We start from the raw sequence: 144,179 nt of genomic DNA on the forward strand, positions 1-144,179 counted from the left end.
TATAATAATTAAGTCCTATATGATTCCTTTTCAAGGAGTCCCCTCTTCTGCATGTGTGCTAAGAAAACCAGTCAGCTCATTATCAAGCTTAGGAAAGAGAAAAGTCTTCAACAAACAAATCAGGTGCATGTTTAAATATCTTAACTCATACTATTATGCAATTTATTTAGCACTTCGTTAGCCTCAAAACAAGTCACATAATTACAAACTATATTCATACCACAGTCTACCAGTCATGTTCACTTAACTAACATGACTGGTAGTGGCATACAGAAGCCCTTCTAAATGACTTTTTCCCCTTGTATAATAGAAAGTGAATGTGTAAATTATCCAGCTAAATAAAAGAAAGTTTAGGTAAGCAGACTGTAATTTAGAATTTGCCCAGGAGAAGGTGAGATAGCCCTTGTCTTTTGAAAATAATTATAGGATCTTTAATACCCAAAAGTGGTCAAGAACTGTTTTAAATCTCATTCAGAAAACTACAGTCTTAAGAGAACTCTTATCAGGCTGCAGCATTTAAATATGACTCTGGGAATTGTGCCAATATTGGTATTGAGTCAATACCACTACCTGCAACAGCTGGAAGATAAGATCCTCACCAACTACTGACTCAGTCTGGCCTTGCTTAGCTTACAAAATTGTGGTCTGATTTAATACATTAAAGGGAACATCTGGTCATTTTTACACATTTAGTTAATTACACGTTAAGTTATAGTTGTAATGAAAATAGTATCAGAATGTTTAAAAAGCTGCCTAATTAACAAAAAAAAAGTAATATACATAAATAAATGAATAATGCATGAGTGAAACAAAATCAAATGGTTCATGTCTTTAATATAAAATACATTATGCTTTTCTTCAAAAGCAGTAAAACTATAATGACCCAAATCAGAGTGCATTATATAATAATTTAGGAATTGTTACTAGATACAGGAAGATTTCATGTGCGAATTATGAAATCTTGCAGTCAGTGAGGTCAGAGCAGAGTCCATCTTCTGTGCATTTCAGGCACTTTTTATTTATCAAAATACATAGATTAGTTGTTCTCAGTTTTTATTTTCTGCTATGAAGCTCTTGCTACCACCATTTTTCAAAGTAAATGCAGTCTATAGGAACACCAAAGTTTTCTAGTAGTTTGGATATAGATTCTATCATTGGAGGTGGACCACAGATGTACCATAAAGTATCCTTAGACACATGTTTTTCTAGATCCTTTTCAGATATTCTTCCCTCTACCAAAGAGAACACATATAGTTAAGAACAGATATTCATATGAAGATAGATATTTATTCAGTCAAGAAGCAGTGGCCTAAAGTTTCAAACAAGGACTAGTAATTCTGGTGCTTTGACATTTACCCTCTGAAAAATCAGGCCCATTTAAGGTTGCTCAAATTAGGTAAACACACGCATGGAGGCATCCAAAATCACTCTGTCACTTGAAAACTTAGACCAGTGTTTAAGAAAACACTGTCAATTTACAGGACATTAGTTGTTCAACTGCCATTAACAGTAACACACTTAATACTGTACAACTAAAATAGCTCATGTTAGTTGAGAATGGATCACTCTCTCTCTCTATGCCAAGGACAGTGGAAATAATGATCCAGCATAAACATGGCAATACTGGATCAGACCAATGTTCCATCTAGCCCAGTATCCTGTCTTCCAACAGTGGCCAATAACAGGTGTTTCAGAGAGAATGAGTAGAACAGGTAATAAATCATCAAGTGATCCATCCTGTTGGCCATTCCCAGCCACTGGCAAACAGCAATCCCTACGTATCCTGACTAATAGCCATTGATGGATCTATCCTCCATGAACTTACCTAGATCTTTTTTGAACCCCGTTATCATCTTGGCCTTCACAACATCCTCGGGCAAGGAGTTCCACAGGTTGACTGTGCATTGTGTGAAGATATACTCATTTTTGTTCGTTTTAAACCTGCTGCCTATTCATTTCATTTGGTGACCCCTAGTTCTTATGTTATGAGAAGGAGTAAATAACACTTCCTTATTTACTTTTTCCACACCAGTCATGATTTTATAGACCTCTATCATATCCCCGCTTAGTCATCTCTTTTCCAAGTTGAAAATTCCCCAGTCTTATACTCATCTCTCCTCATATGGAAGCTTTTCCATACTCCTAATCATTTTAGTTGTCCTTTTCTGTACCTTTTCCAATTCCAATTTTTTTTTTTTTTTTTGAGATTGGGGAATCAGATCTGCATGCAGTATTCAAGATGTGGACATACCATCGATTTATAAAAAGGCAATATGATATTTTCTGTCTTATTATCTATCCCTTGCCTAACGATTCCCAACATTCTGTGAGCTTTTTTGACTGCTGCTACACACTGAGTGGATGTTTTCAGAGAACTGTCCACAATGGCTCCAAGATCTTTCTGGAGTGGTAACAGTTAATGTAGATCCCATCATTTTATATGTATAGTTTGGACTATGTTTTCCAATGTGCATTACTTTGCATTTATCAGCACTGAATTTCATCTGTCATTTTGTTGCCCAGTCACCCGGTTTTGTGAGATCCCTTTGTATCTCTTCACAGTTTGCTTTGAACTTAACTATCTTGAGTAGTTTTGTATCATCTGCAAATTTTGACTATGTTGTACAGTACTGCTCCCAGTATAGACCCCTGAAGGTCTCCATTCACTCTCCATTCTGAAAACTGACCCTTTATTCCTATCTTTTGTTTCCTATCCTTTAACCAGTTACTGATCCAGAAGAGGACCTTCTCTCTTATCCCATGACTGCTTACTTTGCTTAAGAGACTTTGGTGAGGGACCTTTTCAAAGGCTTTCTGAAAATCTAAGTCCACTATATCCACTGGATCACCTTTGTTCACATACATGTTGACACACTCAAAGAATTCTAGTAAATTGGTGCAGCTGATTTCCCTTTACAAAAACCATGTCGACTCTTCCCCAACAAATTGTGTTCATCTATGTGTCTGATAATTCTGTTCTTTACTATAGTTTAAATCAATTTGCCTGGTAGTGAAATTAGGCTTACCAGCCTGTAATTGCCAGGATCGCCTTTGAAGCCTTTTTAAAAAACTGGCATCACATTAGCTATCCTCTAGTCATCTGGTACAGAAGCTAATTTAAATAAGTTACAGAACTACTAACTGGTATGTAACTTCACATTTGAATTCCTTCAGAACTCTTAGGTGGATACCATCTGGTTCTAGTAACTTATTAGTGTTTAATTTTATCAATTTGTCCCAAAACCTAATGACACCTCAATCTGGACAATTCCTCAGATTTGTCACCTAAAAAGAATGGCTCAGGTTTGGGAATCTCCCTCACATCCTCAGCCGTGAATACTGATGCAAAGAATTCATTTAGTTTCTCCACAATAGTACTTGAGTGCTCCTTTAGCATCTTGATCATCCAGTGGCCCCACTAGTTGTTTAGTGGCTTCCAGCTTCTGATGTACTTAAACATTTTTTGCTGTTACTTTTTGAGTCTTGGCTAGCTGTTCCTCAAATTCTTTTTTGGTCTTCCTAATTATATTTTTACACTTCACTTGCCAGAGTTTATGCTCCTTTCTATTTTCCTCAATAGGATTTAACTTCCACTTTTTAAAGGATGCCTTTTTGCCTCTAACTGCTTCTTTTACTTTGTTGTTTAGCCACGGTGGCACTTTTTTGGTCCTCTTACTATGTTTTTAAATTTAGGGTATACACTTAAATTCAGTTTCTATTATGGTGTCTTTAAAAAGTTTCCATGCAGCTTGCAGGGATTTAGCACTGTACCTTTTTATTTCTGTTTAACTAGCTTCCTCATTTTTGTGTAGCTCTCCTTTCTGAAATTAAATGCTACGTGGTGGGCTGCTTTGGTGTTTCCCCCACCACAGGGATATTAAATTTTATTATGTTATGGTCACTGTTACCAAGCAGTTCAGCTATATTCACCTCTTGGACCAGATCCTGTGCTCCACTTAGGACTAAATCAAGAATTGTCTCTCCTCTTGTGGGTTCCAGGACTAGCTGCTCCAAGAAGTAGTCATTTAAGTGTCAAGAAATTTTATCTCTGCATTCCATCCTGAGCTGACATGTACCCAGTCCATATAGGGATAGTTGAAATCCCCCATTATTATTGAGTTTTTTATTTTAATAGCCTCTCTAATCTCCCTGAGCATTTCACAGTAACTGTCACCATCTTCATCAGGTGGTCAGTAGTATATCCCTACTGCTATTTTCTTCTTCTTCAAGCATGGAATTACCATCCATAGAGTTTCTATGGCACAGTTTGGTTCATTTAAGATCTTTATTTCATTTGACTCTGCTTTCTTTCAGACATAGTGCCACTCCCCCACCAGTATGACCTATTCTGTCCTTGCAATATATTTTGTACCTTAGTATTACTGTGTTCTACTGATTATCCTCATTCCATCAAGTTTCTGTGATGCCTATTATATAAATATCCTCATTTAATCCAAGGCATTCAAGTTCACCCAACTTAGTATTTAGTATCTAGCATTTGTATATAAACTGTTAAAAAATGATCACTTTTTAGCTGTCTGCCATTATGTGATGTAATTGAATGGGACTCTTTTTCATTTGACTGTTTCTCATCAGATCCTACCCATATTTTATCCTCTTTCATTCTCTCCTCCTTACTAGGATATAGAGAATCTCAATTAATAGCTCCTCCCCTAAGGGATGTCTCTGTCTGAAAGACATGCTCCTCCGCACTTGATCAGCTTTCCCCCAGCCCTCAGTTTAAAAACTGCTCTATGACCTTTTTAATTTTACATGCCAGCAATCCGGTTCCATTTTGGTTTAGGTGGAGCCCATCCTTCTTGTATAGGCTCCCCCTTTCCTAAAAAGTTTTCAAGTTCCTAATAACTCTAAACCTAAATAAATCTAAATAAAGCTGCCCGTTTGCTAGCATACCTTAAAGGCTGTGGGTTTATCCTGCTGTTATTACAGCTTTAAGCAAAGTAAATACAAGTGTTGAAAAGAAAATGCAGAGAAGAGGCCTGGGTATGAAGTTTAAATAAGAATTAACAGCAAGTAAAAGCAATTCAGCCGTAAGTGTAACACAGTAGATTGTGCAAGCATACTCAAGATATTTCAGAGGAGCAAAAAGGACATAAAATTAAACCATTCATGTTTTTCATAGACAAGTTTTCCCACTTATCCACTGGGCTCCTACCCCATTTTGTATGGTAAAAATTCTTTAGATATCATAAAACATTAAACTGTGCACATGAAATCTCTCTAAAAGTAATCAAATTCACTTCAGTTCTATAGGTTGAACAATCACTATAATCATAATTCCCACTGAACCAACTATTTTAACATCTCTACGCATCACTACAGTACATACCAGTGATATATGGTTGAAGGTCTTCACAGATTTGCGAACTCTGTTGGGTAACATGGAAACTGCATGTGATCTTTCCAGGAAATTCATTCATTAAACCAAAGATATTATTCTGGAATGTTAAACATACTTGGTCATACCACAGAGTCCATTAAATCAAAGCAGATGTGTGCACAGAATCCCAGAACACTGTTGATTACACTATATACTAAGATTCTACACGTCAAATTCTCTCTATTTAAGAGCTTGATGGTTTGAGCTTAACAGGCCTGAACTTTGGACCAGACTTTAGACTTTTTTATCTGGAACCTGAATATGCTACAATTATATTGCTGATGTTTTTCTCTGTTTCTGCAACTGTTTGTAATTAAACCACACTTGCATCTTATAACCATTTCCGCTCTTTTGTGGCTTCTTCTCTTGCAGCTGTGAAGCTGTCAAAAAAGGCAAACTGGTCTCCATTTCCTCCCTCCACCTTCCACATACCTGAGGTGTTTACATTAAAATGAACAAGTTGTGCATTTCAGTTGCCAAGACCTTCTGGTCGAAGTCTGGAACCACAAGCCCTTGGTAAGGTTACTGGCCTATTTTTTAAAAAAATTAAAACTACCCACAGGGTCAATTTTTAATCCTATTAATACTCTGAGTAGAAACTCATTCCCAGTTCTGTAATCCACAAGTGTAATCATTCTCACCAAAACCCCAGTGGCCTCATGCCAATTCTCAGTGAAAATTTACTAGACAAGTGCTGTAATGAAGTCTCACAACTATGACTTCATTAGTTACTCACTAGCTAGATTATAAACAACCTGGGGCTTTCATAATTGTAAAGGACATTGGTAGTATTCTGCAAATTCATTTTAAAGAAAGCATATTACAGGATATTTGATAGATTATTATGAAGTAAAACCAAAATATAGTCTGTGAGGTAGTATCCTGGATTATTTTATCATTTGTTTACCCACTAGTATGCAAAATTGAGTAATCTGTCATGGGTCTCCAAATCAATGAGAACAAGCCTTGCACCAGTGTTTATACAGAGAAGTTCTTGAACTCACTTTGAAGACTTGATTTTAGTTTTGAGTTGTACTTCAGTGCTCATGAAAGTAAAAGGACTTCAAATAGGACAAGGCACCATACAGACAAACAATTCTGCAAACGGCTCTGCCAATATCGCTTATACTGACCCATTTTTACTTCCCTGAGTATCTTCTGAACAGAAGTTGGCAATCAGATGGAATTGTGCAGAGTTCTGGTGTACTTTCGAGTCAAATCTTCTCCTAAGCAGGTTCCTAAGCAGATTCACAAGCTGCCCCCTTCCTTGTACATGAATAGCCTATATATTCACCACCCTCTCAAGGCGTGCAGTTTATGACTCTGCACACTTCTCAGTATGAAAATCAGATGCTGAAAAAGGCAGTGCTTCTCCAGCATCTGTGGGCCAGAGGTGGTATCTTTTCTGTTTGACTGAATTTGCCAGCTGACAACTAATGTACAAAATGGATATGGCTCCTGGACAATGAGACCCCGCCACGAGGGAAAAGATCTCTCTTCTCATAGTGACTGAGAGATGAGGAAAGAAGAACAGTCATGTTCACATTTAACGAAACATGAGACAGCTATTTAAGCAGCAACTGACAGTAACTACATTAATATGGTATAATGTATATACTGGCTAACATACCATAGAATTACATTTTCAAAGAGGGTTGGGAAACACTAACTGCCTCTGAAGTTGCTGAAGTGCATGCAAAAGAATAAGTATCAGAATAATGAGTTACTGTAGCTCAGAGGTCCCCAAACTGTGGGGTATGCCCCCAGGGGGGCATAGTAGAACGTTTAGGGGGGTGCAGCAGGGCCCCCGCCAGCACCCATGGAGAGGAGGGAGCACCATTCAACAGCCCCACTCTGCCCCAAGATCTGTTTCAGATGGTCCTGCCCTCCAGCACCCAGACGCGGCCCCTGACCTGGCCTCAGCCGCACTCTCTCCCCCCGCCCAGTTGTGGCCCCTGGCCTGACCACGATCTTGGCTCTTGCCGCTGCAGCCACTGGCCTGGCTGCGGTCTCCAGCCGTGACCTCTGCCCCCTGGCACCTTGTTGCAGCTCCTGCTCCCAGCCCCAGCTGGAAGGGACGTAGACAGGGGTAAGGGGAGGACACGATGTAAAAAGTTTGGGGACCACTGCTGCAGCTTGCCAAGGTGATAGATAGGAAGGTCTACTTTGCAATTTTTTTTTCTTAGGGATAAAGGATCCTCCGTATCCTTGCTGAAGCCCTAAAGGTTTCCTGGGGAGTTTAATACGGAGTTGTCTCATGCTAACAAGGAACACCATGTGATGATCATGCTTGCCCCTTTCCAGTGTACAAATTTATCAAAGAATTTTCACACACATTCTGAATGCTAAATTTCAAGAGAGCATGAAGAACATGCATAATAAATCATTCAAATCAGGCAGTGCAATCTATAGTCACATCTCATTATCAAACACTGTTCTCTTGCAAAATGTTCATATATAAAGGCTAGGCTCTCACAAAACTGCAGAAGTAGATTTTCTAGAAAATTCTGACACCCCCAGCCCTATTAAGAATTGTATATATTTATGTATAACACACAGGAACTTTAGGAATTGCTCTACTGGATGAAGCTATTGGTGCAAGTGTGTTATTCTGCCCCCAGCAGCAAAGAACATGAAATGCTTTAGAGGAAGCAAACACCTTCTCTACCACACAGGATGCATCTGGCTTAATTATGCGATACTGCATGTAGAAGTAAAATTCTTTACTGAGTTCTGCAGACAATCCACCTTTCAACCGGATGCATGAGGTTTGATTAATTTTGTCTTGTCTAGCACAACTGAGAATGGTAACTAGGGTCATATAATTACCCATTTCCCCCCCTAATTTATTGCTTATTGTTTGTATTACAATGAAGTTTATAGGCCCCAACGAGGGACCCCATCGTGTTAGACACTGTACAGACCCATTGTGAGAGATGGTCTGCATCCCAAAGAACTTGTAATCTAAATAGACATGACAATCAGAGGGTTGGCTGGCAAGCATCATGCCGTTTCCAGGTTTTTTCCTTACAGATACTATAGGAAACATTACCTTTTATATACAAATATCTTACCTTTTAATTTCGTTGTCTGTCATCTCATACTATGTAACAGGGTTTGTTTTACAACAGGCTACATAAAAAGCACTAGCAAAGTCAGAACAAACTAAAATTTCATACAGACAATGACTTGTTTATACTGCTCTATATACTATATACTGAAATGTAAGTACAATATTTATACTTCAGTTGATTTATTTTATAATTATATGGTAAAAATGAGTCAGCAATTTTTCAGTAATAATGTGCTGTGACACTTTTGTATTTCTATGTCTGACTGTGTAAGCAAGTAGTTTAAGTGAGGTGAAACTTGTGGCTACACAAGACAAATCAGACTCCTGAAAGGGGTACAACAACCCCACTATGCAATTGTTTGATGAATGTAGCCCCTGACGTTCCTATAGCCATCTTCCTTGCAATTATAACTATATCATTAAAGTGCTGTGACAAAACATGTGGACATTCCATTAGATGAGGGCAAATCATTACCAAATGTCACAACAGCTTCTGCATTATTTTATTAATTTCATATGCAAGAAATATTTTGTTTTTCTTTGGCTGTGCAATGGGTAGATACCTTCAGTGAACTACACAGATTGACTCTTTTTCTCACTCAGGAGAATAATAGAAGTCAGAGCCTTTTGGCAGATATGAAAATTTTAGACAATATTATACCAACAGGCTTTACCTTACATTTTATCTTGTATATCCTTGTATATAACCTGTATATCAGCCATCTTGCTGCTCAATCCTTAATGTGTTTAAACACACTTCAATCTTTGCTAACCAAAAACATTGTTTTACCTGAAGTTTTCATCCACTCTCTGTCTACTTCCTCCAAGTCATTAATATATTAAACCAATCCCAGTAGTGACCTCAGGTCTTCAACCCATTTATCTATCTACTTTCAGAGGAGCAGATCATACTGATCAGCCATTTTTTATATCCACACAGATCTTTGCCCTTTACCTAGTATTTCCTTCAATCCTTTATGATCAAAAGCTGTTGATTTCTTCAAAGAAACCTAACTCATTAGAGAGACACAATTTTCCCTTATAGTAGCTGTGCTGATTTGACACTAACAGTGTTATCAGTGATCCTATATCCAAGTACTGTTCTACTCAGTCCTTAAACTGTCACATAAATGTTGAGATGATGTCAAAATACCATTATAAGGACTATATTATACTAAACAAACAACATAGTATTATGAGATGATTTAGCAGCAACAGGATGGTTGATCAAAACTAGGCTTGGGCAAAAACACAGTACTAATAGTTTTTCCCCCCTTTAATTTGTATTTTCACATTTTTGAGTTAGGACAACAGAAGCAAGTTAAAAAAAATGTTTTAATAAAAGAAAATATATATAGGTACTTACACACCTAGCATTAGCAAATCATGAGCATTTCATAACTGCACATATTTTTATCCCCTCTGCGATGTAAGGAAGCATTATTCCCAGCCCTGTGCTGCCATCTCTACTTCTGGAAATATTTGTGCTTTAGTTGCAATTTTGGTTAATATCACAAGAAAATATTCTAGAAGTTCCCCCCATGATACTGATGTTTCTTCCTGACTATTTCTTGACTATACGATCTTTGCAAATGTGGGCACCTTGAAGATACATGAATGTAATATGGGCCTGTGTATAATTTTAGCAAGAATTTTTCAGAAGACATTAGAACTGGTTTTATAGATGGACTTCACAACCTGTGACTAACCTTCAACTGTCTCTTTGGCAACCAGTACACTGGATCATAAGGTCAGATGTTCCCAAACAGAAAGCTAATCAAAGGTATTTATGTTCAATAAAACAGCAATGAGGGGGGAAAGGCAGAAAATTACAGTATAATGTACACATACAGGCCTGCTTCTGCACCACAGAACTCAATGGAAGCAGGAAAAAGGGTATGTAAGCTCCTTGAGGCAGGGACTGTGTTTGTAGAGCGCATAGAAGGTCCTGGTCTATGAGTAGGACCTCCTACTCACTACATTAATACAAACAATGAACTGAACAAAAGAGAAAACTCTAGTTCCCTTTTACCTACCTTAAATAAGAGTTCATTTGTATTTTTTGCACTATAGTACAGCTTCACTGTTCCCATTTTATACCCGTTTCCTTCATTCTCTTGATTTCTATGAAAATCTGATACATGCAGCAGGATGGAAAACAAAGGGTTGATTCCTACTCCCCCTGCTATCAGCACAAGGTTTACAGGGGAGTCAGTAGGTTGAGGATCAAAGAAGAAATTGCCTCCCACTCGCAGAGCCACTTCTGAGTCAAGAGTACACTAGGGACAAAAAAAAATATTTTAACTTTACACTAAAGCAAAGGGCAAAATACAGTTTTCTTACATCACTAAGTCATAAGACAAGCTGGACTTCAGAATAAGATAATCATTGTTAGTTTTTACATATTTTACCAGTGAGGGAAAGCTAAATATTTTAAAACAAACACTCAACGTTAACCCAGTTATCTGAAGTCAGTTGGTTGAGTGCCCTGAAGGGGTCTGTTTTTTGCCCTGAGGCCAAAGCACAGCCCTGATAAAGGAGCACTGATGACATTCTCGCATGAGGGCTGATGCAGGATATTTCACACTAAGGAGTAATTCATGCTAGGATTTTTACACAATGAAAATTTGTGGTGTTGTGAAGACCCAAGATTAAAGTCTGAGATTCCCACTAAGTTCAGGGCCCTTATTCTCAGAAAGGATCTACTAAGAGGAAAGAAGTCAGGCGACAGGAGGAAGTTGTGCTGCAGTTGTATGGATCTAAAAGGGCTGTTTTCCCCACTGCCACTCTAAAAAAGGAGAGAACCCCCTAAAAGAAGCTTCTCTTAACAGTGATATTTTTATTTGCTTTATTAAACCACTATAAAAAACACTGGGTAAAAATGTTACCCATTCCCTCTCAAAATAAAAATTCCAATTGTATATGAATACAGGTAGTTTCTGAGAACAACTCTGCAAAGAAAGTTTAATACACAGAAGAGTGAAACTGCCCTGAATATATCACACTGGGAGAATGTCATCTTGAAATAGGAAAAATCTTTTTCAGTTCTAGACTGATACTCTTGCATGAAGGGAGGAAACTGAAGTAGAGAAATTAAGCAAGTTCTCAGAGGTCACTAGTGGCAAAACCAGAAACAGAAGTCGGAACTCCCTGTCAGAATGTTATGTTCCCACTCTAGACCACACAGAGGGGGGAAGAATGAACAGGAAAGAGAGACAAACAAAAAAAAGGAGGAGAGGTAAAAATACAAGAAAAAAAAATCCATTCAATTCATCAGTCACAGATAAAAAGCGCTGCCTCCACAAAGTCTCTTCTATTATCAGAAAATAGCAATTGAAACAGAAGAGGCCACGTTAAAGAAAGAAACAAAACAGAAAATGTTAAGGCTAAAAGACAGACCCTTATTTGTCATTTTGGTGGAATGCTTCTACTACAAAACCATTTGTGAAGTGAACCTGAAGACTAAGCTAGTCACTTATCAGGCTCCTGCAGACTGAGAAATTACTGTCGTGAGTATTTTACAAAACAGTAAGTAAAGCAAAATCAAAAAGAAGAATCTTGGGCTTCTAATTAAGTGACATGGTCTCAGCCAGATCTACCCTGAAGAGTAGATTTCAATCAGCGACAGGCACATATTAAGTAAAGATGCAAGCCTCAAAAGACTACTTGTACCAAGCTGAGGAAAGGAGACCCTTTGAAACAGAGTGTTACACATCACTGGGATTGTAAGGAACCAGCAAGGCCCTAAAGTGATTAGCATCATCATCCTAAAACCCAAAATGTTTCTTTCCCTGTTAATTACTTTGTATAATGTGGACAAATGGACAAGTCCCTTTCATCAAGTCAAGTGGGGTTAGGCAACCTGTATGCAAGATTTTTGAGCCCAGTTCCTCCTCCTCTTCCCAGCATGGAGGCAGGCTCTTTCAGTTTTTCCGTGCCTCACACAGGCACTCTCTTTCTTCCAGGCCTCAGAAGAGCTCAAAAATTACCTGGAACAGGGGAAGACAGACTTTCTCCCAGAAAAAAAAAATATGGGAAGAGACAAAAATGCCCTCCCCTGTCCACTTTGCACTCCTCACCATGTTGGCCTCTTGCAAAATGAGCGCAGGCAAGTCTCAGGAAGGTGGAGTCTGAGCTAGGAAACAGTGTTTTGCAGCAGTTCAAGGACTAATTAAATAACCTGACTGACACATGAGGAAGACATACCTATGCATCTATACTGATGGAAACCACATTAGAGAAGAAGCTCATTATTTTAAGAGTCACCCTCATAGTGAAGACTTAATTCTGAAGTGATTTGGTGGGGAAGCATCACCCTGTAGTATAGAACTAGCATACTCTACTAAAATTGCAAGCACTGTATTGAAATGGTTTTGGCAGAGAGAAGATGATGATAGATTCAACAGAAAAAAAAATACACTACAAATTTATCCACAGAAGCAGGTCTTCTTGCTGGGAACACTCAGGATGAAACATGCTAATATAAACATGCTATTATAGGAGCGGCGAACAGAGGGGTGGCTAACAGAAGGAGGGAGTTTGCCTGGGATCTGTCCGAGAGGAGCCCAGGTGAGTGCTAAGTGAGGGGAGCTGTGTTGTGTGTGCTGTGCTAGAGGGGGGAGTATCTGAAAGACCAGTGGTATGACTGGTGCAAGTTACAGCTGACTGTGTGTGTGTGCTTGTGACTGGTGCAGTTACAGGGACCGTTTGGCAGTTGAGGGTGTGTCTGATTGATTGATTGATTGGGAGTGCTTTGATCCAGGTGGGCTTTGAGGGGTTAATTGCAGGGGCGGGGCAACTGCCCCAGCCTTATAAAAAGCAGCCAGCTGCGAACCAGCTGAGCAGCGAACAGAAGGAGGGAGTTTGCCTGGGATCTGTCCCGAGAGGAGCCCAGGTGAGTGCTAAGTGAGGGGAGCTGTGTTGTGTGTGCGCTGTGCTAGAGGGGGAAGTATCTGAGAGCCAGTTGTGTGACTGGTGCAAGTTACAGCTGACTGAGCGGCGAACAGACGAGCGGCTAACAGAAGGAGGGAGTTTGCCTGGGAGTTCACCTGAGGAGAGAGCCCACAGCGGGTTTTTGCCTTTCAGACGTTGCTGAGCAGGAAATACAATATCTGAAGAGGTTCTCAGAGGAAAGATATGGAGAGGAAGCGATCGGTTGTTGTCACCTGCACTGGATGTGCTATGTTTTCCTCCCACAAGATAAAGATGACTTCATCTGTACCAAGTGCAGGCTGGTTTCGTTATTGGAAGAGAAGGTTAAAGGACTAGAGACCCAAATATCAACCCTGCGTTGCACTAAAGAAAACAATGTCTTTCTCCATCGGGCACAGGCAGAGTGTAAGGAAGATTCAGAGAAGGCCGGGCAGGCGAAAATGAAGAACAGGGAAGAAAATTGGCAGCATGTGACCTCCCGAAGAAAGAGAACCTATGTGCCCACTATGCAGATAGAAGTAAGGAATCGTTTTCATCCTCTCTGTACAAGTACTACGGCAGAGAATGATTTGGAGGACCCTTCGGAGGGAATGGATCAGAAGGAGACCCGTTTGATCAGAAGGCAAGGGATGCATTATCCTAGGGACGGGGGTTCCACAACCACCATTCCCAAGAGGAAGAGAAGGGTGATGGTGGTCGGGGACTCCCTCCCAAGGGGGACGGAGTCATCCATCTGCCGTACGGACCGGGAAACTAGAGAAGTGTGCTGCTTGCCTGGAGCTAGGATTCAGGATGTGACGGAGAGACTGCCAAGACTCATCAAGTCCTCAAACCGCTACCCCTTCCTACTTCTCCACATGGGCAGCAATGACACTGCCAAGAATGATCTTGAGCGGATCACTGCGGACTATGTGGCTCTGGGAAAAGAGATAAAGGAGTTTGAAGTGCAAATGGTGTTCTCATCCATCCTCCCTGTTCAGGGAAAAGGCCCAGGTAGGGACTGTCGCATTGCGGAAGTAAATGTGTGGTTACACAGGTGGTGTCGAAGAGAGGGCTTTGGATTCTTCGATCATGGAATGTTGTTCCAGGAAGGAGGATTACTAGGAAGAGACGGGATTCATCTAACGAAGACAGGGAAGAGTATCTTCGCGGACAGGCTGGCTAACCTAGTGAAGAGGGCTTTAAACTAGGTTTGACAGGGGACGGAGACCTAAGCCCAAAGGTAAGTGGGGAAGAGGGACACCACAAGGAAGCAGAAGTAGGAGGGTGCAGCAGGGGAGGCCTCCAATTCATACTGTGAAAGTAGGCCAATCAGCTACTTATCTCAAGTGCCTGTACACAAATGTAAGAAGCCTGGGAAACAAGCAGGAGGAACTGGAAGTCCTGGCACAGTCAAGAAACTACGACATGATTGGAATAACTGAGACTTGGTGGAATAACTCACACGATTGGAGCACTGTCATGGATAGGTATAAACTGTTCAGGAAGGACAGGCAGGGGCGAAGGGGTGGAGGAGTTGCACTGTATGTAAGAGAGCACTATGATTGCTCTGAGCTCCAGTATGAAACTGGAGATAAGTCAGTTGAGTGTCTCTGGGTTAAGCTTAGAAGCAAGAACAATAAGGGTGATGTCGTGGTGGGTGTCTGTTATAGACCACCAGACCAGGAGGATGAGGTAGATGAGGCTTTCTTTACTCAACTAGGGAAAGTTTCCAGTTCACAGGACCTGATTCTCATGGGGGACTTCAATCACCCTGACATTTGCTGGAAGAGCAATACAGCAGAGCACAAACAATCCAGGAAGTTTTTGGAGAGTGTTGCAGACAATTTCCTGGTGCAAGTGCTGGAGCAACCAACTAGGGGCCGTGCTTCTCTTGACCTGCTGCTCACAAACAGGGAAGATTTGGTAGGGGAAGTAGAAGTGGGTGGCAACCTAGGCAGCAGTGACCATGAGATGGTCGAGTTCAGGATCCTGACAAAAGGAAGAAAGGAGAACAGCAGGATACGGACCATGGACTTCAGAAAAGCGGACTTTGACTCCCTCAGGGAACTGATGGGCAGGATTCCCTGGGAAGCTAATATGAGGGGGAAAGGAATCCAAGAGAGCTGGCTGTATTTTAAAGAGCCCTTATTGAGGGCACAGGAGCAAACCATCCCGATGTGCAGAAAGAATAGCAAATATGGTAGGCATCCAGCTGGGCTTAACAAAGAAGTCTTTGGTGAACTTAAACACAAAAAAGAAGCTTACAAGAAGTGGAAGCTTGGTCAGATGACTAGGGAGGATTATAAAAACACTGCTCGAACGTGCAGGAATGAAATCAGGAAGGCCAAAGCACAATTGCAAGGGACGTGAAGGGGAACAAGAAGGGTTTCTACAGGTATGTTGCCAACAAGAGGAAGATTAGGGAAAGTGTGGGCCCCTTAGAGAATGAGGGAGGCAACCTAATGACAGAGGATGTGGAGAAAGCTGAGGTACTCAATGCCTTTTTTGCCTCTGTCTTCACAGACAAGATCAGCTCCCAGACTACTGTACTGGGTTGCACAGAATGGGAAGGAGGCAAACATCCCACAGTGCTGAAGGAACAGGTCCAAGACTATTTAGAAGGATTGGACATTCACAAGTCCATGGGGCCTGATGCAATGCACCCGAGGGTGCTGAGGGAGTTGGCTGAGGTGATTTCAGAGCCATTGGCTATTATCTTTGAAAGCTTGTGGCAACAAGGGAAGGTCCCTGAGGACTGGAAAAAAGTAAATATAGTGCCCACCTTCAAAAAAGGGAGGAAAGAGGATCCAGGGAACTACAGACCGGTCAGCCTCACTTCAGTCCCTGGAAAAATCATGGAGCAGATCCTTAAGAAATCCATTTTAAGGCACTTGGAAGAGAGGAAGGTGATCAGGAACAGTCAACACGGATTCACCAAGGGAAAGTCATGCCTGACCAACCTGATTGCTTTCTATGATGAGGTGACTGGCTCTGTGGATGTAGGGAAGGCGGTGGATGTGATATACCTTGACTTTAGCAAAGCTTTTGATACTGTCTCTCACAGTATTCTTATCAGCAAGTTAAAGAAGTATGGGTTGGATGAATGGACTATAAAATGGATAGAGAACTGGCTAGAGCATAGGGCTCAATGAGTAGTGATCAGTGGCTCCATGTCTAGCTGGCAACTGGTCACAAGCGGAGTGCCCCAGGGGTCGGTCCTGGGGCCGGTTTTGTTCAACATCTTCATTAATGATCTGGAGGATGGGGTAGATTGCACCCTCAGCAAGTCTGCGGATGACACTAAGCTGGGGGGAGTGGTAGATACCCTGGAAGGTAGGGATAGGATACAGATAGGATACAGATAGGATACCTAAACAAACTGGAGGATTGGGCCAAAAGAAATCTCATGAGGTTCAACGAAGAAAAGTGCAGAGTGCTCCACTTAGGAAGGAAGAATCCCATGCACTGCTATAGACTGGGGACCGACGAGCTAGGCAGCAGCTCTGCAGAAAAGGACCTGGGGGTAACAATGGATAAAAAGCTGGATATGAGTAAGCAGTGTGCCCTGGTTGTCAAGAAGGCTAAAAGCATACTGGGCTGCATTAGAAGGGGCATTGCCAGCAGGTCACGGGAAGTGATTATTCCTCTCTATTCGGCATTGGTGAGGCCGCATTTAGAATATTGTGTCCAGTTTTGGGCCCCCCACTACAAAAAGGATGTGGACAAGTTGGAGAGAGTACAGCAGAGGGCAACAAAAATAATTAGGGGGCTGGAGCACAGGACTTACAAGGAGAGGCTAAGGGAACTGGGCTTGTTTAGTCTGCAAAAGAGAAGAATGAGGGGGGATTTGATAGCGGCCTTTAACTACCTGAAAGGGAGTTCCAGGGAGGATGGGGCTAGGCTGTTCTCGGTGGTGGCAGATGACAGAACAAGGAGCAACGGTCTCAAGTTACAGGGGGGGAGGTCTAGGTTGGACATTAGGAAAACGTTTTTCACTAGGAGGGTGGTGAAGCACTGGAATGGGTTACCTAGGGAGGTGGTGGAATCTCCATCCTTAGAGGTTTTTAAGCTGAGGCTTAACAAAGCCCTGGCTGGGATGATTTAGCTGAGGTTAGTCCTGCTTTGAGCAGGGGGTTGGACTAGATGACCTCCTGAGATCCCTTCCAACTCTAATATTCTATGATTCTATGAAATAAGATACTAAAGGTTAAACATGAAAAATGTGAAAATTCAATTTAAAAGATAAATCAGGTGCAATAAGTAAATAAGATAAGTGATATTTAGCATTTCTAAAGCATCTTTTATCCTGGAATCACAAAATGAATTACAAATTAATTTTAACCAATTAAGTCTTACAGCTTCCCTACCAAATAAGTGACATCTTTGAATCTTGTGATACTACAGTTTTGCTTCCCCTTTTCTTATTACAGAAATAAACAAACACTTACTTAATAAACACTTACTTAATAGAAAATTCAGCTCCTAACCTGAGGACTGTTCTGCAGCATCAGCTTTTGAACTAATTTACATTGAACTCAATATTTTCATGTGAATTCAACTAGAAAATTCAACAGCAATGTTAAAGAGGGAAGGACAGCTACCAAAAATCTTGAGATGCCTCAGAGACAGAAGATAGTTAGGCTTTCAGCAGTATGTAATGAGCAACACCAAAGAAATAGGAAACCTCCTATGTACTCATTAAGTGCGTAGCCCAGTGATATTGGTCGTACATTTTCCATACAGCCTTTCAAAACAAGTAATTTCATTTAAAGTCCAGTGATGCATGAAACTAACCTGATTTAACAGCAGCAGAAGTGCAGTGTAAGGTCACATGGCAACTGCTGGGTTAGGATCAACCTGGGGATTCTCACTGCTTGAGTGGTAAGGCTACATTGATTTTTACCGTGACTCTGCTGGTCAATAAACAGAGTAGCAATGGTTGTAACCTTGGAAGAATTTATTAGACTAGACCTTGCAGCCACACTTAGAGAACTGTGGAGATAGGCATACGATAGTAAGTAGGAGGGGATGATATCTGAACGAAAGAGCAACAGGGTGGAAGGAAATCTCATGACCTCAATTAAACTGGAGGTAAATAGTCAGGAGAATGTATGATAAAAATGCTCCACAGCTTCAAGAAGTACCCATCATTAAAAAGCAGGGGAGAAAAAAGAGTCAGACTACTCTTAGCATGACAAAAAAGACCTTAAATTGTCTCAAAGTGTAATCCAAATTATTAGGATTTTGTCATTTAAAAGAATCCTGTGTCATCTTTGAAGTATTTTGTTGCTTTACCAATTATGTATTACTGACAAAGGGTCCCTTTTGTAATTTATAATTTTTGTCTGACAACCATTCATAACTGTATAAGCTTTTAAACTTAGTAACTGTGACCCTTCAGTTAGTCATAATTGCTGGAAAGTTCCAAAAATACAGGACGTTAGATATAGCTATGAAAGATGACAGCAATCTGAGAGCAAGATTCAGAAGATAGGCACCAATAAGTTAAAAGACCACAACTCTAGGTTGAGGTTACCACATGCAAATTATTTTATTTCAAGGCCTCTTACAAAGCAGATTATTTTATCCAAGACAAATTTTAAGGCCAATGATGTTTAGAGATTGTGTATAATAAGGGCCCATATCCTACTCACTGAAGTCAATGGGAGTTTTGCTACAGACTTAAATGGGATAGAATCAAGTTCTCAGTGCATGTTCAGTGTGTAATCGTCTGCAAATATCATTTACCTCAGTGTGAATCCAGTGAGCAGGAGGATGTACAGTATGTTTTACTGCCAGTTCCAATACTCCTTCTTGTTCCAATAGACCAGGGCTGGAACATATTGAGAATCCACCAACTACGGCAACTTCCGGAATAAAGAAATCTACCCTAAGAAATAATTAAATAAAATAAACTTTAAAAACAAAGCAAGGGAACGTTCACCGCGTTTCCTCCAACAGGAAGCAACTGGCTTGAACTCAGCTACTTGGCATTTACCAAAACGTGTGTGTTTGATTTCTATAAGGTTCAGAACTCAACAGAGATAGTGCACTAGCGGTTTTTGGTTTGAATATTTTATTAACAAAACTACTGAATAACAAAACTATTTTACAAAGTTGAGTAACCATTGTTTATTACTATGGTAACAATAAGAAGCATCTGAACACACAGCTTGAGTAACACCATAAAATCAGAATTCTTTTCACCTACGACTGTAAAGGGACAGGATTATTTCTTTTTATTCCCAGATTGCCAGGAAGTAAAATACCTCTGTAGTATACAGGCACATTTCTAGGTTTTTCTGCCTTGAGGCTTAAGTGCAACATATAAAAAGAGGGTACTAGAATTTTATGTTATTAGTCATTTACTTAAGTATAGCTACGTATTTAAAAAGTCAACATGGTCCAGCCAGAAGACTCAGTTCCCACCATTTTCAGCACCACAATAATACTCCCTTTGATTTTCAAACTAGTGTACCTTACTGGGAAAGAGAGTGGAAAGCTAATTTAGGAAAACAGATTTTAATTACACACACATGCACTCTTCTGGGAGTAAGGAATATCACTGTTAAAATAAAATTCTTTACACACCTATTTTTATATGTTAAAAATCAAAGCCACTAAAATAAGTGATACTGCTTTACATGTTAAACTGCAGCACCCTCTGGTGATGTACAACATTTTGATAAAGTACAAGCAGCATTTTTACAGTGAATGTTGGTCTAAACTAAATTTAGAACACACACTTTAGAACTTAAAGGTCAGAAATTAATATGTTGTAAAAAACTAGGTATATCAGTGGCAAGTTACAAGATAAGCTTTTGCCAACTGGGGCTGTCTCTGTGCATGGCGATCATTCCCAAATGATGCTAGTAAAGTCACGCTAGCTACAGAACAATAATATATCATAAAATAGAAGATGGCTACTAAAAAAATTCAGTCTTAGTAAACATGTTTCACATCATATTGCACAATACTGTCATGTTATTTTCAGAGCAGCTAAAAGTCAAATTCAGTAAGCAACAACATTAAAATTCTTTGTCTCCCATTTTCATCCAGCTGTACTCACAAATGAAAGAGCCAGATACCTCATAGTTCAGACAGTTCAAATAACTGTAGAAAGTAAGGGCTAATTTTCAGAACTGTTGAGCACCAACGGTGGTCAATGGGAGTTCAGATGTCATCTCTGAAAATCAGGTCTTAAGTCAGTATCTTCTATGGGTGCTTTTCAAACTCCTGAAAAGAGCTGCCTTAATATTTAAGCAGTCAAGAATATTCCCACTTCTCTGCAGCAAACGCAAACATTCTGATTTTTATTTTAAATCTTTTATGTTAAAGTCAGTTGAGCTGCTCCATTTTGTGAACTTAGCACAGCGGTAAAGACTGCTAAGTATGGGAGAATGACTGATTATTCAATTAAGGCCTGAGATGACATCCTTTAGAACATGCTGTAAAGCAAATATTCAGTTCTGATCAAAATTATGTCTGCCATGAGCTTCTTTAATAACCCCAGATAACCCACAGTGAGTCATTAAGTTGGCTAGTTAAATGAGGATGGTAGGAGGAGTGTGGTTTAGTTTCTATTGCATAGATGTTTTAGAGCACTGTTTTCAATTGGTAGGTTGTGATCCCCAGAGATACCATGAAAGGCAGCTGGGGATGGAGACTGGGGGGCAAGGCACTGGCACAGAAAATCTCACTTCTCCATTCCCAGCACACCTTTACCCTTCACAGAGAAGTAATCTCCATCAACCTCCTAAAAACACACACACGTTAAATAGGTTCATCATTAATACATTTTTTACTCGTATAGTAAGTGTAAGGAGGTTATGAGATTTTTTAAACTTTCAGTAAGGAGTTGCCAACTTGAAAAGGCTGAGAAATATTGTTTTACTGGATAGGAGGACTAAGGAGACTGCCTAATCTGGAGAAATTAAGGGCCTGACTTCTAGATGTCCTCAGCGCCTGCAGCTCCCATTGCTTTCAAACAGAGTTGTGGGTATTCAGTACCTCTGGTAAACAGGATTTATGTAATCAGATTAGGAAGTTGAGTACAGGTGATCCAATTCTGTGCTGCAGTACTTATGGTACCAAAGAACATCTCAAGTGAGGCTACTAAAGCTCTCTACCACCCTCTACTGGAAAAGAAACTGGAATGCTCAGACTAGGATGGAGGGCACCTAAACCACAAATTGTGGTCCACAATTACGCCAAAATGTGTATTCTGATTATGGAAAGGGGAAATTATTAGTTTCATAAAACCCTATAAGAGATCACACCAAATTCAAACAAAATTATTAAAAAGCATGAAATTGAGAAGATTTTACTTTCTAAAGTACTATTTATGCAGGTGTGTACATTTTTGTTAAATACATCATTTTAAAAATACTTAGATCACTACAGACAGCAGAAGTTGTAATGGACTACATACTACGTTGTAGTATAATATCTTGAACTGACTGCTGCTTCTGAAGGCTTGCCTTACTTTAACAGGGTGTGGGAAGACATGGGAGGACTTCCAAAGTAATATCACTGGTGACAGTTTAAGTGGAGTAATTCTAGGAAAAAAAATATATCTAACAAGGGGAAGAATCCAAGATAAGGGAAGATGCTGTATTTAAAAAGAGGAAAGAGAATTTGTAAACTTACAGCTATGTCTCAATTACATATCCTCTTTGGCTATTAAGGTTTTTAAAGCCAAAGATTAAGGAAAGGGATAAATATCCAACAATTACTGAAATACGAGGTTAGAAGTATTAATGAGCTTAAAGCTACTGACCCTTTGTCCTTCAGCCCTTCATGATACTTAGAAACTAAAGTATGTATGCACAAACTGTCACATTTCAAATGCCTTATTACGGCAACAAATCTCTTCTTGATCATTTTAATTATTACTTGTAACTTGATACAGAACAGAAATCTATTAGATCCTGGGACAACACAACAACTTTTTTTTTTTGCTTATGTAAATCAAGATTATGAAAACTGCATTTTCTGTGTTTATACTGTGAAAACAAACTTTAGTCTGGAATCTCACTATAGCAACTCACTGAGACGTTACCAGTTTTCTGAATAGAAAAGGCTGATTCTTGGCACCATTCCTCAGAAAACATGACCACAGTTTATAACTTCGAGTACAGAGAAGTTACCATGCCAAACAACAGCCTTCAAATACTTTCAAGGAAAAAGAAAAGAATAATTATAATTAAAGCTTTCAATTTTCAGAGTGATAATTGCTAAAACATTTTTGAAGGGTAAATGTGTTTCAAAGAACTGGCAAACAAGAATTGAATATGCGTCACTCCACACGTGCAAAAACTGCAAGAAATTGCTCCACAAACAAAAATTATTGCAATCAGCGTCTTGTTTTCTGGTTCTAAATTTAAGAGACTGGATATTAAGACTACATTGGTAACACATGCTGTTAACACCCTAGCAGTTAAACTGTGATTCCAGCAAAAGCAGTTTCCAGCTGGACTAGGTCAACAAAGTTTTTAAAAAAGTTAAAGGACCCTGTGAAGAGTTGTTTGCAGTGTTGTTGTAGCCGTGTTGTTCCCAGGATATTAGAGAAACAAAGTGGGTGGGTAATATCTTTTATTTGACCAACTTTTCTTGGTTAGAGACATAAGCTTTCGAGCTTACACAGAGAGCTCTTTTTCTTCATTTCTCAGACCTGAAGAAGAGCTCCGTGTAAGCTCAAAAGCTTGTCTCTCTCATCAACAGAAGCTGGTCAAATAAAAGATATTACCTCATCCACCTTGTCTCTCACTGTCAAGAGTGAGAGGTCCAGATTATAATTTATCCTAAAAAATGTATTTGAACTGAAACATGAAATTCCTAGCGTGCATGTTATGGTTTTATTTTATATGTAACCATTTGTTTCCAATACTTCTATCTGCTATAACTTTGAATCTTTATGCTTTGTTAAACTTATTCTTGATTTCACCATAAACATATCTAAGTGCTATGTGTTAAGCAGAGCAGCAATCTGAGGTGAAACTGGTAAATGGGGTGTACTGTTTCTTAGGAAGAAGCAAATATGTGAATACTACAAGCATCCAGCAGACCAGGGCTGGGCACTCCAGTGAGATGACTGGAGGGCTAGAGGGTTGGGGTGTACTAACGACTATCCTGTAGAGTAATAGTGGGGCCTGCAAGGCTTAGAGGGGAGTACTTGCGTTGCCCGTAGCCAGTAAAATTGCAGAGTTGATCCCCAAAAGGCACAGATGAGGCTTCATCATGCTAAAGGTATGTGGTAGCAAGGTGCCTTAAGTTCTGGGTGCCCCGGGAAATGTCACAACAGTTAATCCACAGAGTGGCCTAACCAATGAATTGGAGTTGTTTTCAAGCACACACCCCTACCCAAACTAACCTAAGAAGGTCTAATTTTAGATAGGGAAATTTTACGGGAAGAAAGGTCATAATTACTTCTAGGGTTTTTAAAATTATAAAACTGTAAAACGAAATTAAAATTAACTTTCAAATGTGCAGCACTCACTCTCTGCTCCACGGTGCAGATAGCTGTCAGAGTAAAGGTATACATATACAGTACCAGTAAGTTAATGGATATAAACCACAGGACACCACTGAAGGAACCAAAATGAAGACTGGCAAATAATTTTTGTTTTTAAATTTCTATTTGTATGAACATGGATATATTTAAGAAAGTATAGTTTACAATTATGAAGTTGCATTTATCAGCTGTTTTATACAGCATTTATTACTAAAATAGTGTATTATATAAATATAATGACATGCATTATCCCAGTATCATTCTTTTAACGTTCATCATCCTGGGCTTTCTGGAAGTCATTTTTCCCCACAAAAATCAGAGGAAAATCTTACCACTGTCCTGCTTTAAAAGTAAAATCCTTATTTGTGACAGCCAAGCGAAGTCTTTTAACTGTTTCAGATTCATTGGTGATGCCACACACTTTTGCTGGAGAAATAACCTAGAGAAAGGAGAATGAGCCATTATATTACATGGGTGTCATATTCAGCAAAAAAAGGCCCTCCATGGAAGTTATCCATCATTACCTACAGCATTTCATAATTTAAAACATTAACAGATATCCACCACAATGGAAAAATAATAAAAAATAATATTGGAATCACACAAAAAACCATACCCCAATAAATGTATACTACAAAGCCAAGATCTTTTGGTGATTTTAGTGAGGGTTAATCTAGACTTGTGTATACATTTCAATTTAATCTGGATGAAAATAATTTAACTAGATACTTTTTTTTTAAATGATACATCTAGCTACCAACATGCAGTATCCCCATCTGGCTATTTTATTGAACATCCATAATGTGCAACACTCTCAATTAGCAAACAGTGCAAACTGAATGATACTGGAAATGATACTGATGGGAACTGCGTTCCTGTTGATGCAGCGCTACGCCACTTAAGGAGGTGGTTTTAGTATGTCGACTTCCTGATCGATTGAGCGGGTCTACACTCACCACTCTGTCGATCCAGATAAGTCGATCTGACGGCAGCAACTTTGCCCTCATCAGTGTAGACATACCCTTAGGCCTGGTCTTACTATGGAGTTACATTAACGTAAGGCAGTTTACGTCGACCTAATAATGTATGTTTCTACGCTGCCAGGTCCCTCCCACTGATGTAACTCGCCTGCTACGTCGACTTAATTACTCCACCTCCATGAGAAGTGTAGCGCTTAATTCAATGTAGTTAAGTTGACGTAGTGGCAATGTAGACACTGCGTTGCTTATGTCGACTTAACTGCCCTCCAGGAGGTGTCCCACAATGCTCCGCTGTGACTTTTCTGGTCACTGTTTTCAACTCCACTGCCCAGCAGCTAGGTATATAGGAAACAGCCCCTCCCCTGTTAAAGGCCCAGGAACTTTTGAATTTCCATTTCCTGTTTGTTAGGCACGGAAAGCTTGCTTGCCCAGCTGATCATGCCAGCTCCACAACCCAAATGCACTCCTGCCTGGAGTATACAGGTGGTGGATCAATTTGGTCTGTGGGGACATGCACAGCCAACTTAATTACTGCGGAGGCTGGATGTCGACTTAACTGAAATCGACTTAAGTTTGTAAGTGTAGATATGCCCTCAAAGTGTCCCATATCTTCAAAATACAGACTGTTTTCAGATATCCAAAATCTTTCAAATGGAACTTCTATAAACAGTCACTAAAGTCCTGACTCAGCAAGGTACTTTTTCCATCAATTTCCCTGGGACTATTCGCATGCTTGCTAAATTGAATCTTAGGTTATCTTTGCTGAGTTTGGAGTTACCACCAAAAGTTGCTAAACTTTTTCCCTGCGTGATGGGGTGTATAAACCCCATATCAGAACTGAAGGGGTTAAAGAGTAACTCTGGGTCCAGATGACCCTGCCCAGCTGCACCTGCAGAGTATGCTCCAGATGGAGGTGGAGCTTAAAAAGAAGCCAGACAGCTCAGAAGGGTTCTTATAAGGCCGGGAGATGGCCCTGCCCTGCTAGCTCCTGAGAAGGGGTGCTGCAGAAGCCTTCTCTTGGAGAAGATGAGCCTATCTGCTGGACCAGACAGACTGAGGTGCAGTTAGTAGCTTTTTCTATTATCTTTCATAACAGAGAGCAAAACTTGGACAATAGAGTTGGTAGTAGGAAGTGGCGCAAGAAGGGTAACCTTAAGGTGCTTCAGGGTGCTGGACCGTTGGGAAGTTTACAAACCCTGCGCCAGACCCTGATGGAGTGGGAGGGCATAGGCTCCCCTACCATCCCCACCTCCTCATTAAGAAAGGCCCAAACTCTAACCACAAGGTGTTTACTGAAACAAAGCAAAGCCCCAATAACTAAAGACTAGTTTATTTTGGTTTTAAGAGCACAGAAGTCAACAAAACAAATGGGTAAAATATCTTCTTGTAGAAAATGTTGACAAAGGCAACCTATAAAAGGAGACTAGTAATTGACTAGTGTCACTGGGAGAAATATGCAGTGAATATTTATTCTACATGAATAATTGGATACGCAAGATGACTGAAGAAAAACAATCTAATCTTGCCATTTCATTTAATTACATCTGTTTCCAATAGATCTGAATGAAAAATTAAATTTATTTGTTTCCATTTAAGACAGTCAAACACAGTTTAACCACAATGGCCCCTGGACTCTCCACTACATTAATGGCACATCTTTCCCCTTGCCTCATGTCATAGGGCTGCTTATTGTACAAGATGCAGTTTAACCTGCATTTAGCCATGAATTTACACATTTACATTTATGGAACCTATAGGCACATGCATAATGCAAATCAACTACCAAAGAAGCTACGAGACCATTATTTGCAAGATCAGTAAACAAAATATTTTGGAAATCTTGAGTCCTACTTCTGAGGCTTGGGGAAAAAAGCAATAGTTAAAAATGTCGTTCAGTGGCCAATGTCACTACTTTGTTTTCATGCTGTGCTTCCTATTTTGCATCTCAATATCTTCTTTCTGATTTTTTTCCTCAATGAACACATGCCAACCAGTCGCAAATGTTTAATTTATTTTGCCTCAGTACACCTGAACTCTCCTGTATATCTCATTCTGACAGAATCTTCCCTCATTCTAGGGGTATGTGTTTATGTTTTAGCTGCCACAATACCTCCTCAAATAAAATATTTCTTAAAACAACCAAAAACCTCACATATTTAACATTTGGGAAAGTGGTTCTACTCTATCATAAGAGTAGGCTGAACACTAAAGTGAGTTAAATACTGTACTTCTGTGTTTTGATGAGCCCACTTGTGACATAATAGCTAATAGCATTTTGCCCATGGCCCAATATGTCACTGTGAATGGAGGGACACTGTTATAAGCATATTTTTCTTGCTAGCAGGAAGCAAAGACTCTGATTGTGAGTGGGGAACCTGAAACTCATAGTTTTGACTAACTAAATATTTCAGCTAAAAGGCTAATGACAAGAGCTACAAAAAATTCTATACTAAATAAGGGACAGATTTTACAATGGGACTGCCATAGGCCGACCCCTTCACCTGTTGACTTCAATGGGCAACGGTCCACCCAACTTGATCCAGTGGCAGGATCATAGATGCTTTCTCCACAAACACACTGTGCCAGATTCTACCCTCAGTTACATTTGTGCAACAATTTGGACTTTAATGGGGCTGCAAGGATTCAATTCAGGGGAGCATCTGGCCAATTGGCCAGCGGATATACACATATCATGAAGAATGTAATCATCTAATATAAAACAATATGATAATATTAATGTTCAGTATTACAGGGATACAAACTGAAAGACTGTCAGCAATTACATCAAAACATACAATTCTTGTTTTATAACATTAACTTGCATAATACCCGTCCATTGTCCTCTCCGACAGCCTTGTTTTAGTTGTTGTTGAAAATTCAATAAAACAGAATCTATACCTAGTTTTATAAGTAGGCCAGCCCTATGTCCTATGCTATAAAGCATTTTAAAAATGTTTAATGCCATCTACTACATTAGGAATCATCAGATAGAGAGCTACAATACAAGATTGTGCCATTTCTCATCTGCACAAGACCAAATAGTTTAACAAATGAAACTTTAACCCACCTTGCTCTAATTTAAAGCACATGGCAGGAAATGAATTTCTCCATAAAATAACATTTGAACATGTCTACTGTCCAGTAAAACAACAGGACACTTGCCAACTTAAAACAAAGTTAGAGTAGTGTACTTTTCTTTTCCACTTTTATAGACAATATTAAACAGGAAATTCATTCTTACTGGTTAATGAAACAAGCGTCAGGTAGGCTACTTAAACGTTTTCTCTTGATGTAAAGGTCTTAGTGCAGGAAATGTGCATATAGTTTAGACATCTTTTCTCCCCTTCTCTCCCCAACACACAGCTGAATTGTTCTTTGGCCTACATTTTTGACAAAACACTGGAATGTTAATAATTACTCAGTTCAAAGTTATTGCAGAAAACTAAGTTTGATGCAGGATGATCCAGAACCTTCAATGAAGGGTCTGACCATCCATAAGAGTAACCAGCTGGCCCAGACCAAGATTTTAATCTGGATTTCATTGCAGAAGCACGAAGTTTCAGCCCCTCTTTCTTGCACTTGATATTTATGCTACATTCTTGAGTGATACAATTACTGTACTCATCCACATTACTGCAACACAGAAATATCCTTCATTTATCTTTCCCAAGGATTACAAACACCAAGCAAGGTAATATGGAATGGGAAGCCAGATACTAATTACACAGGATTTACAGCTAAACAGGAGACTTATCCTGAACAATTTCTAACTGGTCAGAAATGAAGTGACAACATGTAACAACTAAGAATAAATTAAGCATAGGAAAAAATCTGATAATGTAAGTTCCCAGATGTTCTAGAAAGTTGAGATAGCAGCACTGAACCCTCCTTTCTTTATTTGCCCTGCACAGTCCTTTATACCCTCTTCAAACTACCCAAGCCTCATCCCTTACCACACCTCTACTTTCCAGCTACCTTTCATTGAAATTCAAAAGAAGATGTAGAATCACATTACTAGTGAAACCTTACTAATAGAGAAAGCAAGTTATTTATATTCAGAATAAAAATCTCTCTTTTGTTAACTTATTTAAATTAATTCATTACAAACAGAAGAAAAAAATTCTATGTTAAAGATGTAGCACTTTCATCCCTTAAATCAAAGGTAGCTCTAGCAGATGTTCTCTGGTTTTGATGAAGGATAAGACTTGACATTCTTTATATTTGTAAACTAACACAAGCAAAGAAAAATCCTTTTAAAAAAACAGTTTCCCTCACCAAAAGATCTCTGAACTTTTCAACCCTTCTTTATTCAGAAAATAAAAAGGCACGAGCTATTCTTTTTCCTTTCCAGGTAACCTTTAAAACACTATAAAATAAAATAAAGTAAAATAAAATAAAATAGGGAAAATCCCATGGTTACTTTAAAACCTATGTGTCAATTATGGTAATACAAATAATAAGTGCTTAAGACTTCCTTAACTAAAACAATCCAGACTGAACTAGGAAACCACTTCTTCCTGATTCAACATGTTGAGAAAGAATGACAGAGCCAATCATTCTTTAAAGCCATGCCCCTTTTACAATAGTTTTACCAAAAGAAAGCATGCCCCTTTTACAATAGTGTCTTTGGAATATAAATGCAAAAAAGAAAAATGACAAATGGCACAAAATCTCATATGGAAAAGAAAGAAGCCTAATCACCATCAAATAGGATTATCCAGTCTTTACACAACACAAAGATAAACAGAACAGAGCACTAACCTCCTGTCGAAAGTTATTTGCCGTTCTTTCCAGATGATCCATTTTCCTTTCAGATTTCATTATGCTTCAACAAAAAGCAAATCAAGATTACTGCAATTGCAAAACACTAGTGCCACGCTAGTAGGAATTTCTATTAACAAGACAATTTAGCCACTTTAATCTATCTGCCATTCTAGACCATGTAAATTTAAACAAAAATTAAATGAAGTCAGATACTAATCTCACCTCATATTTAAAATCTTAAAATGCTAACACTAGAGCTGGTTAGGAATTTTTTCAACAGAAAATACTGATTTATCAAAACCGAAACTTTTCACAGAAATATATTAATTTCGACAAAACTTTCACTAAAGATTTCTCTGGTCCAGGGTGGAAATTCTGGTCACAACCAGAGAGAGAGAGAGCGAGACACCCTCCACACCACAGCAGCAAGCCTGGTTATTAGGCCACTCACCTGTAATTTGGGAGGCCCAATTACAAGTCCATGCTCTGCCTGATTAGGAGCAGAGACTTAAAACTTTGATCTTCTGTATCCCAGGTGAGTGCCCTAACCACCAGGCTACTGAACCTCTCTCTCTCTAGCCCATGAATACTTACTTATTTATACAAAACAGAACTCTAACAGCAGAAACAGACAAAGAGAGCGAGACTAACTCTATAGTCTAGTGGTTAGGGCAAACATCTGGATCAGGCAGAGCAGGGACTTGAACCTGGGTCTCCCACAACCCAGGTGAGTGCTCTAAGCACTGGGTTATTCTGTTCTCCCTCATGTTTTTTCCCACAAAAACTGTTGAAAAATTTCATTCTGATGTCGAAAGACTTCAAAAGCCAATTTGAACACCTCAACTTTTTTTTGCAAATTGAATTCTTGTTTGCCAGCCAGCCTTAGTTACTACTGTCTTTAAACTACAACCAGGTTATTGATAGAGTATTTCTATAGTTCTTTCAAGTTTGTTCAGCCTCTGACACTCCTGATACAGTTATCACAATCTCTTTAAAAACAAAATATTTAGTCATGTGTGTAGACTGATAACCTACCCATTTATTGTGCAGTAACACAAAGCAGAATACTTCAACTGTAACAAGGCAGAACGAGTGGGGAAAATTCGAGCAGTACCTCTCAGTAACTGAGGAATAGCAAAAACAGCAGAAATTGTAGTGTGGGCCATCATGTTCTCTGGTTAAAGCCACCAGCTCCTGAAAATTCAATGTAAAGTAATTATTCAACAAGTTCTTATTGTTCTGCTTTCCTACTTTAGTTTGTCAATCAATAGGCATCAGGTTTTAAAACAGTTCAAAACGTCCAATATCTAGTGAACATCTCCCCTTTATCTTGAGCTATAAGACATAGCTAATTTTGATTATATATTTTATATCCAAAGACTAGTTACTTTATTTCAAAAGAAATCTTTTTCTTTAAGTGGTCCATGTGAAATGGGTTGGTTACAGTTCACTTCCAAGGGGCAGGCACCCACAGCACAAAAACCATAACTAAGGATACGATTTAGTCACAGAGGTTGGTGAAGTCACATGACTTCTTTGGCTTCAGCTGTCAGCAGCTGGAGCCAGAGCAGCATCTGCCCCGTGATTTTGGCCAGGGCTGTGCGCCCCCTCCCAGCCAGTAGCTTCAGCCAGGCCTGTGCCCCACTCCACCCCTTCTGCTACGGCTGCAAGCCCCTGTGGCTGTGAGGGCTGTGCACCCTCCCCCCCACCATGGCTTCAGTCAGGACTGTGCGCTCCCTGTGGCTGAGGCCAGGGCTAGAGATGGGGCCATGTGCTCCTCCCCACCCGTGGCTTTGGTCAGGAATGTGCGCTCCACACCATGGCTGCAGCTGGAGCTGTGCGTCTCCCCGTCCTATCAGCTGGGGCCATGCGCCACTATGCCTGGAGCTGGAACCGGGACTGTGCACTCCTATGGCTGTGGGGGCTGCGCACCCTCCCCTTCCATTGCTTTGGCTGGGGCTGCGGCTTCAGCCAGGCTGGAGCCCCTCTGTGGCAATGAGGCTCTAGCTGTCCAGCTGTCACCCCCAACCCCCGGTTATTTTTAGTAAATGTCAGACAGGTCATGGGCTCCAGTGAATTTTTGTTTATTGCCCACAACCTGTCCCTGACTTTTACTAAAAATAACCATAACAGAATCTTATCCTTAACCATAACCAAAATTGTAATCTCATCAAAGATAGCAAAAAAATTGAACAGGCATGGCAACAACTACTTCTGACCCCTACAAATCATCCTTCCAAGTCATCACTAAGGCATATTTGTTGGACAGCACGGAAAAGCTTGTATGGCAACTGCCCATGACACATGCACACATCCTGATCTTTCCTAACCATTCAAAAACTACCTTTAAAAAACAATGACTGTACGGCATGGTGCATGATGATGCAGTAAGCATAACATTGAACTTTAGTGATTTGTATATCCTAAATAAGACTCATGCTTGTAAAGGCTTAAGCAATACATTTTCATCTCAAGGTGCAGTTACACAATGAAGTGAGAATATGGCTTTAAGTTTCAAAACCACCAACTATCTAACCAAGCAGCTGCATCAACCAGATGTACAACTCTGGATCACCTGTGTGTCAAGAAAACAAAATAGGAAATCCCCTTGGCTTCTCTTTGAGGATTAGAACCTCTACAGAACCAATACATCTTTCTGTTGGTAAATGTCTGTGTTTTTCTTGAGACTGGATTATTACAATTCTTGATCACATTATTTCTAAAATGCAGTTTACTGCTATTGCAGCCTCTTGCATCTCTGGAAATATTCTCAATCTCTCACTCCCATTTAAAAATGTTACATTGGATTTCTGTAAAGTATTGATTTTAGAAGGGATTATTTTTGTTTTTTCCACTGTAAATTCTTTAAAATGGCATTGATCCAGCATGCTTGACTGATTATACTGTATGTTTCTAGGCTATCACTAAGAGCTGCATTGGCTGGTTACCAAATAAAATCTCCTGTTTATAATCTTGTGAAAATGGGAGACAGAGCTTTTCTTATGTAGCTCCCTCAGAAATTGAATGAATTTATTATTTATTTAGAATGCCCAATTTCAGACTTAAGAAATGTTTGCTGCTGCTATATTCAAGAATTCTCATTTAGTGATAACTTTGTAGTGTTTAAGTGCACAGTACACTACAACTTTTAAATATGGGATTCTATGATAGTGTCTTGTCATGAGGCATCCAGACCGAAAAATGGTTTTAAAAACTTTTTGCTATAGTATATATTGTAGAATACTCAATTTAAACAAGTTACTGTAATACTTTACAATATGCAGTTTCAGAAGATGTTGATTAGCAATCACTCCTCAGGTCAAATAGACTAACAACTTTCACATATAAAGTCACAAAATATTTTCCCAAAAAGTTAGAACTGACAAAAAGGTTTCAGAAGAACATAAGACAGTTGCTTTATTTATACATGTTACTTTCTATAGTTCATGGGATTTCTCCTAAACTCTGTAAAGGCTTATAGTAGCACAATGTTGTTGCTGGTTGTGGGACTTAAATTAAATTGCACAGGAAAAGGCTGGAATAGGCAGGCATTTTTAAAAAAATACCTGTCACAGCAGCAGATATCTTTTTTTTCCTTAACATTAAGCCCTGCTACTGGCAGATAACCATAACATCATGTGACAACATCACAGTACGCCTACTGAAATTAAATTTGTTAGTCTTTAAAGTGCTACAGAACCCATGTTGTTTTTACAGTATGCAAAGATGCCAATGTGTTAATGAGTACATTTCAGAAGCTCAATAGCCAACTCTGAATGACATCAGAATATCTAAGGCTTTTTGACATAATCCACAGAATCATAAAACAAGTGACATCACTATCCTTTTCAGAGAGCTTCTTGTTTAATCCTCCCACATTCTTAAAAACTAGTTCTACTAACCATAGCGACATCTGCTGGTAAATAAATGGCCTAACTTCAGAATCCACTGCATTGAGTTTGGTTGGTTTGCTTTAAACAGTTGTGTTCTGAATGTATTTGCTTCCCTTCCCTAGTTTGATAAAGTTGAAGATAACCTTCTTTCTACCTTTACTTGACGGTGCCATTTCCTTCAGGAAGGGAGTGGTGTTTATCTTTAAATTAAGACTTTAAAAATGGAGGAAGGAAAGGCCGAAATACAAGCTGAACAGTAAAATTCATTATACTGAACACAAAGAAAAAGACTTTGTTTTACTGTAAGAGCTGTAATACTCAGTCAGGGCTTGAAAGAGTCCCTTAATACACACAACAGTCATCTAAAGACTAAGGATTTGTCTATACTTACACCCCTGCTGCAGCACTTAGTGAAGACGCTATGTACAGCGTCAGGAAAGCTTTCCCCCTGCATCCTATTACAGATGTGGGGCTCTATTTCCTTGCTCCTCTCCTTCCACACAAGAGAGCACTACATTGGTTCCAGTCTGCTCACTCAATCTCCAAGAATAAAGCAAGTTACTCAGGACATGATCTGCTCCTGGCCTGCTCTCCCAGGGCTAATATTCTACCTGACTTCAGTAAGTATCTGTTTTTTCCAAGGCCCACTCAAGTTTCTCAATAGCAGAAAACCATTTTAGAAGATGACAGTAAGTCATGTTTGCAGAGTGCACAACTATAAATTTCAATCCACTAATGTTATTAGAAAATTACATATCTACAAAAAGGCCACTATGCTATTAAGAAAAAGAAAGGAAACAGACTAAGGCCTTGTCTACACTAACACTTACTCCAGCAAAGTTTTGTCAATCAGGGGCCCCCTTGGGTGACATTAGCTTGCCAGCATAAGCACTTGTGTGGACAGTGCTATGTCAACAGGAGACGTTCTCCCGTTTAGATGGTTTTATTATGGCGGCAGAAGAGGTCTCTCCAGTCCACACAACACGGTTACACAAGCGCTCTTACAGCAACACAGTATACCCATACAGCTGTGGCACTGTATTAAATGTAGACTAGCCCTAACACGAGGGCTTTATAGTTGTATATCTATTTTATATATATAAATTTATATATTTATAGTTGTATATATTTATAAAGAGGACTTATAGTTGTATATATCTGTAATTACTTCTACAGAAGAGTCATAATTGCAAACTTTATTTTGGAGGCATCCTAAAACTGGTTGCTGTCATGATTAATGAGACTATCTAAGCAATAGGTTTTAGATATGTATACATACATGTGTGAGCAACAGGTTCTATGGGATCAACACCTCGAGTTTAGGTTGTAGCACTAGGTGGGAACATTTGCTGTCAGCTACTGACACCACCTATGAAGACCGCTTTTTGCGCTGATACTGCCTTTAATGTGTTAGACTTCCTGTTAACCCCTGTGTTAAATGTGTTAACTGCTGGCCGAATCCCCTGCCCACAAAACTCCGCCACTCCCCCCTGAGCACGTTCCTCACGGCAGACAGTGCACGGCTCCCGTCCGCCCGTTTTAGCGTCCCTCTGCCTTGTGCAGCAAGTGACGGGACTGGGCACTACGCACATCCCCTAATCCGGCGCGCTCTGCGTGCAGAGTCCCGGGCCCCGCTAACCGGCGGGGGGCGCCTTTCACGCCCGGGCGGGACCAGCCAGAGCCCGGATTCAGTTGACAGCGCGGGAAGGGGGCGGGGCGCAGACTGTCGCAGACCCCGCCCGCCCTCGCCTCCGTCGCTCTCTGGCAGCCGGGTCCCAGCCCCGCTTCCCCAGTGGGGAGTCGGAACGGGCTGCCTGAGCGGCTGCCGGACGCATCGGCCCCACCCGAGACAGGCGCCACCCCGCGGCCGGGGACGCGCGGCGAGCAGAGGGGCCCAGCCAGGCCTCTGCCCGGCCCCCCTGGAGAAGAGAAGGGAGGGGAGGGGACTTACTTGCCCGCGCGCTAACGGACTGGGTCTGTCACTGTTTCCCCCTTTCCTAACCGTCCTCGCCTGCACGTGCCCCGCCCAGCTGCAGATGCCCCCCCCCCCCACTCTACCTACCGGCGCCGCATCCGCATCACGGGATAGGGGCACCCGCCCACCGCGAAGCCACTGCCATAGTCACGTGATAAAGGTCACCCCGCCCATTCGCGACGCTCACAGGCTACGCCACGGCGTCTGCAGCAGCGCAGGCGCACTAAGGCCTGTTCGCGCGCCCTGTGGCAGTGCTGTGCCTGTGGGCGGGGGGGAATCGAAGAACTGTCCGCACTGAGGACGTACAGCCTGGCGTGCCCTCCCCTTGAGCTGCACTGGCACAGACAGGCAGCCCTCCCCCCCCCCGGTCCATCCATTTCCTCAGTTCCGAGGGTAAGTGGTGGCAACTCCCCTACTCTCTCCCTATTGGCTCCCGGCGGGCTGTGACTCGCATCATATGACTGGCCGCGGAGCCTCTCACAGACAGCCTCTCCCCTCCCCCCCGAGAGTGAATGGCGCATGTGCGACGGCCTGCCGGGAAACGGCTTCCGACGCATGCGCCGCGTCCTGCCTGTTTGACAGGCGATTGGCACGCGCAGAAGAGCCGGCCCGGAAGTGGGTTGGCGGAGCCCTTGACCTCAGTACCGGGGCGGGGCGGGAAAAAAAGAGAGACCCGCATGCGCAGTTGGGAGTGGGCCTGTGGGGAGCCGCCGGCGGCGCGGGGCGATGTCGGTGTTTCACGATGAGGTGGAGATCGAGGACTTCGAGTACGATGAGGAGACCGAGACCTACAGCTACCCGTGCCCGTGCGGGGACCGCTTCCTCATCAGCCGGGTACGGAGCGCGGGGCGGGCGGGGTGGCCGTGCGCGGAGCCTGGCTTCCTCCGATCGCTGCGCAGGCGCGCGCGGGGAGCCAGCCGCCGGCCCGGTGCTGGGGAACGTTATTACCGGTCCCAAGCGGCCGCGTCTGCCGCGGGGCTATTGTGCGTAAAGCCCGCGGGGGCGGGGAGCTGTTGTCTGTCTCCCTTTGCCTCTTCCCACCACAGGATAGGCCCCCGCGGGAACGCTCAGTGTCCCGAGCGCCGTGTGAACAGCGCTGGAGAGCCTTCGGAATGCCTTCTGAACCCGCCCTTGCGCCTTATCCAGCCTGCCCCCGCCCCCCTGGTGTTACTGGTGCACGTATTGAGCTCGTTTTCAATACAAAACTTGCCCTTCTGTGCTTCTGGCGCAAACGTATGATCACGTTTCCCTCCGATCTTATTTCAGAGACAGTTTCTCAGGCCTTTTCCTCACTGCTAAAATGGAAGTGCCTTATTCTCAATGTATTTTTACCTCAGAATAGCTCCTGCACCTTAGCTCTTCTCAGATAATATTTTTTAAAATCACCTTTTTTTTTTTTAAACAGGGAGGAAAAGGCTTAAAGACTAGATTCACAAAGGAATATAGGCACTGGAACATTTGTTATTCTAGCACCTACTTTTAAAAAAACCTAGAAACCCACAGGAACCTAGAAAGCTACACGAACACCACTGCAATTGACAAAGCCGAAGCTAGGCACCTAGGTTCACTATACAATATAAATGGAGAGAGAGAGGCACCTCAGAATACAATCTACAAAAGCCAGCATGGTGGGCAGAGAGAGCTGCCTAAACTAGCCAATGAGAGATGCCAACAAAAGGGATGCATCCTAAACCCTGTCCTCCCACAGAGTTCAGTGCTTAAGTCCTCACTGTAGGTAGGCACCTGGATCTGCATAGAGTTCCACAAATGGGAACTCCTCACATGGAGTGAGGTGGCTTAAGCTGTTTCTTGTGAGAATGAGGAAGGAAGGTGCTAGAGGAGCTAATGGTGCCAGCCTTGTAACTTTGAGCCCAGGGGTTAGAGCACTCATCTGGGATGTGGGAGACCCTTGTTCAAATCCTTTCTCCCTCCCTTCCCCTCCCCCCTGCCTGATAGTGCAATTGGTCCTGGGTCTGCCACATCCCACGTGAGTGCTGTGACCTGTGGGCTCAAAGTTATATGGTCAGCAGTGATACCAAGTCTTTCTCCTCCTCCAGCCAGATTTGAATGGGACCTTATCCAGTAGGTGACCTCTGAGTATGCTTACTAGATCCCCCACATGCGTATAGGCATTCACCCACTTGTCTTCCCTCGTTTGTGAGTCACTCTGCGGCTTACACAGGATATAGGCATCCAGATGCCTAGAGTAAGGCAGTAGTATGCATAGAATATTAGGGTTGGAAGGGACCTCAGGACTTCATCTAGTCCAACCTCCTGCTCAAAGCAGGCCCAACCCTAACTAAATCATCCCAATCCAGGCTTTGGCAAGCCAGGCCTTAAAAATCTCTAAGGATGGCGATTCTACCACCTCCCTAGGTATCCCATTCCAGTGCTTCACCACCCTCCTAGTGAAAAACTTTTTCCTAATATCCAACCTAGACCTCCCCCACTGCAACTTGAGACCATTGCTCCTTGTTCTGTCTCCTGCCACCACTGAGAACAGCCTAGCTCCATCCTCCCTGGAACACCCCCTTCAAGTAGTTGAAGGCCACTATCAAATCCCACCTCACTCTTCTCTTTTGCAGCATAAACAAGCCTAGTTCCCTCAGCCTCTCCTCATAAGTCATGTGCTCCAGCCCTCTACTCATTTTTGTTGCACTCCACTGGATTCTCTAATTTGTCCCCATGCTTCGTGTAGTGGGGGCCCAAAACTGGACACAGTACTCCAAATGAAGCCTCACCAATGCCAAATAGAGGGGAATAATCACTTTACTTGATCTGCTGGCAAAGGTCTTACTAACGCAGTCCATTATGCCATTCGCTTTCTTGGCAATAAGGGCATACTATTGATACATATCTAGCTTCTTGTCCACTGTAACTTCCAGGTCCTTTTCTGCAGAACTGCTGTCTAGCCAGTCGGTCCCCGGTCTGTAGCAGTGCATGGGATTCTTCTGTTTGCATGCTGTCAGAGGCAGAAACTTTGGCATCTAGGGACCTTTTTTTACTTTGAAAACGGAGGCGCTATGTGAGTTTAGGTGCATAATGGGTTTGGTGGGTGTTTTGAGAATCACAGTGGAGCCTAAAATTGGGACTTAGGCACCTAAACCCAGTCTTAGGCACATTTGTAGCTTTGTATAACTTTGTAAATCTAGCCCTAGGTCTCTATAATGTGGCCATACAATGTCACGTATGTGTCTAGCTTCTTCAGATCTTAATAAGAATGTTAGCATGCTACTTCTTTTCAAAACATTTCTCAGTGTTGTTAGCAAAACCATCCCTCACACAGAAGACGTGCATGTTCTTGTGTTGATTAGCCACAGATGTCATGGGGCTTCTTAAGCAGATATATTTATAACATTTCCCCACTACCACCCTTGAGTTCTGATTGGTCAGCTATCAAGTGTGTAAACAGGAAGTGTCCTGCTAGGAAACCTGCCTACAATGAAAACATTCCATGCAGTTTTAAAAACAAATACAGAGCATGTCTAATAACTGTAACAACCTCTTTCTGTGGTTTCTAGGCCAGGTGATCAGTCCTGCACGTCTCACGTGAGCAGACACACAATATCACAATGTTTTAAGAGAACTGAAAATATTTTTGTTGCAACCCTTCAGATTGTGTCATCACACCTTTGTGGATATCTCATTCATTTACTCATTAATATTACTGTCATAGAGCAAGAGACAATGCTATGTTTGTACGCTAAATTTTTCTGGGCGCACACAGTAAAAAAATAAGGTTTATATTACATGTGGTTAGGAAGCAGGTAGAGACTGAGATCAAAGAGGAATCTTGATATTTAAAGCACCAAAAATGGATCAATTGGTTAATTACAGTGGGATGAGTGCCACCACTTTATATACAGGACTTGTAGAGGGCATCTCTTTACAGCTAGTCCAACTGTGTGCACAACAGGATCTACCATGACACTATCAGGCCTTTTCTGGCCAGAATTGATAGCTGTGAAATATTGCAGACTTTTCTACACAGGCCAACACTTAGAATAGTTAAGATGAGTGCCCCACTTTGCTCTTTCTCTTTGGAATTAAAAACAAACAAATGTGGGTTAACCTGGACTACATAGAACTTTTAAAATGTTCAAATTAGATTTGATGCTTTCTTAGGGCCTCCAGAACTGAGTACGTTTTCAGTGAATCCCATTACTGGAGGGTCAAAGCCAAATTTAATGTTACAGGAATGTACAACCGTTTTAGGTATATGGATTCTTTGGGAGATGTAACAGCAAAAGTATGACGTTAGAGCCCCCCAAAGGCTCAGAAATTAATAGGCAAATTGCAAGAAATTATTATTATTTTTTTTTTTTATTTCATGATTTTCAGGTGCATAACTCATGACTTAGACTGAGAATCACAAGAATCCATCCTGGGGTTGTATATTTTATTGTTTATTGTATATAAAAATTACAGTAGAAATTTGCCTGTGAGAAGGATTTCGTACAAGATAGAATAATGCCCTTAGGGCCAGATTTTTAAAGGTATTTAGGTGACTTATGGGATTTTCAAAGGCATATAGGTACGTTCAACCTTTACAAAATTGGCCTTTAGTGAATATTTTGGAGCCAAGTTCTATGCACAAGTGGTAATGATGGAAAAGCACTAGGGTGGTGTTAGGGAGGCAAATAATAGTTGACAAAGGCAGTCCCCATTGGCAGATCAAAAGAAACTGAAGAAGTTTTGACATAAATCCAGAAGATCAGTCAGCCTTGAAGTCATATGACCCCAAAGAATAAAATGGGATAGTGGGGAATAAAAAAAGCCAAAACCAAAATTTTAAACTAAAAACTAATATCACAATACTAGAAATACTGTGAGATATGATTACTGGTGCTTCTAGCAACATTAATATTTTCAGTTCTGGAGGGGTAGCCGTGTTAGTCTGTATACAGCAAAAACAACCAGAGTTCTGTGGCACTTTAAAGACTAACAGATTTAATTTTAGCAGGCATAAGCTTTCCTGAGGCTCAGCTCATTTTGTCAGATGCAGAGGTAGAAATATAAACTAAATAGCACAGTAACATCCATCTGCACAGTGTTAACAAAGGTAAATGATGAAGTACTAAGAGTAATAAAAACAACATTTAAAGTAAATCATTTAAAGGTGTGAAACTTGTAATCTACTGCAAATGTAGAAAAAAAGCAGTCCAATTCATGTAGTCAGATCAGCAGCTGAGATAAATCTGTGACCTTCTAGGAGCCTTTATGCAGCTATATAAAACTGCTGCCTTGTCTAGGCAATGGGATGCTTTGTTCTTTAAGAATGCAGATTGGGAAGTGGGTATTGTCTTGTGGAGGGTGGGGAGCAGCTGTCCCCTCCCCCCCCAATTTTTGCAACCAGTGCAAATGGCTCCCGTTTGGGGTAACGTTTTCCCCTCTGCCACTCCCTATCCCGGGGTTTTCCTCTGCCACTATCTGCTAGTGCTTCACCCTGCTCTTAATCCTAGTTCTTGCACCTTGCCCCCGATTTTGCCCTCAGCCCTTCTCCTTCCTCTACCTCCAGCTGTTTAACCCTCCTGTGTATTCAATTCCTCTCCCCTCCCCCCCAGATTCTATCCCTTCCCTCCAATTGCCCCCTTTAGTCCCCGTGAACAGCAGGGCAGCTCATGTAATCCCAAATAAAGGCAGCAAATGTTAGTGAGCACTCCAGTTTGCATAAGCAAACTCAGTAACAGCCAAGCAGCATATTGTGTCAGGCAGCAGGATATAACCTTACACTAACAATGCGGCACGGCTCTAGAGCAATGACCATGTCCCTGGTTCTGTTGCAGGAGGATTTGGAGAATGGGGAGGATGTGGCCACCTGCCCCAGCTGCTCCTTGATTGTGAGGGTGATCTATGACCAGGTGAGATTGGGGCCCACCCTGGGGTTGCTTGTGGCATGTCTCTCTCTCCCTCGCTGGCTTTGTGATTCTGTCTAGCTCTGGAAAATAGGTGTCTGTATTTTAGCAAGTGTATGGTTGCACTGGTACCACCCATGTATGTCTTAGTATAGATGGTTGTAGGTAGTCTTACTCTCGTGTGTCTAGATCTGCTCCAGACCCAGTTATGTGACATGACAATGGTAATGCCAACAGCCAGTCTACATTTATGCTGTCACCATTGCCAGCAATAGTGGGAGATCTTCCAGGAGAAAAAACTAGCAGTTGTATCCTTTTGGGCTTTTTTATAAATGAAAGGGGCACTCTACGAGTAAAGTCATATATTGTAAATAAGTTTTGTTCTGTTATGTTACACATTTCACTGTCACACCAGTCCATCAGCAGAGCTTTGACGTTCATAAAGATAATTGAGATCTAACGGCGTATGTTCAAAAACCTAGAGTGAATAAACATTTCAACCTGGCAGAAATAGTCCTGGGCACTGACTAGATCATGTCAAGGATCTCAGTTAAATCAAATTTGAGGTTTCTGTGCCATATAGAGGAGCAAATTGTTATTGTTATGCTATTTTTCAAACATTGAAAATAAATATCGAACTAGAATATTTTTTCCTAAATTCACATGTGAATAATTCTCCCTCCTCCCCACCTCCTCCTCCCCCCCAATCTCTCTTGCCCACAGTCTGTGCATACCTTAAAAGAAACTGTTTTAGGGAGGCGTGTAGATGAAGAATGGATAAAATTATTCTTATAATAAGAAGCTAGTTATAACCATAATTGCAGTGATGTTTGTTAGTAATGATGTTTGTTAGTTAGCCAAATGACAAGCCTGTTTAAACATACTTGTATATTATCAGTTCTTGCATATTTTTATATGAAAGTTTAATTTCAGGCTTCAGTTGCCTATAATAAAACTCTTTTTCCATAAAACAAAATTAGCTTACTTTGTATTGCTTCTGGGGGCAACAATGGAAATTAGTTATAACTCTATTTGTTACTTATTTTTGGTTTGTTTGTTTTTTAGGAACAGTTTGCGTGTGGTGAAGTGGTCTCAGCACCTACAACAAGCAAGGAATTGGTTAAATGCTGATGAATGCTACATGGACTCTGCTCTTAAACCAAAAAAACAATGTGGGGATGTCAATGTGAAAAAGACTTGCTGAGTTCTGTACTTCTAGAAGTGTTTGCTCCTCAGATACCAGTGCAGTGACTGGCTATTATCAATTAACTGCTTCTAGTAGTGTGAAATAACTGAGATCTCAAAACATAGCGGGTTTGTGGCTAAAAGCATGTAATTCTTAAAATTATTGTAAAATGTTTTAAGACTTTGAGAAGCCTTGAGGACATGATGCAAATCAACAAATACTTTCTCCAGTCCACTGTGCATAAGGTTCTGACATTGGTCTATACTAAACCTTGCTAACTTAGCTAAAAAGTAGTTCTTCAGTCTCTGGACTGTTGCTCTCCATGTTGCTGCACAGAATGAAATACTTGGACCATCAACCATTGGGGGCTTAAGAAAAGGTTGGGTCTATTAATGATAACTGTTACAGAGTGGTTCACCAAATGGAAAAAGTTGGACTGTTTTTAGGATGGTGGAAGAAGTTTTCTGATTTGGACAATAGAAAGTGTTCTGGTCAGAAACAAACACAGCTGCAGTTTCTATCATCAGTAGGTATAACTTATGTGTTACACCTATGGTATCTGTTGCTTGCTACATTAAAGTAAACAAGAGTCTGAGGCAATCATGTGATGATGGTTTCCAAGCAATACTTACTTAAAACAAACTGGGTAACTTCCCATTTCCCCTAATATATTGTGCAAATTGAGACTCAGTGAGCCAAATTCAGTAATATTCATGCAGTCCTGATAACTTCCCGTAAACATACCTTCACTCCCAGTGGGTTGAATAGATTTAGCTGAAGGCAGCATTTGATCCAATTTTTTCTGAACAACTTGGATGTACTCATCTGACCCTCCTACATTAAATATTACATAGGCTGCAAGTTATTTTTGGTGCTGTTTGTCAACGTATGAAAAGTGTAGCTATGTTTCTATTGTATTTCTCAACATTTATATTAGGCTTTCCAGATGTAAACTCTGGTCCAGTAAGTGCTTTCCCAGCAGGAGTATTTGCATGAGTGCAGGTTTGCACATGAATAAATGATGGTCTTAAGACAGAAAAAAACTTGAAAGAACACAATCCAAAATACTTGGGCTGCTTTACAAATTTATATATATTTAAAACAGATTTCCTTACCTATGTTTTAATAGGACTTGACATTACTTAAAAGTTACAGTTGTAAATCTAACATTCTTTATAATACTAATGTGGTTTGTTTACCAGTCGTATCACTCGGCTTGGGCACTGATACAAAAAATCACTTTCACTATTTCTAGCTTTCCTGTGTTAACTCAGTCCTGCAATAAGTGAGTTGTACATGGAGGGTAATAATTAAATCCAAACAAAATCATGGGAAAAAATTGTTCTGAGGCTTAGTAAAACCTTGTTTTTGCAAAACCTAGATGATTCTAAAATGTATCCATTTACTACAAGTTCTGAATATGAGTTGGATGATGCTATGGATTTTAAGAATTCTTTCTTTGGTTGGCCACAAGGTGGTGCTCACACAGCTAGATTCCTATGGTTTAAAACTGCTGTGGTCTCTATTATTTAAAATATATTTTTACAAATATGTATTTTGTTTATTTAAATAAAAGTTTTTCAAATTGTATCATTAATTATAAGGGACCATCTTTATTCTGTTTGTATAGCACCTAGAACAGTGGGGCCCTGTTGTACTGATACTGATTTTAAAGGCCTAAAGTAAGTAAGGTCTTTGTAAGCTCTTTCACTGTCAAACATTAAACAGTGATAGATAAGTTGTTATTTTTACAGAAACCTTGGATTTGCCTGTTACTTGGCAGACACCCAAAAGCATTCATTCAGGTTCAAAATTTACTGATTAAACATGAAAAAGAGCACAGAATTAAAACAAGCATATTGAAACTATGGACAAACTTAGTCAGACCTATCAGTCTCCCTCCTTTTAGACCCTACTACATCAAATGGTAAATAGGCTTCAAGTTATACTTGGTGCCGTTTGTCAACATATGAGTCAAAATTTCAATCTTTTGTTTTTATTAATAATCTTTGATTTAAAGGAAAAGGTTAATTTTACTCTCAGTCCTGATGTGTGAAGGGCATTCACTTATCCTGCTTTTAACAAACAGATGCAAGGTAGAGGAGAAACAGGATAGAAAATATGAGTGAAACACTTTTTTTGTGGATATTATTTGAAATACTGGACTGCGGGTTCATTACAAGTGGATGTTTTTTGCTGGCAAGTTGCCTATGACACCTGCTGCTTAGAGCCCGGTTCAGTCTCTGGTCATATGATTGGTTCCTTTCTCCATAGAACCATCTCCTTAGATGAATGCAGTATACTTCATTTCAGGATTCGATGAAAAGCCCAGAGAATGAAAGAAGGGAAAAAAGAAGGGGGGGGAGAAAGCAACACAAGGGAAAGGGCAATTAGATATCCCCCACTGATGGGCTGAGGACTGGATGTCATGATGATGCAATGACTTTCAGCACTCACCAGTGAAAACAAAGTTCCTTAATCAAGAGCAAGGCCACCTGGTTTTCCTCTTGGGAAGAAAGTTCGTTAGCCTCTGCTCTTTCTGATTTGAGGTTGAGGAAGCTATGATGAGTTGCAATGCTGGCAGGTTGGGGAATGTGCTGAGGGAAGACCATTCTTTTGTGAGGGTGTCTTTATTTAAAAAAAAAAAAAAAAAAAGAACCCAAGAAAGGATTAAAAATGGGTGACACATTTTATCCTCATTATGTTGTACACCAATTAAATCCGTTTCTGTAAGGCCAAACTTGGCATAGGTAACTTTCCCCACATTTTCTTGTTTACTAAGTATGATATCACCACAGTCCTTGACTTATATCAGTAGGTCGTTTTTGTTTGGACTAATTACATTTTTCTGTTTGGTTTTCTTGCACCTGTCCATAACATTCATTTATTGAAAACAACTTATCCTGTTTTCCAAGGTTAATTCCTAGGCAGGCAAAAAACCTTTTACATTATTGTTATATTTGGTGAACTTTCATGTATTTCACACAGTTGAGCTCAGGTACATTTTTAGGTCCAATAATCACAGTAGCCCTGGTGGTGATGGGCTGCCCACTACTATAATATAAGTAAGGCTCTTCATTTTTGTTTGTGCTAAATTTATCAGAAAAGTTTCTGGGGTTTGAAAAAACAAATTATTTGGGTTTTACCAGTTGTTATTAACCCAAATTTTGCAGGTGCCAAACTCCCTGAACCAAGCTGGGACTTTAAGAAAAACATCAAATATTGTGATGCTCGCAGTGAAATTGCAAGAGTTGACAGTGCTTATTACATAATTAATAATTACCTTGATAATTGTGATGTCTTTTTTTCTCTCCCTATCCCATGGAGAGTGGTGGTTTTTTGTTTTTTTTTTATTTGAATTCACTTTTAATAATTTTGGGTAAGCCTGCAAACAATTTTTTGACACATCCTCTATTCCAAGCCTAACATTCTGTCCATAAGGCTAAACAGCTGCAATATTTCTGACCATGGACTGTGGTGTGTAGCTGCACAATGGTTACACATGAATTTAAAAAATTACACATGAATTTAAAAAAAAAAAATACACTTTTTTTTTTTTTTTTTTTTTTTTTAAATTTAAATAATGCCTTAAAAGATTTACGAATCTCCAATCTTAGGTCTTGATCCTGCATGGGGGAATCCTGTGCCCACAGAGAGCCAGTTCCATAAGGGGGTGAATCTTAACTTCTAATATTACTGTGCCCTAATAATCATTAATACATACATGCTAATAATCAGAAAAGTTCTATGCCCCACAGCTAGCTTGGGCTAAATTCTATGGCAAGAACTCTGCATTCTACAGTGCTCCATTGCAGGAGATTGGGATTTCTTTGGCAGATTCTAATAATCTTAACATCGAGGTGTTTATTTACTGAAATATGAAAATGAATATTACAATCCCTACATTATCTAGTCTGTTTAATTTTATTTTAAATTCAATGTAATTTATTCTGCCCCTACATTTTTAAGACTGGAGAATTTTGTATTAGCAAACAGTATTATAGAAATTGTTGGAGAACCTGACTGTCTTGGAAAGTGATGTACAGCTGGGGCCTTTTGAATGTGGGAAGAGATGGGAGGCATTCTTGGTATGTTGGATAAATACATTAGCTGCGGATTAATAGGATCAGGAGTGAAATAGGTAATGATACTTAAACAACTGACAGTGAAATTTACATAATTAAATTTCAAAGTTAACACCCACTGGAGAGGAGTGGGGCAGAGATCTTATTGCAGGCTGTTCTCAGAGTAGCAGACATTTGCAGCATTGGTTTGTATTCTGTTAGGAAGGCTATCCTCACGCTTAAATGGCTAGAAATATTTTTTTTTAAATTTGTGATAGCTTGGATTATGGAGCACAATTTTTGCAAGAAGGGGTAGATTCTGGGGCAATTTGCATGGCCTGATAATCAGATTTAACATTATTTTAATTTCTGAGTTTAATGTAAAACAGACAGACTCACAGCTCCCATAAATTAGGAAATTTGGAGCCCAGGATGGTACAGAACACTTGAATTTGCTCCTTTTTTTCTTAGGTACTAGAGCAAATAAGGTTTTTATTATAGGGTGTGCAATCCACACTGGCTGCTATGTAGGAAAGGATATAAGTTAAGCTTTTAATTGCGGTGTATAAAATAAAAGCTCTTCGTAATCTAATTCTTAGACTGATCGCATCTCTCCCTTACCCTACTTTTTCTGCCTGCTACAGTCAGCCAGGCTGCGGGGCTTTCCGTCTATAGGTAAAGTAAGCTATAGGATAGAGGTAGATTATCTTAGTCTAGGGCCATCAGCAGTGGAACCCTCTCCACGAGGAAATCTACCAAAATCCCTTATTGGCATCTGATGCAGGTAACGAAAGGCCTATACATTTAGGTGTGTGTGTCCTTAGCTAATTTACTCTCCCCTTCCCCCACCATTGCTTTGGCTTTACTTGTTTGTATCTTTTAAGCTCTTTTCTTCCATATTCTTTGTGTTGGGAATTATCCTTTACATTACTTGTTATATGGCACCATAAATGTCCCTGGTGCTCTAGTCTTTCAAAGCCCTTGCCCAAGAAGCTTTCTTTGGTACAGTGGTTTTTCTGAGGGCTATTTGGTTGCCCTGATGCCAGATTCTTTGGTTGAGATTGGTGGTCTGTTTAGACTGGGAGATGTTTATTTCTAATTTTAATATATTGTACTAACTTTATTGTCTGGAGTGGGGATGCTGCCTGATACGTGCTTATACAATGGGGTCCTGCTGGGTTGTTTTGGCTTGTGTACCATCTCCTTCTCCTTATAGGAGAAAACCAGACCCGTTCAAGTGCCTGTTAGTGTGTAATGATTTCATTCTAGTGACTGCCCTGAAAAAAGGATAGGGAGTCTGATTGTTAATGAGTCCTTAATAATGACTAATAAAGTGAACAAGGGGTTAACTATAACTCAGCTTCCCCTCACTGCATAGTTACTCGAAGAAAGACCCACTCTTAGGGAAGAGTACCTAAAATGAGGTTGGCATGGAAGTGCCTTCACAGCCTCAACACTAACATTTTCTGTTGAGAACTCTATACACAACTGAATGTTGACAAACTTTGCAGGCAGCCAATCAGAGGGTCAGATCCTGCAGCCCTTTCTTGAACAGGTAACGGTTCCCATTCGTTATAATGGTGCTGGAAGAGACTGCTTGGGACAAACGCAACCCCTCCTCCACAACCACGGAAGCCTGCTTAGCAGTAGAATTGATGTAGTTCTACCAAGCATGGGGAGCCTAGACAATGGGGGCTATTGCACAGCTACAGTGCTGCCAACTCTCATGGCTTTGTCATGAGTCTCATGATGATTTTTTCTTTAAAGCCCCAGCTCCTGGAATCCAATGGATATGTGATGATTTCAGCCTTCATTCTTAAAGAAAACGTAAGTTTCTAGCCCTTGTGATTGTGGAGAAAGCTTCAAAATATGACCCCAGGGCACCCTAAAAGCTCAAAAAGCAGAAGGCAAATAAAAAGAACACCAAATCTATTATTTTTACATAATCTGATGATTTTAAAGACAATCTTATGATTTTTGGTGAGCCTGACTCATGATTTTTGAACATTTGGGGTTGGCAATACTGGGTCCATACCCTGCAAACTCTCTGCCCAAGCAGCACAGATAGAACAGATGGGTCAGGAGGATATGCTGGTACACAGATCCTTCCTTCCTTGAGGGCTGCATAAGGATTTGGGGAAATTATTCCAGTTTGTGAGGGGAAGATTCCTCTCCCCAGCACAGCTAGTCGAGCTAGGCACTGGGCACAGGATTTTCTCCTTAATTAGTAAAGCCTAGTGAGCTGTTTAGTGTACTGTACTGCACTCCTATCCCAGATACGGAAGGAGCATAGAAGTCGATGTGTAATGTATTGATTATCCTTGCATAATATCTTTTATCCTTATTAAAAATTGTGTGGGTGATTTCCTCATGTTCAAACTTGTCTTGAAAGCTGCTATTCCATCTGTTTCAGAGTTGAAAAGAAGAAACGTCGTATGAATAGGCGCACACAGACTTTTCATTTTGGTTGATACAGAAGATTACCTTGGACTAATTTAATATGTTCCCCTACAAAACACTGCCTGATCCTTTTAAGTCCTTTTTTTAGTTTGTTTTTTGTTTTCCTGTTAATTTTTCAAGAGTGGGAGTTTCATAGCTAAAGGACAATTCAAAGAAATCAGCAATTGGAAAAAAACATGAAGAACCTAGTCTGACTCAATGTTTTAAACTAAGAGGCCCACTTTCAAGATATTATGCATAACAGGATTTGATAGCGCTTTCTCAGCCAGAGAAATTCTGTCAGTACATTTGCCAAATAAAAGCTCTTACAAAGGGAGGATTTGATAGCATGCCAGGTTAAGCCAAGCTCTTCAGGCAGGGACAATGACTGCCAGTCCCACACAGATTGCAGCGAGGCCACCCAAATGTAGAATTTCCATTTAGAAAGGCCAAATTCCCCATACTCTTTTGATTTTTGCAACTGTAGCAGGGCTGTGTCCTTGGTTTCTTTCCATGCCAAATAAAGCGTCTGCACATTTTGTCTAGTATGTTCTTGTACATTTTAGGCAGTTCTCTCAGGCGCACCTGCAAAAATAGTGTGTTCTGGACAAAGAGGCTCAGGTTTGATGGATTAATCATCCCCAAGAATGTGAAATTATCATGCCAGAATTGTAAACAAATTTCTAAATTGCAGTTTATTAAGATTAAATAGGCTGGAGCTATCCTGCGCTGTAGGCATGTAAAATCCTGTGAGGTACAGTAGATATAAAGTACTTTATAAAGGATGCTTTAGCCAAGTTCTTCAGTTATAGCTGCATAAATCCTCAGTAACTAAATCTGAAGTAATTCAAGCTACTTTTGTTACATTACTTCAGCTTTACACCCGTGAAAATAAGAGCAGAATGTTGCTCTTAGTTGTTATTTGAAACTGGCATAGCTTCACACCAAGAAATACTCATCCTAAAAACTAGCTGATCTCTCAGAATCACTCTTGGGTGTTTACAAGCATTTAGATGAACTACCCAAGAGCAGAGAATAAAGGACATCAGCTGCAAATAGGGAGATTCTGCACTCCCTGCCTGTCATAACTATTCCTAGGCTGAATCTGAATGCTGCTGGCAATGTGTCAGCTGAAAGAACGGGTTGGACATGTGGGATCCCTGCTTCATTCATCTATAGAGATGGAAGGGCTCAGATCACAAGTCATTTTTGCAGACAGAAGTCTGTGCTTTACAACACCATGACGTTGTTCTGACTGATGTCTCATCTACACTTAGAGCCATCAGAAGGCCCTCAGCATTACTGCTCGATAGTCAGCAATGAGTCTCGCGTCTCCCTGCAGCACGTTACAGTGCGATACATCACATCATTTTGTTTAGCAGCCATACAATTGTTGTGTCTGACAATCACCTCCAAATGTCTGAGTTCTTTTGACCAGAGTTACCATTACTTGTAATGACTTGCTATAATGGATCAGACTATTGGCCCCGCCTGTGGTGGGCAGTGCCTGCTGCTTCAGAAGAAAATGACACTTTCTACCTCCGCAAACACACACAATTTCCCTGGCCAATTGTGCAATGCTATACAGAGAGGAAAATGTCATACAGAGCTTTGTAGCTTTATGCATGATGCTGACGGTCCCCTTTGTTAACTTGCTCTTGGAAATCCCGTCTTTCTCATTACCTACCACTACAAGGCACGCCAGCACAAAATTAAGAGAGCAGGGTTTCCTAGGTGTGGCCGAAATCTGCATTGCTCTTGGATATCAATTAATGAACAGTTCTGAGCTCTTCTACTCTTAGCCTTGTGGAACAGAAAAAGGAGCTGTAACAGGAGCAGTTCTCTATCTTACTGGAACAAATCACCACTTGCACATCTTGAAGGTTGCGGAATGAAAATCCCGTTTAGGTTTGTCTTTCTGATTAGACGGGAAAAGAGGGCATAATAGTCTCTTACTGCGTCTGCTGGGGTTGTGTGCTGCCTCTAGCTTAGCTTAGGCTTGGCCTACCACAGCTTTTGAATCTGTTTAACAATTTTAGTTAGCAGTGTGATTTTTTTATTAAGTGAAATAGTTAAATCATCACAACTCCTAGTGTGGATGCAGGTATAAACATACCTTAGACTGCTATAGCTTACTTCCCTACATTTATGGGAATAAGCGAGACTGGTATAAGCACTTTTATACTGGTATAGCTATGTTCACACTAAGGGGTTGTACTGCTTTAACTTATACCAGTGCAGTTACAGTAGTACAATTTTTTTGTGTAGTAAAGTGTTATATTTTGTGCCATCGGGGCTCAAAATCTAGGCCTATCCTAACCGGCACAGCTGGGCAGAGGATGGGAATTATGTTTCATAGAGAATTTAGAAATTTTTGGTTTTCATTCCAAATCAGAAGTAACAAAATGTCAAAATCCTCCATGAAAAGGAATTACCATTCTTTGCCCATCTCTGGTTATTAGTATATATATATATAGTGTCTTTTTGTGATGTCTTCTTTAAAAAAAATCCATTAAATATTTTCCAGTAGCTGAAGAACAAATGGATATAAACTGGCCGTCAGAAAGTTTAGACTTGAAATTAGATGAAGTTTGCTAACCATCACAGGAGTGAAGTTCTGGAACAGCCTTCCAAGGGGAGCAGAGGGGGCAAAAAACCTAACTGGCTTCAAGACTAAGCTTGGTAAGTTTATGGAGGGGATGGTATGATGGGACAGCTTTATTGGGCAATTAAATGATCTTGGACTACTGGTGGTAGATATGCCAATGGCCTGTAAAGGGATGTTAGATGGGGTGGGTTCTGAGTTACCACAGATAATTCTTTCCTGTGTGTCTGGCTAGTGAGTCTTGCCCACATGCTCGGGATTTAACTGATCACCACATCTGGAGTTGGGAAGGAATTTTCCAGCAGGGCAGGTTGGCAGAGGCCCTGTGGGTTTTTTAACCTTCCCCTGCAGCATGGGGCATGGGTCACTTGCTGATGGATTCTCGGTACCTTGAAGTCTTTAAACCATGATTTGAGGACTTCAATAACACCATCATAGGTTAGGGGTCTATCACAGGAGTGGGTGAGTGAGGTTTATCACAAGAGTGGCCTGTGCTGTGTGGGAGGTCAGACTAGATGATCATAATGGTCCCTTCTGACCTTAAACTCTGAGTCTAGGAGTAAGACCTGTTATCTGACTGTGTATAACCACTAACTCAGGGACCAATTGTGGTTGTGCTGCATATATCAAGTTGTATTTCAGTGTTCAGAAAGTTACTTGCTGCTGATCTGAGTTGTTGCTGTTGGCACAGACTAACGGCAAGTGTAATACACTGCCATAGTGCATGTGATCATGTCTCCTTCAAATGGCAGGCACCAGTGACTGACCAACCCACTATTGATGCACAGTTAAAGGAGTTCCTCCTTTAGCGTAAGTAACAAAGGCTGGTGCGTGCATATATAGAAACACCATGCATGGATCAGCCACTTTTGTTATGTAAGGAATACCAAATTCCCTTTGTTTCCACCAAATGAGGGAATCAACAGAAAACTGCATTTAATAAATTCCCACCACATATATGGATTTGCTAAGGAATCTTGTGATCAGATGTCTTGTAGGGAGTGAGCGACTGCCTTTTCAGCTAGAAATGTGCATAACCTGTCAGTCAGGCCAGGTGACCAGTTGACTGATTTGTAAGCCAAAGCCACAACTGGCATTTATAGATGATGAGCTTTCAACTGGTGTCTGGCACATGCAGTTTGGATGAACATGAAAAACATTTTTAGATGGTCAACTGGATTGAGGACAATTTTGCTGTGAGGCTGCTTTTTAATTGGCTTGATGGGTTTTAGCCATCAATCCATTTACAAATATTCTGATTATAACACTGTTTCTGTGCTCGTGAAAGGCTTCTTTCTGCTCCGATTGAAAACAATGGAAGTTTTGCCATTGATTTCAAAGCAGACAAAATGAGGTATTCGTTAATAAAAGCTATCTAAAAGTTAGTAAGTGATAGATTGTTTTCTATACTATTCTATATTCTAGACACATCATGGAATCTGGTCCAGCTACAGCCTTTGACCACTCTCGGTTTGTAAAGTAATTCCATCCATATGTGCCTGAAGAGTGATTGGCAGGAGACCCAGGCACTATTTAAAGCATCATCTCAGAGTCTTGAATGCAAATGTAAAAATCTGGTGATCACAATCCTCAAAAATGAACTCTAACATCATAAAATATTGATCAGATTTTTTCCTATCTGTTAATAGTGTATGAGATTTTTTTTACAGTAAATGTCAAGTTAAGGAGGGTAAAATAAGATAATGTAAAAAAAATGATTGCATAAAAGTACAGTGCAATCAATAACAAAAAAAATTGTGAAAAAGATACGGACTAATGAACAGGTCCTTTAGTTGTATACAAGATCATGAATAGGACTGCTATGTAAACTAGACCATTAAATCAATTACCATCAGTCTAAGGATAGATGTGGCCATGGGGCTCAGAATGGGGATTTATACTGCAGGCTTTTGGAACAGTTACACAAATGCTGTTAACGTAGCTTATTAAAAACAAGCTCTTAAAAATACTCCTTGTATTTTATTTTTCCTAAGACTGAGTAGAAAGGCTATCTTCCCCTCTTTGCATTTATAGCAAAAAAAAAACCCTTATCTTTTGTGTAAACATCATGAGGGTATACACCAAAGTCTATGGAGAGAAATAGTGCAGCTGTTTAGAAACAGATTAAATTATTCAGCCTTCAGTTTGTACTGTATACTACCCAGGTTCATGCTAAAATAGAACAGAATATCACTGCTGACATTCAAATCTGTTCTGGATCAGCAAAGTTCCTACGTACCTTTCTACCTCATCCAGAAGATTGGCCTAATACAGCTTTCTGGTGACTCATAAATTATAGACCACTCTATAAATATTAGAGATTATATTTTTGAAATTGCATATTTTGTTATGTCAATAGATGGTGCTGTTACACGTAATCTTACAAGTACTTTTTCTTAGTTTGTGAGAAATTTTAAACCTGAAAGAAAAGGCTGTATTGGTTTTTAGGCACAGGTTTCTTTTAGGGGAGATGTGGCAAGCAGCAAGAGAGTTTCCTCTTGGCTTAAATCTCTAACTACAGTCCATTCTTGAGGCAGAATTGATTCCTGGAAACTGGGCGTTGGTATGTGGGCTGAAACCCTGGAAGAGGGTATTGCCAGTGGGCTGTCTGTGAGAATCATAGAAGATTAGGGATGGAAGGAACCTCAGGAGGTCATCTAGTCCAACCCCTGCTCAAAGCAGGACCATCCATAACTAAATTATCCCAGCCAGGGCTTTGTCAAGCCACCTCTTAAAATCCTCTAAGGATGGAGAGTCCATCACCTCCCTAGGTAACTCATTCCAGTGTTTCACCACCCTCCTAGTGAAAAAGTTTGTCCTAATATCCAACCTAAACCTCCCCCACTGCAACTTGAGACTATTGCTCCTAGTTCTGTCATCTACTACCATTGAGAACAGCCTAGCTCCATCCTCCCTGGAACCCCCTTTCAAGTAGTTAAAGGCTGCTATCAAATCCCCCCTCACTCTTCTCTTCTGCAGACTAAACAAGCCTAGTTCCCTCAGTGTCTCCTCATAAGTCATGTGCTCCAGCCCCCTAATCATTTTATTTTCCTCCCCTGGACTCTTTCCAATTTTTCCACATCTTTCATGTAGTGCGGGGGCCCCAAACTGGACACAATACTCCAAATGACACCTCACCAGTGCCAAATAGAGGGGAATGATCACTTCCCTCGATCTGCTGGCAATGCTCCTACTAATACAGCCCAATATGCCGTTAGCCTTCTTGGCAATAAGGGCACACTGTTGACTCATATGCAGCTTCTTGTTCAATGTAACCGCCAGATCTCTGTTCCCTCTGTTCCAGGATTGGTGTATATTTGTATACTCAGACCACAGCTCTGATTTCAATTCCAAAGGGAAGTTGACTTGGAAGGCCTGACATCTGCTGTTTGGCAGAGAGGTAATAATACTATATGCAATATCTGTATCCACCTACTCTACAATCATAATGCTAGGAAATTATTTCTGCAATATAAACTTCCAAGATGTCTGGTCATTCAGCAAGGTAAATGGCCCTGAGATGGCCTTTGGGGTGTTTCAGAGGTTGTGCTCTCTAGAGGCCAGTTGCTGCAGTGCTGTTACAGACCTGGTCAAGCTTCCCCTTGCTGGATACTTACCAGGCTGCTGAATTTGGATCCATGCACTGGATCTGTGAGCTTTTAAGTTGTCCTAAGTCTGGTTAGGCTACAGGCCTTTCTTTGGCCACTAGGTTCACACCCTGGGCATCGACTCTGCCTGCTACCTCTTCTTGTAAGTGGGACCCCATGGTCCAGCTGCCTTAGCCCCGAGACCAATGCTGAACCCCTCCCAAGACACCCCAATAGCTTAAGCATACCCTCCCCCGATGCCCCACCCTCAAGGGTACACTATTTTATAGTTTAACTGTTCAGGAACATGTAATAGTTGAAGCAAACAGACACAATCTTCGCAGATGGATTTCTAAAACAAAGCACACTTTACTCATAGACAGCACAAAAGATATACAGACGTAAGCAAAATAGTAAATTGTCTGTACACCATTTCCAGCCTTACTTTCTTCACCACTTTTGAATGTTCCTTGGGATTTGGTCAGTATCGTTTCAAGATTCCAGGTCCCATTTCCTGGACTTCACTCCTGCAGCCCAGGCTTCTCCTCCAGATCATGGAGTCTCCTTCCTGAGTCCTGCATCAGCTTTGACTGGTGTGGCAATTAAAAGGATCCTTTGTGCTCAAAAACCCAAGCCTCTTTGTCTCCATCCTTGATCTTCTCAGCCTCTGTGTTTTTAAAGGCCTGCATTAACACCATGTCTCCTTGTTCCCTTTCTAGGGATTTTCCATTCTATTTTCCTCCGTAGATAATCTGGAGAAGACTTGTTTTACCTAGGTTGCTGTGACCCCATTGCTCTGCTTGGGCAAGGTCTATTCAGTTGTTGATGGTCATTAAACTATCACATTTGGAGGTAGACAGCCAGGTCCCACTTCCCCTCTCTTTAGCACAACAAATGTGATGGAACAACACTGTAAAGACCACCATAAGGTCCTAATGCAGTATTGTCACCACTTGTGATTTTTTTTTGCAAGTGACAGGATTTCAGAGGTGGCTGGAGCTCGTCTCATGATGATGCGAGAAGGTCAAGCCCCCTCACAAAGGTCAGCACCACCAGAAGCCAGCAGAGTCTCTCCTCTCCACTTGCCATGCTCACAGGGGGAGGAGGGAGCAAAGAGCTCGACAGCTCAGTGCAACACCACTCCCCCCTCTCCTCCTGTGAGAAAAATGGGCCAGGCAGCATTTCTGCTGCTCCTCCTCTCCTTGCAGCACCAGGCCCAGGAAGGGACAGAAGAGGGTGAAAAGCCCTTGGAGCTTACCCCTCATAGTGTGGCAGGGGGAGCTGGGACCTGGCTGCAGTCCACCCAGGCCTGGGAGAAGGGGGTGAAGAACTCCAGGAGGAGTAGAGCAGACTGAGGGAGGCTGAACCGGAGGGAAGAGTCTGAAGTGATGCGGGGGCTGGGTGGGGATAGAACAGATGACTGGGGGACAGGATTAACTGCTGGCTGGAGGATGGGCAGATGTGGTGGTGAGAGCTCCTGATCAGGGGCCAAAATCGCCTTACCTAATATATTTGGGAGAGTGGGCAACACTAATTGTCGCACACAGACTGAGGATGGGCAGGGGGAGTTTAATAGTTCAAAGACATACTGAAAAAACACAATAAATCTCTTTTAAACATTTCATGATTTTTGGGGCCAATCTCAAGATTTTTTTTTTTGGAGTCTGAATCATGATTTTTAATCTCTTGAGGAGGCCAATGCTGATAACCAAACACAGAGTTCATTATATCAAACAGAATTCATAAGCTGTACATAGATTCCCAAATCATCACAGGTGCCTACTCAGTCAAAACTCCTATTGACTTCAGTGGAAGTTATGTTGAAGGACTATAGGATTTGTTCCTAAGTTTAAGGTGCCACAAAGGTAATAGAAATCTCTGATAGATCTCTATGAGGCTGCCAATCTGTTGTGATATGGACACCTTTCCATGAGGAACCTTCCACTGGAACTGCTTGTAGAATAATGTAATAGTTAATGTGAGTAAGGCTGGCAGAATCGGATCCTAAATAATTAGCTAAATCATGTAATAATCCCAAGGAATAAAAATACGACATTCACTGTACACTGATACTCTCCATTCGGGGCAGGACCTAAAGGATGCAGACTTTCCAGATTTACTTTAAGAACATGAGCCAGTAAATTGCCATTGCAAAACACACTGTTTGTCTACTTTCCCATGTGATCACCTTGAACGCATTTGTTATTTTAATCAAATTGGCAGATAGAAAATGGGCTATAAAGGGCAGAGTACAGAAACGAGTGCTGTGGCTCACACCACTTCATCCAGCTGCTATAAAATGCAGGCCATTCCTGTTCTCCTTTTGGTTGGCTTAGCATATGTCTCCCCAGTCTTTGGTAAAGCAGAAGTCAGCGCTAATGGCACTTTCACAAACAGAAATTATTACAAGTCAATAAATGTCACGAATGGAGGACCTTGGGGCACTTGGACATGGCTTGATATGTGCCCAGAACGTTACTATGCTATGGGATATAGTGTAAAGGTAATGGCCTTTGATTAATTTACCCATACCTTGTCAGTGTGATAGGTTCTTAGCATATTAACAATCTTACTCTATTTTTATATGTTTTAGGTGGAGGAGTATGGAGGAGCTAGTGATGACACTGCACTAAATGGGATCCGTTTATTTTGCATAAAAAACAACAGTACACGTCATGGAGTCTATACCGTTGAATCTGATTCTGGAAAGTAAGTTTAATGGTGCTTCAACCATTTACATTTTGTTTGATCTATAGCAAACCTGATGCTGAGGGACCGAGAACTTGTAGCACTGTCAACCAGGGTGCAGACTGTTGTTGCCTCCAGATTGTTCTTTTTAACTTTTTCTGCTGGGAATATAACTGTTTACCGTCACCGAGCACTCAAGTGGCCAAGTTATGGTCTATGTTACATCAGTGCACCCCCATGCACTTGGCTCAATGTTTTAATTATGCATGATTTGCAAAATTCTCAGGAAAAAAGTTTACAATTTAAATATCAGACGTTGCTTGTGTTGTGTTTGAATTTCTTAGCTTTTGCCCAAGGCACAGCTTTGATGGTCTTTAAAGTTAAAACTGACAATTCATCCCCTCTTGAATATTTCTTCTTTAAATTTTTCTTATAACAACTTGTGTTACAGGGACACTGTCAACTTGAAATCTAGTCACTTAAAAATAACAATTTACAAGTAATTCCAGGTACAACAGCTGCTCTTGAGACTAATTTTTTGGCAATCACGTTTTCCTGTTTTTAAATAAAAACAACAAGAGTTCTGTAGCACTTTAAAAACTAACAAATTTAATTCCTCAGCTTGCTGTGTAAAAGATCTGCACACACAGGGGAAAGTAACTAAGCCCTGACACTGCAATCAGATCTACTAGCGTAGACCCTTCCGCCCCAATGGGGCACTGCATAAGTGGACAGGGTCCAGCTAATAGAGCTGATTGCAGGATCAGGGCTGAGCTGACTACAAAGGGGAAACTGTGAAAGTGACTATACACAAAGTTTTGTCAAATGCACAAAGGAAAAGAAACAGAAAAATAAGAGAAATATTTTCCCCTAATTTTTCAGTTATAATAGTCTTTGACATTACTTGTAACAATTGTAGGTAAATGTTCAGACAGAAATGTGATTATTTTTAAGTTGATGATGTCCCTTTAATGGCCAAGTTATGAGTTTTATCTTTGAATGCCTGACTTCTATCAGTTTGTATCAATGTCTTTATATAATGTAAAGAGTTTGTTTTTTAAAATGTAATTTGTGTATGAAAGGATCTATGGGTCACTGACTTATGTATGGCTCAGCCACTTATATTACCTGATTTTAGGAACTGCCATAAGTAGATGTTTCAGAAGACATGTAATAATCCTGCAATAGGTAGATGGGAGGATGCACCCTACATAGGTCTAATATTGATCTCTGATAGTTAGAGATTGGCCTGAGTCCTGAAGCACAAGGTTTAATATCCCTTCCAAAATGTTTGTTGACATTAATTATGACCACTCTGGGTATTCTTAATATCCATATAAATATCAGAGTTTTAAAAGAGGGCATAACGGAAATCCAGATTTTAAAGTGTGGGCATAACATAAATCCTGATTTTGAAGGGGGGGTTTGACTTTTTTCCAGCCATACACTTACAGTTACTGCAGACAACAAAGAGTAAATTCCCAGTTATTTTTAATTGATATTGAAAAACATATTCTCCTCTTACTTTCACTGATGTGAATAGATTTACTTTAATGATTTTTTCTGTTGTGCATGTATCTATAGTGAATCTTATTTTCTCAGGTTTTCTTAAGTTCGACACATATAATGCGAATAGAACATCTATATATGGGTTCACTGTGTATTCTGCAGAGTCCAAACATGGCTGGTGTTCAACACATAATAAATAACACATTCAAAATAATTTTTAAAAATCTAGCATATTTTCAATTTTAAAAATTGTTCATTCTTGAGTAAAATAACATTTCACTGGCTTTTATGCAACAAGTAGAAAAAATATATTAAAGTTCTCTTTTCTCCCCCTAGGTTTGGGCAGTGGTCAGGGATCACTTGGTGTCCAACAGGGTTCCTAACATCCTTTCAGCTGAAAGTTGAAGTTCCACAAGGAATTTTAGATGATACAGCTGCTAACAGTATCAAATTCCGCTGTAGCAGTGGTGCCATCATAGAAGGAACAGGTGGTAGCTTTGGTGATTATGGTGGATGGAGCAAGACCTGTACAAAAGGTGGTATCTGTGGCATTGAAACCAAACAGGACCCATACCATGGTTCATTTACAGATGACACAGCACTCAATGATGTTCGCTTCTTCTGTTGTGACTGATTGATATTACGGAATGTTATTTTATTGGGTTTCCCAAAGGCTGACACTTGGCATGTTCTGAGCAGAACATTCTGTTATTTTCAGCCTTGTGCCAAGCCTCACTGGGAAGTCAATGTGCTCTAAATCTTAGTAAAAATAACTTTCTCTGTCTCTTTAAAAAAAGTCAGCAACAAGATAGATTTCAGTAGTGATGTGCTACCCCTTAATGACTGTATGAAAGCTGTGATTGATTGATATGGAAATCAGTTCTGGAGCTGATTTAAAGGAAAGTGAGGTGGTTAGGGAAAGGCTCCATCCTGCAATCACCTCTCTGTCTTGCTAAGCTGCTACCCCTACTATTTTGGAAGCACCTGAAGGTGTCAGCCCTATTTGATTTCATTTCTAATTTAAAGACTCAAGCTAAATATTCATGCAAGTCAGACTTCCTGACACAGAGAGCCTGAGATTACATTCCTCACATCATAATTCCCATTAACTTCAATGGGAGACTTGAGGTCAGAAGGGATGCACAATCATGTTCCGAGTAGAAGAAACTTGATGACTTAAGTTTGAGGATCAGCTAGGAGACTCATGGGATGCAAGGGGCTGTTAGGATCACCTTGTCTAGAGTCAACAATGTCAGTGCTTATTCTATAAAGTAGCTAGCAGCAGATGCAGGAAAAGGAAGCAGACACCAATATGTTCTTCTTATGTAGCTATAAAGTCTTGTGTAGCTAAAGTCCTTCCATTTTTTGATTCAACTAGAAGTTTTACAACTTGAGTGATACTTTGCTTCAGTACGTTAATTCATCCCAATGATTTATGAGCCAAAATGAAATGCCTCCAATAAATTCCATATCAAAATACATGTTGTTTGAGAGTTTTTTTTCCTCCTAAATCTTTAGTACTCTGCTCGTTTGGTGTCTTGAAGCCTATTAATAGAAATTTTGTTGATAAGGAGTTATTAAAGTCCAAAGGAAACTAAAGCATGAACGTTGTACATCTATCCATTTCTTTGGAGTCACTTTCCCATCTAGTTTAGATTAAGGCAGAAAGAGAAAATGGGCCAAAGACAGAGAGCCTGATTGTACTCCTGTTGACATCATTGAAAATTCTTAATAAGAAGAAGATTTAGCCCAGTTCTGTGCTAATTCACACACACTGTGCAATCTCACTGAGAGTGCAGTATTTGGCTCAGAGTATTTGGAAAGGAATATATTAACTATTACTTACAAAAGTAATTGTGTTCGACTTTGATACATACCAAACCTGCTTTGTTTTATATGGATCAAGTGCCCTGTATACCTTGGCTAAACTCTCATCTTAACAAGGCTGACTTCCTTTGAGAGAGTTTCTAAAGCTTCAGAAAGATTCATCTTCTTGTTTTCTTAGAAGTTTCAGAATATGCTAAAGGGAGACCCTTTGGCAATTCATCTTCTGTATTTCCTTAAAAGGGCAAAGTTCTTGTCTTCTGCAGCAGTGGCACTGAAGACTCACTACTGATTGTCACTGTACTTTTATTCTGTGGTTTAAGAGAACAAACAGTAATTTTTAACTTGAGTTGGCTAAACCAAGAGACTGCTGCAATTCCTTGAGCAACACTTTCCACGCAAGGTCTTTCTATCTTCTCCTGAAGATTGTGGCAGACACACACAACTTTCTTTTGCATACAGGAATCTGTGTGTCTTGAATCCCAAATGAAAATGACAGTGAGGGTAGGAGACAGTCTTCACATAGACCTGTCAGTCATCTCTCATCTAGCACACGTGAGTGATCAAATCGCCACCGCTGATTCTCATTCTTGTTACATACATGTAAGGACAAGTCCTGCTCAGCTTCACTCTTCACTGCCTCCATGCATTTACCAGAAAGGATATGGACAATCATTCCACTCTACAAGAAGACAAAAAAGGGACAGAAAGAATGGAGAAAAAGTAAGTGACTTTCAATGAAGATCAGAATGTTTGTTTAAAACTTTTAACAAAGAAATGCAATCAGTGGGGATTGGGGATTGGTGATTATATATTTGTTTGGAGTAGTACTTTAAAATTGATGACTACTGTAAAAGCCTTAGGTTGATCCTGAAAGGTAGTGAATACCCATAATTCCTATTGAGTCAATGGGAGTTGTACATACTCAGCACCTATTAAGATCAGCCTTCTTCCTCACCCTCCAGTGACTTCTGCTTTCTAGAGGGTGTATCTTGTCCCCCGAACACTAGACTACTATGTGCCACAGCAAGAGAACAGCAGGGAATGACATGCATCAGTTCCCTGGGCTCCTGCAGTGGAAAGGAAATGATTAGGTGAGGTATACCCAGATAATCCTGGCAAGTGACCCGCTCCCACATGCTGCAGAAAAAGGTGAAAAAACCCAGGGTTACCACCAATCTGACCTGGGGGAAAATGCTTCCCTGACTCCACACATGGCGATCAGTTAGACTTTGAGCACATGAGCATGAACCAGCCAGCTAAGCACCTGAGACAGAGAATGCTCAATGCCACCTCAGAAGCCTTGCCCACCCTGTCCAGAGTTCAATCTCCAGCCATGGGCACCTCTTACAGCTTCACAGGAAGGAAACAAAAAACCAAAACAAAAACAGAATAGACTGGCAGGGGTGGGGGAATCCCTTCCTGACCCCTGCAGGTAACCGGCTGAAGCCTTGAAGCATGAGCTTTTAGGAACATAAGACATAAACTGGAAGTGAGCCCCAGGGCTGCTGAGCCCTGCCCCCTAATGCCTACCATGACAAGCAACCCCTCATACAATCCCACTCATAAAACTGTCCAACTCTCTTTTAAAACTAAGTTCCATATATTGTCCTAGAGCCTTAACATTTCCTGTGCTGTTATAATTTCCTACTCTGCTGGGTGAATTCCACTGAATACTGAATCCCGATAGAAGGAGACATGCTTATCCTGCAGTAGAAGGCGAATTTTAAGGCCCATCCTTCTCTCAAAAGAGACCCAATTCAAGCCATGCAAGGGGTTCACCCCTTGCTTATGTGCTCCCAGAATCCAGATCCTCTCACCCCTCTCCCAGCCTGCCTAGATTGTCTGCACATGTTCCGCTGCTGTAAGGGTCCTTTGTGCCTACAGAAGTGGGGTGGGGTTTGCCCTTAAGTTAATTTCATGACTTCTGGTTCATGTATTTCAAGATCCCCTGTAAAGTAAGTGGGTTAGTCTAGTACAGCAAAAATCTACAGCATGAGGAGCTAAAGCATGGTTGCTTTAACTCTTTTTTCTGAACCAAATTTGTCTGGGAAGCTGGTGTGAACAGGACAAATAGCTTCACAGTACCTTGTATGCCAACTGTGATACAGTGAAATCGCACTCTAAAACTTCTGGTAACCCTCCCCTCAATTTTTGGACTGTTTTCAGTTAACCTAGCTTCATGGCAAAATCACTACACACCTCCTGGACATCCCATTGCTGCTGGCTGATTTCTGCCTCTTGTGTACAGTTTTGAAGAATAACCTTCTCATGTCTGACATCAAAGCAAAACTGCAGGGCGGAACCAAACCGGATTTCCTTCATGCTGTTATATTCGAAGTGCTAGAAAAGGAAGGGGTTGTTTGCATTGATAGAGCTGAAGAACATTCCAATTCATTTTTAGTTGCTAGTCCCCGAAATCACTTGCTGTCTGTTAACATACAACTCCAAGAGGAATGAAGGAGACACAATGGGCCTAATCCTGCAAACCCCTCCTCTTACAAGTAGTCCTTGCACAATTACTTTTCTGGGACTATTCCCATGAGTAAAGGTTTTTAGGATTGGATAATATGCACAAAATAGATACAAAATATAACATTTGTAGGCAACATTTTTCAGGGTTTTTTTAAAAGGTATTTTGGCTGGTAGGACATTCCCAGACATCAGAATATGGGAAATATCCATCTCGAGTCAATGTATTTGTGCTCTAAACTTTCTCATCTTCCTCTTCTCCAGATGCTACTGATAATAATAAATAATCACATTGTACTCAGAAGCCCAATCCTGCATGTGCTGGACAGTTTCAATTCCCGCTGAATTCATTCCGAGCATTCAGAAAGAGAGATGAATTTACAGGTTCAGGGGGAAAAACACCCATCTTTGAGTCAATCAGGAAGCAGAATTTTTGCAAACCAAACAGGATGCAAATATTTGCATATACAATATAATTACAGAACTCAGTATTGTTGACTGATCTCTATGGAGGTAAAAAGTAAAGACCTCATTTTAGCTTGATGTAAACCAGGCTTTCATTTTTGCATCCACAGATTGCTGGACAGAAACACCTATGTTAATGTAAATGTCTGAGTGTGCCTGCAGCTCAAGTACTTAAATGTCTAAATGACCTAAAATGTACATACAAATGATTTCAGGTGCACACCAGAAATCAGATGTATACATCTGTCATTGAAAATGAACTGACATATCTTTGCATATTAGTAGGTTGAAGAGGAAATTATTTTCAAAAAGGGGGTCAGAGGATAATAAAGCTATCACAACATTGGTTGTATTTTCACTAGACAAAGACTGCTTACTGGGATTTCATTTGAATGAATGAATGTTTTCACTGTATTGTAAATTATTTTAAATTATTGTCCCATAAAGCAGTGTGCTAAGCAACCATTCTGTTCTATTAACTAAATATGATTTTTCCTTTTCTTAAGTTTCCAAAAACTGATTGAAAAAATATCAGTAAACATCATTAAAATTTTGACGTTTACCATTTGCAATAATGCAATATACTGCGGTATTTGTTGTATTTCAGTCCAGTCCATTTCTCATTTTTAGTATAAGGAATACTGCAAATACCATGTGGTGAACCTCAATATTTTAATGCTGCCCAGTGCAGATGAGTTGATTCCCAACTGGAGAAAAACGAACTTTTTTCGATGAGACCAAATCAACAAGACATATTGTTTCAGTAATTTAACTATTCAGCATTTAGCCCCTGATTCAAAAAGGTACGTAAACATGTGTTTAACTTTAAGCACGAGTAGTCTCATTGAAATCAATAGGACTATTCACATGTTTAAAGTTAGCTGGGTACCAGCTTAAACACCTTCCTGAATCTGGGCCTTAAATGTGATGCCAGTACACATAAGCTTTAAACATACGGTACCTGGTTAATATTGTCATTACAAGGAGATAGCTCAATAAGACCTTCTGCAGCACTCCACGCAGCTCTGTAATCTGCACAGAAGCCAACACCCGTATTGTACAGCTGTAAATAAATATTTATACTGAAATAAAGCACAATCCGCTAAAAAGACAACATCTTTTAATCAACTTTAAATTGTGCTTGGGTTGTATCCCTCTTATTATGTGTGTTTTGGCTGAATAGTCAGCCAGTAGAGTCCTTTCACTCATAGATAAGATCAAATATTCTCACATATTGAGCCAAACTGAGCTTTGTTACTAGTCAGTGGAGTTACACAAAAAATCAGCTTGGCCCAATCATGTTTGGTGAAGTTAAAGATACATACCGCCAGTTTATCATTACTAGGTCTGGTTGAACGTTTTCCATCTAATTTTTTAAAGGAAAATTGGATTTTGGACAAAATTAAAATTTTTGCAGAAACTCTTGTTCCTTGAAAATGTTTGATGTTTTTGTTGGAAAAACTGAAAACCCAAAAACTGAAATGTTTTTGACCAAAACTCTCCAAATTTTTGTTTTTTGGGTTTTCAATTTTCAACAAAAAGTCTCAGTTTTCCACAAGAACCCCCCACCTTCTATTTTCTGATGAGCTCTAATAATTGCCATGTATACCATACTGAATTTAACATAATAGTCACAAGAATGTTTTTAGCATAATGATCTTTACTACCTATGCTGGTATGTTATGACAAACATGGAATTATATATCATTCTATACAATATGAGGCTAACTAGTAGTATCGGATGTTACAGTTTCCGAATCTATCAAGTGGAATTCTAAGGCTACATACATCTACACGGTGAACTCAGGATGTGATTCCCATGCTTGTATACACATATTTGCTTTCACTCTCTCTGAGGTGCAGCTGAGCCATGCAAAGTATATACCTACTGGTTTCGCCTGGGTTTGTACTTGGCTCGGCTCAGCCATGTCTCTGCTGCCACTACCCGTGTAACCAGGGCTACGCTATTAGTTATGCTTGTGATAGCTTCATGAGAGCTAGCACAAGTGTGTGTACACAAGCAGGGGAATCACACCCCTTGCCTGTAGGGTAGATGTAACCTAATTTACCTTTCCACATTGGGTCAAATTTTGAGATCCTTTATACAGGGTTTAGGCTTTTCTCAGGCAAACTCTCATTAATGTCTATAGGAACTTTCCTGAGACAGGACTGAATAGAAATTGAGTAAGGGCCTCAGAATTTGGCCCATAAAGCATTTTTATTAAATCAGTGTTTTAATAAGTTATAATGATTAAATGTGACATCCTATAACTTTTGGGTAAGTAGCATGAGCTAGTGAATAGGCACTGGACTGGGAGTCAGGAGAATGGAGTTCACTTCCTGAGTTGGTCCTTGTTGTGTGATATTGGGCAAGTCATTTTACTTCTCCGTGCCTTTGTTTTCCCTCCAGCTCTTTATCTGTCTTATCTATTTAGATTTTAAACTGTTCAGGGCAGGGACAGTCTCTTACTATATGTTTGTATAGCACCTAGCACAATAGCGCTCTGATCTCAGTTGAAGTCTCTAGGTCTGCGGTTCTCAACCTTTTTTTCCCGAGTACCACTCGGGGAAAAAAAGGGGGGGGACTTACTTACAGCGTCGGCGGGGTTTCGTGGCGGTGGGGGCTTTCAGCGGCGGTGGGTTATATGGGGAGAACAATGCCCTCCGCTGAAACCCTTCCGCCGTTTGCCCCTTTTCGGCGGCAGGGTTTCGCGAGGGTGGGTGTCAGGGCACTTCCGCTGCTCTAGGTACTACAGTAATATTAATACTACTAATAAATAATAATAAATAATAATTTCCCTCTTACCTTGCCAGAGAATCTTGGTCTGTACTCTGATGGGTAGAGTTCAGGGTATATGTTTGATATAAACCAATGAAACTTTCTACAGCCCAGTCTCTTTTGCAGCTGAAGGCGCTCGTTGCAGTCTGGCTTCTCAGCCTTATATGAGAAAGCATAGGGCAACTGAATGGGTATTAAACAAGTACTAATATATTTGTTTTTGAGCTGCTGGAAAAGAAAGAGGGCTCAGTTCTGCCACCTCTTATGTACAGTAAATTACAATTAGTGTCGTGTTTCTCACATGATTTACACAAATGAGGAAAGATCACATATATACCTCCTGTAAATATATACTATACTAACATTTAGTCTGGGGAGGGCAGGGGAGTGAGTGTCTCAGAGATGAGACATGGGGTGGGAATAAGGATTTTCATCATCCATAACAAGTGTAATTATCTTGCAAAATCAGTAATTCTTTGCCCTCTTTTTAAAAAAAAAGTTCTACAGTGCACTGAAGTCAGCGGGGTTTCATAGGCTGTAAGAATTTGGCTTATTGCTTGCCATTTAATATCCTGGCTTTAACAGACCAAAATCTGCTCTCTTGTACAACCCCTTTGCAGTGTGGATAAATGAGCTTAGAATTTGGTCCAACAGATGCAGTAATATTGATCAAATTATATATATAAACAATTGATTTGACTTTTTTCCCTCTCCCATCAATTGTTCATCATATTAAGTGTATAATTTGTTTCTATAGAAGCTCTCTGGGGCAGGGACCATCATTTTGTTCTATGTTTGAACAGTGCCCAACACAATGGTGTCCTGGTCCATGACCAAGGCTTCTAGGCATTATGGTAATACTGGTAATAAGTAATAACAACAAATGGTTGAATAATATTCATTGGACGTGTTATTTTCATCTGTCACATACACTGTTCCATCCCTGATCCTGCAATGGAGTATGCATATCCTGCGAGTAGCTGCGTACTGTCAGCTGTCATTGAAGTGGGATTGAGGGCAGGGAGCCACATTTTTAAAGGTATTTAGGTGCATAAATATGCAGATAGGCACCGAGTGGGGTTTTCAAAAGTGCCGAGATGTCTGATTCAATAGGAGAGAGGTGGATAGGCCCTTTTGAAAATCCCTTTAGGCATCTCTCTGCATCTTTAGGTACCTTAATACTTTTCAAAGTCTGGCCCGCAGTTCTTAGCAATTTATTGCTCCTTTCTTGCCAGTGCTTTACTTATTTCTTCAAATTTTTAAAATACAGTTCTGTTGCTTTCGGCACCTATGCCATAAATTAAAATTTGCAACATAAACAAAGGGCTACCCATAAATATATCCCCCTCAGCCCACCCATTCCTCAATAGCCTCAGAGAAGAGAGAAAGATATGGGCTTTGCAGCATGTCCAGAAAGCTAAGAAGACTGGGCTCTGGGAAACCAAGTGAGGGAGAAATTCCAAAACCAAGGACTCCTCACAAAGAACACACCGCCAGCAGCTCTCTCATTTATATTGAGGGCGCTCCAACATGAGTGCCTCTGCTAATCAGAACTCTAGCAGTATGTCACAGGGGATTTGTCTCGTTAATACCAGTCCTGGGCTCAATGAGCGCAAAAAGTTAAATCACTAACTCAGCATTACTCAGACCCATCACTCAGGAGATCTCCAGTGAATCACAGAAATCAACTGGGAGTAAAATTTATCTGGGGATTCCCTAAAAATGGACAGTACAACTTAGATTTACTGGGGTCTAGGAAGCAGATGTCATCAGGCGTCATTGTGTCTTATTAATTACAGTTTAGATTTGGTGCTGGATACAAGACTCTAGAGAACACTGTGAAGAAGTTCAATCTTTAGCCGAAGCAATCTGAGTCAGTTATAAATTTAAACTGGTTTAAACAAACAAAATAGGCTAAAAATTGGAAGTGAAGAGCTTTATTCATCAATATTAATGTTCATGCCATAGATATCCTGTGCCGAATACAGTTCAGACCCAGAAAAAATAAATTCTGAATGGAAAAATGTATAAAGCAATCTAAATGGGGGTTACATTTTTAAAAATCACTTAGTAGAAGTCAATGTTCAGCTAATATCCTCTGGATTTTTCTAGGGGCCAGTAGGTGGCCCTATTTACCCTGTTAATTCAACAAATCACTGAGGGACAAAACTATCATGATGATTAGCAAGTAAATAGTAGTGCTGCAAATTATTTCATTCGTTGCCTGTACAGAATAAAACATCATGCTATACTGACACAAAAATAATACTGGATATGGAAGAAGGTAATAAATTAATATTATATTAGCTGAACATGAATATCATTTGAGGGTACTTTGGATTTCTGAGGTAATAACAGTAACCTGGACAAAATAAACTCTGAGGTCAAAGACAAAGGTTCTGATAAACTGCAACATTGAAGGCTGAATGGTTTATTATCTTAGGATAAAGTTATTACCAAGTTAACAGAAAGCACCTTCAGTTAATTATTAAATGAAATAAGAAACTAGTCATTGATCTCTGCAGACTTAGGCTCACATTCTAGTCTCAATTACACTGCTGCAAGCTTATTGAATCAAAGAGACTGCAGGGGTATAAATGAGCTGGAAATTTGGCCAATGGGATTCAAGTCCTGTAAAATAAGTAACAAGAGAAAATTCAGTTGGAAAAAATCAGATGAAAAAAGTTAGTTTGATAATCTTAGACTCATCACAGAATTTAGAATGATTGGGCAACTAAGGACTGCAGCAACTGGGGTTTGGCAGGTCAGGATCGAAATGCAGTGCCAGAATTGTTTGAGGAAACGTGTACAGTACTATGTGCCAACATACGTGCTGCCTAGCTGTAGCATTCTCATCAGTCCTTCAGTTTTGTAAGAACAGCAGTTTTAAATTTGACATCTCTCTTTTACTGATTCTACATTTTCCCCCCACTTGTTTGCTACAACTGCTCAAATTTCTTCCCTACCAGTGAGTGGAAAAGGTTGCTGGTGTAATTAAAGGCACCAGAGCTAAAGAAATAGGGCTAGCAACAGCACTGTCAACAACTCTGCAGTTTAGATTTCAAGAAATGTGTTTGGGTACAGGACGTATTTCAATCCCAATGGTGAACCCAATCTGCCACCAAGTAAACTATGGTTTTGGAGTCACTCCAGAAGGATTTATGAGTAGTGATGCTTTGTCTTTATGGTACCACACCTGAACTATAAGGCAGAATGGCAGCTGGTATCAAATCCCATTTTTAAGGCATTCTTGTGCCTCCTCAAAGGAAAAATCTAACTGGTGTGTATAGTGGTTGTGGTGTCTGTCTCTCTTAGAACCTGACCTTTCTGTAATTTTCCTGTCTGCCTCACTCTAGTTTTGTGAGAATACAGGCAATTTCTTCTGGACAACTATGAGGAGTGTAAACACTGTGAGTGTAAACACTTTCCTAAACCTGGTGTACTGGGTGTCTATATCTCTGGCTAGATGAAAAGGTGGGACATTAACAGGCAGAAGGAATCATCTATGAAAAGAAAAACTTTCTCTCTCCTCCTCTCCCCCCAATGGTAAGGATTTACTTTACTCCCTTGCCAGATGGACCACCACTTATGTCTTTACTTTACTGATTATGAATGCCACTGTGTCATGCTTGTAGAAAATCGCTTTAAAAGAATCCAGCCAGGTCTCTGCTATTCGGATTTTGTTCTTCACTGCAGCCTCTTCATTGGGAAAACCGTGCGGGATATGATTTCGGTAGACATGCCCCACCCGTGAGCATGGAAGGATTTCTACAGACCCACCACAGAGCCAGGCCTGTAAAACAGATGAAGGGAAAAAGGGTTCTAACATGGTGTGGCCTCTGTGCAGGCAATAAATCACCACCAACATCATTTAACAAATGGTAAGTAACTTAGGTGTGCAAAGCAAGTTTAAATAGTCACTGAAATGAGTGAAAATCTGTTCTGGCCAGTAACCAACAAGATACATTTCTACTCCAAGATCCAGTGCTCAGATCATAAGCATTTAAAACAGGGAAACCCCTTTCTCCTTCCATGCTGATCCAACATCTTCCCTAGTTTAGCAGTAGGAAGAACATCAGTTTTCGTTTAACATGGTTGAACAGTGTGAGAAAATGTAAATGTTACATAACAATTACTATCAGAAGCCTTGTGAGTTCATTTTATCTGATAGCAATATTGATAGGCCAAATTATGGGTGCTTCTAGTAGGAGAGGTTCAGAAGGAAACCCTTGAAGGAGGCAGCCATAATTTGGCTGCTTGAGGTCTGAGACATTCTCTAGACTAGGATTCAGAAGGTGTTAACTAACATGTATTAACGACCTAGTGTAGAAAAGGCATGTGTTTAACTTGTTGATTTACTTGAGCAGTTTAACATGTGGGACACTGCCTTGGTGTTTGTGTGTGTTGTCACTTGACATCCTGCTGGAGAATTTTGAGGGTAGATTTCTGAGAGAAAACAGAAATTTCTTTCCACCACATGCAGTTTTGTATTCAGTTTTTATTTTCTAAGTTGTCTCTGGGCTCTTAAATACTGTTCTCTTCAATACATAATAGTTACCAGTGCTTGACACCTCTCTTCAGATTCTTACCCTTATCGATAACTCTAGGTTTTCTGTCCCCCATAGAGTCATGTCGGAATCATAAGCACCAATATTTTGGAAGTAATGTCGGTCCATTGCCACTACTCCACCAGGCACCACAGGACTTCTAGACAAAGCACAGTTTAAAAGTGAATCTCTCTGCAATTTAGGATAGAGAGTTAAACAGAAAATGAGATTTACTGATCATGGAAAGATCTCTATAAAACAATGCTTCATCTTGTGGTGGGCCTTATGGCCACTGAGAGGGTGGCAGGGGAATTTTAAAGTGACAATTGTATTTCTAGTTTAAAAGTGTGGGAGGAAGGGAGGTTGTTGCTTTCCACTTGCTGAGTAGTGGCAGATTTTTGGGACTTTTCAGTGAGTCATTTTGCTGTTGGGAGAGTGATAGGGCTCAGGGAATTTACCAGTGTAATTTATTTATTTTACAAATGTACACAACTGCTGTTTACTTTAAACGGCGATGGCCAAAACTACACACAGGGATCTGCACTTTCAGGCACCACAGGTAAGACACCATTGTGTAAAGCTCTGCAGTCAAGAAGTTGCTTCCTTCTCTCTGAACCTCTTGCTCCTAGCACCCTGTTTTTGAGTCCTGCCCCCAGTTTTGCCACCAAGGATACCCTTTAGCCTAGACTCTAGCCCTTGACCACATGGGGCTTACCTACAATTTTACCCTGTTTGAACATGGTTATGAAGACCTGAGTTAGCTGACCTGCTGTTGGCCATAAGTTTGTGGTCAGCATGGACCAGCCAAGAGATGTGCCTGGCATCATGTCAACTGAACTGTGGAATCACTAACGGCTGCTGCTCCTTTGATCTCTCAATAGCTGAGCTCTGGCTCTCTGATTATTGCCTCATCTTTTCCAACATTCCTCAGCGCTCTGTGACCTCCAGTCCATTCATGTCCATGACGGCTCTTCAACCCTCATTCGCCCCCTTCTCCCTGCTCACTCCTCCTCTTGCTCCACTGACTCTGTTGCTGAATCCCTTCACTCTCTCCTCCACCATTGACTCTTTTCTCCTTCTGGACCCCCATTGTAAACTCCATCCCACTCACCCCCAACCCTGGCTCACCTCAACATCTGATTCCTCTGGTCTTGTTCCATGCCCCTGAATGCCCCAGGAATAATTTTAATTGCTGCATGAGTTTCTTCTGCTACAGCTTTGTTCTCTCTCCCTTTACTTTGCCATTTTCTTGCCAAATAGCACTACAATCCCGCCTTCACTGAATCACAATGCCCACTCCACATTCTCTGCTGCTACTGAACACACCACTACCCTCCCTGTCACTCAGTAAACTAGGTCCCATCTTCAACACCTCGCTGTCCTCACACTTGTAGGTGATATCCACATTTTGCAACTTTTTTTTTGGCACAATATTTCTAGGTTCTGATCTTTTTTTCTCTGTTCACCAGCTAAAACCTCCCCAGGCTCTCCTCTCCTATCTTGATTACATCAAACATCCTCATCACCTCCTCCAGGCCATAAAAAATAGAGCAGATAAGATGACCTTCCCTACCTGTTGATCTGATCACATCTCCCCATTTGAGTCCCTCTTCCAGCTTCACCCTACTAAGCTCAGATTTCTTGTGGCTGCCTTTAAGGCTCTGCATAACGCTGCCTCACCTTATTTCTCCCTGTTTGTCTCTTGTTCTCCCTGTTCCTTCTGCTCCATCAATTATGCTAGCCTCAGTCATTGGCTTTTCTTATAGCCATGGCCACACTTTCTTCCACTCCGTATGAAATCCTTCTGATTTCAATTTGGAGTTACATGCCTAAATATCTATGAGGATCTGGGCCTAACAGAGTACATCAACTACTAATCTATTTTATTTATTTCATGAATGACTTGTTCATCTCTATGGAGGGAAGGAAATAAGGAACTGGAGCTGGAAATTGGTGCAGGAGAAAGAGGCAAGAGCAGAATTGTTGAGTGAGGGTGAAGGGATGGGGAATTTAACATATTTTTAACTTACACATGCACACAAAACATCAACATGTAATTAATAAGCCATGTGCCTAATAACTTTGTATGTGATATCTTTCCCCGCTTCTCAATTCTTTGTCTTTTCAGATTGCACACTGTTTAGATCAATGTCTGTGTCTGAAAAGCACCTACCATGACGTAGGCCCTACTGCAGTCTAATATTATTATTAATAAACAAAAACCTAATGGCCATGTAAACTTAATGTAAACCAATAACCCTCTCCCCTCAAAAATTATGAGCCAAAAAACCCATGAATGTAATCCTGTTTCTGATCAGATGGAGGGTGTGTTAGATTTTGTGATTGTGCTGCTGAGGTGAGAGTAAGCGTATTGGCTGATGAACGGTTACCTGATGGGGCTGATGGGAGACTGGCGTACCTTCTCTTCATGTTCCGGCAGCGGTTCCCAATGGAAATCTAATTTCCAATCAAAAACACCTCGTCGCAGGTCCATAAAGTGATAATATTGAAAAGTCTTCCAGTCAATGACATCTATGACAGGGGAGACGATTCGATTTCTGAAAAGAATTTTTCTTTTAAAGGCCAAGTTGGGGAATAAGTTGACAATGTGTTAGTAAACCATTTGTTCTAGGATTTGACCCTGCAAAGTGCTCAGCACTCCTGTGAGGTACTGATTGCCCTCAACTCCTTTGCTGATGGGAGCTGAGTGTGCTCTGAATGTTGGAAGATTGAGCCTAGAGTGAGTAAACTAGGGAATACTAATTATTTAAGAATGAATAAATCATAGTTGTTTCACTGTTAATTTGGGTCTTACTTTGGGTGCACCATCAAAATGTACACTTGTGCTTGTACTTAGCAAGTCTGGCAATGGCACCAAGGAGTCCCAGTCGTGGATCAGCACCCCATTGTGCTAGGCACTGTACAAACACAGAACCAAAAGATGGTCCTTGCCCCAAGCAACCTCACTGGTTTCAATGGGACTTCATGGGGTACGACCAAGGGCAGAACTACTCCTGAAAAGTGGAATTTGGGAGGCATATTTTGCTTGTAATTTTCCATGGATTGGTCATTGGAAGAGAGCTGTTTTTCACCTAATAAGGTCAAATTAAAAACACAAGTGTCCAATATACAGTATACTTGTTCTTTTTCTGTACTATATTATAGTGGTTGCTTTGTAACAACCTATACAATTAAGGTTGCAAACTAGTTTCCATTATAACTCCCTCTTATCAGATACTTGTAATTTTCTTGCCACTGCACTGTACCGATATATCGTCTGTCTGTAATAGCCAGAATAGAGCCTGGACCGCCTGAGCATATATCCTTTAATTAGTTTCTAACTTCAGTTAAATTGGGATTTATCTAACTAGAACTATTCTTAATTTTGCCATGTAAAACATTTCATGAGACTTAACAATGCACTTCATGACGTCCTGAAATTATCAGTAATTCAGAAAAGAACAAATTCAGAGGTATCAAAACCTTCTGTTTCCTAATCAATGGTGCATGACATTTGGAAATCATTTTTATAATTCAACTGCCACAGTATTACAGATCTGAGAGCTGCAGGAAAAAAATTGTTTGGAAGAGCAAAGTAACCCATTTCTGCTCTATTACACAGGAGCTACTCTCATTGACTTCAGTATAAGGTCTTGTCTACACAAGGAAGATATTCTGGAATAAGGAAAAGTATGCATATAAAGGGGAATAACTGTTGTGGATTAAAGTAAATCAAAACAAGTCATTCTTATTCTGTAATAAGAGTGTCCAGCTAATCCAAAATAACTCCCTGTGTAGACAAGCCCTAAGTGAGAGAAGAAGCTAGCCCTCTCTCTGCAGAAAGCAGATGCCTAAGAGACACCAACAGCCTCCTCTTTGAAAGTTTTGGGTCTGTTTGTCTGAGATCATTCTTGAGAGAAGCTGAGTTTAAACACACTCCAGCCAATAGGGGAAGGTCAACACCATAGTCTTCAAGATCCTGTTATCTGCTCATTGTTTGCCATGGCAATAAAAGAGAGACTGACACCAGCTTGGCAAATCTGTGTGATGTTTCTATGACCTTGGCATATTTTTGCTGCATTTACAATCACCATAGTGATGGTTTTCAGTGAAAGTAGTGAGGGACTCAATCCTTTTTACTATTACTGTTGTCATTCCACTAGTGAGGATTTTAGAAATGTGTGGAGAAAACCTGTCCGTTGGTCTTCAGTGGTTAGAGGGGAAGTGTTATGGAGAATATAGTTAAAACTGCTCAGTCTCTCCTTTGTTCCATAGTAAGAGAACAGGGAATGTCACCTGATAAATTAAATGCAGGTAGATTTTAAACAAATAAGAGAAGGTACACTTCTTTATGAAGAAGTATCAGCCTGTGGAATTCACAATGATAGGGACTCATAGAGACAAGCACTGGATTTATAAACTAGATTAGAGAACTTTATGACCAATTATAACATTTATGGTCATACAGATTAAGATCAAGTAACTCATTGTCCTGCTTCAGTTCTTCAGTGCTATGCAAACAAAACTTCTGCACCACCTGGAATGGGCTCAGCCAATCAGGAAACCAGAACCAAATCAATCACAGGCACCAACTGGATAAAAATGTATTTCCAAAACAGCTAGTATTGTGAACATTTCGCACAATTTAGCCTAATCTCTTAGTTAATGTGTCAGAAGTAGAGTAAGTGAGGCTGTTTTAAAATTTGTTCATCAATGGAAAGATTCATATAAAACTAAAATAAGCAAATTTTAAAAAGAACTTTTGGGTGAGCATTAAATAAAAAATTAGCAAATTATGGAACTGAAGACAATTGAAGATAAATTCACTGGATATTGTAGCCTATAGGACTAGCCTGCTTGCTTGCACATATATACTTTTCCTTATAAATTTAAGTATTTGTTTTAATATAATAGAGTCATAGATTCATGTTGAAGTATTATAGCTGTAACGCAAGATACCTACAGGCCACATCCTGTATGAAAAGCGAAGGCCGTTAGCATACATATGTTTGGGACCTTTGGCCCAGATAAATAATGATGAATTAAAGGATAAGATATGTATATGGTTATAAACTTTACCCTAGATAAGCCAGGAGGCATCAAGATGGGGGGCTGTCTCAGTTTATGCCCCGAGTAAACTTCACAGGTACACCACAAAACCCACAGAAATAGCGAGAAATAACAAAGGTGAGATAAGCAAACCATCTGGAACCGTCTACAAAGGATATGGATATGTTATTAATACGCACAAATCTGCCAGCCTATAGAATAAGTGTACTCTAATAATTTGTGGGTGAAGGAGCCAGGTTTGGACTTAGAAGGAGGACCCATATTGTTCAGGGTATAAAAGGGGTAAACCACGTTAATCATTAGTTAGTGCTTGGCTCCTTGTGCTTGTGTTGGTGCTTGGACTTGTGCCTTCTTCTAGTAAGAATAGGACTATTTCTAGTAAGAATAGGACTAATAGAATATTTACCAATTAGGATACATATCTTTATCTTGTTAGTATCTTTTGTTCTTAGTTGATACTTAATAACATCAACTACTAAGTAGTCTTAATCTTAGCCTTATAGCTTTTAGCTCTCTAACACTGTCTAGCTCTCCACCTCCCACTCGAGAACTGAGGAGCCTGAACATCTTCCTACCAGGTTGACGGGGAAGGGTGTGAGCATATTAATCCAAAGTGCACAGCATATATCTCTCTCACAAGTGTCTTTAGGACAAGACTGTAATTTTAATCATTATCATTTGATTATTCATTTGTCTATCATTCTGTGCTATCTCAATAAAAGGTCTGTAAAATTATACATATTTGGTGTGAGCATTCTTGTTGTGCACCCAGGGGTCTTTGTACAACTCTGTGTAGTCTGATTTCGGGACTAGAACCTCATCTTCTGACCAGATCCATTGGAGAGCCTATAGTCCCACTCATTAAACACCCAAAATCAGGCAACAATATGACATATTGCACCTTACCTGAAATTCTTCAGTAAAAAACCCAGTAATCTGTTTTTCCAAATGAATTATATGCACTATAAACTGATATGTGTTTTAAAAATATGACTATATAAATGGTAAAACTTTCAGAGTTCCATGCTTTACAGGGTTTTAAACATTTAGAAATTTAAGAGCTAGATCCTTAGATGGTGTAAATAAGCATAGCTCTATTGAAACCAGTGGCACTGCTCTGATTTACACCAGCTGAGGATTTGTCCCTTAAACTTCAAATTGTTAGAAGGTCTTTCTGATCATACATAAGGAATCTAGAAGCGTTAATGTTAGTGAAACTAATAAATATCCAATTCTTATTTTTATCAAGTGTTGCCTTATCTTTCTTGTGATATTAAAGTGTTCCTTCTAAAACATCTGTTTTCAGCATGTTCAATGGTGGATTTAGTGTTTGCATGGTTAGGAATGCAACTTTTCAGCAGAAGGTAATTGAAAGTTGAAAGATGTTGCTTGTAATCCGTTTTGTTTTTAACTCAGTAGCTGGCAGACAGTCAGCAGCTTCTCGGAACTTTGAAATGAAATTCTCACACTGGCAGACAGCTGCTAATTTTACTCCATGGAATGTGAAGAAGTAGGGCTGGCGCGGGGAGGAAGGAAATTCAAAAAAGAACTGGACAAAGCATTGTTGCCAGTGTGACTGGGGCATTATTAATTTGTGAATATTTCAAATGCCTGGAGCACATGAGACCTACACAAAAGCAAACAAACATAACTTCCTGTTTGGGGATTTCTGAACCAAACACAGTTGCAAATGGAGTGTTTTCCCGTTACCCTTTACATAACCAGTGGATCTTGTGTTCTCTTCTTGTAAAAAATATGAATAATAAGAGAAAAAGAAGAATTAATTGACCCGTCTGCTTTTAAGTTTGATATAGACTGCTTTTAGAAGGGCTTTGTATTGATTTATACCATGCTTTGCTGGGAAAGGAATAGATGGTTTAAATGAGCACAAGTAATGAAAACAACTGTAAAAAGTGTTCCTGTTGTCCTCAACTCACTCTCACTATGAATCTTTTCCTACAAAAATGAGATGGCTCAGAAATCCAGGCTATGTGGACTCTCTTGCTCAGGCCCAAATTTGGGGCAAGCACCTGCCTTTGGGCACTTTCTGAGCACCTTTCATTTCAATTGAAATCACCTTGCAGGATAAGCTCCCAAGAAAAACAATACTGCAGGAAGTTTTAAATGAGGTAGGGCTAATAGGATTAAAAGGAAGCTTGAGTCAGCAGAAATAGTTTAGCATGGATTTAGCTTCAAATACGTGAAAAGTCCTGTTTGAAGTCAATGGTTCTACTCATTTACTTAACATTAAATGTGTCTAAGTGCTTTGCTAGATTGGGTCCTAAATCAATATTTGCTTTTAAAAATTCCAGAAAATCACTCCCACTATGGCCTACATGTCTCTTAGGTCAAACTGGGTACTAAGTATCAAAATCTATATTAATCATTACCTAAATCAGTGGCCTGTTTTTCAGACGTGCCTAGATCAGTTGGGAACTGTCTGGGTGCTCTGTACTTTTGAGAATCAGGCCTCTCTTTCATGAATCAAGCCTAACTTTAATCACCCATATTTGAAACTCTTGGCTTTTTGGCCTTAACTTCTCAGCTTCAATTTCCCCTTGTAAAATGGGAGAAATATTTATCCGCCTTTTGTAAAGGGCTGTGAGATCCTCAGATGAACATACTATATAAGTGTAAAACATATTATTGAGTATTATTATAGACAAGTGGAGGGCATGAAAAGAAGAGCATTAAGAGAGACAAAGCCTATGAGGTCAGCTACATAGTTGCAGGTGAATAAGTACGTGGAAGGTTTTAAAAGCAAGGTCAGTGTTGAGCAGTATTCTGAAATGAGTGCTGAGCTAATGGCATTGTGTGAGAATGGGAGTGATGAGTGAAGGTTCTTTGTGCATGTGTGAAGGCAGGTAGCAGTTTTCTGTGACTTTTGGAATCTGGAAAGCTGGGATTTGAGAGCCATGCAGAAGAGAATTGGAGTAGTTCTGCTGAGAAGAGATGAGGACGTTCAATTTTTTTGTAGAAAATATTTACATTCTTCATACTAAATCAGCATAAAACTAACACACACAAAAATCTTCTAAACAATAGAAACTTTTTCGCCTCATCCTGCACCCACTGGCAAAACTCCCATTGATTTCTATCCGCAGCAAAGTAGCCAATGTGGCAACTTTCAGTTGCTGTAGTAATTCTTCATTATATTTTACAACAATTTTACGAATAATTGATGACCTATATTGCAGAACCAAATTAAGTGATCATGATTTTTAGAAGATAAATTAACTTCTTTTAACAATTTCTGAATCTTTGGGCCTGGATCGACAAAGGGATTGTGACTGTCAGCATTGCAATGCCTAACTGTTATGCACCTAGAAAAACACTGTGATTCACAAAGCCTAGACTCGCTATACAACATGTGGGGAAAGATAGGCACCTTAGAATGTGATCCTCAAAACCCAGCATGCTAGGAGGGGTGATGCCTAACCTAGCCGATGGGAGATGCTGACCACAGAGAAGTGTCCTCTGCTCCATCTATCTCCTGAAGATAGATGCCTAAATCAGGCTTGATGGAGACGCCTATCTCTGCTAGTAATCCATGAACCCAGGGCTCTTCTGTCAAACTTGCCTCTGGGGTCCAATCAGGTAGACATGCTCAGTGACTGCCTAATGCCATATGAGGTTCACCATGACAACTTTTAGCCCAGGGGTTAGGGTACTCTTCCAGGAGGTAGGAGACCACAGGTTGAAGTCCCCCCTCCACCTGATGAAGAGAAGGGATTTGAATAGGGATCTGCCACCTCTCAGGACAGTGCCCTAGCCACTGGATTAGTCTGATATGGGTCTCCCTCAACCTCTCCTATTAAAGTTTTCCACTTTATTATATAATTAAATATTAATTGGGCACCAGAAAGTGTGATGATGGCTCTATATCCTGGTGGCGCTCAGTAGAGAGGTGGCACATCCCTGTTCAAATCCTTTCACTTCATCAGGCAGATGGGGGGACTTAAATGGGCGGTCTCCCTCACACCTGGGTGAATGCCCTAACCACTTGGCTAAAGGTTATAAGGGCAGTTCCCCCTGCAGCTCTGTTGTAGGGAGTTAGGCAGCCTCTGAGCACGCGTACTGGATAGGGCCCCACAGGCAAATTAGGATTTTGCCCACCTATCTTCTCCCGGTTCATGGATGCCCTGAAGCTTAGGTAGGAGATGGGCATCCAGACACCTAGAAGGAGGCAGCAATGCACATGTCCAGATGCAGAAACACACACGTGGGGAACTTTTACTGCAGAAGCTTAGGCGCTGAGTGAGTTTGGGTGCCCACAGCGTTAGGCAGGAGCCAGACAGGGATTATGTAGATTGCTGTGATGCCAAAAAATTGAATTTAGATGCCTAAATCTGAGGTTTAGGCACTTAAGTACCTTTGTGGATCTGGGTTTCTGTTCCTAATTCAGTATTTGAGCATGCAGTGCACAGTAAAGGAAGGAAATATCACAGGATGGTAGATTTGACTCTAACATAAGGGATTGGGGAGAGGTGCAGCAGGAAAGAGGTCTAGTGTGAGATATTTTGACTGCTGAGGGATAAGCAGGCCCTCCTTCCTTCCACTTTAAAGATGGAGTCTATGCCCTTTTATGGTCAAACCTTCCACAAAAGACACACCCAGGCTAATTTTTCTCCATTTTGTGTTCGCAGGGGCCAAGCATCAAACCTATTTGTTATGGGTTTTTTTCCCCCCATATGCAAAAAAGTAGCTATATTCTCTCGGTCTGAATTACTAATGTTTTAGATTAAGGGCTGTGTGATAGGGTATATACCCCTCACTGGCTCTGAAAGGGTTAACTGGCACGAGAGAGCTCCATTAAGGCACAGGGTAGTGGAAAAGGCCCAGAAAGGATACCTAGGTGAAAGGTAATTGGGAGTTTTCTCTCTTGGGCTACAGGTTGAGAGATGGCTGGAAGGCCTGAAGCTTACAGCTAGAAGTAGAGGGGCCTGAGCCAGAAAGAAACCTGAAAGCCCACACTCTGAAATAAGAGCAAGAAAGAGCTTTGCAAGTTGTGGTAAAGTCAGGCCAGATGGCCACAGAAGGGCAAACCAGGGCCGGTATGTGAGCCCAAGAATTCTAAAAGCCCTTTTCCCTGCACGCAGAGGAGAGATTGTTGCAGGGCAATTAGAGACACCTGGAGCCAATGAAGGGCTAGTCCAGGTGTCCTTAAACCTTGCCTTCCTGAAAGGGGGAGAGGGGGAGCACAGGAGGAGGAAGCTGCTAGAAGGCTTGTGGCAGCTGGAAGGGAAACTTCCCCCGAGCTAGAAGACAGTGCTTCTCTGCAGCCAGAGGAGCAGAGAAGGGAAAAACTCTTAGCCCCAGCTGGCAGGAGGGAGCCAGAGTAAGGTATCTCCCTGGCCCACTACAAGGGGTGGAAGCACGAGACCCACTAGGGTGAAGCTGGCTGTTTGCCACAAAGTGTTAGGCTGAGCCCCCTCAGGCAGTCCTGAGGAAGGAGGGCATGGGACCTGGGAAGTTAGTCCAGGAAGCTGAGGGTGTTAGGCAAGGCCACTGGAAGCCAGGAGAACCCTGAGTGCAGATAGTTAAAAGGCAAAGGCTACAGGAGCTGGTGACTCCCACTGCAGTGGGTCCAAAAGAGGGTTCAATATGGAGCTGAGATTGAGGGAGTACCAAAATGTCAGGAGATGAAGTGTTCTCCCTTCATGACAGAGTTTGGTAAAGTACTGGGAGTTGAGTGTGACTAGAAGTACTTGAGTAGTGATTTCCTTACATGGTCTATGTTGAAGATCTCAGATGAGGACCTGTGGGTCTTACTTCCCCAGGAAGAGGGGTGGAAGAGACTTGGGTATCTTTTTATGTGGACTTAGGACAGGAGTTCTCTGGAAGGGCAGAGACTTTAAAATGACCTGGCCGAAGAGTCAAGTTGCACAGAGAAGCAGGACTGGAGTGACTGTCAGCAAGGGGTACTAGAGAAGAAAGCAACTATGCCACACCCAGACATAAAGGGGTGCTGTAGCAGTGAGTTCATTCTTCCACAGGCTAACAAGCAAACCAGAAATAACCAAAGCCAAATCTTCATGATGGAGCACAGTACGTGCTCCCTCTGCAACAGGCTGTCACTGATATGAATACAAAATGGCAGCTGCTTCCAGTAGACTCCTAGCAATTTAAAGTTGCAATGCACAGAAAACAATCATCATTCCATAGGTATGAAACTATATATTATTATCGAGCTGAAAGCAGACTAAAATATGAACTGTTGTAAGATGAAACTATCTGAGGGGCATCTGAACTATTTTCCAAAAACACTGTACAGGTTGTTTATATTAGTCATCCCTGAACAATTGAAATGTCAAGAAAATCTTTACAAATCAATGACTCTTTCTTCAGAGAAAGACAATATATTGTAACTAACATAAGAACGGCCATACCGGGTCAGACCAATGGTTCATCTAGCCTAGTATCTTGTCTTCTGACTGTGGGCAATGCCCTATGCTTCAGAGGGAATGAACAGAACAGGGCAATTATCAACTGATCAGTCCCAGCCTCTGGCAATCAGACATTAGAGCAATAACCGTTTATGGACCTATCCACTATTAACTTATATAAGCCTTTTTTGAACCCAGTTATACTTTTGGCCTTCACAGTATCCCTTCCCAATGCACTCCACAGGTTGACTGTGTATTTGTGAATGAGTACCTCCTTATGTTTGTTTTAAGCCTACTGCCTATTAATTCCATGGGGTGACCTCTGGTTCCTGTGTTATGTGAAGAGGTAAATAACACTTCCTTATTTACTTTCTCCACACCATTCATGATTTTGTTTGTAGACCTCTATCATATCCCCCGCCCCTTAATCATCTCTTTTATAAGATGAATAGTCCCAGTCTTTTTAATCTCGCCTCATATGGAAACTATTCCATACCCATAATCATTTTTGTTGCCCTTCTCTGTATTTTTACCAATTCTAATACATCTTTTTTGAGATGGGGTGACCAAAACGGCTCACAGTATTCAGCCATGGATTTGTATAGTGGCATTATGATATTTTATGTTTTATTATCTATCCCTTTTCTAATGGTCCCTAACATTCTATTAGCTTTTTGGGCTGCTGCTGAACATCGAGTGGATGTTTTCAGAGAACTATCTGCAATGACTCCACGATCTCTCTCGAGTGGCAACAGCTAATTTAGACTTGATCATTTTGTGTGTATAGTTGGGATTATGTTTTCCAATGTGCATTACTTTGCATTTATCAACATTGAAATCCATCTGTCATTTTGTTGCCCAATCACCCAGTTTTGTGAGATTCCTTTGTAACTCTTTGCAGTTAGTGTAGGACTTTACCTTGAGTAATTTTGTATCACCTGCAAACTTTGCCCTGTCACTGTTTAACCCCTTTTTCCAGATCATTTGAGTATGTTGAACAGCAATACAGGTTCTTGGGGGACACCACTATTTACCGCTCTACTGTAATAACTGACCATTTATTCCTTCCCTTTGTTTCCTATCTTTTAACTGCTGCACAGCTTCATAGTAAATCTATGTTTATGGTTCAAACAATTCATCCTAAACAAGTCTTACTGTGGGGGTGTTTGCCCATGATAATTATTTTAGAAAGATTTTGTAATTTCTGGGAAAATAATTTTGATAAGTTTATCTATCAAATACATCCTGGAAACCGAAAAGTAACACAAAGTATTCAAGTGCCCCGCTAAGTGAATTCATTAATCCAATAAGCTGTTTAATGATCCCTTTTTCAACAGGGATGAGAAGAGTTCTGTTAAAAAAGTTTCATTTCTCTAGCATCTTTTATCACAGGGTATTCCTTCAGACTACATAAACTTAGGAAGGATGGCCTTCTGGCTAAGACAGAGGCTGGTGATTCAGAAGCTATAGGTTCCATTCCTAGCTATGCCACAAGCCTCTTTAGAAAAATTCGCTTAAGTTCCCTACTTTCTCATGGGACTAGCAGTATTTATCTGCCTCAAATGGGCATTTGCAAAATGCTTGAAATCGTTGAAGAGAGGAACTATTTAATCAACAAATAATATTTTACATTCATTGCCCCAGCTGGCAGTCATACCTATATTTAGGTTGCCTAACATTTTCCTATTGAAACTTGCATATAATGAGCACTTTTCTCCCAACTGAAATGTAGCACCCTCTGGGACGGCATGCAGTGGCACACAGTAACACTGCACAACATTTTAGGACAGTAAATGGAAAAAACCACACCTAGCTGAACCTTTAGGGAAATGTAGGCCAGTACTAGACAGCATGACATTGGCATTTGTGTGGGGCAGCAGAGTTACCAGCATGATACCTGAGGGCGCTGTACTATGGAAATTGGTGTATCTTGGATGAAACAAATATAATTGTCTTTGTTAAAGATCCCGTCACATTTTCCCCAAGAAATAAGGTTAACATTGATATCCTGCATAAATTTCAGCTCTATTAACTACATACTGCCTACAAGTCAGTGGGAGCTGCAGGCACGCAGCAGTTCTGAAAATCAGGCCTTAGGTGTCTCAAGGTGAGTACCTAAAAGCCAAGGTATCCCAAAGTTAGTGGGCACTTTTGAAAATATAAGCCTGATTCATCAGTCCCACTTCCTAGAGCACCTAAGTATTTCTTAGGGGTTTTCCATCCTTCCTCATGGAGTCTTAGTGAATGGTAACCTTTGTATAGAATTTTTCTACTCACCTATTGCTATCCTCTATATTAAAGCTTAAAAAGTCTACAGAAAGGGATATAATTCCATATGGCTTTTTTTTAGAATAACTTCTATACGAACCCACTGGTTTCATCCCTGTTAAATTGTATAGGCTTTTTCCATAAGAGACTGAGGTTTTATCTACTGGTGTGCATATACTGATATAGCTACACTTGTACAAGCCCTCAATGCAAACTTGCTTTCGAAAAGTTATTGATTCATGAATGTGTTTCAAATATGAGGACTGCATTGAATTTCACAAAAATCTGAAATTGTTTACTTATAACTATTTAATTGATATCCGAAATAAAAGACCAACTCTCTGATGCTGTTGCAATAAGCCTGTATTTTGTATTTCAATAAAGAAGCACTTAACAAGAGTTGAAGCTGGCTGTGTTGATAAAGTACCTGATTCTGCCTTCATGTTATATATTACATTTATATCACATTTGTCTCCCTATAGAAGCAGTTAGTTTGACTATTTATATATTATATATATTTATATAATTTGTTTTGTTCTTTCTTTCCCTCATCTGATCTGGGAGAGCATTGGATTGTTACTGGTTGGAATTCCTGCAAAGGTTCAGGCATCAGAAAGGCAGTATATATCCTGGATAGCTGCTGAGTCACTTTCTGTGCTAATGAAGTGCTCTCCTACGCTCAAGCACTTTCTTTTCCAGTTAAAGTGAGTAAGTGACAACTTGACTAGCACATAATGAGGGAGAGAAGTGGGTGTTCCATGAATCAGTGAAACCTTGTTTTCCCTCAGAACTGTGCCTTCTTCACTACTATTGTATAAGGAGGTGAATAGAGATTCAATTTCACAGCTCCTCACATGCTTAATTAATCCAAGTTTATTATATAATACCTTGCACTTCCATAGCACTTTCCATGCAAGCATCTCAAAGCACTTCATAAAAAATAATGAATTAACTCCCCTCTACCCCGCAAATCAGCTAGGGAGTATTATCACCATTTTACAGATGGGAACAGTGAGACATAGTGAGGTTAATGATTTGCCAATTGTCTTAGCAAGCCAATGAAGAACCAAGACTAAGACTCAGCTTTCTTGATTGACAGTCCCCATGCCTTAACCACTAGACAATGTTCCCTTGCTCAGAGTAGGAAAACTCCTGCTATAGTAATTAGAATGGGATGATTTGGGCTTCTACTGGTTTCCAAATCAGGCTACATTTCTATTCATGGGCCACAAATCCAGAAGCCTTTACCCAGGGCTAAAATCCTGGCCCCCTGTGCAAAACTGGAGTAAACCATCAGCACGTGGGCTCTGCACAAAGGTTGCTGGTGTGTGCTACAGGGGTCAGACTCCTTTCCTGTGGGTCACAAGGCACCAGTGAAGCTACTCCATGACCACTATGGAAGCCTCCAGGTGACAGTAGCATTGATGGCATCCTCACTCTCTTGCCATGAAGAATTTTAGCCAGTGAATCAGTGTGGCATGAATTTGTGTCATTGGATCCTTGGGCCAGGCCTCCCCTCCTGCTCTTGTAATTCCCCTGTGAAGTGGCATGTAAAAAGCTTCCATGGAGCAGCGCTTCACTGTGACTCTCCTTGAAGGCTTTCTGTAGCTCTTTCAGGGTATGTCTACATTGCAATCAGGAGATATGATTGCAGCATGTGCAGACATTGGATACTTGAGCTAACTTTGATCTAGCTAGATCAAAGCTAGCTTGAGTTACAATAGCAGCGAAGCTTCAGCAGCATGGGCCACAGATATTCAAGGCTACCATCGACTTTTGCTTCAATAAGGACTGAGCCAATTGACATAAATGGGCATATTGCACAGATATCAACAGCAGAATATAGCACGAAGGCTGTCAATGTAGAAACATTGCTAACTTCCCTTTAAATAACCAAGTGAATAGTTAGAAGACAAAGTGATCTGCTTTCACAGGGAGACCCTTTCAGAGACGAGCAGACATGGAATCCTAGGACAGCATTGTATTCCATATGCTTGCAGTATCTTTCATTTTGCATTTGAACGTATTTGCAATCATCTCTAAAAGCTAACGTGAATGAATTTTAGAGCAGTCATTGTCAGCTGTAAAAACAAACCATTTCATTCCCTGGGAACACCTTGTTTGCAGCTCCTTCGTATGGTTACTTAATGAGTTAGTCAGTGTTTTAAAGGCGACATTATACTTTTCAAAATACTCTATCACCCCCTCAAACAACTCGTTTGCCTTAGTTTATGGTTAATGCTACAAAATCTGATGTTCAAACATTACTTTTCAGTGGCTTCAGAATTTTTTCTTTATTAAAGAGCATGTACTTGCTGCATATGATTCTTGAAACACTTCAGAAAGCTAACCTCTTTGTAGAGCTTGGTGACTGCTGAATGCACAGCCATATATTATCTCTGTTTGTCTTTGTGAACTTAGTGTTGGTAAAACAGCTAGAATTTAGGAAGCCCTAAAAGTCTTCTATTTTTCCATGGAACAGGTACAACATGGGAGAAAGGAAGCAGTGCGGGCTTTCCAACCCAGCCCTGGCAATATGCCTCAGCTGTGACCTGGCAGGACCAGCCCACAGGAGAAGGTAATCCAGCCTCTGGACCTATTCGAGACTGCCAACAGGTGCGGCAAATAATGCCAACTGTTGTAGCGGTTTCTGTGATGGATGCTTGTCATTTAGTGACCTGTCTGGGATTGCCGACTCATTTCACATTGACCACCAAATGCTCCACTGTTAATGCATTTCAAACACTACAGACACAGGCTGAATTCCTTCCAGACAGCCATAGAGACAAAAGGGTTTGATAGTCTGTCTTATTGCCTGATCTATCTAGTCCCCTACATTTCAGGTTAATGCATGTGGAGTAAAAGTAAAATAACACAGTATGGCTAAAATTATAAAGAGATCATGAAAACCCAAGGCAAAAATGAGGTTAAAAAGGTCATGAGTGTTGTCCTTTTATCAGGAATTAGTATAAATCTGTGTATTATGAATAATCTAGAGAGTTCAAGATCACAGTCCTTCCTGGTGACCCATTTCCTTCTAACAAGCATCTAATCCCAAAGGGATATTTACCTGTCAGTGGCTAGTCTGCCCAACAGGGGTTCTAACCAGCCTGTGTGACACTCACAGTGGGAGTCCATGAAGACCAGCACATCCCCTGTTGCCCGTGCAGCTCCCAACATACGACCCCGGATGACCCCTAGCCTCTTGTTGCTCCTGATCAATTTCACACCATCCAGCTTGGAGATGTATTCACTCAGGGCTGACTTCAGATGCTCTGCAATAGATATAACAATCATTCAGATTTTAGTGCTGATTCAGTCCATCATAAAAAACAGTTTGTGGCAAAAAAGGTGCTCCTCAGCTAATAAGATGATTCCTGGAATAGCTTTGCATTCCTCCTTCTCAGGATGTGGGGAGTAACGGGGAGCAAAGCCTCACCTCCAACTTCTCTTCATCCATGTCAGACCTTTCTAGGACGCAGTTCTGAGCATGGGGGCTGGGCCGTGCCCCTCCCCTCCCCCAGCTTTGAGGAAATTGGACAGGGAAGGATGGAACCATGGTTTTGCCTCCTCACAAGTCAGCCCGTAGAACTGGCTGGGCAAGTTGGAAGGAGAATGCTGTCCCCTGGGAAGGAGTGCAGTAAACTACAATCTCTGAGTCATCATTGTGAAAGGGGAGAACTGGGAAGGACTGGTGACTTTCTCAGTCATGGTTCCTCTGGAGGCTATTCCTTGGGCAGTGGAGTTTAGCCACCAATTTATATGCTGAATTTAAGGGCACAATCTAGCATTTTATTTTTAACACATGGTGTTGGTTTAAAATAGAAGAAAAGTAAAGTGAGTTTAGAACTTGTAACAGCTGCTGGACTAACAGCTGTGGAGTCTGATGTCTTCTGTTGCAATAGGGACAAGACAGGAGCAAAGTGCCCTTCCCTTCTATTTCCCTAGTCATGTGTCCTTCAGCTACAGACTGGAAGAATGAAGTCTGAGGGAGAGCAGTGAAGAATCCATATTGCCCCAGAATTCATCTATGAATTAGGACTTCCAAGCATGCAGAAGGGTGCTGCCCAGTGTTATCACTAGCTTTCATAATTTTATCACATGATATCACATATCTCGTGATATTTGCTGTTTCTGTTAAAGCCGCAGCTCCTGGAATTCTGTGATTATGTCAGAATCTCAGATTTCATTGGGAAAAAAAGTGTTCTGCATTTGGAAAGAAGCTGTATGATGCACTTGTGTCACAGGAGGATGAGGAGATCTTTCCAGTCTATTAGTAACTAATGAGGCTTTAAGCAGCATCTACTAGGGATAAACATTTTTAAAATCAGCAGGCCCAGATTACCTGGCACTTCTAAAAGAGCTGGTTGAGGAAATCTCTGGGACATTGATATTAATTTCTATTAAATCTTGGATTAATGGGAAAATTCCAGAAGACTGGAAGAATGCTAAGGTTGTGCCAATATTCAGAAATGGCAAACAAGATGACCCGGCTAACTATAGGCCAGTGAGCCTGATATCAATCCTAGAGAAAATAATGGAAAAGCTGATTGGCATTAATCCTATTTCCATCCCTCATCAATCAACATGGTTTTATGGAAAATGGGTCTTGACAAACAAACCTGATTTCTTTCTTTGAGATTACAAATTAGGTTGATAAAGGTAATATATTTAGACTTTTGCAAAGTGTTTGACTTAGTACCATATGCCATTCTCATTAAACAATTAGCACTATCCAATATTTTAAAAGCACATATTAAATGGATTGAGAACTGGCTAACTGAGGCATTTAAAAAAGTAATAAAATCATGGAATTGTAGGACTGGAAGGGACCTCGAGAGGTCATCTAGTCCAGTCCCCTGCACTTATGGTAGGACCACGCATTATCTAGACTGTCCCTGACAGGTGTTTGTCTATGCGGAATGGGGAATCATCATCAAATGGGGGTTTTTCCAGTGGGGTTATGCAGAGATTATTTTGAGGTCCACTGTTACTCAACACTTTTATCACTGATCTGAAAGTAAATACAAAATCACTGGTGATTAAAATTTGTGGTTGACACAAAGATTGGTGGAGTGGAGCGTAAGGACTAGGACAGGGCTGTCACACAGAAGAACAGTCTTTGCTTGGTGAACTGGGCACATTCAAACAAAATGTGTTTCAATACAGCCAAAGGCAAGGTCCTACATCTACGGGTCAGAGCGGACAAACACCTGAACATGAGCTGTCAGTGTACTGCTGTGGCAAAAAGGGCTAAGGCAATCCATTGTTGTATAAAGAGCCGCACAGTGAGTAGGAGTAGAGAGAGAATTTTTCCTCTGTATACAGCAGTGATGAGAAAGATATGAGAGAACTGCATGCTGATCTGGGGGTTACATTTTAAAAAAGGATGTTGTAAAACTGGAGAATGTGCAGCAAAGAGTCACAAACATTATTTGAGGGCTGGAGAAAATTGCTTACAGTGAGAAAGCTAAAATGATCAATGTGTTGAGCTCCCACTGAAGCCAGGCCCCCCCTGCAACTTCAGCCAAATAAGATGCAATTCATAGTCTAAAAATGAGGCAGTTGTCAAGCGCTAAAGAGAGACAGAAGCATCAGCTAATTCAGCTTTTATAGCTGTTATCTGTAGGGATAACTAGGTAGCAAGAATCTTTATAATGTAAAGAAGAAAATCATATCTAGATTATCTGGGGATTTCTTGGTTCTGTTTCATCACTGGAAGACTTCCCTGCAAATATCCAGAATATATGTTATAAAAGACCAGAATGTGAGTGAGTGAGTGTGAGAGAGAGAGAGAGAGAAAAAAAAAGATTGCTAATGGTTTGATAAGCACCTTTCTATCCTCTGGTTTCAATGGTTAGTGCCTGAAATGTCTCCCCCCCGAAAGAAAGAAAGAGAGAAAGAAAAAAAAAAGGCAGTTGGAATGTCCTCATATCTCCAAGTAGAACAGTGCTACAATTCGTGTATACAAAGCTATCTGGGAAACTTAGAATTAAAAAGAAAATATTCTCAATGATTCCCACAATACAAAGTAGAGTTGACATGGGGATCAGTCATGTAAGATGCTGACCTATTCCTGTGACAAGCAGAGTGCCCTCATCTCCCATTGGCTTCAGTGACAGTTTAAAGCACTCAGCACCTTGTAGGAGATGCTCAGCAACTTGCAGGATTATGATCATAAGAGTAACTACCTGTATTCACTAATGCCACAGCTCTTCACAATGCCTGTGATTACTTCGGCAATTTGGAGTTTTTCACTCCAACCTTCAGCTAAGGTCTAAATCTGGAAATCATTAGAATGAGCCCAGGCCAGTGGGTAGCTTAAGACTTGCATACTGTGCTTTTGTTTAAAAATAAAGGCTTTAAAACTATTGGAAATGACAGGAAAAAAATACTTTCAAACTTAAGAGGAAGCTGAATTTGGCAATCAATTTTCTCTATATTTAGCTCACTTTTAGAGGGTCATTCTAGTTCCACTCTCCCCAATCCTGTCATGCAGTATTACAACTTCCTTCCAAGAGCCTGAAAATAGAGTTTGGGGGGAGAAAAAGGGAGCTACCTTGTTGACTGAGGTCATCGACAAGAATAATTTCCTTCAGAGAGGCCTTTGGGGCTGTGTCCATAACACTGTGCACAGTTCTCAAGAGTGTAGACCAGGCTTCGTCATGGAAACATATGATGACACTAGCAGTAGGCAGATTGGGGTCATAGTCCTGTTGCAGGCAGCTGTATGTGATAGAATGAGAGAGGCACAATAGGAAAGGTCGCAATGCTTTTTTTTTTTTTTTTTTTTGGACTCATTATTATGAACACCTCTATTTCTTTAAGGCTGAAAGTCACGATCTACCCTTACTTCATTGCAGACAGCTCAAAATCTTTGCTTAGGGTGAAGCAGTTGTTAAAAAAGCAAACAAAATGTCAGGATGTCTAGTGAATGGGTTGGAAAATAATAGTGAAAATATTATAATGACGTTATAGAAAACAATGGTTTGCCCTCACCTGGAACACTGTGTTTGGTTTTGGTCATCCTACTTAGAAAAAAACAGAGCTCAAATAGAAAAGCAGACATAACAAAGAGGATTGGACTTCCATATGAAGAGAGCCTGAAAAGATTGGACTGTTTAATTTAGATGTGACAAATAAGGAATAAGATAGAAATTAATTAATTAATGTTCTAGAAGAGCTCAGTCAGGTGGTCTGATTTTTCTATTCTCACAATACAAGAACAAGGGAACAGCCAAAGAAATTGAAAAGCAATAATTTTTAAAAGAATGCAAGAAACTAGTCATTTACACAATGCATAATAAGCATGTGGAACTCATTGCCACATGATACAATTGAAACTAGTACAACCAAAGAAGGATTAGACATTTATATGGATAATGAAAACACCTATAGTTACATTAGATTGGATAAATATACATATATATATTTCTGAAAAGGTATAAACTCAAAAGGGTTATGCTTCAGGGGATAAGCCAGACTTTAATGGATGAGGGTTAGGCAGAAACTTCCCCAGTGGGCAGATTATTCCATAATTGTCTACTACAAGATTTCTTGCTTCTTCCTTTAAGTGTTTTGGTACTGGCTAGTTTCAGAGACAGGACTTCTGACTAGAGGGCTCACTGTTCTGATCTGGTGTGGCATTCCCAGAGATGATATGGGGTTTATTCCTGATCCCACTGAAGTCAATAGGCGTTTTGCCATTGACTTCAATGAGGCCAGAATTTTCACCCGTGGAATTTAGCCACACAGCTACCATAACAGTTACTGGGAATTAGGTGGTTACATCCTCAGACAACTCTGAGTATTTAGGGATCACAAACATTTTAATGAATTCTTGTGAGACATTGGCTTGGGAGGCATTAGCCAAATTTCCAAACATAGATGCAACATGTGGATGGAAAAAAGTGTTCATGCATCCATTGCACACACAAGCTGATTTTGGCTCACAGAAAGTGGATGGTTGCACAGACTGACTGGCAGCAACGTGCACAGTTATGCATCACTGGTTCACAAATACATGTTTTACAGACACCATATATGTGTGTGCATACATTTTGCATGTGCACCTGTTTTGCCTAACTGTGAAAATGTGGCTGAAAATATTGTGTTTTCCATGTAGACTTCCTTTAATTTGTCTAGCTAATTTAATTTCTCACAGAAAGAAATCCTCAGTGGAAATACCACCCATAAGGAATTATATGGCAAAATTTAGTTCCATCGCTCTGCAAACTATTCAAGGCCAATTGTTGGGCCAAATTCATTTCTGGTGTAACTTCATTAAAGGCAATGGGATCAGTTTGTCCCAGTTTGTTTGAATATCTTTGTATTGTCACTTAAGCCAGGAGAAAAGGGGTAAACCCGGTGTCTTGAAGGGGCAATTTGTGATTCCAAGCAGAAGAATCTGATTTAACAATTGTATCCAGAGGCAGGGAGGGGAAAGCAAGGAACAGATGCAGCCTCTGAACCAGGAGCAACAAATAGTGGCATAGCCAGCTGTGGATTTTTTGCCACAATCCCATAATGCTTTGCAGCTGGTAGTGTTGTTCTGGCAAGAAAGCTGATGCTATTTTGGGGCTCTTGACTGGAAAAGAATGGAAAATGACTGTGCTAGATTATGAAGCCTAGGTAGCAAGGCATTCAGTTGCCATGGTGATTGGCAGGGAATAAAAATACAGATAACTAGTCTTCAGTTAAATGAGAGGGGCTGTTGGTGCATGAAACTCCTTTTCTATAATTTGGGGCAGCTGCACGGAAGGGGCCCATAACTGGTTGAACATTTCAAACAAGTAAAGGTTATGACTGATAAGGGGCAGAGGGGTTTAGTCTGCCCTGTGAACAATACTGGATTGTGGTGAACATTGCATGAATTCAGACAAGGCAAAGGCACTAACAAAGGGGACTCCCACTCGGCTCCAGAAAAATGTCTCATTGAGATTCAATTCCCAGCAGCACTTGAGTGGGAGCTGCAGTTTTGTGATGTCATTTAAAATCTTTTAGACATTTTGTATGTTTGCATTTGCCTGGGTACATACTATTTGACACTTAATTCCAAGAGAGAAGAATAGCGGTTTGTGGACAGGCCCTTGTCATAAAATCAAGATGACAGGCTTGACTCACCCCCACCGTCGAGGGGGATGCAAACTGCACCTGGGCCACCTGAGAGCAGGTGTTCTCAAAGATGGCAAAGGCATCCCTGTGGGATGATAATGGGAGGGATGGGCATTTGCACCTTCAGGCTCCTGGCAAACGGCAGCAGCGTTAAAAGTACATTTGGCTTCACTGATGGAGGATTCCCAGAGGCTATGCTTGGTCACACGGGCACCTTGGGCTCCCTCCACAGCCAGCAGAGTAAATGGGATTACAGAAGATATGATTTTGTTCTATTAATGTTTTAGTGAGAGAGCTGAGGTCCTGTTGACAGAGACCCAGGACTTCTATTCATACGCTTTTTGAAAAGTGCCACAGACATCCACCAGGAACAGGCAGGAAAGAAAATGGTTGATAGCCCTTGATGTATAAGGCTGTGGGGTGTGGCTGCAGAAATCAAAGGGACTACCCTCCACACTGGAAGGTAGGGTGCAGGACTTTATGGACAGAGTATGAGGGGGAGGCAGCCTGAAGAGCAGGCACTGGTTTCTATTGTGCTTGAGCTTTGTAATCTTTAATTATGAAGAATGTAGTTCTTCAAGTGCTCTGCTTTAATGCAAAAAACAATGCAGTGGTTCACCTCTAAGGGACAGCACTTCTAAGAGTATGTTCTTATGGCAAACTTAATACAACTTTAATGCTGATTTATTGGTAGATGAAATATATGTTGAAGTCGCGGTTATTATTTTGCCGCATGCAAGTGTGTGTTAGGTGCCTCACAATAAGTAGGTATGGTCCCTGCCAAAAGCGTTTACCATCCAACTTCTGACAGGCTTTTACAAAAATATGTCTCTGGAACACTTCTAGCCAGTTTTGGTTCAGTAAATATAGATAGCCTGATTTACCGCTGCATTGCTCTAGTTTTCCATCAGCGTAACTCAACTGCCATAAAAACATATTTAAAGATAATATATTATCAAATATTGTTAGCAAATATGGAAAACATCCCCTAAATCTTGAAGTTTGTCTCCTCAAACACAGACCACCATTTATCTCTGGCTGTGGAAAAATGACCACTACAAAAGATGTTAGGTGGAACCTGTTGCTTGCGTAGGGCCAGATCATGCCTTTTCAGCATGCTGCATTGTCCCCAGGGGAAGCACCAGAGACAGCCTGCCTCAGCCCAGTGCTCAGGGGGACATGGAAACTGCTATATCCCTCTAAGACTTGCAGCATAACCCATCTCATCCAGCTAGATGGGTCAAAGGATGGGGTCAGAGCAATGGTGCTACCTGCTTTCTCTCCCCACCCCATCACATTCCACTGCCACACACCCCCAGATGATAATGAGAGTGAGTTCTGGAGCTGCAATTCTGCCTTAAGTAATCCATGCAGGAAGGGGGGCTTGATGCTCTCTCTGTCCTCCACTGCGTACTTGGCTAAGTACAAGGTAGAACCTCACCCATCAAGATCAACTGATGCACAGACTAACTATCCGTGAACTTTCCACTAGATCTTCTTAGCATGCCATAACCAGTGATCTACCCTGTGCCTCATTTCCCCCATGTGTAAAATGGAAATAGTCCTTCCCTACCTCTCAGGGGTACTGTGAGACAAAATTAATTAATGAAGGAAGGCATTCAGATACCATGGTGATGAGGGTTATATGAATACTTTGACATAAAGAGGAGAGCTTACAATCCAAACAAACAAGACAAAGTGTAGGAGGCTCAGATATTTTCTGTTATTTTCTGCCCTTCTTCCAGTGTTAGTGGTATCATTAGTTCCTGCAGAAAATATACAAAACCCTTGACTTGAGAATACAGAATATAATAGAAAATAATGTCACTTTACTAACTGAATGGCAATGGACATCTGACAGATCAACCCTTTTATAGCACTTTGGGCATGCATCAAATGTCCTGGCATTCTGTTCACATCAACTGCACTACAAAATATTCAACCATCAAGAAGCTAAGTCATTTTTGGACCAAGATACTGCCCAGAGTGACACCTAAACAAGCCCACAAGAACTATACACAGGTGTAACTCAGTGCTGAATTTGGTCCAAGTTATTTTGCTTATTTCAGTCCCCAAGCAGTCTTGCACAAGTGAAACTTAGAGCAGAATCGGGGCCATGGCCTATGTATGAAGCACTCTGAAAACAAAGGATGGCATCAGCTGAATAGAATACAGAAAGTAAATAAATAAATAAATAAGCCTAAGTATCTATGACTATTTAACAAAAGACACCTAAACAAGCATAAATAAGGCCCTTATGTTGGCATCTTACAGATAGCACAATTCATCTCTGTGACTCACATTCACAACAGACCAATCAGCCCAGTAGTTCTCACACACCAACAGACGGTTAAAGAGCACTGACTGGCCCTGGCACCTGTTAAATAAAGTAGCCAATAGCAACATTTTCCCATTATGATATGTGCCAGCAGAGGTCGCCATCCTCCTCATTAAATGAGCAGGCTAATAAATAAAAGTCAGAACTCGTTGAAAAGTCAGAACTTGTTGACTACTTGGGTGAAGCAGGGCGATTGCCTCTGCCAGGGAAAGTGAAGGAGCAGGAAAGGTACATAAATAAGGAGCAAAAAAGTCTTACAAATAACATAGCCTTGTACACTAATTCATTGTGCACTCTGCTTCGGCTGAAACACCCAGACTGACTGGTACATAGGTCCAATAAAAGATATTATCTCACCTACCTGTCTCCCTGGGGTACATTGCAGTCATACTTCCCTCCACCCCTCAATAGTTTCTATAACTTCCTGTAGTTCTTTTTCCCCGACGTACAATTCTCAAGAGCCCCAAAGTCACTTGGTGTTTTCGACTGGAATCTGAGAGTATTGTTTTAAGAAAACCGAAATCTCCATAATTATAGCATTTAAGAAGGGGAGAAAATGGGACACGTGTCTCTCATAGCTCCTGTTGTAGCATTTAATGTGGTCTCAATATTCCCAGGGGATGATACAAGGAAATGAAATGAAAGCTGTTGTACCCTACGAGACTGGAGGAGGAGTGTGCTTTCGTCTAAGGAGGATGAGTCTTGCTAGTCTGAGCTCCAGTTTCCCATCTGTGTTTCAGGGTCCCAGCTTGTCGCACGGAGTTTGGGAAAAGAACATGGATTTGGGGGAAAGGATACATTTCCTTGTGGGGAGGAGGCTGGTTGCTCCAGTTGAGGGAGATGATGTGATAGAAAGGGGAGAGGTTTCTCAGGAGTCAAGGGAAAGGTTTCTCAGGGGTACAGTTGGCAGGGGTCAGGTTTCCCATAGGAATTAATTAGGATGTTTTACTTACAAAGGATGCCGTACCTCAGGCAGCGACCTGCGCAGAGAAATCCGCTTGCTGAGCGCTTCATTAAAGCCATGCATTTCCAGGCCAAGCATTACCAATTGCTCACCCCCATCAGCCTCTTCTGCATCCTGCAGGGGAAAGGATGTGAGCTGGGACTCTTGGTTTCCCCCTGGCTTGACATCAGTCTTTTCCTCCTGCCTTTTGCTCTGCTGCTTCACCATTCGGTATCCTTTCCTACCCTTGCTGTGGTTTCTCTTGGCTGTGGGTGACCCAATGGCCACAAGCAGCTCGTCCTCCCGGAGGGAGATGAAAGGGGATAGCCCCTCCATGGGGTAATACTGCTGGCTCTCCTCCTGAGTCTCCAACATTTCTTGGGTTTCCGGAAAGTCCAGCTGATACCCTTCTCTGGGGCTGAACTTTAACGGCTGGGATGTCCCCTCTTTGTTCAGGTCCCGGGACGGTGGATGCAGCATTGTAATCATCAATAGCAAAAAAACCAGCATCAGAAACAACAAGAGAAACTGAAGCTTAAGTGATCCATATCTGCACCTCTTCCTCGAGAACATACTGTTGATGACAAAACAATAGATGGTCATGTTAAATATCACTTGGATATTTCTTACAGCCCAGCCCTCCGGTTTCTTTGCAGCAAAGAACTGGTTACTACTATCTGCTGAGAGGTTTAAACCCCCTCCCACCACACACACACACATTTCACTGATGCTGTTTCATGCTTCCCCTCTATTTGTAGACAAAATCAAAAATACCTACTTATAAGAGATAACATAGATCCAATTAGATAAAGGAGAGCCTTTATTATACAGAATCCCAGATTGTCTATGAAAGAATGTGTTTAGCTGACCAAAAAGCTCATTAAAGGTGTTGGCTTAAGTGTTGATTTTCCTTTTTAATTCTGAGAAGAAGTAAAAAGAAATTCCATTTTTTATAGTTTCCTTCCAAAATATTTCCTGCCACTGCAAAGTTTCCAATTGCTGCCTGGGCTGGAGTGATATTATCTTTGCAAGCAGATCTGACAGCTTTCCCTGTTTTGACGCTTCAAGTTAACTGTGATCAACAGATGAGAACTAGTCAGTGCCTGACTTTCTTTCACACATAACTACAGCACTCAGTCAGGGAGCCTGTTGCCAGATATAATACAGAGCAATGTGTGTGTCTTTCTCTTGGTCCTAATGCCCTCACTGTTCTTGTCCTATCAAATCAAAACTTTGCATGGACCTGTTGGAGGTGCAGTATAAGGAAAATGCCTTTTTGGAAAACAAATCAAGAAGCAACCATGATTCTAGTACAGAATATCCTTATTAAGATGAGAATATCCTGTATAACAAACTGAACAGAAAAAAGGCTTGAATGCATATTATTTATTGAATGCTAAATGTTATATGCATAGTAACTCTGCAATATATAGGTATTTTTATTTGTAATAAATATTTACATCATTAGTTATTTTAGTGCTGGCAAAAATGTGCTGAATTATCAAACCTGGAGACAGAAGTCCATAAATCAGATATCGTGTGGGCAGCAACAGTGCAGGCTTTTCCACCTTCTGGCACTAATGTGCTGCAACCCTGCTCTGGAAGGACCACCTATGGAGCTGAAAGGGTAGCGGAGTCTTTGTGGCCTCTTTGTTGACACTACTAACAAGGGTGCTCATTGATGCTGATTGGGGCATTTGTTTTTGTAAGGTGGGAATAGGAAGTGGACTGAGACTATCAACTCCACATCCCACAGAATCATGTGCCTCTCAACCAGGCAAGGCCCAAATATGGGACAAAATCACAATTTTATAACGAGACTTATGCTATTTGGTAGTTTTCTTAAAGCCTCAGCTCCTGGAGGCAAGTGATTACATGAGAATCTCTGCTTTCATTTTTAAAAATGTACATTTCTAGCCCTTATAGTTTTAAAGAAAAGCCTGAAAACATAAACTGAGTGTGCAGGAAGGTGAAGGAACCAGACAGCAAATAAAAATAATCCAAAATGTATTATTTTTTAAAAACACTCTCATGACTTTTGAGCCAATCTTATGATTTTTGGGGCCTGACATGATGTTTTAACACTTGGGATTCTCAATACTGAGATCCTAAATGAGGGACATGAGAATATATTCCTCCAGGAAACTTAAAATGCTAGCCGGATTCATTCCTTTAGTCTAAGTAACCCTTTTGTTATAAGTTATAGCTGTTTCATGATTCTTTGTTTCTGATGTAAATAATTTTCAACAATAAAAATGAGAGGGACACCAAATGAATCTGGGAATGTGGATGACTGTGTGACTAAAATGAGTGCTGTCGCGTTAAATGAGAAGGTATGACAGAGCATCCTCTGCTAGTGCCTGGAGGCTGACACTTTGTAAAAGAGTGTACTATCTGCTGCTTCAGAGTACACTCCCATAGCACCCCTACACACTGGTATGCTGTATCTTGGCTCCTTCCCTATCTCAGTTATGCTTTAAAAGCTATAATAGATTCCTAAGCATATCTTGGGGAGAGTTGGGATGTAGCCAATGTTTTGGGTACATCACCATTGTACGTGCCTTTTTCACTTTTATCCACAGAACCAGTAACATCTCCAGCCTCCATTAGTTCAGAGATTGTCTAATGAGAAAATATGATTCTTTTTAATGGCTTGCATAGAAAAAGTTGTGCTGTCATCAGTTCAGCTGGGAAGCAGTACGAATTTGCATGAAAAAAAAATCTGAAATTGAAAAAAAAAAATCAACCGTCATTGAAATAACAATGCATGTCAGCTACAGAAAGACAAAATGAACTGTAAATGAAGAGACCTGTCCTACGCAATTTGCAAAGTGCTGGCACCAGCAACTTGCAGGCTGTTCAGTTTCACAGGGTCCCATAATCAGGTAGAAGGGAGGGAAGGGAGAAGCGAGGATTAGTGAAGAGCGGAGTGAGGGGAAGTGTTGATTTTTTCTACAGCTGATCTAACAAAAGGCATTCATTTTATTTGTAACATATTTTTTAGCAAGTAAAATGTTGTAACATGCTGCTGTAATAGCTCTGGTCAAGATAATTCTGTGCTGTGGTGGAAATTGGAGCTATAATATGACTTTGTTCTTTCCTGAAATGTTGTGTAGTGCTGAACAGCGCTGCTCATCTTTCTCTCCAGCGGTAGCTGCTTTTCAGTGGTAGGGAAAGTAGTCCAGTTTGCAAACACACAAATATCTTTTCTACTTTTAAATTAAAGGTTGCTAGTTAAAAAGAAAGTGGAAACACATAGATTCTGACAGGTAAGTAAACCCTAGCCATTTGGAAACATGGAAATGCACAGCCAAGGAAATTATTTGTACCATCAATATGCTCAGTTCATACAGTCTAGTAAATAAAATGTACATGGCTATAATACCACATTGCATAGTCCAAAGCAATCTTAACTCTTTGCCTAGCATCAGTCTCTAGACTCGTAATTTTCTTACACTCCGCCACACCATAGTTTACATTTCTAATATGAGCAACAAACTCTCAAACTAACCACAGATTATTTCCTAGTTCACTTAGAATCATAGAATCATAGAATATTAGAGTTGGAAGGGACCTCAGGAGGTCATCTAGTCCAACCCCCTGCTCAAAGCAGGACTAACCTCAGCTAAATCATCCCAGCCAGGGCTTTGTCAAGCCGCAGCTTAAAAACCTCTAAAGATGGAGATTCCACCACCTTCCTAGGTAACCCATTCCAGTGCTTCACCACCTTCCTAGTGAAAAGCTTTCTCCTAATGTCCAACTTAGACCTCCCCCCCCTGCAACTTGAGACCATTGCTCCTTGTTCTGTCATCCACTACCATTGAGAACAGCCTAGCTCCATCCTCCCTGGAACCCCCTTTCAGGTAGTTAAAGGCTGCTATCAAATCCCCCCTCATTCTTCTCTTCTGCAGACTAAACAAACCTAGTTCCCTCAGCCTCTCCTCATAAGTCTTGTGCTCCAGCCCCCTAATCATTTTTGTTGCCCTCCGCTGGACTCTCTCCAACTTGACCACATCCTTTTTGTAGTGGGGGGCCCAAAACTGGACACAATACTCCAAATGTGGCCTCACCAATGCCGAATAGAGGGGAATAATCATTTCCCTCGATCTGCTGGCAATGCTCCTCCTAATGCAGCCCAATATGCCATTAGCCTTCTTGACAACCAGGGCACACTGCTGACTCATATCCAGCTTCTTATCCACTGTAACCCCCAGGTCCTTTTCTGCAGAACTGCTGCCTAGCTCGTCGGTCCCCAGTCTGTAGCAGTGCATGGGATTCTTCCGTCCTAAGTGGAGGACTCTGCACTTATCCACTTCCTCCGTAAGGGTCAGAAAGACCAGCATTGTGCTTCTTGCCTTCTCTATACAACCAGTGACATGTCATTGCCATGTGTCAATTTCTATTGCGGTAACGAAGCTACTCCTGTCCCATCTTACTTTCCAGATACAGGCAAGAGCCAGCACTATTCTCTCATCTGCTATTCCACTCTGCGGCAAAGAGGCCAGCCTTCCAAATCCCCCTGTCCTGTACAGATGGAAAATTCAGCATATACCTTCTCTATGTACCCTGCCAATGTGAGACAGATGAGCTCCTCCTTCAGATACAGACCATACAGAATCTAGAGGCTAGGTCAGCTAGAATAGTAAAATAAGATACTTCCCTCTATGACCTGTGAGATGGCAGCTGCCAGGAGGAAGTGAAGAACTCCCTTCTTATGTTATTTATAAAAAAGGAAATCAATGCCATCATATAATATATTATTTTAGATTGTAAGCTCTTTGGGGCAGGGATTGGCATTTAGTATGTGTTTATACAGTGCCTAGCACAATAGGTTGTGGCCTTTAGGCACTATCACAATATAAATGTTAAATAATGATTATGTGGCTACAAGCTGAGATGAAAAAAGCAGAGCTTTCCTTTAGACTTCTTAAACTCATTTACAGTGTTACAATATTTGGTGCTTTCCTTGAAGCCCTGATTCCTGGAAGCACACAAATACATGGGAATCTCAGCTTTCATTTATTAAAAAAGGTACGTTTCTAGCTCTCATGGTTGCAGAGAAAAGTTTGCAAAAAAAATTACCCAAGTGCATCCTTAAGGTTAAAAAATAGAAGGCAAATTAAAAAATCCCAGATTTATAATTTAAAGAAAAAATAATGATTTTTTAAGCCAGTTTCATGACTTTTTGGAGCCCAACTCATGATTTTTGATTGTTTGGAATTGGCAATATTACATTTAAATATTTTAGAAAGAACCTCGCAGTTCACCTTGGGGCTTTAAGACGCTTGCAACCAGTTGCTGTAGACAGCTGAAACACATTTCATTATGCTCTTAAAATACTAGGTGGTTCACAGTTGAATGGCAAGGGCATGCATGTTTACAATGTCCATAGGTACTGGGATCATACAAGTTTCAAATGGCTGTAAAATTTCCCAAGCCCGGTGTGACTGAATTACATTGGTAATGCAGGCTGAGCACTGGACAAATCTTCCATGTGTTTATATGAATGTAAAATACGAGATGTTTGTGTTGCTTCCTTGAAGTGGGAAGGGGAAAGAGAGGATAGTTTCTTCTTGTGTAGCTAGTACATATATAGTGGGTTAGTGATATGTTTATTAGAACTAGAAATACTGGACAGTATGGCGATCACTATTCAATTCTGATTATATGAGCCATATTCAATCCCACTCTGGTGTGTGGGTACTAGTTGGTTTTATGTTTATGAGGGGTGGACAAGTGAATAAGCAGGAGCAGAATTAAGGTTATTTTGGGGGGCTTGCCTCAGTTCTACACTTTCAAACATTTGGGTTTTTCAAAGTTTAACCATAACTTAGAATTTCCAGGCTTTTAAGCATTTGCTGTTCATAAAATTGCAACATTTCATGAGGTTATCTTTCTTTAAATTATAGTACATAGTTGCAAAGTTAATACAGCGTAATGATGGTTTTTGTCCAGGATTTATTCTTCTAGTGTGAAAACAAATGTGTGTGCTTCCCATATAAATTTGAGTTAATCATTAATCTACTCTGACTCTTAAGGCCTCTTGGGTCCTTATAGCCATCAGCACCTAGCCCCTTCAGCTCACTCTAACTGATGGCAAAGAGAGAAGGCATTCACCGTCACCCATTGCTGAGCAATCTGCTTGCTAGTTATTAAGCGGTAGAACATATCAAACATATGAGTTAGTATTCATTTGAAAAGTATTATGAAAAATAGTGGACTTATCCAGAGCTATAAACCTTTCAGTCACCATGTTATAGTCACTCATGCTTATTCTCCCCCCCACCCACCCCCTCTCATTTTTGGCATGCATTTTTGGTTCCAAACATTCCCTTTCAGTTACACATTAAATATTATGTGGCATGTTATGTTATCCACACACAAAGAGCCAACATATACTTTCAACCTGCATGGTTTTTATTTCATATTCAGGAAAATCACAAAGAAAGGAAGAATGAACACAAGTCTGCATGGGAGACAGACTGTATGTGCATAGGTTGCTACTCTATAATAGCCATCTTGACTTGATTTACGCCACTGCTCCAGGAGCAGATGATCAGGAAGACTCCTTACATTTAAAGGCCTGCATACATCTTAACACCTCCTCTCTATTTGCATACTTATATACACCACCTGGTACAATTCTCTTCTGTATCCTAATATCAGCCTTATTTGCATGGATGTGAAGAAAATAAGTATATAACACATGGAAGTGATTACATGTCATGCAAGGATTCATGGCGATTTTATAATTTAATTATTTCCCTCATTCTTCTTAGGGTAGGATAATAAATATTAATTTGTTTGCTGCAGTTGCAGATTTTTTGTGTACTTGGCATCATGAGAAATATTGTTACTTCAAAGGCATTTTTAATGGCATATTTATAAGAAATTAGAACAAAATGGGTTGGAACTTGGTGTCTGAGGTTATCAAAGCTCAGTGTTCAAATTTGCTGATTACTGGCATAGATTTCAGGACTGAAGATATGATTAAAAGGACATTTGTAGCCTTCGTGGTGAGGGGAAAGTTTGAATTAAATGTTACGGGAATGTCATTTTAACACGGTTTCTGCTAATAAATCACATGGGCAATGTAAAATGAGGTCTGAAAACAGTGCAATAGTCATGGACAAACTTGTTCCAAGAGCTGAGTAATCAACTGCATTATGCAAGCAATACTGTGGACATGAAGGCCATTAGTGCCCAATGGAAGGTGGCTGCTGCCAGATGTGCTCTACCCCAGCCCCAGTGGACCATACTCAGAACTACTACATCCTTTAAAAAAATAGTTATGTGCAATCCTCTAGAGCCAGCCTGTGACTGTTCCTACTCCTGATGATAAAACCTCCTTGAGTCAGGACATGGCATTGCACTTATCTGCACCTACCCCTTTTGACTGCTCCCTCTGCACTGTACTGGTTTGTCCTTTATCTTTATCATCTCACCCCACAGGTATGGAACATGTCTCTAATTGGGCTTTTTTCATTCTCTAGAACATAGTTTCTCAACCTGTGGTACGCGTACCCCCATGGGTACGTGAGACACAGGCAGGGGGTACGCGGCAAAAAATCCAGTGAAGGGAGGTGAATGGCAGTTGCCTACTTCTGGGGAAGCCAGGTTGCAGCCACCTGCTTCCCACACAGTCCCAGCTCCCAGCTGGGAGGTAGATGGCAGCTGCCCCAGTCCTGGGAAGCTGAGCAGCAGCCGCCGGCTTTTGGGACGCCAGGCAGCAGCCAGAGGCTTGGGCAGCAGCCACTGGCTTTTTAGGAAGCCGGGCAGCAGCTGCCCGGTCCTGCCAGGTCCCAGCTCTCAGTTGGGAGCCTAGTGGCAGCCTCCTGCGCCTTGCGAGCTGGGCTCGCAGCTGGGTGGCTGCCACCTGTGCCCTGGCTCTGAACCAAGAGACAAACTCCCGTGCCCCAGTTTGAAGATGGGCAGCAGCTGCCTGCTGCCTGCCCACATCCCCGGGTCCCAGCCTGCGCGGAAACCTCCTCTGCCCCAGCTTGGATCAGGTGGCAGTCAGCCATCTCCCGGGCTGGCAGCCAGACGGCAGCCGACTATAACTTGCCCAGGGGGCAGCTCCCCTCCTCAGCTCAAAGCCCGGTCCCCAGAAAGCTGGGCTCTACCAGCCAGCTTACTTATCAATTTCACTGCTCTAGTTGAACAGTGAAATTGACAACTATGACAGCCCCAGATTTTATCAGCATAAAAATGTTAAGAGGGGCCCACACAGTGTGATTTGCCCCAGGCCTGCACCCCCCTAGGAACAGCCCTGGGAAGTGCTGCTATCCACTCTGGTGGGCTACTAGTGTCTGCTCATACCTCACAAGTTCTCACCTGTGTGAGAACACCATGTGACCCTGCCATCAGTCCATAGTGATTGGCTGGCATTGATTTTTCCTCCTATATGGAGGAAGGGGAGAAGGAAGGAAGGGAGAAACAGTAGGGGGCTTTGTGATCTGCCATAGCCACACAGCATTGCAGAACTCAGAACTCTCCTGCTTTATGAGAAATTCAGTAGTCCAGTGATAAAGGGGAAATAGATAGTATTTCTCAGAGTAGAAAATTGAGTGTTGGGTACCTATTAACATTTTCAGAAGTTAGGGGGTACTTGCTACTTAAAAGGTTGAGAAATCCTGCTCTAGAAGATTACTAGGGGGAACTGCTCACACACACCCCTTCTCAAGACAGTACCGCACAGGGTACTCTGCAAAGTTACTGTGTTGGTCCATACCATCATTCCAGCTCTTCTTCCAGGTCATATACCTATGTGAACAATCAATCGTTGTCCTTTAGAGTGTCTTGATAAAGGTCTCTGCAGTATTCTTTGTCCTGTATGGCCATTTTCAGGGCCTGATCTATGACTGCCATCCTGTACTGGAGTTTTCAAAGCTGCATATCTTCAACTGTTGTCCTGGCCTCATCCAGACTAACCCAGGAGAGGGATTATGGCTGAAAATTCTATGTAGAGATAGGGGATATCACGGTTCAGGGCCATGGAATCTGTATTCTCTCTCCATGAACCACCAAGAGTACCCATTCTAGGTCCCAGCTCCTCAGCTTAGAGGAAGTTTAGACTCTTAGATAGAGACCTATGTCTCTCTCTCATGACTGGGCTGCACAGTGCCTATCCTGTGGTATTCTCAGCAAGTCAGAGTGCCTAAACAGGCCAGCCTCTGCATTTTGCTTTCTCTCCAGAGGTTACAAACAGCTGTGATTGCCAGCAGTCACAAGTTACCACACAGCTTTTTGTAAGCAAGCTCATTTATTCTTAAGATGAAAGCATTACAGAAAAAAACATATTAAAAATAATAAAAGAACCCACACGTGTTCTAAAAACCTTACCAGAGGTAATTCCCAACTCTCACCTCAGGTACTGCTAGTTGTCACACCTTCTGGGTTTTCCTCTTGCTGACAGGTTCATGACTGTCTCAGATTCTGAACGAGAACAACTATGGATTCAGTCTTTCCTTTATACAACTTGGGCCTTTGATCTTGGCCTCATCTAACCAGTGATCAGCAAAGGCCCGCTACTCAGGACATCGTTTCAAAAGGCTAGGGTTTTGTATAACCTGCGGTGGAGAATTTGCATTCACCTCCCCCTAGATATTTCCCAGTAAAATCGCTTAACACATATAGTCCCAAAAGTCCATTCTTGTCTGGCACATTGTTCAGTTGTCCTTTGATTATCCAGGCCTCACACCACATCTCCCCCTAGAGAAGTTACATATAAACTCAGCCCACAATAATACATAAACTTTGCATTCAGTACAATGGACCCCAAAGACGCTTAAACTGAATTGAATCAAGGATATTACAGGAAATTGCCATATCTGTCACAGACACCTGCCTCCAGCCCAGATAGAGGTGCCTAACTCCCTGAGAGAAAGATGGGCCTTAGGTCACTCCCCTCTCCTCGGCATTTTCTATTGGTTATCTTAGGCAGCTCCCCACCCAGCATGCTGATTTATGTAGATGCCATTCTTCGGCACCTGGGCCCAGATTCAGAGACTTAGGCATTGTGATGCTGAACATTGTGGCACCCAATTTTTAAACACCTAGAAAAGCACAGAAACAAAACTGCAGTCCACAAAGCCTAGACTCTTATACAATGAATGGGGAGAGATAGGGGCCTTACAATGCAATCTGTAAAGCCAGGATGTTAGATGCGGAGCTGGGTAAACTAGACCAGGGGGAGATGTCAAAGAGAAAGGTGTGCAATAAGCCCCACCCTAAATCCAGGTTGGGGTACCTATCTTTGCTTTCAATCTACAAACCAGGGGACGATAGGCCACCTAAGGTGCATGAGGGGCCTGAAACAAAGCTGCTGGGAGGCAGGGAAAAGGAGGAGCAGCAGCTCCCTTATAACCTTCAGCCTGGAGGAGAGAGTGCTCACCCTGGGTGTGGGAGACCCCTGGTTCAGGTCCTACCTCCTGAGGGGAGAAGGGATGTGAGCAGTACTCTGCCACTTCTCAGATGAGTACCCTAACCCCTAGGCCATGGAATAGTCTGATGTGGGGCTCCCTCAATCTTTCCCATTGAAGTTGTTCCACTTTAATTAAATATTAAACCAGTGAATGCGTGAGAATGACTCTATAGCCTAGTGGTTATGGCACTTCCAGAGAGGTGGCAGAGTCCTGTTCAAATCCCTTCTCTCTCTCAAAAGAGTGGCCAAAATTTAGGTGGCCAAATGACTATCTTCCACAGCTGGTGAATCACTCCAGGGCTTAGGCAGCACATAAGCGCTCAGATGCCTACAGTGAGGTGACAGCACACATGCTCAGAAGCCAAAATGTAGGTGCCTAGAAAATGTTTACTGCAGAAACTTAGGCAAAAGTGAATTTAAGCAGTTACAGGCTTAGGCAGCAGCAGAGTGAGTTTTGTGGATCACAGAGGTGCCTAAAAATGGGACTTAGATGCCTAAATTCATTTGTGGACCACACCACTAACCTTCCCCATGCATTGTCACCCAGTGGACTCAAGAGTCTTGAGTTAGGTGTCATGGGTTGATTCCACTGGGTGACAGGAAGCCTAAAAGTTCCTTGGTGGATCTAGCCCTGTGTAACTACTGGTATGGATCACATGCATAATCAAATACTGTTTGGAACATGGTGTTTAAGAGAAATAAAAAATTATTTAAATTGATATTTCCCATCCTTTTGATACACAAAAATAACGCATACTATATGCAATAGTACAGCAAAAGCATATTCTGTCCTGGGGCTCTCAGGCAAATCACTTGGCTTTGTATTCCTGTCACCTGAACTTGTTTTATATCATTGACTGTCTCTGTCTGCTTTCAGTATTTGAGAACCAGGAACCTGTTGAGGTATCAGACTTTTGAGGTTTGTCAGAGAATTTTGGCAGTGAGAATAATTCTAGGAGTACTCCTGATAACAAGGCAGTTGTTAATGAGAATGTGATGAGCAAACAATTCGTGGTGGGGCTAAAAACCATAGGGTCTGAGTTTAAAGTTGCTGTAGGTGTGCAGCTTAATAACGGATAATTGGGTAGCAGATGGCATAAACATGACCAAAGAGGATATATACTGGAGTTTTGTGGTAGAAGAGTCAGTATAAATACAAGACCCAGTGCTGTATTAAGTATAAATTGCATATTTTTTTAAGTGCTACAGTCTTTGTTTAGGAGTAGGTACAGTGGAAATGAGAGTCAGTCTGATTTTAAGAATGATATGACAGGTTTGTGGTTTGACCCCATGTATTACTGTGACTTGTGAATTCCCTTAATGTTGTCCAGCTAAAAATGACATTATTTAACTGAACATTTGGTAACAGGTACATGGAAAATACCAATTGCTCTGGGTTGTCTTTTATTTGTTCTTTGTGCTAAAAATGCTTTTTAGTGATTAAAATATATTAATTGGATTAAAAATGTTTCAGAATTTTGTCATATGGGGTCAAATTCTGCTCTCAGTTACATCCATACAACCCCAGTGAAATCACTTACTTTATCCCACTGATTTCAATGGGTGTCATGCAGAGAGTGGCATTTAGCCCTAAAATCAAATTCCTAACATAGTCTAACATGACATTACTCATTCAGGCTGGCTTAAGTGCTGATGTGTTTTTCTGTTCTCTGACATTGCACAAGCAAGGGGAGCTCACTAATAGCTGTGAAGAGGGGTTTCTTGCAAAGCCAGGTGGAGATAACATTTTGTAGCCACCAAATTGTACTTAACGAACAGCAGCACAATTGATCTCTTGGAGATGTTTAGAATTAGGGCAACAAAGGAGGAGGCTTTCAGACACTTGCAACATTGTTTCTGTCTGGCAGTTTTTCTTTGATCTTCACAGCAATTAACTTAATCTCTGTAATATCCTATCTTGCAAGACTCAAAGGTATTTAATTAGCACCAGTGGGTCTCCAAGGTCTTACACACCACAGGTTAAGGAACTGGTCCAAGTGTATTGATCTGATAAGTCATTGTACTAACTACTGAAGGAGAAGCTTGCTGTTTTTACTCCAACATGTGCCAGAGAGTCTAAAGGATTTTGATTTTAATTTCTTCCTGTCATTACATTTGTTCTTTAATATAATACATCTTTTATTGTATTTAATTTCATGGCAGGTAGGTTGACCCCTGGTTTATCTCATCATAAACTAGGATGCAGGATCCTGGCTGCACCAAGTCTGGCAGGGATCTGAGGCCCCAAATTCCCCTCTACCAGGGTATTTGCATGCCGGCATAACCTAAAAAGAAGGTGCTACTAGTTGTGGCTGAGGAGCCTGTTGACCGGCATATGTGTTGATTCAGCATATCCCTATAACAATCTCTACCAGTTGGAGTCCTTCTGAAGCCCCCAATGCAAACTACAGATGTCCTTTCTGAACACAGTCCCTCAAGAGGGGAGAGGAGTGTGGTGGTAATAGCCCCTGCCTTTCTTTAAGAGTAAATCCTTTTCTGTGGTACCATGGGCATTGATTTTAAATTAAAATGTCTAACTAAAAAACAACAACAAAAATCATGTAACACAAAAAAGTTGAAGTGTGGGATGCTTCCAGGCCTGCCTGGGGATTTGACAATGGGAAGGGTGTAGTCTAACTATGTAGGCATTGATTGAATTAACGTGTGCAGCAAAGGAGGTTCTAATGCAGTCACGTCAGGCCTTGGTGTAATTTTATCATTTAAAGGAGTTTCTATCTACACCGTTTCCTCTCCTGCATTTTGTCTTTAACTGAAAGTCTTAGGCAGTAATGGAGATTTCAGGAACTAATTTATACTGTGCTGTTGTTGCCAAAACAATAGTTCATATTCCTAAAACTTGTGACTTCTTGGCACTGTGGTCAAGCAGGAGCAGTTGTAGATAGTGATCGTTACTGAGTGCCAAATCGTAGGCTGAGCTTAAAGAAACTAAAAGACATGAGCGATCCGTTCACTCTCTTGTGTGTTCCAGTTGCAAAGTAGATCATTAATAGCTGTAAGTAAGCTTTTAAAAAGCATGCTTATAAATTCCATTTGGATTAGAAACTCTTTGAGGCAGGGATCTTGTCTGTCAAGCAACAGACCATGTAATAATAATAGCCAGTTATAGTCAGTATGTGCCTTTGAGCTATGCAAGAATGAGAGCTCAGACTTCTGACTAGGGTTCTACTCCATTTTCTCAACACTGATTGTAATAAAAGCTGAGCTTTTCTTCCCATATTTAATTAACCAAGTGCAGTGCATAAAGCATTCCATTATTATGATGTGCCGTATGATCCAGATACCTTTAACTGTCCATCCCACTCCTGGCATTACCTTTTGATCCTCTGTATAGGAGGAGTGTGGGTAGGAAGAAACCTGGACTATAGCTAACAAAGGCTCCTTGGCATGGGAAGCCTATGGTAGGACACTTGCTTGTGAAGGTGGTAGATCACCATCTACTAGAGCCTTAGTCCCAGCAGCCTCTCAGCATGTGTTTCTGATAATGTTCAGAGAAGATGAAGCAAACTTGCTAGTTGCTGAAGTGGAGGAAAGGGTTCAGAAGACAAGATCTGTGAACAGTAGCATACGTAAAGCCCCTTTTTGATCATTCTAACAAGTCCTACAGAAAAGACCTACTGCTGGCTTGGATATAGCAGCGTTGGAAAATACCAAGTGGATAAATCATTAGCAGAAAAGTACTGTATTTCTAAAGATGCATCTCTCAGAATAACAAAATCTCCCTGTTTTGAGCACCAGTGGATTACAGGGGTACATTGTGGTATCCATGCTAATAAGTAGTCGTTAACTGGCTACTCTCCAGCTGCTAGCAGTAGCTGTTTTGCCAATTGTATCAGGCATTACTGAGTCTTAATGTCAAAATTTAAAAAATGGTCTTGAATGGGAACCTCAAATGGGAGCCCATTCCTGAATTTTAGGGACATCAGCTTTTAATCAGTGACTCTGCATCAAAATCAAAATGAGAAGGGGTAGATTTTCTGGATCCACTTCAAGTATGGTAATTTTATATTACAAGATTGGCACTTCCTGAAATAGTGACAATCTTGCAAGGATAGGTCACCCAGTTAGATTTCTGTTTGGGGCCAAAATTTTATGAGACTAGGTGGTAAGATTTCAGCACTGTCACATTGGAACTTCAACCCCAAATCCTAGCCCTGGTTCAGCTTTGAAACTGAATTCTACCCCCAGCACAATCAACATCAGCACCTGGATCTGAACGCTATCTCCTTGGACCTTCTCCAATTATTAAGAAATTGTTTCATTCCTCTGTTCACTCCAGAGTCTGCAATAGCCCTATTTTACAGGAGAGCATGCGGTAAATCGATTAGAGACACGGATGATCATGCAGCTTTGCAGGATCTCAGTACATCAGGAGTTGGTAGAGAAAGTGGTCTAGAATTTTGAGGACCTTCTTTATGTCAAAAATAAACTCTGTTTATATTCAGGATTCTGCCTGGTATCTGAAAAGTACCACTTTACAGGTACATAAGAACAAAAATAGTGAGACTTTATAGTGGATTTAATAAAGTGCACATTATACCTCTTCTCATCTTCAAAGAAGGAAACAAATTCAGCTTCGGGGTAATTCATTTGAAACCAATGAAGTTACACTGGGGGTGTAACTTCCCCTTAAACTAATTAGGGTCATGTTTTTATAGGGCTATTATTTTGTACCTTGTCAGGAAGTGTTACAGAACTGGGGAGGATAGGCTGTAATAGACCCTAAGCATTTTAGCAGCAAAAGGAAAACCAAATCCTGTGACTGTAGGGTTATGGCAGTCAGTGAGTACAAAAATATATGCACAGCTGCAGTACACTGGCTGTGCTAAGTTTCAGGAAAGAATAGTTAAGTAACTGACTGCAGGGGTGTGAAATTTATATTCTATCTCACTAATGTCTATTTTCACTCCTGCTGCATGTGGCATAAAAGTCAGTAGATCAATTCTGGTAGTAAACTGCACTTTATTCTCTTTGCTCCTTTCTTGGAGCATCACTTTTAATTTATTACAATAAAAAGTCTCCCAAGCTATAGGTTAAGTTGTAGGAGGAAACACTGTCCACACTAGGGCTGGGTGAAAAGAGGAAGTGCACCAGCAGCTACTACCAGAACTAAGGCTTCTGGAAAACAATCTGAGCAGCTTCATAACACAGTGCAGTGTCCACTCCCCTATGTTAGCCCAGCTCTACTGGGTAGTTTGGAGTGGGGACAGTGCCCCTGGGGTTGTCTAGCTGTTTGTTTGATTCCCACAGGAGTGCAATGACTACAACTGTGCCTAGTTCCTGCACTGGAGTGCAAACGGGTAAAAGAAGGCTCATTGTGCGTAACCTTGTACAGGCAATGAGATGAAGATGGCACACTGTAGCTGAGAAAGTTTTGCTTTCCTAATGGTGGTTTATATAGAATTCTATCTAGATAATTAGGGATTGGCAAACTATCATGGCCTGGAATTTCTCAGATGTAAATAATCTTTGTATGTCAGGGCCCAAGCATAAATTTTTGGGCCCAGTACAAATTTGTAACATGGGCCCCCTCCCACATACACACCCATTGGGGTTGCAGCCTGGGCTGGGCCACCCAGGGCCTCCAGGCCCTGGTAAAGTGTACCCTTTCCCCTCCCCCGCCCCCCCCACGTGGGGCCCTGCCGTGTGTTACACCCCTCATATTAAAATATTAGAAGAAAAAAGAGAGAGAAAAGGAAACTTGAGAAGAAGAAATTAATATTACGAGTTTAAATTAAATTCACAAAACTAAGAAAATGCAAAGTTAATGTGAAATTTGCATCCTGAATGTGTGTGCATGCACAGACACTCTCCCATCCCCCAATCACTTAGCCAGTATTGCAGATAAAACTGAAGACAGAACTGGAGTAGAATCATAGAAATGCAGGCTGGAAGGGACCTCAAGAGGTCCTCTAGTCCATCCCCTGCCTCTTGTACTGAGGCAGGACTAAGTATACCTAGACCATCCCTAGGTAACATGAGATTTCAACAGTTAAATTAAACTTAAGTATATTTCACAATATTTTTACCATAGAATCTCATGTGTAAATTATCAGCTATACGTCATATAACTTGTGTGAAATTTTTGGTGAAATGGCTATAGCACATTGAAAACATGAGTTGATTAGTTTGGGATGTGTTGCCACAATTGCATACAATCAGGACAGATTCCAACCTTAATTCAAAATTACTAAACTTGGGTTTTTTGAGGCTCTTTGTGGGACTAACTTTACAAAAATGCGTGTCCAAGATATGTAGCACGCTATCCAACTGTGTGTGCAAAACTGGTGTTTGTATTAACAATTACCTGTTTGGGTCCCATGTGCATATTTTGTATATATTTAATATCCAGTCCTGCTCCACTGGAGAGAAGAAGGATAGAAGCTGTTGTGAGTAGCTTTGAGAATTTGGCCTATAGTGTAAGCATAATGCAAGAAATTTTATCTTGGGATTAACTGTAGTTGCTGCCTGTTTGTAATCTTTGTCTTCATTCAAATGATCATCCTTTCTCTGCATCCATGAGAACAAATGTCCAAAACAGGAGTTACCAGGAAATGCATATAAGTATTATGCGATAACTGTGCTGTAAGTACTGTATATGGTCATTCTTATTAGAAGTTGCACAATAACTACATCATGATGGCTGGTAATGGTATATAACTCTAAAACATAAACTCTGCGGGTACTGAAGGAACTAACAAACTTGTAGACAAGAACCTAAGAGAGATTCAGTTACTGGCTGTAGTGCATTTGAAATTTGCTGAAGGTGGATACAAGAGCTTGATTCAGTTTTGTGCACTAATTTCAGTGACTTGAACTGTAGCATGTTCCAGAGAGTAGGACAGTGGCTGGGATTCAACAAACCTGAGTTCTAGTCCTGGCTGTAGTACTAACTTGCTGGTCACTTTGCCTCCTACCCTTTGTCTACTTAGATTATAAACTCGTTGGGGCTGTCTCTTACTTTGTGTTTATATAGCACCTATCACAATCAGGCCTACAGCACTACTGTAGGGTAAAGAATGATGGAGTTACTATTGATTGTACTTGTGTGAGGGGAGTATTAACCCCAAAGTGTTTAATTATCAAGTGATATGTGGTAAGGTGTGTTGTGGAAGAACCTATTTTCTTCAGACTGGGGAAGTAAGAGGGGTTTTGTTTGTTTTATGAAGTGTTTAAAGTTTTACATTGCAACATCTACCACTCTAGAGTAATTGACAGATAGTGCAAAACTCAGTACCAAGGAACTGCATTGAGGTGTCTTCTACACAGAGGTGCCAAACTTGTCTTTAGTTTTTTTCTTGAAAAGTAAGGCCATCCAGTTCATAACTTTTTTTTTAAATCACCACTATACAAAATAATTTGCTAGGTGTAAACTCTGTCTGGTCCAATACACTTTGTTCTTGTTAGTTTACTTCAATATATTTAAAAAGCAGATTGTACCATAATTCAAAAAGTTGTGATTGGCTAAAGATAGTGAAATACCCAATAGTGTTTAAAACTGCCTTTTGTGGTGCTTTTATATAGCTGAGGTTAGTCCTGCTTTGAGCAGGGGGTTGGACTAGATGACCTCCTGAGGTCCCTTCGAACTCTAATATTCTATGATTCTATGGTCTAACAGTTCTCTAGTGACTGACAGAACTGGGCTTGAAGGGGCTGTGTCTGTATTGGAAAACGTTGTAGTTCTTTATATTTGAGCAGACTTAGCTGAAAAGGTGGTAAAATAACTGGCACTCTGGCTACACTACAGCTTCTACCATTGTTCTCCCAGGTGGAGCTGCACTGGATGTGAAATAAGGTCACAAAGTTTTCTAGTGTAGACTATACCTAGGCATTTCATAAGACATTTCAAATAAATGGTTTGCTTCCACAATACTCTATATCTTCAGAGAGTCAGATTTTCTGGCCTTTACTAGAGGAGAGATGATATGGATGCTCTATTGCTCAATCAATTATTTAGAGCCAAAGGAGGATTAATGCAGGAGCCTTGGGCTTCGGGCCCTGACCTCAGAGGAAGATGGATACAAGAGTGATTTGTAAGCAGCAGTAAAGTTTATTTTGGTAGACTTAGGTTACCTCACTTGGCAGAAAACGTCTGTCTAGTGACAAAAGGAGGCTGCTGAGTTTTAAAAACAGGAGAAAAAGTCTGTCTGAGGCTCCAGACAGATCCAGGAGAGGAAGTGTGGTCAATTTGTTAGAGAAAGGGACACTAAATAATGATTTGGCTTATGACTTGCTCCTGTGAATGGAAGTGGATAAGTGTATTGGGAACTTTAAATGCCACAGATTTTTCAGGGGGTCTATCCTTAAATGCGTTACTTCTCCATGTTATAGACAGTCCCATTGGAACAAGTTGGATAATCGAGATTCTCCTATCCACTCCCATCACATTCCTTCGATCCTAACTGAGTGTATATATAGGCAACTACAGTCTGAGAAACACTTGTTTCCTCTTGCTAAACTCTTTCGGAAGGATTCTCCCCTCTGCTACAGCCTCTATATGCTACTGTGGCAGTTATATAGAGGCCATGAAAACTCCTTAGCCAGCTTGGGGAGAATTTCCCTAATGCAGTTGCTGCGCAGATAAAGCAGGTTTATAGTTTGGAGTGCTATCAGGATTCTGGGAGTGGAGCAGCCCATAGGCAACTTGGGCAGGGCAGCTCTGTGGGCTGCTCGGGTTAAATCAGAGACCATTGTAAACCAGAGCAGCCAGAAGAGGCTTAAAGCCATCTTTGCCTTCCATCCCCCTGGGCTGCACTTGTGTGTGCTGCACAGGAGGCACAGCTCAGAATCTTGCCATGTGTGTAAGAGAGAGCAATCTGGAGAGGGGAATTGTTTACCAGGGTGAGGATATAAACCTGCCTGACAGAGGGAGAAAATACAAGAATTGAGTCCTTTAACCGTACAGCTTCAGAAGTGACAGCAACGCTCTGCTGAGACTTTGGTGGATTTCAGGTGCAATTTATAAGTTATTTCTGAATTGCATTTGTAAGTTATTTTCTGAGACATTAGAGCTGATGTTTCAACAATGGGCCATTGAACATGTTTAGTTTTAAAAGCATCAAAGGTAATACATCCCTTTTTGGAGCTACTGTTAGTACTTCTCAAAGCACCAGGAATCAATGCCTTTCTTCCACACACAGCCTCTAATAAACTGCATCCAACCTTCAAACCTGCTTTATCTGTTGGAAGCACAGAGCCATTCAGCCAAACTCTGTTTGACATACTGGTTCTTGAGGAATTGTTCAAACAATGTTACTTTGTAAGGAAGTTAATTTTTGAAAAAAATCTGACACCTCCTCATGCACACGGACAAATGACTCACGAGGTCAGCACTCTAGACCTCTAGGTACCTGTTGTACTTATCTAGCGAAGTATTGAAGTGCCTTCATTAAATAGCTTGTGTTAGCATCTAGATGCAAAGAAAAACATTGAACCACCTCAAATGAAGGCAGTGTGGAATGGTGGTGATAAAGGGGAGGAAAAATCTTAGTGTGGCAATTATTCTACCCTTTTAGGGAGCTCTTCAATAGAAATGTTCATTTATAAAAATATCAAAATCCATTAAATGAATCAATCCATCACCATGTTTGTTTCAGGTTGGTTCTGATTAAAAGCTCAGTCCAACAGCCACTGAAACTTAAATCAATAATTGGAAGTCTTTCCATCGATTTCACTGGAAGTTGGGTATGGCCCCTGACAGGCAACTGTAAAATGGTAAGCCTAACTTATCCAACAAATTACAAATAGTACTATTTGTGTCACTGCTGGCTGGCTGGCTAATCTGCTAACTATACCTGGAAAATACAACACCACATTCCTTCCACATACACCAAGTTCACCACAATATTATACTGTGGGATTTTTTTGTTTGATGGTTCATTTTGTTTTTGTTTTGTTTTTTAATGGAACATAAACTTGCCCCAGCACAGTTGCTGAACTGGAAGACCAGCAACACATAAAATATTAAAGCAACTGTCTGACATTTTTGGAATGCTGTGAGGTTGGATTTTTAAGATATGGTAACTGAAGCCTGCTAAGGCATTAGTTCATATCCTGCTCTTATTGTCACCATTCTGTCATGCATCTTTGTCAGAAGTTAATGCCTGAGTGCTACTCCATGGATTGTCCAAGGTGACCATGGTATAGCTGTCTTCTGTCTTCATGCTGATGGAACTGATCACCTATAGGAGCAAGCAGAATGAACCTGTTATTGACTGGGTATCTGAATACTAGCAGGCAAGGCATAAACTTTCTGGTTACCTCTCCTGCAGGTGGAGTAATGGAGCAGGGCTGGGAACTGAAAGCCCAGGCAGATGCTGAGGAAAGAGCATGCTCAATAAATGTGACAATACCGTAACTATGGGAGAGGAGAGAGGACTTACAGAGCTGTTACTGTGGGTAGCTAAATAAAAACATTGAACCACCTCAAATGAAGGCAGTGTGGAATGGTGGTGATAAAGGGGAGGAAAAATCTTAGTGTGGCAATTATTCTACCCTTTTAGGGAGCTCTTCAATAGAAATGTTCATTTATAAAAATATCAAAATCCATTAAATGAATCAATCCATCACCATGGTGTTGGTGTTGGCTTGGTGTTTGGGGGCAGAAACAGGCCTGTCATCAGTCATTGGCAGCAGAGGAATGTCCCTGACTCTAAAAGTTCCCTCCATTTTTTTTTCCTGCATCCACAGCAGCTGGTGGCTCAGCCTGACCTCCCTGTTGCAGAACTTCTCCGAGGGAAATTCAAAGCTTTATTTCAGAATTTTAGAATAACAGTGCAGCTCAATAACATGTCCTTAGGGTAGTGGCGTGCCGTGGGTCTCTGGAGCCTGGGGGCCAAATACTTACATTTTCACCCCCCTGTTGGCGGCAACAATTTGGCCCACTAACAATAAACCAGCTTCAGTTATATTCCTATTTTAGAAAGTCCTAAAATCCTTACACCACTAAAAGGTTCATGACTCTCAGTGTTATCTGAGATGCATGTTCCTTCCCCTTATACATACTAAAAATTGTTCTAGATTAAAAGGCTGAAGCAGCAACCAACGTCACTCTGTAAAGTGTGATTCTATTCTGCAAAATGACTGTATGAAAATGTCTTGTCTTGCTGTCTTGCCTGTCATATCTGGTGACTTTAGTGTTTAAAAAAAAAAAAAAGGAATTGGCCTAGAGAGCGGGCATGGGGCACCCACCCCCAAGGTCACACATTTTTTAATATTATTTCATTGGAACCTGGATTAGAATCTGGTGGAGCAGAGAGGGCCTGGGTTCCCCTACCCTGGCCACCAACTCTTGCTGCTAGGCAACATGACCCTTGACTTGTGCCACTAGGCGATGCAGCCCGGAGTATCGCTACTAGGTAGCACGGCTGGGCTTGAACCCCAAACCCAGAACCCTGACATAGTGCTGCAGACTGAGTATGCTGCATCCAGATAAAATGAGGAATTGAAAATGCCAGACGACAATGCAGGATGCTTTCACTAAGCCCAATACAATACAGTTTGACAGCTGTGTTAGTCATTCTTCTACTAAATGTCCATGCTGTCTGTTGAAATTCTGAAGTCATTTACTGTATTTTTATAGGGCATTAAGTGTCTTTACACATGGCAACAAAGATACTTAATAGGCATTTCTGCAGATACTGATTTATTAACCACCACACCTTTTTAAATGTCCATTTTCGGCACTTGTTAGTCCTATTTTAGCAGTATTGATTAATATCATTTCAAACTCGATTGCTTCATTTAAACAAACGCATAAATAAAACATGTGCAATTGTTAAATGGCTTGCTTTGGTCCCATCAACTTTTTAATTATTTTGGCAACTGAAGTTGTTTGAGAGAGTGTATATTATTGAATAATAGATCTGAGGTTTTTTTAAAAGGATATTTTTATGCACACAATGAAACCACATCACCACAGCTGTAATTCCTCTTTAGTTACATGTCCATGTTTAATTACCCCTTGCTGTCATATTAACATTCCTTTAATATTTGCTTGAAGAATTTTGACTGTGTTAAATCCAAGTGCATGCAGTAAAGCTAATGTAAGCATATGCATACATTAGCGTAAACGATAAAAATCAAGAAGGGGAAAATGTAGGCTGAATATCAGGAACATCTTCCTGCTAGCAAGCTTTACTAGACAGTGGAATAGTCTCCAGAGGCAGCTGGTGGAAGCTTCATCACATGGGGCTGTTAAAACTAGAAGATACACTGTAGAAAACAAGCCTGAATTGACAGGGAGCTGTACTGGATGTTCTAGTATAATTTGATTTGCTAGTTCAATGGCTTTTTTGATGACTGTGTTTAGCCATGTAGGGCAAGAGCAATCTTGAGACTCTTACTTTCTTTGGAGCATCAGGGTCAAGGAGTATTTGAACTTAACAACATTGGTCTCCAAAAGTCAGAGAGGTGTCTCATAAGGAGCAACTTCTATTAGCTGCAAGAGCAGAGGACAACTTGTCAACTACAGAATAAACCCAGGCAGCAAGTGGTATTCTAATATTTCCACCATGGGCAAACTTTCGTATAACCAGTTCAAAGAACACTTCTCAGGCCCTGAGGGAAGTGGTGAGGCATTATATAGACTCTAACCAGAAGTTTGAGAAGGGAAGAGGAGATTGTAGAAGTAACTTCTGAAGTAAAGCCTAGAAGCTACAACACCCCACTGAGATAAATGGGGTTTAAATTTAGGAGCTCCCATTTCTCTATAGGAAGAAGAGAGAGACTTTTGTTTCTCTTGCTGCTATTGTTTGGAGACAGTTTTCTGTCACCTAAGCCTAGAACAATAAGCGTGAGGAGCAGGCCACCACCTACCATGAGTCTTTCCCTGACCTCACAAATATTGTGGCCCTTTCTACAGCTAGTTGCCCCTGATACCACCCTCCTCCAGCTGGCCAGGCTGCCAATTGCCTGTATTGTGGAGTTGCTAAGACTGAAGGAGGGAAGTGGCTTAGAAGCTGCTGCAGCCCTACCCTGGATGTTGAAGGTGAGTGAACACAGGTGGCCCTCACTGAACTTCATGATCACAGGTGATCTTATTTAGCAGCTATCATCATTCTGGTTTGAAATTTCTTTGTTTTTAATAGGAGCAGCACGGGAACAGGCAATTCACTGAGCTTCCTTTTGAGGGGAAAAATAACAGAAGTCTGGATGCAGACTGGATTCTGTTTCTCCTTACACAAAGAAACAAATGAGGAAGGTGGTGGAAGGAAAATAGAATGGTGGGCTGAGCCACTCAGGAGCAAAAGATTGCATCATCTCTGTGCATTTATGCAGCGAAGGATTTATATGGCAGCTTGACATAATAGTGAATCATGCAGTCATTTGTGTAGCCAAATAATCACATTAGATGTGGGGCACCTGCTTATTCATTACATCCCTACTATTCCATATTTTGCCCCTCTGAGCATGAAGGTATTTGCTACTTGGATTCTTGCAAGCTTGTGGGGTTTGGAGCCATAACTTCATGTCAGGGCACAGATTTACCACTCCTACTGTGTGTCCAGCTCCTTTACTTTTCAAGTACAAAGAAACACAAAAAGGAAGAGTTTTGATCCTAGCAGTTTGCTGAATTGTCTTGGTCCACATCAGATACAGTAGTAGCGTATATCTGGGACCTGTATTATCCAAACACAAGGCATATCACCATAGACATCCATTCTGGTCAGAATGGAAAGGTTTTGGCAAGAGATCACGTAGCTCATTAGTGTCCTGCTAAAGACATACGGGGCCAATAAATGGCATTAATTTAATCTGCGTTTCTGTACTTGTATAAACTGGAAACTTCTGTGATCAACTTACATATTCATTTGCACACACAAGCCAAAAGATTGCAAACATTCTCACACTGCTGTTTGGCAGAGCGCAAGTCAGAGATACAAACTGTTCTTTCAGGCTCAAGCTGGTCTCCCTGATGTATTAAATATCAAGCTGATGGGAAGGAGAAACTGCTACCTTAAGCATCCCATGCTTGAATCTCCCTTAGATCTTGTTTGTTTGCGATCATTTGAAGATATTCCTTGGTGTGGTCTGTGTACATACCCCTTGTAGTTAGAAGTCAAAGCAGTAACACTGTGTCTCTATAGTTAGGCGCTTGCCCTCATTCTGCATTAAATGTTGCCCCTGGGATTAAGAATGCGTGAGTTGTTGCTCAGATGAGGGCTAGCATATTTTAGGCAAAAGTGCAAGAACTCTAACTGAAAAAACAAGTCCATACAGCCAGCTTTCTAAGAGGTGAGAAAACAAATGTGTCAAGAAATACTGTGAAACAAAGGATCAAAGAATTGGAAGGGAAAGTGAGGAACAAGGTTCATTGGGGTGGGGAGGGAAGGCTTCTAAAGTAAGGGACTAAAGAATGATGGAAAATATTAATTCCTTTTTTCATATGTAACATATTTGTCAGGCACTCTCATTCTTGAATAGTGAGACATGTGGCTGGTTACCATTTTGAGAGAGCTCCAATGAGGGAATGTGCTGTAGTGGTTACAGTAAAGAGCCCGTAATCTTGTTCTATTCCTGGCAGAGTTGCTGGTCCTAACTCTTCCCTGTGAACCAACTCCTTTGCCTTTCTTGGTAGTGCTTAACTGGCTACCTTGGGATTTCCAGTGATGAGCTGACGGTGTAGTGCTATAGGCCCCTTATTTCTTTTCTTCCCAAGCATAAAAGAAGTGGCTTAGGAAAAGTGGGGGTGGCTATAATACCACTATGGTCCACTGATCCCCAGTTGCTGGAACAAACATTTATATTCATAGGCAGTTAGGAGAAATTTAGTCCCCTCAGAAGGCTCCAAAATGAGGGAGCCACAAAGGTGGTGTAAATCCACCTTTGTCCCCCACCATCCCAATCCAGTGCCAAGTCTAGCTCAGCCAGGAGGAGAATCCGGGCCAGTGTGTGACCTTGGTCAAGTCTTTTAACTTCAAATGCCTCCTTTGTGAAAAGGGAGTAACAGTGCTACCCTAGCTCACAGGTGTGGTGACACTGAGATGAGAGCTGGCCTCTACTTCTTGCAGGGCTGGGCTACATGTTTAGCCCCAGGCAGAAAGGGATGAATAAACTGATTAGACCAGACCCTGACTTGATGCCCCCTTCCCATTTCTCCTGTGTACATGTGTGTTCACGTGAACATGGTGCTGACAGAAATGGTTGTCAGGAAGGGGTTGTAGCATGTCCTTTTGGGACAAGTTCTATCATCCTCTCCTCATACACCTATTCTGTGCTGCTGTTTAGTAATTGTCACACCAGCACATTCAGTGCTGTTTCATGGAGACAGCAGCATGCTGCTTGTAACATTCTGAGCATTGTTTGGTGCACTCTTTTTCCACCTGGGCTTTTTTTGATTCCTCTGCGGACAACACGTGGGGCCTAGGAATGGAAAATGGAACCTACTCCCTTAGGGAGACATAGATTTAATAGCATCTCTCCCACTGTACTCAGCCCATCAGTAGGTTATATCATGTACTCTGGCCTGAGTACATTATATATCCCCATTGCTTTCTTGTGTTCATTTTAGATTCCTAAATGCCATGCCCAACGTGCAATGCACTCTCAGCGTCTGAGTCTGATCTCAGTTACATGGAGTTACTCTGGATTCATGCTGGTGTAAATGAGAATGGAATGTACCTTCCTGCCTCTCAATAAACAGCTTGACTGCACACGCTCAGCAGAGGGGTGGAGTGCCAGATTTCTGGCTCCTTTAAAAGGGCCACAGCAAGCTAGGCTATGGAATCCTTGAGAGTCAAGCTAACAAAAGGCAGGAACTTAATATTTTATTATTACCAATGACATTAAAAATTACCCTATAAATAGCAGCCAACATTATTTGTGTGTGGATAAAAACAGCTCTATATCAACTTCAGCATTTACAACTGGGAAGAAAAAATGAAAGGCTGGCTCATTTCCAATAAAGAGGGTAGCAGCAGTGAAAGTTTCTGCAACCAATTAAAAGTGTGACTCATCTGCACTCCCTCCATCTCACCACCACCCCAGCCACAGGCTGATCTTCCCAAAAATGCACTACTTGATGCCCAAAGAAATTATATTTTGGCCTAGAATCAGTTTGCGGAGGTTGTTTGGAAGTTTAAGTTTGAGCACATAAAACTAAAATGTAGGCAGCTGGTATTTACAGGATGTTGCCTCTTCATCCCACTGGTCTCAGGGACCAGTCTTTTTTTCTACTCATTCTCTATCATTTGTTTATCAATATTTGTTTGGGGGTTTTTTTGTTTTCAGTCTTTGAGGAACACAATGTAATGGTGTGTGTACTATGTGGTACTGAAGTGAGCTTCATGTACTCCATGGCAATGGAAAACATTGTGTATTATTAAAGGTATGCTTATTATTTCTGTCTTTCAAGACAAACCTATAGTGCTGGTCCATGGAGTGTGAACTCCTCCCATAGAGTAGTAGTGGGAATTCATTCAACAAAAGGCTTTTCAGCATTCTCAGCCATGTGGATGTACATTGGGTTCGAGTCATTGCCAACAGAAATCCAGGCCCTGGGCCTCCAGTGATGGAAGGTTCACTCAGAGAGAAGACATAGATGATGCCAAAGCTGTTCGCAGCCATGCAGATGTGGCAGGGTGCAAGGCCAGTTTGGATTATCCCTCAGAAGTCACCTCCATCAGTCGTGCTGGGGGGGAACCACTGACAAAAGCAGCCCTGCTTTGGTGGAACTTTGCATCTCTCATGGAGGTGAATCCCCCTGGGTCCTGCTGGTCCTGTCCAGGTGGGGCAGGAGGCTGTCATTTGAACAAAGATCTACCTCTTTAATATACAAACAAACATTCTGTTTAAATGGCCACAACACTTGCCAATCCTATTTATTAACAATGCTTCTTTTGGGGGAAATAAACCAGCTTGTTTAACACGAGAAAATGTTTATACTTGTAAGACACTGCTTCTAGGATGCTTTTTTGTTTTAACATGGCTATCGGTGCAGGTACTTTAAATAGGAGCCAGATTGCAGTCTCTCAGAATAGGAGAGGATGGTGTTTTAGCTGAGACAATGATAATGAAAGGATATCAGAATCATCAGTCCAAATGGAACAGTTCATCTGGAAATTTTGACCTATCTTTGAATGTTACCAATTGTCCTTGTGCACCGGTGCACTGTCTCGTGGGGAGGTTTGGCATCGAGGCATGTTCAGTTCTCTGTAGTCTTGCCAGCCAGGTCTGCCAGCATTCTACTTTTGCATTGTGACTCAGCCCTCTGGCTAGGCCACTTTTTGTCTCACTCCTTTCAGGGATTTACTTGGGGACATACGATCCAATATGGCATGCGCTATAGGGGATTGTCGCAATGGACCTTTGCTGTCTAGGTGAACTGATGATGATGATGATGATTTCAGGGTAAAACAGGATTTCATTCAATAGTCCCAGCCCTTCATATCAGGTTGAGCATCTTGGTCAGGCCCAAATAGTTCTTCTGGCTCCTTTCATCTGGGATCTTCCAGCTAGTCCTCCCAGTGAGGCTGTAAGGTATCCCAGTCCCTCCCTCAACCCAGGCACCCTTGTAACAAGTGGTTAAGGTCTGTCTGGTCAGACTTGTTGCTTCTTCCCTGGGCTACTTCCAATGTCAGCCCATCTTTTCACCGGGGTGTTTGTATTCTCAGCAAGGGTCTGCCTGGGGGGCCCAGTCCCTAGTTTCAGTTCTCAATGAAACAAAGGAAAGGAAACTAAAGTAACAGAAATAAAGAGCCGCTCCAGCTTCTCTGTCATAGGATCCTCCAGCTGTCCATCCTGCTGCTCTGTGTTCACAGTCAACATAAGGGAGCTTGGCTTGCTGCTGCGCTCCTCTCTGGAAGTGGGGGGGTGAGAGGCTGTGGCCTTCTGATCTTCGCTTCTCCCTTTTCAAGGGCTGGTCTATGCTGATAAGTTGCATTGGTATAGCTACATCTCTCAGGGATGTGAAAAATCCATACCCCTGCCAGAGGTAGTTAAATCAACCTAACCCCTGGTGTAGCCTGCACTAGATTGACAGAAAAATTCTTCTATTGACTTAGCTACCACCTCTTGACCTACACTGATGGGAAAACTCCTCTCACCATTGTAATAAGTCTCGCTACTGAAGCACTACAGCTGAAGTGTTTTAAATGGAGACGTGGCCTAAGGCTCCTTTGCCAAGATTGGCATGACTTGCAGGTGCAGCAGGACAGCATTGCCTGGGCCCAAAGCTACTCCTTAATCCTTTCTTGCCTGGTGCAGGGTTTGTATATCCCATCACAGTCCTCTTAAATGTAAATCAATCAATCACACAAACCAACCACTGATTGGAAATAGCATTGCTTACGGCAAGCGAGTGAAGTCTTTAAAATATCATCCTCTTTAAAACAGCAAAAGCAAGATTATAGCTTAAAGGAACAATTATCATGCAATCATTTCTCTGCTGAGGGATTAGACACACAGATGGAATTTATGTATGGCAACATTCATTAACTGCTGTCATTATCTCATAGTATTCAGGTCCACACGCCCAATGACATAGTTTGTTTCCTAGTATAGTAATGGGCTCTTTACAAAGAGAAGACATGAAGTTGTGAAACTGTGAATATATCTTAAACGAACAAGTCGGAAAAAACCTGCTTCCCCCCCCCCCCCGCCTCCCCCCCACCCTTTATCTTTGGTTTAGGAACAATATCATATTTTTTAATGAAAAATATTCATGACATTAGCTGGCCCTGCCCAAGTCAAGAATTCTGATCTGTGAGTCTCTGAATGGGTGAAGTCCATAAATGAGAGAGATTGTAATAAGTTTCACTGCGATTTATTTATTAGCCTTTTTTAGTTGGAAGTAATATAGCTTTAAAATGGGGGGAAGAGGACAGGAAAACCTAATAAAAGCAAAGCCAAAATAAATAAATCTGGTCCAACTGAGGTAAGAGCTGGCAGGTAAACTATACCTGCTGTATGGATGCATTAAGTAACCCTCATAAATATTTTATATGACCCTGTGTAGAATTACTGTGTGCTTTAAAAAAACAGCTTAATTCTATGAACCATTTACATAAAATAAATAATAGTGCTCACTGGAGAAGGAGCTAGGTGAAAAATTTCACATGTAGGAACAGAACTGGCCAATTACTGATTTCCCAAAAAGGTGACTTTTTGCTGGTGCAACATTACTCATTTTTACCACTGCTTTTGCTCAGTCAGTAGCAAAAATCAAACATCAGCGGGGGAAGCAATGCAGGTCAAAGTGTAGACTCTCTGGGCAATGGGGCTATGCCAGTATATACCAGCTGAAGATCTAGTGTACCATGATGAAATGGGATTTCACTAGCTGTATTTATCAACAGCATTTGGATTTGCATGAAGAGGATGTAAGAAGGGAGCAGCTCAGTGAAGACATTGGTTAAAAATTCTTTTTCCGCTAGGCTGCTTGTTTAAAACGTTACAGCAAACATTTTCAGGTAAAATATTGTGGAAATGGCATATCCTGGTGACTTTTTCCAACATATATTGCAAGTTTTCAGTACTGGGAGGTGCTGAGTGCCCTCATTTCCTTTGATGTCATTTCAGGGTGTAGAATTCTTGTGAGATCAACTGATTTCAGAGGATTTCTACCTTTTTTGGAACATAATCTTATGAGAAATGCTGATGAGATTTTGGCATTCTGCTCTGATTTGGCCTGGCCTTGAACCTGACCACTAATCTGAACCTGGATCCAAATCTGAACACTGCGTCTTTGAAACCTTCCTTGTTATCATCCGAATGGGCTGCTGCTGCTGCTGAACTGTATGGTGTGCTCGCTTTCCAAAATGACCTATGGGTATGTCTACATTGCAGTTGGGGTGTGTGATTACAGCCTATGTAGACAAACCCAAGCTAGCTGTAAACTAGCTAGCTCCAGTACTGACAACAGTAAAGCTGTGGCAGCACTGGTTCGGTGCAGTCTGTGCAAATTCATCTGGGATCTTTGGTGGTTACTTGCGTGACTAGCCCTACCTGAAGTCCAATGTGCAACAGCTTCACTGCTATTGGTACCCAAACTAGCTACATTAAAGCTAGCTTAGGTATGTCTATACATGCTGCAATCACACTACTGATTACAGTGTAGACATACCCTAAGGGGAGCACTCCCAAGAGACCATGCTTAGGCTATGTCTAAGCTGCCATTGGTTGTGTCATTCACATACCTGAGCTAGCTTTAATTTAGCTAGCGCTCTAAAAATAGCAGTGAAGATGGGCAGTGCAGGCCGCACTGGCTTGCCTGACGCCTTGGGGTACATACTCACTTGTGCAACCCCTGTTGAAGCCCTTGTCACTGCATCCTCCCTGCTATTTTTAGTGAGCTAGCTAGATTAAAGCTAGCGCAGGTACATCTACATGAGCTACAAATCCCACCCCGAGGTGCATTGTAGGTGTCCCCTAAGTGCAATGCTTAATTTGTAATGAAAGAGATGCTGGGTCTCAAGCAATTTTTTTTACATTCATAACTGATGCAGCAAGCCCAGAGGTGTGGGGGCTATGAACTGCCATGCCTAGAGGCAAATTTAAGAACTGCCTATGTGTGCTTCCCCTGGAGTGCTTCCAGCTCATGCTGGCCCAAGCAACAAGATAGCAGGACCTGCAGAGTACTTCGTTGGGTCACAACACTCATCTAATTATTTCTGATTTTGCTATTTAATTGGCCTTAATCTGATATTCAGTTTTCTTCTTTCATTTTAACTTTCTGAAATTGATTTATTGTTGATGTAACAGAAAAGGCCCGTTCAAATGAAGAATAATGCCAGAGAAAATACCTGTATGAAACAATTGCAGAGGGCACGTTTGTGTAAAACAGGGTTTACTTAAAACAGTTGGAACTCTGGAGTCTGACAATTAGTTCTCAAATTGTGGTGTGAGTTGTTGCTTCTCCTGTCTCACATGGGAGGGGTGCAATCATGGCGTGTGATTGCAGTTTAGCTAGGCATACTCGAGCTAGCTTTAATCTAGCTAGCCTGGGTACTGGAGCCACGCCAGTGTGCGCTGCAGCATGTAGTTCAGGGAGGGCTAGACCCTCATGTAATTCCTGGCTGAAACACACGCTGCCACAGCATCACTGCTCTAGTTCCAAGGCTTGCTAGATTAAAGCTAGTTCAGGTATGTCTACCTGAAGTTCAATCACACCCTATGATTGCGGTGTAGACGCACCTTCAGTCTTCAAGCAATGTTTCTTCTCGCTGTGTATAAGAATTGGGCAGTGTCCTGTTAAATAAAACAGGAGCTCTCTAGTGTGCTTCCTGTTTTGTACTGCAGAAGCTGTCAGAACCTAACAGATCGGCAGTGTGTATATGTAGTTAGACCTTGTATGTTTATATATAGTTACTCAGCATGGTTATTTAGCATCTAACTTTCTAGGTGTGGTTTCTCCATATTCTTAGTGTTGTGTAGAGAGCTCTCCCAGGGTAGCTGGTCCTTCTAGAGGGAGAGAGGTCCCAGCCAATCTGTGACATAGCTAATTTGATTCTATGGGTAGTGAGAATGTAGCAAGTCATGTAACTAAACTAGGTCTCTGAGAAAGGAGAAAAGCAGAAGCCTGTGGTCTGTCAAAGGAGAAGTGCAGAGTGAAGCTGCAGGGAGAGGAGAGTGTCTCCTGCAGTGGTCCTCATGGAAGGAATTTGGAGCTCAGTAAGAAGGCAGGCCAGGCCCTGCAGCTTCTCCAACAGTTCAGATAGCAGGAAAGGACAGTCCCTCAGGGACAGTGACCATACGTCCTGTTTTGGCCTGGACAGTCCCCTTTTTAAGCCTTGTCCCAGACATCCCGACCGTTTTGGCAAAACTGGGCATTTGTCCCATTTGCTCTTGCCAACTAATCAGTTAGCAAGAGCAAATGGGACAAATGCCCAGTTTTGCCAAAAAAAAGTGGAGCTCGCCCCCCTAGAGGGGGCATGGAGGAACATTCGAGGGAAGAGTGAGTGGCAACGTTTGGGGCTCAGGGGGACAGGAGCCTGGCCGATGTGTCTCTACTATGCCCTGCCCTTCCAATCAGGGAGCAATGGGGTGTCATTTGCTCACCCTGCAGCCCAGTCAGAAGGCAGCGTGGTCAGGGCCCTAATTCATACTCTTCTCTGGCCAGGCCATGGAGCCGCGACTTGTGGGCCCTGAGCCCTACCGGGCACGGGCAACCCAGCTGGTAAGGGCCCAACCCAACTGGGTCCCCCATCGTCTGCTTGTGCTGGGGCACCGACTGGGCACACCCCACCCCCTACCATCCCCCGAGTGGTCCCCGGAGCCCCCACCCCAGCCTCATGTCCTCCCCACCCACTGTCCTTCAGGGTCAGTCAGGGCCCCTCTCTAGCCCCCCTCACACCACACCACCAGCTTCTTTCCCTCCAGTCACCCGCTTCTGTTACATCCCAGCAGAGGCACTATTTAGGGAGGATGGTAGGGGGCACCTGCCCCCACCCCCCAACTTTCATGCCACCAACCGGGAGTGACACCACCCCCCGTCACTCACTCCTCTCTCCCCTCCCCTCAGCGGCTAGGAGCAATCTCCCGTCTCCCCTCACCAGCAGGGAGAAATCCCTCCCACCTCCAGTCCCCCATGTCCCTCCCTAACTGGTCCAATAGTAGTCCAATGGCTTCACCTCGTGGCTCCGAGCTCAAAAGTACTCACACCCTGCTTTGCTGCCCAGATCCCAGCCCATACCCATTCCTCTTCCACTGCCCCCATCTCTTCTACTTGGCTCAACTGGGAGTGCGGAGGAACATTCACGGGGTCATGGCGGAGGAGCGGCAACGCCAGGCAGCTTGGGCCAGCCCCACGTGTCCCGTTTTCAGTTTAGGGAAATGTGGTCACCCTATTCAGGGACAAGGGGCTATGCCCACCTTACGGCTGGAGGGAAGGGCCTTGGAATTTTGTGTTAATAAAATCAGATCCCAAGAAATGCTGTTATTGAGTGAGACAGACTGTAAGGAGTTAAGGGCGCTGAAGAAGGAAACAGAGGCAGGGCTCTGCAAAACCACCAGTGGCCACAAGGGGCCACTCAAGAGGCTGCTGCCCCATTACAAGAGCAAATACATACCACTTCCTGGTATATTGTAGCCCAATCCAGAACTCTATTACAGTTCCCAGGGGCTAATTTGATCACCTTTGTTCAGTTTGTGTAGCTGCCTCAAGCCTGTTGTGTTTTTGGTGTTTCTTTTGCAGATGATACTAACATTGGAGAGAAAGCGAACACACAGGAAAGCAGAACCAAATTTCAGAAGTGACCTATAGACATTGATGAGGAGATATTTAGTTCTGGTAAGCTAAAAATCCTACTCCTGGGAAGTGCAAATAAACACAGATACATATATGATGATGTGGAAATAAATAATAGCTGCACCCATGACACTGAAGTGTGAATGTGTTTTCACCTTGTTGCATTATTACTGTGTAGTTGTATTTTTTCATGTAATCAAGCCCTGTAGTTACCACCATGAAATCAGGATTGGGAATCTCAGAAAGGATTTGGTGCACAAGGATTCTATAGGAAGTGTCCATAATATGAAGAAAAAACGGAGGCCTCCTACTGTACAGTAACAAGACTGTCCACAGCTGGAATTCCACTTCATTTTATATGGTCACCATCATTCAATTTCGGATCTGTTATAAAGCAGATAAGGAGAGAGGCTATTCTCTGAGGAGAAGGTGTGGTTTTCCTCTTGGAATTAGGGCTGGATTGTAATTTTACACTCCAGCTCAAGCAAGGGGAGTAGTTAGCTGCATTGCCCCAGGAGCAGGACAGGATCTCGTTTGTGAATCTGAGATTTACATTCTGGTCCCTGCCCTCCTCTGTGCCAATTCAGCTGCATCGCTTGCCACGTTGTGCAGGCAGAGCCAGGTGCTTCACCATTCTCTGCCCTTGCCTGCCCACTCCTCACCTACCTGTGTATGAAGGTGAGTAGCAGCCTGGTAGAAGCTACTGTCCCCTGAAAATGTGGATAGCTCATGCAGGGGTGTAAATGTCTTTCTTATGCTCTCTTACTCCTGTGCATCATTGCTCAATTGAGGCCACAGTTGAGCCCTAAAAAAAAAAAGGGGGGGGGGAGCCTCTTTATGCTAACATCAGAAGTGACTCTGGTTTTTATATACATTTTTGTTAACCCTATTGTAATTCTGACTGTCATTTCATGTTCATGCCAATGATTGGTTTTGTCTGGACAATGGAGTTCTTCAGAAAAAAAAAAATTCTAAGCTTTCTGGGAAGCTGAGCTGCTTTCCTAGAGAGCTGTTAACACTGCCTGAAACCGGAGAGCGATAGGAGATTGTACTCAAGATATTAGTCATCGATTGATTGATTATTTGTTTAGTGCCTCTTGCAGGAGGAGATTGAAGCTTCTCATGGTCTAGTCAGGAGGGCACTGGGCTGGGACTCAAGAGACCTGACTTCTATTTCCAGCTCAGTCACTGACCTGCCATGTGATCTGGGGCAAGTCACTTCACCTCTCTGAGCCTTTGTTTCCTTCCTACCCTTTTTCTATTTAGAAAGTAAGCTTCTTGGGGCAGGGACTTTGTCATACAGTGCCTAGAAGAATGGCCCCCCAAACTTGGTCAGGGCCTCTAGGTGCTATCATAATACAAATAAGTAATAAACTCCAATTTATTGTCTGCTTTAAATTACTCTATTTCATCATAATCTACAACAGGAAGTTAAAGTCCTGAAATCTTAAAATGACACCTCTCCTGCAGAAAGAATGTTGCTGCTCCTTCAGGAACTCAGTATTATCCAATGGCACTCACTCTGCAGAGCAGGGAATCCTCTGCATGAATGGTAGAATTTCAAGACTACAGGCCTGTGTAAGTATTTATTTATTTACAGACTGATTATAGAAACTGTTTTTAAATGTTGAAATGTTATTTAAAGAGCTAGAGGGTATTTATTTTTATTATTATTATTTATTTTATTTATTGTGCTAGCAGCTGGGGTCCAAACCCCATTGTACAAGGTGCTATATATTGTATTTATATCATTTGTCAGCCTTGTCCTGGCTGGATTGATTTATAGGCCATAGCTCACTGACCTGACAATTTATATTCGATTGAATGAATCCCATTCAAAAATATAAAAGAGCAGCAGCCTTTTGTTATGGCGAAATCTGACAATAAAAGTTCACTTCTGAACTCCGACTGGAACACTGAGTGATGTTCCACAGTAGATTCCTATCCAGAAAATGTCAGTGGAAACTCCAAAGGGCATACATTTAAATGTGGGATCTATTTCTTGGGATTTGAAACAAATGAATGTTATTTTGGTTCAGATTTAAAGGAATTCTTCCCTCGACGCTCATACAGCATATTCTAGAGAGAAGAAAATATACTGCGGTGAGATGGAAACATAAGCAAGCAACAAAGACTTAAGGGTGGATTAAATAAATCGTAGATAATGTTGAAATGGAAAAGGTTGTGCACATGAAGAACAATAAATCTGACATGTTTATTAACATCTGGATGCTGTTTATGAACAGTATTACTCTGGACCCCGGTATTTGAAGAGAGAATAATGGCTGTCTGGAGAGGATGGAGGAAAAATGAATTGTAAATGCACTAAATGGTGCTATTTCCCTCCATACAGAGTGAGGCAGCATTTGACCAAGCTGGTGCCTGTTACGCTATCCGAGGCAGATCACTGGGAATGTACAATGATATAAAGAGGTAAATGGTTCTGTGCTGAGTGTTCACTTCTGAGTGAGATGGAACATATTACTCAGTAAAATGAAGAACCAAATACTATGCAGTCTGTCTTATGGGAAGAAAACGCCCACTCCTTTTAAAAAGCTTTCTCAGGAAATCTTGGTTTTTATTTCAGCCAATGAGTCAATGTGTTTTGTTTTTCTAGTAGCAGAAAGTGTGTGGCTTTAAAATAAGCATCTGGAAAGCAAGAGGGAAGGTTATTAGAGGCAAATATTTTCCAGTGCTATCACTGATGTTTTTTTCTAGCCAAGTCTCACAAGAAAGATGATGCACCAGAGTGATGCATGTTTGTTGACATTTTAAGTACAGAAGCTCTTCAGCATGCAAAGGAGAAGGGAGCTGGACGATGCTAAAATCAACAGGGAGTGTTTAATATCAGTTACTTTTCTATTTTTCTGCTAACCAGTGTCAGAAAAACGTTGACATTTCTTAAGTTCTTGGATTTTTTTTCTTTTCTTTTCTTTTCTTTTCTTTTTTTTATTTAAAGATTTGGCCACACCATCAACATTTACAAGAAAATGACATGAGGTAACAAAGTACTGGCTTTAAAGATAGAACTCTGGACACTCATGTAGTGGCAGAAGGTTAGATTATAAAGCCCCAACTCAGCAAAGTATTTAAGCATGTGCTCCAGTATACAATTCGTCCCATTGGCCGTAGGGGTCACTTTGACCAACTAATGTGTTGAAATACAGCTTTCCCTGTCTATACTAGGGTTTGTAAATGTCTTACTTAAAACATATTTGTTAACACATTTTTTAAAAAACACCTTTTATCCCAGTCTAGACATAACCTTACTGGATGGGTGAAATCTTGGCTCCATTGAAATCAATGACACTCCTTTTGACTTCAGTAGGCCAGGATTTTACCCCATATATTTTGATACCAAGATTACCTCCTATCCTGTGCCAGGATGCTTTCTATTGAGTTGATCTTCACTGAACCAGTGCACACGTTCAGTCAGACCAGCAGTTACAGCAGTTGGAAGGGAAAGTTTAATGCACACAAGGAAAATGCTGGAGAAATCTTTGGTTACAAAGGTAGGGTGTAAAAGGTTACTATGCACCAGTTTCTGGCTATTGTTATGTTTTTCCATATACACTAAGCAATCGTCTACTGTCAGCCCCAATAATTCTTAGTTAAATCAGTGTCTTTCAACTTTTTCCCTATCAGGACCCTTCTTCAATCTAGCCAGGATTTAGTTGGAATCCCCTTCACACTTAGCTCAAAGAAAAGAACAGAATTATTATGAACCCTGATAGCTGGTTCACAGCACCCAAGTTGTGAACCAATATTTTAGATTAATAGAAGCAATAGACTCTTAGACTCATAGACTTTAAGGTCAGAAGGGACCAATATGATCATCTAGTCTGAGTTCCTGCACAATGCAGGTCACAGAACCTCACCCACCCACTCCTGTAATAGACCCCTAATCTATGACTGAGTTATTGAAGTCCTCAAATCATGATTTAAAGACTTCAAGGTTCAGAGAATCTACTAGCAAGTGACCCATGCCCTATGCTACAGAGGAAGGCAGAAAAAACCCAGGGCCTCTGCCAATCTGCCCTGAGGGAAAATTCCTTACCAACTCCAAATATGGCGATCAGCCTAAACCCTGAGCATATGGGCAAGACTCACCAGCCAGCCATCCAAGAAAGAATTTGCTGTAGTAACCCAGAACCCACCCCCCATCAAATGTCCCATCACAAGCCATTGGCATATTTACCACTAGTAGTTAAAGATCAGTTAATTGCCAAATTAGGCTGTCACATCATACCATCCTCTCCTTAAGTTTTTATCAAGCTCAGTTTTTGAAGCCAGCTAGGTTTTCTGCCCCCACTGCTCCCTTTAGAAAGCTATTCCAGAACTTCATGCTTCTTATGGTTAGAAACCTACATCTAATTTCAAATCTAAATTTCCTGATGGCCAATTTATATTCATTTGTTCTTGTATCCACATTGGCGCCGAACTTAAATAATTCCTCTCCCTCCCTGGTATTTATCCCTCTGACGTATTTATAAAGAGCAATCATATCTCCCTTCAACCTTCTTTTGGTTAGGCTAAACAAGCCAAGCTCTTTGAGTCTCCTCTCATAAGGCAGGTTTTCCATTCCGTGGATCATCCTAGTAGCCCTTCTCTGCACCTGTTCCAGTTTGAATTCATCTTTCTTAAACTTGGGGGACCAGATGAGGTCTCACCAGTGCCTTGTATAATGGTACTAACACCTCAATATCTTTACTGGAAATACCTCATCTGATGCATCCTAGGACCGCATTAGCTTTTTTTAACGCCCACATCACGTTGACGGCTCATAGCCATCCTATGATCAACCAATATGCCCAGGTTCTTCTCTTTATCTATCACTTCCAACTGATGTGTCCCCAGCTTATAGCAAAAATTCTTATTAGTCCCTAAATGCATGACCTTGCACTTTCCACTATTAAATTTCATCCTATTTCTATTACTCCAGTTTACAAGATCATCCAGATCTTCTTGTAGGCTACTCCGATCCTTGTTTGTATTGGCAGTACCTCCCAACTTTCTGTCATCTGCAAACTTTATTAGCACATTCCCACTTCTTGTGCCAATGTCCGTAATAAAAAGGTTAAATAAGATTGGTCCCAAGACCGATCCCTGAGGAACTCTACAAGCAACCTGCCTCCAAGCCTGACAGTTCACCTTCCAGTATGACCTGTTGTAGTCTCCCCTTTAACCAGTTACTTATCCACCTTTCAATTTTCATATTAATCCCCATCTTTTCCAATGTAACTATTCCCTATGTGGAACCGTAACAAATGCCTTACTGAAATCTAGGTAAATTAGATCCACTGAATTCTCTTTGTCTAAAAAATCTGTTATCGTCTCAAAAAAGGAGATCAGGTTGGTCTAGCACGATCTACCTTTTGTAAAGCCATGTTGTATTTTGTCCCAATTACCGTAATCCTCGATGTCCTTAATTACTTTCTCTTTCAAAAATGTTTCCGAGACCTTGCATACTACTGAGGTCAAACTAACAGGCCTATAGTTACATGGATTACTTTTGTCCCCTTTCTTAAAAAAAGGAACTATGTTAGTAATTCTCCAGTCATACAGTACAACCCCTGAGTTTACAAATTCATTAAAAATCCTTGCTAATGGATTTGCAATTTCATGTGCCAGTTCCTTTTAATATTCTTGGATGGAGATTATCCAGGCCCCCCTGCTTTAGTTTCATTAAGCTGTTTGAGTTTGATTTCTAAAACAAAAGACAACAAAATGTAAATCTCTAGTAGTGAGCACAATGTATCTTCTCTCTATAATATGCTGCAATCAGTTCTGTGTCACAAAATGGCAACTGCTCCTGTGGATGAGCAAACTTTTAAAAGGAAGCAGTCGTAACAGTTAAATATATCATAGAGTACTTCTAGTTGCAAGTCATGTGCTTTCTGTCCAAGAGTGGACAGTGCCTAGATTTTACTCATGTTGCTTGCAAAGAGGAGCAGTTTAACCACTTTACGTGCACTTGATAAACTGTACACATGGAATTTGCTTTATCTACTGAAAAGAGAGGGTCTGTAGATCTTCACATTGACCAGAGCAATCTCTTTTTTTTTCCTTCCCACAGATTTGAATAGGCCCTACTCATCACATAATTGTGTGAATATTCACTGCTCTTCAGTCACTTATGGTTTTCCTCCCTTTCCCAGTTAAGGTACCAATTCTCCCTTCCCACAGGATATGAGTAATGCCACTGAAGCCAGTGTGCGTTACCCATATCCTGTGGAGGAAGAAGTAGGGCCCCAGATGCTTAAGATATAGACCTATTAGTTTGATTATCACTTGGCCATTTGCCTCTTCCTCCCCTGTCAGATATGGGTGTTGGGGTATAAACTGTTTTGCAGATAACTTATATTGTAAATTTCACCATGCAGCACATGTATTTTTATACTCAGACTATATAAGATACCAGTTCATGACACATTTGTGCCACAACATGAATTATGTTCCTATTGGAATGTCATCTATTAGCTGTGTATGTTATGCTAAAATGTAACTCTTATGGAGGACTCCTTGATAAAGAGCCTTGCTACAGACAGGTCACAAGTTTTAGATTTTGTATTAATTCTGTTAACGTAATTGAGATAAAGGCATGGCCTAACTGCAGTCCTAGGACAAGACTGGAGCCAGGAACTCATAATTCCATAACTCCCTCTATGGCTTGGGCAAGATTCTGTGTCTCAGTTTTCACCTTTTAAAATAACGTGGGAGAAGTGCTTTGAAGATCAGAATCACTATTCATGCCCAATATTGGTCTTAACAATTCACTCACCAACTAATCTTTTGTAAAACTCCACCTCACCTTTTTAAAAATATGGTTGGGTTCATAGATTGCAACTGTTAAGTATAAATCACTAAGGAAACAAACAGAAAAAAAAGTGATCTCCGGATTGTGTCTGTGCTTAGTTTTCTGACTCAAACTAGTATTTGTATTGTTCATATTAGACATTCAAATTCAAATATCTGTACATGTGTAAACTGATTTAGAGCTTTACTTGCCAAGGTAGAAACTATGCTGTTGACTGGTACAGACTATGCACAGTTTTCACAGCAGTATGTGGCAAGAATCCATTTGGAACAAACATAAGTTTGTTGCCAAATAATAATGTTTTATGACTCAGAATTTGCCATCTGTTACACAGGATTTTAATTGGAGCTCTGTGAGACTGAAACTAGCTATAAAATATCTCTGTTTTGCCCTTGGAATGTAGGCTAAAGCATTTGCCCAACTACAGTTTCTCCTCCTACCCTCTGATAAACTCTTTAGCAATTTCCTTAGTATAGATTTTTTCCATATGATATCCATTTCTATTCTCATACATAGCTCTGATTCTCTTTCTTAAATTGCTGCTTTATTCACTCAGTTTTAACCCTATATTCATCCAATATTTCCAAAGCAAGTGGGACCCCAGGATAAATAATTCCTTTCCTAGCTATGGGTGAGAATCTTGAAACAACGTATGTTGGGGGAGGAATTTTTGTGCAACCTACATGGAGAATGTACCATTTGTTCCCATGCACCGTCTGTCCAAATTGTGGTATTTATCCACTGGCCCAAATAAGGGCCCGGTAGATTCACAACCACCCAATCTGCATCATGTTCTTCAATGGTATCTAGAGGGACTGTGTGGGCTGTATCATCCTTTACGAAGATGCAATCAGCCCCCCCCCCCCCCCGCCCCGAGTGGCTAGCCTGTTCCAGATGATGGTCGTGCTTTCTCTAACCCCTCTGCATGCCGCTGAGAATGTACTAAGGGAGGAGTCCATAGATATGGAAACTCTTCCATGCTTCCCGCTTATAAAGGACTGTCAAAGTCTTCCCTTTATGGGTCTGATCCTCCTCTTGAGTAGTCATTTAGGACTTCCCAATATTAACCTTCCCAACCTCTCTGCTGCTTGCATACTGCAACAGATAAAATGCAGGAAAGAGAGACGGAGCATAACTACCAGCAGTAGGGGAGGCTTGAAGGGAGAAAATAGTGAGTTGCGTTAAATAAACCATGCAAAATGCTAGTACTGCCATCTGAGTTTGTGGTCATGATTCAGATCATGCTGCCCCATGGAGCAATAGTCCAAATCGAGCCACTATACCTGATTCTTTGTCATGGTTGACCAGAACTGTGGAGGCCAATTGAATGTTCAACATGGCTTAAGTTTTATCTTGTATTTTTTGGTAATAGATTGCCAAATTGGAAGCTGAAAATGAAAATCTACCATTAGACACAAGGTTTACCTAGCCAATGTTGCCCTAAGTATAGAAATGTGAATATATGGGCAGATTAGGAATGCACAAAGTGACTTAAAGCCACCATATTCCCCCTCTCCTCTTTGGACTGCTGAGCCTCTTAGAGGCATGGCAAAGAATCTCACCCCATGATGTTGGCAGTGACTGGAAGCTATCACTGTCTGATGGCTATGGGGTGGATACAGTCACAGTCATTGTTTAACTTTTTACTAATGGGTAAGACATTTCTGTTGCAAGCAGCTATTCCCAGGATTCTTAAGTTTTCTCAGAGCGTGGACCATATCTTAATAGATAGGTTGTTTTGAGGACAATTTCCTCACTCTGTCATGATTGTGTAGATCACCTTCCTTCCCACATATACTCTCATAGCATAGCTTCCCCCATGAGCGTAATGAGTAGGAATTGCAGCCCGCTGCATTCATGTAGGTGAATCAAGCCCAAATTGTGCCTGTTTCTCTTTATGTAAAACAGGTTACACAATAGGCGTACTGAGAAGCTAAATTCATTTGTTGTTGTTTGAGAACCTGAGTGGGAGGTGTTATGAGTGAAAAATAGTGTTACTAATTCTTATTATTTATTATCATTTTTTCAAAGCAATACATTTACTTCAAAAAGGTTGTGTGTTCTCACATTGTTGCTATAGTCAGTCAGCAATGGTAACAAAGAGGATAAACAAAATAAAAGGCTTTTATTTAGCATATAAAAGTAGAGTAACATAGAAAATATTAGCTTCTTATAATTTTTATAACAATATCCTTTAACACTCCTCACACATTTTATCTATTAGCAGCAAACTGTGGTTGATCAGCAGCTGCGACTGAGGACAGTTGCTTCTTTCATTTGCAGAACAGTGAGGGCCTTGGAAATAGCCATCATTTAAATCACCTTCAGCACAACAGAAAGAAATATTCCCCATACAGTTTTTGCATCACATTTTGGATTGAGAGTTGGGTTTTTGTAAATGCCAGCCTCATAAATCTAGTATTGTTACCTGCTACCAATTCTAAACAGGCAGCAAAAAAGGTTCTTTCCCACCATATGTTCTGACTCCTCTTCTAACTCCGCACATCTTTGCTTCCTGCGGAATATAGCATGCAACTCCACAACTTTTGACTTGCTGAAAAACAACCTGGTAATTATTAATCCATACTACAAATAAAAAACAGTACATTTGAATAATTTACACAATTTTACCTTTAAAACTTTGACCAAACTTCATGAATCGTACATTCCATTCATGGTGACCCAGTAATGAAGGAACAGGCATAATCCCAGAAAGATCTGATTAAAACATAGTGTAGGATGCTATCAGCTTATTAATAATTTTACATATGTGCGTTGCCTGGGCTAGTCAGCTGTGGAAGTCTCTTGGGGAACGATGCATTGAAATGTCCACTTTTAGCATTTGGGTTCCCTCCACTATCAGTAACCTTTGGGTTAGGTTCTGCATTCATGAGCTCATCACACAGCAAAACTTCCATAGACGTAAATGAGATAAATTCCATTCTGCCCTTTGATTTTTAAAGTGTGGGAAATTTTAGTGGATTTTTAGTATTCAGGAATTTTAAAACTCAGGTTAGAGCAGGCACAGGATAGAGTGCAAGTAAATGCAGTGCTAGATTAGTCAAGGCACTTCAGTCCTTACTATAAGTAGCTGGTACCCCTCCTGTTGCTGTGCTGGAATAGATGTAATAACCCCTGCCGAACTGTAGGCAAGGCTCAAATAGGGAAATGTGACCACCCAATGTATCAATTGTGAGTCATGCATAAGTAAAAGATGAATGCACTTATCTACTGGGGGCACAGAATTAGGGTCGGGTCCCATTACTATTATCCAACTAACAGGTCCACATAACAGATCCAACCAGCATGAGACCTCTGCCCTGATACCCCCAGTTGATTAAATTTACTGGAAGAAGAGGGAAACCTCACAGGATTGGACGCTTAGAAAAAACCAAAAACTTTTTCAACTCTTTAGTCACTGCTTAGGGATTTTGAATATTCTGAAAAATTGGAACAACCATAGGAATTCATTTATGGGTGGGAAGGAAGGAAAATGGACTCAAATTTCAGTCACTCAGAACTGGCTATCTTGGAATTAGCCCAGAATCAAGTTATCATCTCAAACTCACAACTGTCACTATAAATAGAGTTAGCCATTCATTATTTTTTCACTTTCAGAAAGGGCTCAAATAAGTGTCTTGAGACTCAAAAGGTTGCAGAAGTATGAATGTATTAATTTTGAATTTGTTATGATTATGAATTATAATTACTAATTAAGAATAAATAATTCTATACCAATTAATAATTTATTTAAGTAAATTAGTTAATCAAGTTAGAAATATGAATTTGAGTTCCCAGGCTTGTCTGTTGAAGGTGTTGGGCAGGTTTCCTTAGAGGCCGAGAACCGAGAGGTCAGATATGGAGTGATCATTTTGTGAAAAATGTTCCCCGATGGGTCATGGGATGTTTTTGTTTTATCTTTTTTCTGTGGGAGTTCATTCAAGAGTGCAGTGATTGTCTAGTTTCACCCACATAGTTATTGGGGCATTTAATGCACTGGAAGAGGTACACCACATATTGTGATAGGCATGTGTAGGACCCATGGATCTTGAAAGGTGTGGGGAGGTATTGATCATCATAGCAGTGGAATATGTCTGCAGGTATGGCATTTCTCTAGGAATTATTTTGGGAAAATTTTAAGGCCTGTGCTATACAGGTCAGACAAGATGATCGGTGGTCCCTCCTGACCTTAGATTCTATGAATCTAGTGTGGGGTGGTATGTGACAACTAGGAGCGTGCAGTCAGCGAGGAGAGAGGACGGGATCTTTATTTTAAGTGGTGTGTGTCTGAAATCCTGATGCTTAACAATCTGTCCCAGCCTGTATTTAGTTCAGATATTCTCATTACTTTCTCCAGAACTGAGGAAGAGCTCTGATGCTCTAAAGCCTATCCCTTCCACCAACAGAAGTTGATCCAATAAAAGATATGACCCCACCTATTGTCTCTAAGAAAATAGTTGGTAGCATGAAAAGATGCTAGAAATAACTAATTATGTATGTCACTGCGGTGAAGGAGACTGGAGATTTCAGTGGCAGTAAAATATTTGCTCTGCCAAAGATAGAAGATACAAGCATGGACAGTATAAGTGTCATTTTCTACTTGACTGCTATGGTAAATGGTGATTTCTCACTAAGGGAGTGCAATAGTTTGGTGTTGGCCTGGGATGTCAGCCTCAGAGGAAGGCTACACCGCTTCACTACGGGCAAGCAAATAGTCAGTAGCCTTGGCCCTCAGTCAGGGCAGGGCAGGCAATGAGTTTTTAGCCCTGGCCCTTCCAATAGGGCAGAGCAGGCAAAATACACAATCTATGCCCAGGTCCTCGACTGGGCCAGTAGACAAAAACAGTCTCTACACCCAGGTCCTCAGGCGGGGGCAGGCAAAACAAACAGAGCAACCGGCTACAGCCTATCAAGGCTTAGCAGGCCGAGGGGGCAGTCACCCCAGGGTTGGGGTGGCCATGGGGGAGCAGGATGCAGGCCCATCTGACTCCACTACATCCCAGCCCAAGGCCCTACCAATGGCAGGGTGTCCTGCCACTGGGTCAGTGGGGCTCCCGCCAAAACATGCTGACTAGTGGCCTGGCATAGGCAGAGCTGGACTGAGGCCGGCTATCTCTAGGCCACTTCCTCCACCCCTGTATCCAGGTACCTGTAGCCCATGTCGTAATCCAGCTCCACAGGGTACATGGCGACAGGCAGCCCCAGCAGGCCCTCGGGGTCACTAGCATCCAGGAGCTCCTCCAAGTCGTTTCGGGCAGGCTGCTCCAGCAAGTCACAGATGGCAGGTAGCTCTTCCAAAGCATGGGCAGCAGGCCACTCTCCCTGGTTACGGGCCACAGGCAGCCCTTCCCAGTCACTGGGGCCCGGCAGCTCGGGCAGCCCCCGTGGCTTCTGCTGGTAGGTAGTTCGGGTGGCCTTTTAATGGGGTCAGGCTCAGGTCCCAGCCCTGGAGGAGAGACCTCCTTCTCCTCTGGCTCCTTCCCCCTCACTGAGCTACAGGGCCTGGCTTTTATACTTCCTGTCCCGCTCCAGCACTTCCGGCTTGGAAGTGGTGTGGTACCCTGGCCTGCCCACCAGGTGGTGTGTGTCAGCCCCTCGGTATCGGCCTTGGAGGGAGGCCATACCGCTTTGCTACAGGGAGGTATATACACTTAATATATTCACAGTGGTAAGAGGACTAATTGCATAGTCCTCAGAGGCAGAACAAGAAAGCAGTGCTAGACTTTCTGAGGCATTTCACCAGTACAAAGATTAACTTCTGTCTGTTTCTCAGCATAATTTTCCTTTTTTGAATTAAAAGTTTTAGTTTTTCAAGCAGAGGGAAAAATAAAGTAATATGCTTAAGCAGCGTAAGAAAATAGGTACACATGGATAACATTTACCGATAAGATCCAGCATTCATAGCAAAGGACTGGGTGTCAGGACACCTTGTTTCTATCCTTAGCTCTGCTGAAGACTCACAGTATAGTTTCGGGCAAATTAGACAGGCTAATATTTTCAAAAGTGTCCATTAACTTTGGTTGCCTAACTTAAGTTGCCTGATTTTCTGAAGTGCTCAGCACACTCAACACCAATGCTGGAATA

At 41.2% G+C, this 144,179-nt stretch overlaps 4 protein-coding genes across 7 annotated transcripts; 2 read left to right on the plus strand and 2 right to left on the minus strand.

The window, feature by feature from the left end:
- Positions 1-814: 814 nt before the first annotated feature.
- On the minus strand, positions 815-35,882 carry OXNAD1 (oxidoreductase NAD binding domain containing 1). 4 transcript variants are annotated; one of them, XM_067561962.1, is made up of 8 exons: positions 35,601-35,882; positions 30,681-30,839; positions 29,643-29,706; positions 24,234-24,340; positions 19,137-19,278; positions 10,511-10,753; positions 5,351-5,459; positions 815-1,232 (listed from the first exon to the last, which is right to left on the minus strand). In XM_067561962.1, the coding sequence occupies exons 2-8, from the start codon at positions 30,812-30,814 to the stop codon at positions 1,078-1,080; spliced, it is 954 nt and encodes a 317-aa protein (XP_067418063.1). In that variant the 5' UTR covers positions 30,815-30,839; positions 35,601-35,882; the 3' UTR covers positions 815-1,077. The 4 variants fall into 4 exon arrangements, with proteins under 4 accessions (XP_067418063.1, XP_067418065.1, XP_067418062.1 ...); XM_067561964.1 differs by lacking the exon at positions 35,601-35,882 and adding an exon at positions 35,490-35,545 and having other exon boundaries at positions 5,351-5,390; XM_067561961.1 differs by lacking the exon at positions 35,601-35,882 and adding an exon at positions 35,490-35,545.
- A 53-nt stretch (positions 35,883-35,935) lies between these two features.
- DPH3 (diphthamide biosynthesis 3) lies at positions 35,936-44,151 on the plus strand. The gene is made up of 3 exons (XM_067561966.1): positions 35,936-36,347; positions 41,300-41,374; positions 42,434-44,151. The coding sequence occupies exons 1-3, from the start codon at positions 36,240-36,242 to the stop codon at positions 42,497-42,499; spliced, it is 249 nt and encodes an 82-aa protein (XP_067418067.1). The 5' UTR covers positions 35,936-36,239; the 3' UTR covers positions 42,500-44,151.
- Positions 44,152-57,479: 13,328 nt separating this feature from the next.
- LOC137162293 (vitelline membrane outer layer protein 1 homolog) lies at positions 57,480-60,925 on the plus strand. Its single transcript, XM_067561965.1, has 3 exons — positions 57,480-57,752; positions 57,843-57,958; positions 59,783-60,925. The coding sequence occupies exons 1-3, from the start codon at positions 57,480-57,482 to the stop codon at positions 60,078-60,080; spliced, it is 687 nt and encodes a 228-aa protein (XP_067418066.1). The 3' UTR covers positions 60,081-60,925.
- A 46-nt stretch (positions 60,926-60,971) lies between these two features.
- On the minus strand, positions 60,972-98,761 carry GALNT15 (polypeptide N-acetylgalactosaminyltransferase 15). Its single transcript, XM_067561960.1, has 12 exons — positions 98,431-98,761; positions 97,663-98,226; positions 91,817-91,983; positions 88,328-88,532; positions 73,924-74,091; positions 71,576-71,693; positions 70,585-70,779; positions 67,014-67,145; positions 65,169-65,270; positions 63,695-63,697; positions 63,473-63,613; positions 60,972-61,952 (listed from the first exon to the last, which is right to left on the minus strand). The coding sequence occupies exons 2-12, from the start codon at positions 98,223-98,225 to the stop codon at positions 61,806-61,808; spliced, it is 1,941 nt and encodes a 646-aa protein (XP_067418061.1). The 5' UTR covers position 98,226; positions 98,431-98,761; the 3' UTR covers positions 60,972-61,805.
- Between the last annotated feature and the right edge of the window lie 45,418 nt (positions 98,762-144,179).

The sequence above is a fragment of the Emydura macquarii genome, unplaced genomic scaffold (genome assembly GCF_026122565.2).
Source record: "Emydura macquarii macquarii isolate MOO-44397 ecotype Brisbane River unplaced genomic scaffold, CSIRO-AGI_Emac_v2 contig_2422, whole genome shotgun sequence".
NCBI lineage: Eukaryota > Metazoa > Chordata > Testudines > Chelidae > Emydura > Emydura macquarii.

Coding starts and splice junctions, on each gene's coding strand:
- DPH3 (XM_067561966.1), top strand. CDS start 36,240: ATGTCGGTGTTTCACGATGAGGTGGAGATCGAGGACTTCGAGTACGAT. Junction 36,348..41,299: donor ACCGCTTCCTCATCAGCCGG/GTACGGAGCGCG, acceptor GTTCTGTTGCAG/GAGGATTTGGAGAATGGGGA. Junction 41,375..42,433: donor TGAGGGTGATCTATGACCAG/GTGAGATTGGGG, acceptor TTTGTTTTTTAG/GAACAGTTTGCGTGTGGTGA.
- OXNAD1 (XM_067561962.1), bottom strand. CDS start 30,814: ATGATGGCCCACACTACAATTTCTGCTGTTTTTGCTATTCCTCAGTTA. Junction 29,707..30,680: donor TGTTACTGCACAATAAATGG/GTAGGTTATCAG, acceptor TTTTTGTTGAAG/CATAATGAAATCTGAAAGGA. Junction 19,279..24,233: donor ACTTTTAAAGCAGGACAGTG/GTAAGATTTTCC, acceptor ATTATTTCTTAG/GGTAGATTTCTTTATTCCGG.
- GALNT15 (XM_067561960.1), bottom strand. CDS start 98,225: ATGTTCTCGAGGAAGAGGTGCAGATATGGATCACTTAAGCTTCAGTTT. Junction 91,984..97,662: donor CCTGAGGTACGGCATCCTTT/GTAAGTAAAACA, acceptor TATCACATACAG/CTGCCTGCAACAGGACTATG. Junction 61,953..63,472: donor AGCAATGGGATGTCCAGGAG/GTGTGTAGTGAT, acceptor GTCTTCTTGTAG/AGTGGAATGATTGTCCATAT.
- LOC137162293 (XM_067561965.1), top strand. CDS start 57,480: ATGGGCTATAAAGGGCAGAGTACAGAAACGAGTGCTGTGGCTCACACC. Junction 57,753..57,842: donor CTATGGGATATAGTGTAAAG/GTAATGGCCTTT, acceptor TATATGTTTTAG/GTGGAGGAGTATGGAGGAGC. Junction 57,959..59,782: donor GTTGAATCTGATTCTGGAAA/GTAAGTTTAATG, acceptor TTCTCCCCCTAG/GTTTGGGCAGTGGTCAGGGA.